This window comes from Aplidium turbinatum, chromosome 15 (genome assembly GCF_918807975.1).
Source record: "Aplidium turbinatum chromosome 15, kaAplTurb1.1, whole genome shotgun sequence".
Lineage (NCBI taxonomy): Eukaryota > Metazoa > Chordata > Ascidiacea > Aplousobranchia > Polyclinidae > Aplidium > Aplidium turbinatum.
The window spans coordinates 15,152,194-15,288,617 of record NC_137486.1 but is presented as its reverse complement, the minus strand read 5'-3'; the positions used below and the strand labels follow the sequence as shown (position 1 = coordinate 15,288,617).

The 136,424-nt window shown below is 37.7% G+C and overlaps 8 protein-coding genes across 8 annotated transcripts; 5 read left to right on the top strand and 3 right to left on the bottom strand.

Moving 5' to 3' along the window:
- Window positions 1–728: 728 nt before the first annotated feature.
- LOC145784380 (tetraspanin-7-like) lies at window positions 729–12,475 on the bottom strand. Its single transcript, XM_082596189.1, has 9 exons — window positions 12,353–12,475; window positions 10,254–10,349; window positions 9,956–10,069; window positions 9,591–9,665; window positions 6,450–6,554; window positions 5,607–5,736; window positions 3,580–3,680; window positions 1,311–1,394; window positions 729–855 (listed from the first exon to the last, which is right to left on the bottom strand). Exons 1-9 carry the CDS (start codon window positions 12,425–12,427, stop codon window positions 781–783), a joined length of 855 nt encoding a protein of 284 aa, XP_082452315.1. The 5' UTR covers window positions 12,428–12,475; the 3' UTR covers window positions 729–780.
- Window positions 12,476–14,818: 2,343 nt separating this feature from the next.
- On the top strand, window positions 14,819–22,581 carry LOC145784386 (uncharacterized). The gene is made up of 5 exons (XM_082596195.1): window positions 14,819–14,943; window positions 15,190–15,361; window positions 19,784–19,902; window positions 20,287–20,421; window positions 22,349–22,581. Exons 2-5 carry the CDS (start codon window positions 15,203–15,205, stop codon window positions 22,548–22,550), a joined length of 615 nt encoding a protein of 204 aa, XP_082452321.1. The 5' UTR covers window positions 14,819–14,943; window positions 15,190–15,202; the 3' UTR covers window positions 22,551–22,581.
- A 20,706-nt stretch (window positions 22,582–43,287) lies between these two features.
- On the top strand, window positions 43,288–75,940 carry LOC145784371 (polyubiquitin). The gene is made up of 16 exons (XM_082596177.1): window positions 43,288–43,446; window positions 43,633–43,736; window positions 50,340–50,567; window positions 51,732–51,959; window positions 52,177–52,404; window positions 52,731–52,958; window positions 53,176–53,403; window positions 53,633–53,860; window positions 53,940–54,060; window positions 61,330–61,439; window positions 61,545–61,669; window positions 63,666–63,670; window positions 74,053–74,156; window positions 74,803–75,031; window positions 75,264–75,490; window positions 75,812–75,940. Exons 2-16 carry the CDS (start codon window positions 43,634–43,636, stop codon window positions 75,937–75,939), a joined length of 2,520 nt encoding a protein of 839 aa, XP_082452303.1. The 5' UTR covers window positions 43,288–43,446; window position 43,633; the 3' UTR covers window position 75,940.
- Window positions 67,322–69,199, bottom strand: LOC145784375 (cyclic nucleotide-binding domain-containing protein 1-like). Its single transcript, XM_082596183.1, has one exon. The coding sequence runs from the start codon at window positions 69,197–69,199 to the stop codon at window positions 67,733–67,735; it is 1,467 nt and encodes a 488-aa protein (XP_082452309.1). The 3' UTR covers window positions 67,322–67,732.
- A 5,547-nt stretch (window positions 75,941–81,487) lies between the features above and the next one.
- LOC145783995 (uncharacterized) lies at window positions 81,488–89,722 on the bottom strand. The gene is made up of 10 exons (XM_082595753.1): window positions 89,659–89,722; window positions 87,863–88,226; window positions 85,829–85,904; window positions 84,973–85,144; window positions 84,566–84,712; window positions 84,107–84,186; window positions 83,556–83,706; window positions 82,890–83,071; window positions 82,304–82,475; window positions 81,488–81,830 (listed from the first exon to the last, which is right to left on the bottom strand). Exons 2-10 carry the CDS (start codon window positions 88,224–88,226, stop codon window positions 81,717–81,719), a joined length of 1,458 nt encoding a protein of 485 aa, XP_082451879.1. The 5' UTR covers window positions 89,659–89,722; the 3' UTR covers window positions 81,488–81,716.
- Window positions 89,723–93,174: 3,452 nt separating this feature from the next.
- LOC145784378 (uncharacterized) lies at window positions 93,175–100,413 on the top strand. The gene is made up of 9 exons (XM_082596186.1): window positions 93,175–93,226; window positions 94,060–94,193; window positions 94,782–94,910; window positions 95,409–95,535; window positions 95,663–95,823; window positions 97,466–97,626; window positions 98,860–98,942; window positions 99,273–99,460; window positions 100,321–100,413. Exons 1-9 carry the CDS (start codon window positions 93,187–93,189, stop codon window positions 100,333–100,335), a joined length of 1,038 nt encoding a protein of 345 aa, XP_082452312.1. The 5' UTR covers window positions 93,175–93,186; the 3' UTR covers window positions 100,336–100,413.
- Window positions 100,414–104,839: 4,426 nt separating this feature from the next.
- LOC145784388 (uncharacterized) lies at window positions 104,840–110,776 on the top strand. Its single transcript, XM_082596200.1, has 3 exons — window positions 104,840–105,036; window positions 105,464–105,655; window positions 107,584–110,776. Exons 1-3 carry the CDS (start codon window positions 104,988–104,990, stop codon window positions 107,793–107,795), a joined length of 453 nt encoding a protein of 150 aa, XP_082452326.1. The 5' UTR covers window positions 104,840–104,987; the 3' UTR covers window positions 107,796–110,776.
- Window positions 110,777–117,227: 6,451 nt separating this feature from the next.
- LOC145784382 (tetraspanin-6-like) lies at window positions 117,228–124,548 on the top strand. The gene is made up of 4 exons (XM_082596191.1): window positions 117,228–117,557; window positions 120,906–121,032; window positions 121,691–121,844; window positions 122,211–124,548. Exons 1-4 carry the CDS (start codon window positions 117,438–117,440, stop codon window positions 122,620–122,622), a joined length of 813 nt encoding a protein of 270 aa, XP_082452317.1. The 5' UTR covers window positions 117,228–117,437; the 3' UTR covers window positions 122,623–124,548.
- The last annotated feature ends 11,876 nt before the right edge of the window (window positions 124,549–136,424 follow it).

Sequence of the window (136,424 nt, the reverse complement as noted above, 5' to 3'; positions counted from 1 at the left end):
TCGGAATATAATATGGTCTCATTATGCGAAGCTATCGGTACTAATGAGGGTAAGATCATCAATTCCTTACTTTCGACCACCTTTCCTTCACAAGAACGCCTACCCAATTCGTTACACCCGTAGTAGAGGTGAGATTTGACCTCTCCTAAAACACAGAAATGTAACCTTATTCACAAGGCCCGATTAACGTAGACCTACCCATCATTGTGTTTTGTTGAAATCGCCCCCCCCTCTCTCCAAGACTAGCCTACTTGCTTGGTCCGCGCCTCACTGCGACAAGATAGTTTAATCAACTAAAATTGCCGATTAGGAACATTTGCAATACATAGCCTACCGTCTTAAACCATGCATCGTAGGTGGAGAGACATTATTGTAAGGACTCGGAAATAATACAGTAATGGAGGCAAAAAATCGTCTCAGTGTGTCAATATAAACTTCGATAGTCATAGGTCTATCCCAAGACGGACGATATATCAATATTAAAATTCGTGTTTTTAAATTGAAGCAATGCAAAAAATGAGTAATTCTAGCTGGTAGTCTACATCTGAATAGCCTAGCTCTAACCAGCAAATCACTCCTATTTTGCATTGGTTCATCAACGTAGCTGTAGCCTAGGCATGCTGTAGGAATATTTTGCTCTCCAGTAGGCAAGTGTAAATGTAGATCTGCTCTGAAATGAAAGCAAGTTTTATTAAATCAACGATAAAACCTTCTTCAAAAGTTGGAGTGATCAATGACGCAATCTATGAGTGCATATGGTGAGTTCAACATCGTCCACTTTTAATTATGGAATGAACTGAAAAGGTTCTGTTTCATATATCTGTACATTTGAAAAGATGCAATTGCTGCGAGAACCTGTGAATAAAATTACAAAATAATATAAAAGCAAAATATTGTAGCTTATGGACTTAGTAGCGCAGGTGCGGTAAGTAGATTAGTCTATGATGAATTTGCACGAATTCGGTTCCAGCCTATTATTATAAATAGCTTTCGTCAAACGATTCAATACTGCTCAACACAAAACATGCGGTAGCCTGAGTATTAAATAAAGAATAGCCCTGTTCTTGAGATTGAAAAAGCTTTTGACATTTTAAGTTGTCATTGTTTTTATTATCGACACAGAAATTGTTTTGATGATAACTTGCTTATGTCATTGCTGTAGCTTGCAGGATTTTTTTCCATCCTGAATAATAGGCCTAAATACAAAGTCCATAAGGTTATTAAGCTACGTAAAGTAAACACTGCACAAAGCAAATGCAGGTTATTCAGGTCTCCTAGATGTTTTTGCAAATATTTTTAAAATCTCATACCTGAGCTATGCCCGTGAATACAGCTATGGCAGTAAACAAATAAAGCTGTACATTCAGAAACGTGTAAATGACATCGTTGCATCCCTGTGCATATGAACAAGTTAATTCAGGCCTGTGCAACCTTTTCTATTGGCGGGCCAAATACAAAACTTTGAATCATAACGCGGGCTGCATCAATGTTTTTTTTATTTCTTAAAGAAAATTTAGTATCATATTTTTTTAAAAGTAGTTTACGTCAAGAAACAAATTTGATGCAGTCTGCGACTAGGGATATCTGCGACGCATGTGTGCCTTAAAATGTACAGTAGGCTACTGGACACATTATTCGCCATTTTGCTTTTTAAACCAAAAGTTATGGTAAAATCCTAAAATGAGGCGGTAAGAGTTTATAATGGCTAATCTAATACAACAATATTATGTAATCATCATCTTTTTTCTTAAGGAATTAAGTTAGCATTATTCACGATTACACAAAAAATAGCAGTTGTTTTTACTTTTTGCGCTGCACAGTAGGCTAGCATGCAGCAGTGCCGGTCTTTGGGGTATGCAAACCGTGCAATCGCACAGGGCCCGCAAATTAGGGGGCACGCAATTTACTCAGAAAATGCAGTAATTTTGTCATTTCCAATGGAAAAATTCAACAAGTGAATTCAACAAAGGAATTAGCAACAAGAAAACATAGAGATTCAACGGGTGCAACCTATTTTGTCCCCTAAACATTTCGTACCCTAAAAAGATCGAGAAAAAAAAACAACATAGCCGAAGTCGCTGATCGGAGTTGCCGCAAACATTTCAAAATTTCTCTCGATCTTTTCAGGAGACGAAATAGGTCAAAATTTTATTTTGTTACTCCGATTTCAGAGTACGAATTTTTCAGGGGACGAAATAGGTTGCATCCAGACTCAACATAGAGACATAGCTTTATTTTCGAAAAACGCCAAAGAAAGCATGAAAGCAAATCCATGAAAGAAAGCAATCCTTTTGCTATGCCACCGGACAGCACCATTTTACAGTAATATTCATACCCAACTTTTTGTTGAACATGCTCTCAGAATGCCCTAAATTCAAAGTAATTTTTCAAAAATTTCTGGGAGAGGCCCACAGACCCCCGCCGCTGGGTGTCGCCTTAGGCGATCACGCCGTCAGGCTTCGCACGCCGACCGTCCAACCACCCCCTCCCCTTTCAAAATACCTAGCTACGCTACTGAATTGGATCATTGTCATTGGGGCCCACAAAGCATATTCCACACAGGGCCCAAAATACCTTAAGACCGACATTGCATACAGTCATCAGTTCTAACACGCTTAAAAATGAGATGAGTTCTACACTTGCTTTGATGTAAACTACATCAAAGAATACGCTCAGATATTCCTAAAGTTTTCACGATTCATTGCCGGCTTTCTTCAATTGGATGCTACGCCAAGACTGGAAAAAATGAGATATAAGCTTGTTCACGAAATTATGGCCAAGTTATCTGTCTCCGTATTGTGACATGGATTGTCGCGCAATCGTGACGTCATCATTGCGATGCACTGTCACGCTTGAGCGACAATCTCTCGTCATTCTTTTTCTAATTTTCTAACTTGTGTTTTCCAAACGTGCTTCGTCTTCCTTTTACGATGTGTGAACCTAACGGACGGACGTAATTAAGAGTGTGAAGTGACTATTCCACATCACAATTGAACCCGTCTCTTGTTAACAATATACCATCAATCTTCACTCAACACATGTGGAACTTGAGTCGAAAGTTAGGAAGAAGACAGGTTGGATAGCAGCTCATATACATAGCGGTTATCAAAAAAGAAAGAACAAAGCTATGATGGCTGGTCTACAGTGTACACTTGCGGTATTTTGCTGAGAAGGCTACCACGTGGGCCGCCGGTTGCACATGTCGGGGTTAATTTAATGTCAGAGCATGATCCTGCAAGCAAATTCATTCTTTTTACATTGATTCAGCGCGAGCGGTTCGTCCATGGACGCTGAATGAATATTAAAACGAACTGATTTCCTGGATCAGGAGAACTTTATTTATTTTCTGGAAATGCATTTTTATTTCAGTTTTTTTGGGGCGCCAAAACGCCCTCCCAAATACATTAATGATTAGAATCTTTTTGTAGGCCTAGTCTTTTTTTTTCTATTAAAATAACTTTTGTAGCTTGGCTTTTGCAAATTCGTTTGTTTTAGGCCAATGTATTATTAGCATAAGCTTGCCGTCGCTGGCCTGTATTACCAACGACATGAAAAAATGCTTAGGACATATAGGCTTACCTGTTTGTGTTGATTTGTAATGTTTTCTCCCATTTCATAGCAGGCAGTCGTGTTAATAACTAATCCATTTCTGTTCAGTGGGCAGCAACTTCCAGGCCATTCTTTATGTAATAACAATGGTAATTTACATCGTTAGAAAGCAAAAAAAGTTAATAAAAGTAATGAGATATTCTGGTTGAGAATTTATAAAGCATGGCTAAACATGACAAATACTTTAAAAGAGTCTCCAACATCTCTAGATTTTGCATTAGGCGGCTTCTCTATATTTTGAGGGAAGTAGGAAAAAGGCTCTGGTGACATATCTGGTGTTAATCTAGTGACATGTTAATCTGGTGACATATCACCCTCTTCCAATCTGCATTGAGCCAGCATGGAAGCAGTACGGCTCATAAATGGAGTCCTGTCAAGTAACCCATGTTGATGCGCAATCTGCTGCAAGCGGAGATAGCGAATGATTATTAGGAAAAAGGCTGGTCAGTTGATACACTTTTTACATTTGTTCGCTTTGGACAAAAATAAACACTATAAAAGCTTTAAATTTTTAGGTCTAGTGGGATTTTATCTCATCTATTGATTAGTAATCTTCCAGCCGGTCTTCCAGATGCACATTTTCTACAGTTTACTCATAGCGCATAATTTTAAAAATGTACTCAAGTGAATCAACTCACCTGCCACCGCAGGTCAGTTGATACATCATGGAGAATCAGTTAATAAAGGTAAAGGTCTCGTACTCAGATAGGCTACTGAGCTTTGGGGAATGAGAAGAGAAGGTTCTCATTATAATTTATACTAAGCCTTCGGCACTAAGGTAAAGAGGGTAGGGTGGCCAGTTCCTTTCTCTCGGCCGCCTTTACTTCAGCAACTACGCCCACCCAACTTATTACACCCTGGGTAGAGGTGAGCGGTGTTTTTCAACAACCAGCTGAAGCCGGGAGTCGAAATGTGTGCAAAACTGAATGACTATATAGCATAAAAGTAGAAAAAACTTGACATAAAATAAAACAACTTATTGAATAAGTACCATAAGAAAGCACATCACTTAAAATTTGTACGTGGTTATTTTTATCAATACATAGCGCAGGTCAGTTGTTACACTGTATCAACTGACTCCTACCTATAAAAATAATAAAATGGCCATTTTTGTAGTTTGCCTGTGCAGGTAAGCAAATGAAAAATATCTTACCTTAAAACCTCTATTCTGATTAAGTTAAAACACTATCCCATTTATCTGAAAAGTTTTCTAGTTTTTGCAAGACGACGATAAAAAGATTAAAAAAATTACTTACAGACTAAACATTTACTTTTTTCAAGTTAAACTATAGGCAAATTTATTTAATTATGTTTTTACTGTTTCTTTTTAACCTACATTATCGCTAGCTGGCAATACTTTATCCGAAAACTTTTATTTTTTCTGAAAGGGGGGTGTATCGTGTATCAACTGACCTTTCGTCACAACTCTCCCGCCCTTCCCCTACAAGAGAAATGCAACAAACAATAGTCTACATCCAAGTAAGATATGTTCTGTCATTGATAACTTACTTAAATTTTGTTGCAAAAAGCACATTTGTTTATGCAAAACAAGATCAAGAAGGGACTCAGCTTTCATGTGATTTGCCTATCTAGCCTACTAGGTAGGCGCCCTTCCTACCTGAAACTAGTAGCGTTGACAGGGGGTCTAGGGAGTACTTTTAGACCAGGGCAAGAGATAATTTTAGGGGTCCTTGACCTTTTCAAGGAGCCCAGGATCATGAAGAAGCCACGGCGTATTATTTAAATACATTGCGTTTTTTTACAAAATTTCTTCATTTGGGGCCTAAAAATCTCATTGGTACCGGGACCAAAATTATTGTATCAAGTATCATTGTATCATCATCAGTATCAAGTATCATCAGTAGTATCATCAGTATGTAGTATCATTGTATCAAGATTATTGTATCAACGGCCCTGCCTTATACCAAACTGTTAAGTCAACCGCCTTGAGTTGATTTGACTAATAGGCTACAGATTTCTCGGTCACTATTTCTTACTTAAGCTTTGAGATTCCCCATACTCTCTGTACCACATTGATCCTTTTAACACATTTCCAGACTCGTCTTCAGTTTGTAGGTTAGTATGGTTTTCGAAACCCATTGTTGTATTCACTCCACAACACAGAAACTGTGAAGACAACAGCAAAATTAAAAAAAAAAATACATAATTGAGTCACAATTTGTTGATCGGTTATTACAGCAGGAAAGCATTTTGATCATTCGGCTGGTCCTGAACATAGTAAGATTATATCAGTACAAAATATAATGAGCATCATTGGTGAACGAACAAAAATACATGTAGCCCACATTACAGATTAGCCTACAACCTACCACCACAAAAATATCGACCACTAGATTAGCCTACGATCACCTCCACAATTTAGATCTTCAAGTTGAGATGACAAGTCGTATATAGACAAGTCGTAAAAATATTTTCATAAAATATCAATATGTTACAACTTTTGATGCTCTATTGCGGAAAACAGTTTATGCCTTTGTGCAACGTTGTTACAAATCTCTCAATTCTCTTATCATAGCATTAACGTCATCAGACGCTTTCTATAAAACGACATTTTTTAAGCACTACAATGATATGTTGCACATGTCATCCAAGTGACTCCTTAGTCTTGTCTTTTTGTGTTTTTTGTGTTTTGGTTTTAGTATGGACAACCTTGTCTGATACAAATAAATAAATAAAATAATATAAATAAACAGTTAATTTTACTTTTTTGGCGGTTAAAATTGTTATAAACTCAACTCCTTCTGTAACTTCAATTTTTTTCAAAATTTCCATAGCCTATAATCTAGAAACTAAGTCTCCTCTTGAATTAACAAACTCACAGCACGCTGTGTTTCTCTCCACGCAACAGATATGTCGTCACTTTTATTATCTCCAGCATAGCGGCTGAACGTTTCAATCAAATTATTGTCAACTTCAGTTTTTATCTGCAATAAAAACACTTTTTAGCACTGCTCCAACGTCTGCAGATATTGCAAAGCAAAAACGCAATGAAAAGTAAAAACAACTAGTTTTCTGACTTGGCCTTTCCAGAGCAAACTTCATTAGAGGATTTGATTCGGATGCTGACTGAAGCTTCTCGGTTCTGTTTAGAATTGACCTCTAAATATCTCAGAAACAACGATTGAATTTTGTATCAGTTGATTAGGCTCTGCTGCATCTGTTACAGTGGTTCTCTTGCATACATGCCGTTAGCCCATGCAAGCAATATATCTAGAAATCAAATTCACTTATTTCAAAAAGAAAACAAGACTATAGGAATTTGAAAACAAAACTAAAATAAATCTGTTTGAAACAAACATTATGTCGAACAATATCGTTTTGGTTTGTTTCATTTGTCCCTTCAACTTTTCCTTTATGAAGTATTTCGTTTCATTCCAAAGCGCTTTATAAAAAGTTAAATTTCGTTGCGCTCTTTTTCAAGTAAAAACCAGAGGTGGGCACCCGCTACTTTTAAAGTAGCGCGCTACCCGCTACCGCTACTTGGACCAAAATAGCGCGCGCTACCGCTACCCGCTACCAATTTACAAAAGTAGCGCGCTACCCGCTACCGCTACTCGGACCAAAGTAGCGCGCGCTACCGCTACTTCTTCCGCTACTTTTGTCTAAAATGACACTAGGAAACACTCTTCAAAAATGACCTTGAAAACGAATGTTATCACTCGTTTCCACTGTCATTTTAACGTCGTTATAGAAAACACATTCTAAGGAAATTTATTGTTACGCATCTTTCAAAAACACGAGCATTTCAAAATGAGTCACTAAGTCCTGCCCGCTTTGGTTTTAGCACATCTTTTCCAACAGAGAAAAGTCTCTCCACTGCAGCACTGGAAGGAATGGGGGTGTTGTATTTAATGAACAGATGTTTTAACTCGATATTCGAAAAGCTCAAGGACTTGCTCCTGACCGAAAAAAAGGCGTCCACAATTGCTGTTTCCTTCTGCACCGACGTTTCACGGGATGCCAACACACCAAAAAATTCATTCTCGGAGTCGTGACTGGGGTGTCACTCTTCTCGGTATCAACCAGGCTTGATGTCTCCCGCAACAGTCGAATTACATCTGTCTTGACTTTTTCTCGCACGGCGTCAGCATCATCCGTGGAAACGTAGTGCAGAAATTGTAGCCACGACGTCCTGAAGGAGGGATGATGTCATGATGCCCTAACGCATTTCATGTCGCTAAAGCACTTGTTGAATCGTTTCTTTACCCCTTCAAGGACTTTTACTCTCAACTCCTCGTAGGCCTAAGTCATAAGATCACTGGTCTCGGTCAACTTCTTCGCGCAAATTGTAATGGTTGAAAGCAAGACTCCGTAATACGCCTTGGACTCGCCCTGGAGATTGTCTAAAGCCTGGCAGATTAACTTCATCACACAGAGATATTCGCCGAAGAAGTTGACGTCAGCTAGAAATAAATGAGCTGTTTAGAAATAAGATAAACTACGTTGTAACTTCTAAGTTGTAAGCAAAACAAATCACACAAAATTGCCCTGTAGCCTGTAATGATTTCTTTTAATAAAAACCATCGTGTAAGAAAATTTTATCAGCAACAAATATCTTAGCTAACCATTTGTCAACAGTTTTACTTTAATCAATACAATAAAAAAACTTATTTTTGGACATCTAAGCATAGGTGATGACTGACGAGGTAATGCTCACTGCATGCTGTAGTCTATATTCTATATAAACCATATACAACTTTACTTAGGCTATTATTAAAATTAAAATGAACATTATTGATTTCATACCTTGATTGCAGCTCCACACCAGAAAACGAGATTCCCAAAAGACCGAAACTTTGCAATCAAACCGATTATATAGGCTATATAATATAGCTGCTTAACCACGCCAGAGTTGCGAAAAAAACGAGTATTTTTTCACTTTAAATTAAAAAGTAGCGGGTAGCGGGAGTGCGACTGAAAAAAGTAGCGCCTCTCCCGCTACCGCTATATTGGCAAAAAAATAGCGCCGCTACTGCAATCGCTACTCCAACTAAAAAGTAGCGCCGCTACCGCTACTTTTAGCAAAATAGTAGCGCCGCTAGTAGCGCGCTACAAAAGTAGCGCGCTACTGCCCACCTCTGGTAAAAACAGATCTTTTCGAATGGCTCTAAGAAATAACTCCAAGATATTTATGGTTTCAACCAATCAGAAACTACCACACCATGGATAAATCACAAGAAATATGAACCAAAAGGTTTTTACAGCTGGAACGCAGCCAGACCATTATGTCAAGACAGTGAACAATGTAGGCTACGAGAAGAGGGGGAAATTGTCAGACGTCGTTGCCTTCCTGTCCCCATGCTATCTATGGGGGATGGCCCACCCCATAGGTTTATATATTATTACTAGCCTAGATTAAGAGCTGTAGTGACTGAAAAATGAATAAAATAAATAACCAAAACATCCAACCAACGTCCAACGCCGATGAACCATACAAATAGAAAAACAAACGTAAGAATCCAAAAACAAGTAGGCTAGCTACAGTTTACTTTATAACAATGAATTAAAATGAGTAAATTTGTTTAACCTTTTAGCTAACATCAAACTAGATCAGGGGTGCACGCACCACTAAGGGGTGCGAGACCTAGCTGTGTCTAAGTGGTGCGGGGATGCTGAATTGTCAAGGTTTGTTATAATATGACGTAAGAAGCAAAGCTGTTTACCAGGTTTCAACAAAATTTTCGAACTGTAGGCGTCTATGACTTTTCAGCCAATCCTAGGAGAGGGTGCGAGAATTGATTGGTAATTTCAAGGTGGAGCTGACAAGCCAAAAAGTTAAGAACCGCTGAATTAGATATTAAGCTACAGTTAAGCTATAATTATCTTTGATAAAAGAGAAAGCTCGTAGGCCTACATGTAAGCAGTGAATTTACAAACCCCAAGTCGTCAACAATTTACAGCACCTACAACAACTATCCAGTATTTGAAAACATTCTGATAAGTTTACCTTTAGTGCCTACCTTTGACGGTAACGATGCCGCGTAAGCTGCAACAACGACTTCCACTATGACGCAAATAATCATGGCTATGCCAACCTAAAATGAGTATTCAAGTTAGCTCAGTGCAGCAAACAGATTTCCTTGAGGTTTAGCACCGAGCTAAGAGTAACCTTAAAAGTGGTGCGAAAACACCACTGAATAAGCAACAACAGTTAAAATAAGTCGTATGAAGTGCAAAGGGTTATAGGCCTACTATTATTTTGAGGTGGTTGCAGAAATTATGTGATGTCGAAATCAAATAGAATTCACGTGTTAAAGTCAAAATTCAAATTTTCAATTACTTTTAAACAAAATAAACCTTGAGATAAGAAAATCAAAAAGCCTACCGAGAGGAAAACATTTTTACTATTCCTTAAAGTTCCAAAGCAACCGATCATAGACACCATAATTATTCCACAGCCACTTCCAATCGCAACATAGCTCATAATATCAATTTTTTCCTGAAATACGGTAAATGTAATCAAATGGGAGTAATTAACAATGATTAAATTGAAACATATGGCAACACTCGACGTCGTCTTTAAAGACTTTATTTGTTTTTTGGAACCGAGATTGCATCTTTACCAACTTTGATCTGTGACCAATGTAGCCCTAATTTATGTGTTATTTTTCCAATAGGCTTACCAATGTATCTTCTTCCAATGTAATTAAAAAAACATATCTCATTCCAGGAATCACCACCGTCCAAACACTCAGAAAAAGAAATAATATTCCGAGAAACTGTATGAAATAAAACCTCAAATTATTAAAAACGTTTAAATGCACAAAACACGGTACAGTAGCTATTTCGATTTTTGTTTGCACTTTTTTGATTGCAGTTTGACAGTAAAATCTGTGTAAGATAGTGGCCTTGACCTATCGACTATCGTTTGATGGTGTTGGAAGTCGAATTTTATACAAACTCTTCTCTGACAAGAAGATATCATTATTTTTATTTTGTTCCGTCTCCTCTTTTTGCAACACTGGATTCTCATTGGAAGACCACATTAATACAGCACAATTTATTTGGTCAAAAACTCTGGCTGATGTGACTATGATATCTTACTGACAGACTGTTAGAGAGGAAACTAAGGTTTCCATTTGCTCAAGTAGGGTTAGTTATTTGAGCTAAGAGAGTCCCAACTTAAACTTAAAGAACTCTGCTTTTCCCACCTGAAACCGAACTTGACAATAATCGATCGATTTTGAGCAACGCAGTAATTTGGAAATAAAAAGTTGTCTTGGATCTACTACAGGGCTACAACATAAATAGCAATGGACAAGGCCGTCAATTTAATTTTGATCAAGCGTAATTTTCTACTTTGAAAAAAAGTCTTGCTTTTGCACTTAGTGGTTCGTATATATAATTCCATACGTGCAATTAGATAGTTTAATTCGACAGTAGCTCAACCCGGACAATTCTTTTCGAGATTATTTACAGCACAATATTACGTTGGAGTCTACGTGTTGGTGACATAGCCTACATCACATTTCCCGCCATGTAAAAAAAATAAATTAAACAGCGGAAAAAACATAGGCTATTGCGTAGCGTCGAAAAGTGCTTTCCAAGACAAATTCAAAATGAAGATGAAAAATTGAGGAGGAAAAACTTCAACTAACATGAAATATGAAAGAACCAACTCCAAAAAACGTCGATCAAGTTCTCACATCTTGAAGATTAAATTAAATTCTTATGGTGTTCCAGAAGCAATTGTGAAAAGAGAAGATAAGTATTACAAAATAAATCCACACTCAGACACATTGTAATAATGGTAGGCTACAATATAACTATAAATAGTTTAGGCGGTGGGATGGCGCAACTCATACAGCGTTGGCTTTTCAATTATGCAAACCTGGTTCGACTCCCGGCTTGCTGGTTGTTGAAAACACCGCTCACCTCTATTTAGGGTGTAATAAATAGGGTGGGCATACTTTCTGCAGGAGAAGCGGCCGAAAAAAAAAAGAACTGGCCACCCTACTCCTCTTAGTGCCAAAGGCTTAGTACAATATCTTCTCATATTCGACACTTGAATCAAGTATGAGACTTCCTTCACCTTTTAAGTTTAGTTAACAGTTATTGTATCACATGGTGTAATGGTCCCCGACCTTTTTGTAGACACAGATCTATTCCAGAATTATCAAGCTTAATTATCTTTCTTAAAATGACCTTTTTGAGAGAATTTTTTAACAGTTGTTATGAATATCGGTATTTAAATTTTGTGTTAAATTTTGTATTTTTCAAAACTACTGTAAATGCATGTATGGAACCCAGAGTTCAGTATTTTTTATTAAAAATGGATGGAGAATCAGCAGAGCCCTATTTATGGCATAGGCATTTCGCTCTACTAGTGTAGAGCATCACTAAGGCCTTCTTCAAATAGATTGATTGATTCTATTTGAATATGATTATGATTTGAATATGATGATTCATAAATAGGGCTCTGCTGATTCTCCATCTATTTGTAATAAAAAATATTGAAATCTGAACTGATACTTGATGGAGAATCGTTAGCCTGCTGCTTTGTAGTCAGGAGATCCCCTATCCTTAATGGAACTCAATCCATGTACGGTCCCTTTTAAACTTTTCACGGGTCTCTCGAGATCCATGGACCTCAGATTAAGAACTACTGACTAAAATTTTCATTTATAGCCAATGTTTACGTTATTTTCTCCATAGTATAAATAATAGCCAATGTTTACGTTATTTTTCTCATAGTATACGAATAGATCTACTGCATACTTACCAGAAAAGAACTATGGAATAGAATCAAAATGTATTTTAGGCAATCGCTTGCACCGGAATGATGACGCGTGGCCATTTGAGATAAAAATGCAGTCAACCGATAAGGTTATAAGTTTTAAATTGCTGAAATGAACTTAACTATTAAATAAATTAATGTAATAGGCTATAGCGCAGTCGATAGTTCGACAGAGCTATTTGTGCTATTAGTTCAATTTCAAATAAATACCTCAATTGGACAACAAGCACGACAGAAACTAAATATACTACAATTAATAGTCTTCATTTACTGATTTATGACCGCACCGATACCTACAGTGTCTCATCGCCATGTTCCCGACGAGACAGATTTAGGTGTGTTTCTACCAGCTTTGAACAGAAATAGGAATTCTTAGCTCAACCTTGCACCAATTGAGATAAGTGGCACTTTCATGCTTTTGCAAGTGTGAACCGACAAACCACAGACCATATCATCAACGACTAGTCGACTACACCATTTTTCGCTCACCAAGTGGAGCAGAAGTCTGCGTATCTTGAATGATGAAACAAAAGATTGGTTGTTGTGTAGTAGCCAGTGCTGTATTCGTAAATAAGCACAGGGTATACTGTCAGATTTGCAAAAATGATAAAATACACAATTTGCAAAATACTAATCTTTATTCTATCATAACATCAGGGTTGGGACTATCGATTACGAATCGATATTCGATAGCGTTATTCTTTACTTTGTCACTATCGAATCCGTGTTTTCTTTTCTTTTTCAAATAAGTATCGATTGGCTGCTATTCTTTACTTTTTTGTGCGTTGAATCCGATATTCGATATTCGGTACTTTTCTGTAAAGTTTACAAATAAACAACGTAAAATATTAACCGAATTCCACAATTTTATTAGGCAGACTTTGAAATTCTATTGGAAGGAAGAGCGAATTTTTTTTGCGGGGAAACCCTGGTTGATCGCTGGTTGATCGATTTAAACTGTGTTTGTGACTCTTCTCAGAAGGATTATTATTGCATGACTGCATTTTAAAACTATGTTTTGTTACTCCTAGTCCTTTGAGTGGGAAGTATTTTTCACTTCTTTGAATTTTTTTCAATTTGTTACTGCCTTGAGCATTCAGAAAAAGTGGTGGAAATAATTGTTTTTTTTCAATATCGATTACTACATTCTTTATTCTTTACGTTTTTTTCTAGTATCGAAATCGGTTAATTCTTTACTTTTTGTGGCACTATCGAATATCGGAATTAATTCTTTGCTTTTTCACTATCGACTCCCATCCCTGCATAACATGAATTATCAACATCAAAATTGGACGAGAGGCACAAAATTGTTTATTTTTGGAAATCCAGAGGGTATACTATAGCTGCTCGAAAAAGCAGAGAGTAGGCTATACTGCGTATGCCGCCGTATACCCTCGAATACAGCACTGGTAGTAGCTAGCTTCTGAGTGTAGTTACAGCACGGGGCCACAACTTGGGATGATAAAAATATAAATCTTCGGCTTTATCGCCTCCCAATTGGTGGCGTAAATCGGATTTTGGATCTGCATAAGTTGACGAGTCAATGTGCTCTTAATCCTTACGATCGTGCATGCTACTTTAGATTAATTATTGTTAGCTCACACTATTGTGGTTGCACCACTTGCACGCTACCTATTTTCCGATTCTTTGGTAAAACTCCAATAGAATACTGTACCATGGTGATCACCGTAAAATCTAATCCACAAACAAACCATGGCTCATTCTCACAGTCACTTACAAATCGTTTTCATTTACTTAAGTAATACGCCTGTCTCTGCACACCTGTGTGTGTGTGTGTGCGTATTCATTAGGGGGAGGGCTTAAGTTGTCGCTCAGTCTCAAAAATATTATCTCACCAAAAAACTATGTTTTAATACTATTACAACGTTTCAATACCATTACATTTCATGTTGAATGACGTTTACCCCAAAACAGTTGTTTTTGCCACCTAAAATGTTCGTTCTAGCTACGTCACTGAAGAGGTGGTCGCTGACTCGATCACCGCTTTTGCTTTTTTTGTCACCATCTTGACTGTGCTTTTAATTACGCAGCGTATCGTTTTATTCATTCTATTTTATGGTGCTATCGAAACGAAATAAATTGATTTGTCTTGACTGCAGAGGTTCAAAAAGTGAATCTGAAGTAAGTCAAAAGAAAGAGTTTTACTGTCGTTTATGTGCACTGAAGTGTCGAACCTTCAATCCAGGTTTTCGTTTTTCCATTGCAAAGCCCAGTCTACACACTATATAGATTGTTTTATCGTTTTGAGTGCAGTTTTCAGCAAATTGGGTCCCTGAACCCAAAAGAATAAATTTAATTACAGTATTCAATTGTTATGCACGTAGCCTACTGTATTTCATTGAAAACTGCCGTTACGTATTGTTGTTTATTATTTCGTCATAGATTTATTTGTTTTCATCTTATAATAAGTTTTTTGATGATTTGCATAGTTCTTCAGTTAATTTTATTTTACAATGTCTACTTTTAATTGTAAATAAAATTATAAGATTCTTTCCGACTGTATTGAACGCTCGGAAAGAAAAAGAATGAAGTCAGTTCATAAACATATACAAAAGGTACGATGAAAAGCTTACTGTTTTAAAAATAAATTTTCTAATTTCTTTGGTGAAAGTTTGTAGCCTATCTAAAATCACAAACTAAAATTCCGACAAAGTGTTCAAAAAGCGCCTAAATCATTACCAAATTAAGTAAACTAACAGACCTGCAATTGCAGCAATAATTGAAATCTATTTTTATAACCATACATCAAAGTTACAAGAAAATTTCGTGTTATTCAATTTTCCTTTTGTCTTTTGATGAAGACACTTGAAGAATATGGGCATACGACTTTCCCATTACTTGAAACTGCGTAAGCTAAAAGTGCTGGTTCTTGGTCCTGACGCTGCAGGAAAAACAACGTTACTTTATCACTTGAAAACTGGAAGAGCTGTAACGACTATTCCAACCATTGGATTTAACGTTGAAGAAATTCAGGTTTGCGTTTGAGTAGGCTATTATGTTTCTGAGGAGTGTAGAACAAGATTTGAAATTGTGGAAGGCAGTTTTGATACCATAAAATTTTATTTTTGTAAGACCTTACTACTTGGTAGTACTAGTAACCCTACCTAAAACTATCCATTAGCTGAAGCTAAACTGACAATAATGCAATCAACAGTCCACAATAGCCGATTAGATGGTCTACCCGAATTTTTTATGGCAAAATCTATATTAGGCTACTCTGGTGAGTAATGACGCTTACCTGAAACCAAAATGCCGAATCACATGCACTGTCTAATTGTCTATCTCTATTGTTGCTACGTTGGACACTTGATTGCCGAGCAATCTTTGAGAAAATGTTGTGAGATATTTGCTGTTGCTTGAACTTGGAATATTTGTTTTCCTCTTTTTGTAAGTTATTGCGGCTTTAATGATTCTTGTTCTTACTGCTGTTGTTAAAAGTAATATTGACTCAGCCTATTCTCGTTTGTCAGAAATCAAGAAATTACGCCATTGCATGCGACGTAAATACAAGAAATCTCTTTACAATCAACTTCCTTCAATGAAAAAATAGCTCTTGTGCCATACCAACGTTATCCAAACTCTACATCTAAAAACGAGATAGAATTTTGATCTGTTGCATTCTGGGTTTTAGAGTAGTAGCCACTTTGGGTCATGATCAAACGTTATTGTTTTCGTGCGCTACATCCATTTCAAATTTTTGCCTAAGCCTACAACCAACGTAACGCAGATAGTTGTGGATACTGCATAGTGCATACATATAACAAATATTTAACTAATTGTAAAGGAACCATACTGCTCCATACATAGTGAGCTAAAAGTACATTATCGAGTTGTTTACTAAGTGAAATTTACACGTAATAATGTCAAACTAACAAGCATCTTACCATCGTGTAACCTACGTAGCCTAAGTAGACTAGCCTACTTTGCAGTAAATGACTATGTACATACACCCTAATCAAAACCCGCTAAAGTCAACAATTTCGAAGGGTTTGTTGCGTCATCAATAAGTAAAACGTTCTTTTTGATTGCTCAGACTCGTTTTAAAAAGTTCTACTTTTTTTTACACTTTTTCGTAAAATATTGAACACTATTAAATGCAAACTTTAATGTTTACCTTACACCTTTCTACTTGATGCAAGCCTATATCCGATTTTTGGTTAGATCAAATTGTTATTATCATTGATTGATTGAGTCTTTATCCTCGGACTGGGAAAGCTTCTTGCAGAGCTTAATCCTGGCAGTTTTGCATACTTGTAGAGGCTTTGTGAATCACTGACGCAGGCCCGGTCACCGAGATTGACAGAGTGAAGTTTCCGATTGTTGAAGTCTTGTTGCCTGAAAATTATTCCTTAGTATTAAATGCCGCTGAATGGAGAGCAGTCCTTAACGTGCGTTGCTCAAGCGCACACCTCGAGAGTCGAACTAGCGCCGCTTAATCATGAAGCTTCTTCGTTCCAGAAGTCACGCGCTAGCCAACTGAGCTAACGGGGCGAACAAAAACTAGTCTGGTAAACAGAATTTTCAGGCTCCATTAAATCACACAAAACATCTGATTAATTGGTGGAGAACAAACATATTCATCCTCGGACATAGACAGGGCGGTAGCAACTAAGAACGTGGCCCCCTCCGAATATAAGTCCGGGACCCCTTCCAACACAGAAACTGGAATGTGGTATTTATTGTTGCAGGGTTCATATTATGTATACACAGTAGAGGGAACAGTTCCGCTAACCGCTAATTAGCGAAGATAACGCTTTGGTTAGCTAATATTTATTTTCGCTAATAATATTTTCGCTAATATTTAGAAATTTTAGCGGACTTGTTAGCAAAAGTAAATTTATTGGAAATCCGCTGATTTCTTTGTTGAACGCTAACGTTTACATTAGCTGCGCCCACCAATGTGTAGGCTATAGGTTTACAGTTGGTCACAGCGGTAAACCATAATCTCTTCGTGGGAAAGTTGTAACATAAGATTCTCGGATCTGTTCGTCTGTATGTAATGACCGAAAAAGAAACACTCCTTTAAAACGTCTATTCAAAAAGTGTATTTCTGTAAAATTAGCCCGCGGCTATCGAAAATGGGGTGCAACACAATACACCACTAAAAACTTGTCACTACAACAAACTACTTAGATAAAAGACGGAAATTTTGTCCAGCTTATTCAAGCAATAAGCAAAACAGTTAAATATGCGACCAACTTCCAAGTAACATATTTAAGAATGAGAGAATAAATTTCAATATCTCAAACTCACGTAAACAGTTAATGTGACGCAATAATGAGAAGCATTGTCAAGCAATTTAAACAGGTGTTCAAAGGTGATGATGCAATGTTTCATCAGGTCTTACGAACGATGGTGCAATATTTGGACATTTTCTAGCAATTTCCATGACGTAAGATGCCAGCTAGGTTAAGTAGACCATAACGTTTTTATATGACGTTTGATTTGGTGAACAATTGTCTGGAACAACAGTGACAGTGTGAACATATATACCATAATTATGCAAAGCGCTTTTTTCGAGCTTTGTTCTGCGCAAATTGTAATGGGTCATAGTCCAGGGATTTGGCAATCTTGTTTTCGATGGTAATTGCAAGAGCAGAAAGCCTGTCATCTGTCATGGTTAAGCGCAGGATATTCTTGATTAGTTTCATTCTTCTGATGGTTCTTTCAGCACTGGCCACAGTAACTGGTGTGGTCGGTCAGAAGAATGCTGGTGCAAATGCAAAGATTCGGATATATCTCCTGAAGGCTGTTCTTGTACGTTAAAAAAATGCTTGCCGTGACAAGTCCTCTCTCTTTCTCGATGACATAAATAAAACGATTCAATTCCATTATTAGTTCTTTGGCATCAATGTCTCCCATTTTTCTTGTAATTTTTTTGCAGTGATTGTCCAGTTCCATTGTCCGCCCCATTAGCTCAGTGGTTACGTGCTAGCTCAAGACCACGCGGCGCAAGTTCGACTCTCGGGGTGTGCGCTTGAGCAACGCATTTCAGGACTGCTCTCCATTCAGCGGCACCTAATGAATGGAATAATTTCCTGGCAACAACACTTCAATAATCGCAAAACTTCACTCTGCCAATCTCGGTAACCGGTCAGCGTCAAGAGCCTCTACAAGTATGCGAAACTACCAGGAATAACCGATCAAGGCTTTGTCAGTCCGAGGATAAAGATTCAAAACCAACCAACGCAACCATTTTCTCTGAGACACTTCTTCAGGCTGCTATCGTTGTACAGAAATTCAAACAACTTGTACCACTCCACGAGTTGGTCAAAGCGCAAAGAAACAGAAGACATGGCCTGATCAGTAAGAAAAAATTGCGATTTGAATTTTTCTTCAGCAGAAAGACGACTCGAATCATCAGCACATTCGTAACCAAACATTCTCTTCCTACGTCGTACCGTGTTTTTTGAAACCACCTGCTCAATACCAATAAGCTCTGCTATTTCGCGTGCGTTTGTGACTACGTGGTTAGTCTATATCCTGTATTTCGATAGTCTTCCAAAAACTTCGGCGGAGGAGCCCTCACTCCTTGCCGGGCCCCCTCCGATCGGAGGGTTCGGAGGGCGGTTGCTACGCCTCTGGACATAGGATTCAATTCCATAAGAAGCTCTAACCTTTCGCCTGCTTGCGGAGGCTCTGAACCTCTACCTCAGGCTCAATAGAGTTGGCAGGGATGTCTAGGGGTATATTTAAATCCGGCATGATTTATGGAGCCCGAAACCTTTCAAAAAGGGGCTGGGGGTTTGAAGAAGCCACCAGTTGTCCGCTCCGCTTTAAACGTTTTGCGCGTATACCGTCGACTTTAGGTTTCTTTGGTAGGCTACTCTAATGTGGAGAGAAATTATTCATATCTAGCTATAGCTACAGCCAGCGACAATAATACTGTTAGCAAGTATAACACCAAATCCGCAATACTACGTAATCACAACAGTTTTATAGACTCGAAGTCTATTTAACACAAATCGTATGAGCTTGAAAATTCACAAACAAATATTTGACAATGCTTAGTTGTGAAAAACATTAAACAACACATGCAAGGATAGATTGAATGTGTATGGATTTTTTATTTGTCTTGTGAGGTGAATTGTAGCCTATACGAAAATCAAGACGAAAAACGATTCGATACACTGCTTTGTTGCAGAGACGAGTGTACCCAGTGGAGATGGAATTACTTTAAATCGCACAAATGACTTCCTCATATCCGTTACTGTTAATGTAACATATGGTAATGTCTTAAATATTGTACGTCTACGCTATATTAGTCTGTAAAAATAAGTAAAGTAGTTTAAAACTTCTGATGCACTTTTTTAACAGCCTGGTAAAATTACGCTTAATACTAATAATGGATAACATAGAAGCCATAGCCCACGATGTTATTGCATTTCTTTATAGATACGACGGATTTTGTACACGTTGTGGGATGTTGGGGGACAAGACAAGTTGCGCACCCTTTGGAAAAACTATTTTATCGGAGTTGGCATACTTGCTTTTGTGGTTGATTCCTCCGATCAGTAAGTACCTACAAATCAGTGACGGGTCAAATAGGGGGTAATTGGGGTGATAGCCCCCTTAAACACACAGAAAGATATCTTTATTTATCGTGTATTTGCAAGATTGGATTAATATAGACACATGTACACCACTGTGTTTTTATTGAAATCGCTTCCAAGCCCCTCTCCTAATGCCATTCGCTGGATCTGTTCCTGCTACAATCTGCAAAGAAACATGCAGTGTATTAGGAACATGGTATTGGTGTAGGCTAGCCTGCCTACTGATTGTAATCATTTTGAATGTATTGATTTGAATCATTGCACAATACACAACTTCACCAGCGGGCGAATGGTCTGAAAGTTAAAGAGTACAGAAAGCGTAAAATTATTTGTGTTCATGTGCAGCGAAAGAATGGCAGAAGCTAAAGAAGCACTCGAAAGTATTTTGATGGATCCCATGATGGACAATGCAATTCTCCTTATTTATGCCAATAAACAAGACATTGATGGCGCTATGGGTGCTGCCGAAGTAATGCAAAAGTAAGATCAATTTTTATTTAAATTGTGACTAGGCTAAATTGAAATTTCTCATAATCCACAACCGGGACAAAGGTTACAAGTAGTAAGCTGCGTGGACATTTGTTTAAATTCAGTTCGAGCATTCAAAAAATCTAAACGCAAAATACAAACATTGTAATACGTCATGCTAAAAGATAAAGCAAAATACTGTAGCCTACAACAGCGGCAGTTTGTTGGGGCAAAGAATCGTTTTCAATGATAAGACTAAGAGGATAATATACAGTAGACATCACACTTTGTAAAAGAGAATATCGACATAAACTTCATCTTTAGCCAACAAGAGAAAAACAGCCAGAACCAAGTTTAACACAGAACTACTTGATGCGCAGCACAACTTTTATTGTTTATTGATGCAATGTTAAAGGTCATGACTTTTATGTCCATGCAATTTGCTTGGACAACACGCATAGACCTGCCACGAGAAAGTACAAACAAGATAATAAAAGTCCGCATCAGGCGTTGCAATCATTTTGCTCTCATAAGTATTAGACGGAGACGCATTACACAATTTTGGTGTGTCAACTGTGTATTTAATTCAACTAAATATTTCATTGCCATTCGCCTAATAATTTGTTATGCCAAATCCGTCTTCATAGCTTGTAACAGTTAGACGTCGTCACATAATTTTGTATCTATCTTTTGTGTTTATGACAACAATGTTTTTAATACTTTCTAACAACCTGTACACAATACATGTGGCAGGCCAGGTAAAAGCACATTTGTTTTCATCGTTTTTAATAGAGTTGTTATTGAAATTTTCCATAAAAAAACTCATCGTAAAGCGAAATAAATTAAAACAAAGGTGAAGCAATAAATCAACATGTTTGTAATTGTTTCTCGGCAGCCGATTTGTAGCAAGAATTGACAGCGATAGACACGTGTTTCGCCCATGAGGCTGGGCTCATCAGTATCGCACCGTCGAATAAATTTGTGGCTAGAATACGGTACGATACTGATGAGCCCAGCCTCATGGGCGAAACACGTGTCTATCGCTGTCAATTCTTGCTACAAATCGGCTGCCGAGAAACATATTGTTGGATGGTCTGAATGGCTAGCGTGGAAGCTATACCGTTATGGTAAGCGAATCGCAACTGCTCGCTGTACTAGTGAGTGCTCAGCCTTGTGCTGATAGCCGGGAAGAACGCCCCTTTCTTCACAATGTTTGTAATTGCTTTTACTTTCACCAGACGGACGTTGCAACTATTGCTAGAAACGATAATTGTCCTGATAAACACCGAAACTTTTCAGCATTCAAAGGTGTTGGCGTTGAATGTATTTCGAAATACTTTTGTGTTGAACACTGAATATTAGCAAGCACAAATATCAATAAATCGTTTTATTTCGAATTCCCAATTAGCCTGTAGGCCCTAACGCTTGACTAACGACCCATAAAGTCGTATAGTTTCAACTTTAAGGTTTAACGAGGCGTTCTTCCGATAAACAATATGGCTTGCATAATATCATCATTATGATAAGCAAATTATAGCATCAAGTCTCGACTCTGATAGGCTTATTCTGATTCAATCATAGCCGCTTGTTACAAAATTAAACAAAGACATTTACACACTGCTTAAACTGTGATGGGGATGTGTTCAGTAGTGTTGACAGAGGAGTCCAAAAAGTACTTTTGGACACAGGCTTGGGGTAATTTTAGGGGCCCGTAACCTTTTCAAGGGGCCCGGAAGCTTGCAGGATCCAACGCATATTCTTTGGATATAGTGCGTTTTTCTTTGAAGTTCCTTGAGATAGGGCGCGAGAATTTCATACCGGGTCCAAATTATCCTCTCAGTTAATTCAATACCTTGTTGTCAGACTGATTAAAATTACTATGCGAAGCGTGGGCCATGTGCGAAGTTAATTTCCATCTTTGCTATGTTTTCTATCACAGCTTAGGTTTGACAGAAATGTGTCGCCAGCCTTGGTTCGTTCAGCCTTCCTGCGCCATTACTGGGGATGGTTTATATGAAGGTCTACGTTGGGCATCCAAGCAAGAAAAGAAACTGAAAAAACGTCTAAAAACCGAAATCAACTCACAAAAAAATTCTACCACGGCAGAACAGAATCGAACAAGAGTGTATGATTTTGTTTAATAAAGCGCAATGAAAATTTAAAGATAACTTTTTGCTGTTGTCTATATTTTGCATGCTGTTTATAATTAGATGACGCACCTTAGATGAAAGTAAGTCTAAATTTGGCGAAATGATATCTACAAATACGTTGTGATATCTACAAATATACATTGGTAGCTTTACCTATTTATCAGTGTTGCCAGACGCCGACAGATAAATTTCCCTAAGGTTATCGCATAAATTCTTAAGACGTTAGCCTACTTTTTGTCACCAAATTTCTGGTTTTGCAAATAGGAACGTGATGTTTAAAAAAGATTTTTTCACCAACATCAACGTGATCTATAAAGAAAGTTCTTTACCCTCTTGTCCAAGCTGTTTTGGGCGAACCCAGCCGCTCAACATCAAGCTGCGCTGATTCGGCTCTTGGGGTGTGCGCTTGAGCAACGTATTTCAAGGACTGCTTTTCATTCAGCACCACCAAGTGGATGGAATAATTTCCTGGCAACAAAACTTCAGCAATCGGAAACTTCACTCTGCCGATCTCGGTCAACGGCCCTGCGTTAAGAGCCTTTACAACGTACAAGTAGGCTATGCGAAACTACCAGGAATAACCTATCAAAGCTTTGTCAGACCGAGGGTAAAGATTTAAAACCGAAACTGAACCGCCTGCTCTCCATTCAGCGGTAGTGGCAGCGGTGTCGGCAGCAGTGGCCGAGTGGTTAGCGCGTTGGGCTCGCAGTCGAGAGCCTGCATGTTCGACTCCAGCCACCCGCACTTGCTGTTGTTTCTGTGGGCAAGAAAGCTTACGATAATTGCCTCTACCCAGTGATCGATTTCGAGTAATGGGTAGTACCAAATTTAAGACATAAGTAGAGTAGACAACCGGAAACAGACATTGCCGTCGGCTGGAGTGTGGGTCAGTCAGGTGTACGTCGGAAGGCGTACACCGATGCATAGCGCTCAAGTCCGCTTTCCCGCAATGCAGGATGAAGATATGAAAAACAAACAAACAAATACCGGTACCTAGTGGATGGAATAATTCACAGACAAGAACACTTCAACAGCCATCGGATCAGGGCCGGATTTAGACCAGGTGAGGCCCTAGGTTATTCCATTTGTGAGGCCCCTCCCTATTTTTGAGCTCAGAATTTCTCTCTAAACAACATCACATGTCATTGCTTAATGTTAAAAATATGAGTGCATTAAACTCTTCATTCTTTTATTTTTCCACATTCATGGGTGCAAATTTTTAATTAAAAGACAAAAAATTTAGTTAAGGCAGTTTTGCTTTTAATTTTAATTTCTTTGATCAAACAACCGTTACCCTACAATAATTGCAAAGTTTACTTACGAAGGCATAAGAAATAGTTACAGCTATCAAATAGAGTAAGACTAGGCTACCAATTTTTTTTTCTAGCTTTCGTCAAAGCAAAATCATGCAACAGTTCATCAAAATTTATCTGTTTAAGTTTGTCACTCTCAATGCACAGAATGCTCACTATTGCTCAGTGTGGACAACCTTTGTTGAGACATTGTCGATCTCAGTTTATTTTTGATGCTTTTGAGCCTTGAGAAAGATCTCTCTCCTGAGCAGTTAGTGACCATTAAGCTTAGAAACAGTCTTAATATTGCTACCACATTAGGAAAGGCAGTGTTAATTATTTCCTAGCACATAATTTCATAACGGTCTCCATGAGACAAGGAAATATATTGCTCTTCTGTAGCCTACCGGTAAGCCCTTGGTTTTGTGTTTGTCTCACTTACAAATGAAAATGTAGAAGTTCATCAGTAAGATTCGGGTCAACATCTTCCAGATACGCTTCCTTTAAAAGTTCTACGGTTCGCACAATTTCTACCTTAGTTGCTTTCAGATTAGCAAGGAAGAGGAACACTTTCTGCAATGTCACTGTACACATTAGCTCTTCTTCTTAAATTGGCTTCAAGTGCGTCGAGCATAGGGATAAAGGAATTTATTTTAAACCTTTCCTTTGAAGAGAGTTCACTTAAAGCGTCAGGTGCATTTTATTGGTTGTCCATTTTCAGTTTTAGCCAAAACTCTGGTGGGCTAAGGTTATCACTATCATGGAGAACATTACACGCTTGAGGCAAAGCTCCCTATTCTTCTTGCAAATCATCTAAATCTTCTTTGTTAACAACAGAAGGAAAGTTGATGCTGCCACTCTCAAAATTTAAAAAAAGCACTAGATTTTCCAAGAAAACCACTAGACCACTAGATTATTTCAAAAACCACTAGGAGTGAAAGCCCTGATTGAACTGAAATTGAATTGAATTGATGTCAACTACCGATACTGTTTTTTGCAGAGAAGACTACGGTAATTTAACATAGAAGTTTCCAGTAGAATGAGCGTAATAATTGCCTTTATTATGATGCAATCGACGTAATAATGACTGTTTACAACGTGGTTGAAACCAGTTGTGTATAGAATGTCTACTCTGAAAAGCTTGATATATATAATATACTTTAGGTAGGGTTTAAACTTGTCAAGTTTTTAAAAGAATTACAAATTTCGAAACCGAATTTCGAGGCCCCTGGACGTTGAGGCCCTAGGCTTCAACCTGCCTAGCCTATTGGTAAATCCGGCCCTGCATCGAATACTTCACTCTGTCAATCTCAGTAACCGCCCTGCGTCAGTGGTTCCAGAAATAACCTTCAAAGGCTTTGTCAGCCCGAGGATAAACATTCAAAACCAACCATAGTCCCACAAGAAAAAGAAGGTCTTCACTAATTTCATTGGGTGGTTTCATTTTGTGTTGGTCTCAAATGAATCCAAAATGCCTTTATTTATTTTACAGTTACACTACAGTCTCACAGTCCGTCTGGTTTTGCGGGGCTAAAAAATTAAATAATTTGAACTGTTGTCCCACGTAATTGAATATGATAATGTACTGGATATGTAGGCTAATTGGTAATACGTAATGTAATATGTATGTCGTATGTAATTGTCGCGCTTTCTTTCTATCTCTTACCAGGAAAAAGACTTGGAAAGATTCAATGACGTAGTTTAATGGGTTATAACCGAAAAGCAGTCAATTAAATGTCGAATAATTCTACTAGCGAAATGATAATCTGACTTCTTGAAGAACTTTAACGAACGGCTTCTCAAATAACTCTAATTTCTGCATCAACTACCAATCCACAACTCATAGCACAACTCTCATAACCAACTCAATAATAATCATCATAATAATCACCATAATAATAATCTCAGAATAAACATTACACAAACTACACCACTATTTATAGTTGGCTGTTCAGTCCAGTAACTTCGAGAAGGTTACATCATAAAGAACCATCGTTCGGTCACGTAGCATTTAAATGTAAACAACAGAAGTCTATAGAAGGTCACGTAGGGAAAATGATTCCAGAAAACACGTTACATAATACAGATTTCGTCATCAGAGGTTACTTCAGGTCATAACCGATAATAACACATCGCACCAGAATTCTACAATCAAAACAACACGCTCGTTGAAGATACAAAGCAAGCCATCGCGAGGCATTGCACCTTGATTGTGACATACGCCCCCCCTTAGAATATTGTTGCAAACAATATAACAACACAATCAATACAAAACACACCACAAAACAATTAATTACTCAATAATCAATTCTCATAAGTCCATCGTTGCATGATCTACCAACGATAGCTTTCTCAAAACTATAGTCACGTTTACTGTGAAAGTTTTCATCGTCCTCAATGTCTTCAGTGCATCGGCGAGCAAGATGACCTATTTTCCTACATCGGAAACACCTCCTCTCCGGACAGTCCTTGGCGAGATGACCTTCTTTATGACAATTGTAGCAAGCCTTTTCATCAAAAGGGCAGCTCCTGGCTATGTGTCCAATCTCCCCACATCGGTAGCAGTGGTTGTCACGGCAACGTCTATTTTCCGAATGTCCGCCGTCAGCAACGCACTCCCTGGCGAAGTGTCCGCGTCTACCGCATCTATAGCAAACTCCAAATGGTCGTCGCCTGCCTCTTCTCCTCGGTTCATCGCGCTCGTAATATCCGTCATCGTGAGATCGTTGCTGATTATCTACAGAACAATCTCGAGCAAAGTGACCATTCTTGCCAAAGGAATAACAAGTAACTTCAGAATTTCTCTCAATAACATTTCCGATTATAAGATCAACTAAAGAGTTTTGTAAACATAACGCTTTCACAGTCCCACTACAATATGGTGTTTCGATGTCTATCATCGCTAACGGTCCTTGGATTGAAGTGTTATTTATTGACATCACAATTCCAGTTTTTCCCGTTAACTGACTGTCTTTCACCAAATCTCTTCTCACCATTATACCCGTAGAACCAGAATCACGTAAAACTTTTACCTTTTTGTTTCCAACTTTTCCATCCACTACTGGCAGGTAATCTTCAGGTATAATTTTTTCGCAAACTTCTTCATCCGGTCTCTCCTCCCCAAGCGTGGGTTCAGGAATCATTAACGCACAACCGCATCGATAAACGTCCGTGTCTTTATCTTTTCCAGACTGATGGGATAGGAAAAACGACTTGTCCTTGCATTCCTTCGCTTCGTGTCCTTGCCTATTGCAACGATTGCACCACTTCCTCGATTCCTGATGATTTCTGTTAGTCTTTCTCCGGCAGTTAACAGACTTATGACCTAAGCCATTACAATTAAAACAACGTACTTCTCTTGGAACCGCACCTCCTTTAAAATTATTTATTTGCTCTTCGTCATTATCGCATGACAACATTTCTTCAGTCGACAACTTCTCATCATGAGCAACTAAGTACTGTTCTGCCACACTGGCTATTTCTTCTAGATTCTTTGGACTTCTCTCCATTAAATAAACAGACAGATTTTTTGAACATGAATCTGTGAATTGTTCCTTAACTATAAGGTTTGCCAATCCGTCCAATGATTGTTCGGCCCCCGAAAGTTCAAACCATTTTAACAAAAGGTTTCTCAAACGTTCAATAAATTGACCTGGGCTTTCGTGTCGTTCAGGCTTTGCCTCACGGAATCTTTGACGGTATCCATGCTCGGTAAAATTGTATCGCTTTAACAGAGCTAACTTCAATCTGTCGTAGTTCATGGCTTCTTCTTGCGAAAGTCTTGAATATACATCAAGAGCTTGTCCCGATAATAACATGCTTAGCTGGGTAGCCCACGTCGACTTCTCCAATTTGGCTATTGTAGCATATCTTTCAAATCTTAACAAATAACTATCCAACTCATCTTTTTCTTCAACAAATGATGGCAAATCTGGACGTCTAACTTGCGCCACAATAACATCTCGAGCATTATCATTAGTAGAATTAGATCGCTCACCAATGTCCAGCTTTTGTCTTTCTAATTCAAGTTTTAACTTTTCCAATTCATATTGCGCTCTTCTTTCTTCAGCTTCTGCTTCGCGCTGCGCTCTTTTTTCTTCAGCTTCTGCTTCGTACTGCCATTGAGCACGTTTTTCTTCAGCTTCTCGTTGTGCTTGTTTTTCTTCAGCTTCGCGTTGCGCCCGCTTCTCCTCTGCTTCAGCTTCAAGTTGTGCTCGCTTTTCCTCAGCTTCAAGTTGTGCAGCTTCAGCCTCACGCTGTGCTCGTTTTTCTTCAGCTTCAAGTTCTGCTTTCCTTATTTCACGAGCAGCTCTTCTATCTTCTCTTTCGTCAGCTTCTCGCTGAGCTTTTTGGTCCATTATCTTGTGATACTCTTCCATCACAAACTGAGACTTTTCATTACCAGTCAGCCCCATTCGTTCAGCCATGCTCCCTAAGTCTTCAATCATCTCATGTTTGACAGTATCCGCCATCTTGACATTAATTTATTATTCTTTCAATAAATCTTCGGTATTCTTCGGTTTTTCGGTTATATTCTTTTTCGGTTTATCCCGGACGAGCCCCCAGAATGTCACGATTTCTTTCTATCTCTTACCAGGAAAAAGACTTGGAAAGATTCAATGACGTAGTTTAATGGGTTATAACCGAAAAGCAGTCAATTAAATGTCGAATAATTCTACTAGCGAAATGATAATCTGACTTCTTGAAGAACTTTAACGAACGGCTTCTCAAATAACTCTAATTTCTGCATCAACTACCAATCCACAACTCATAGCACAACTCTCATAACCAACTCAATAATAATCATCATAATAATCACCATAATAATAATCTCAGAATAAACATTACACAAACTACACCACTATTTATAGTTGGCTGTTCAGTCCAGTAACTTCGAGAAGGTTACATCATAAAGAACCATCGTTCGGTCACGTAGCATTTAAATGTAAACAACAGAAGTCTCTAGAAGGTCACGTAGGGAAAATGATTCCAGAAAACACGTTACATAATACAGATTTCGTCATCAGAGGTTACTTCAGGTCATAACCGATAATAACACATCGCACCAGAATTCTACAATCAAAACAACACGCTCGTTGAAGATACAAAGCAAGCCATCGCGAGGCATTGCACCTTGATTGTGACAGTAATATGTATACGTAATTGGATATGATAATGATAATTGGATATGATATAATGTCAACAAATTAGAGACAAAAATTCGCGTCAGGCAGCGTATCTACGTATGACTATAATCCAGCGCTGCGGAAATAAGCTAAAAGGTGACGTTTTTTATCGACTGCAACGTATCGCGTAGAAACATTGAAATAGCCTAACACAGGCGGATTCAGCACTATTGTAGCAGCTATCTATTTAATTAAGACACAAATATTCGATGCGCCATTGTCTTCTCGTTTCATCAGCGTTGTTTTTTCACCATTTTATCTCTATTTTTTGTAGCCTACAGTTCACGACACTGTTCGATTGCGAGAAAACGCAAGGCCTTTCTATTCTTGGAGGGATGAAAAAAGGTTCACACATCACACAAAGAATCTATTTTTGTATGTTATAAATAAATTTGCTGAATCCCGTTGCGCAACTTGGCTTTGTATGCTTGTGGTGGAATTAAAATTAGGTCTTTGCATGCACATCTTAAACCATCACGGTTTTGCCACCTTTTCCTTTTGTTGGTTATGTTACTGTATTTATTTCCGCAATAGCGTTTCTGCTGCATTCCTACAAAGAAAAATAAATTGAATTGATGTAATATTCTTGCGGCGCAAACGTTGTGAAAAACTAAAATTGTAGGCTATAGACCAGTGTTTCTCAACCTTTTTTGGCCCAACGCCCCCTTCATGAACTGGCAAAATTTTACCGCCCCCCAACAAAAACGATTAATTACGAAAAGCGAATATAATACAATAAATAGTATTAATACTACAAAAAGTGCTCCATGTCAGCAAAAAGCCAAGCAGAGCGAATTACATCAAACATAGGCTAGTTACCAGTCTCTAAAACCCTTACAGCCTGTTTTACCCTAAAAGGGAGATCATCAGAAGGTCCTTATTCAAATAGAATTCTATTTCTATTATAAGGACCTTTTGATGACCCCCCTTTTAGGGTGAAACAGGCTGTAAGGGTTTTAGAGCCTAGTAACTATATTTGATGAAAAGCAAATATATATTTGCGAGCATGAAAACAGTATAGGCCTACTGGTAGTCAGTTTGAACTTTGGGCTTGGTGAGAAAGTGCCAGTTTCTTCACATCTGGTGTAAAGCCAGTGAGAAACATTCGAAGATCACCTTTAAGGCTTTTATGGATAACTTATGTCAAGTGGGTTTCGCTGTTTGATATGTAGCAGAACAACACAGCTGAATCCCTTTTCCACCAGGTAGGCTATGAGGTAGGAAATGCTACCACGAAGATACGAGCTCTTTGAAGAAATCGTTACGCTGGGCGGTAGATAGGTTAAACCAGAAAGCCCATAATAATCACCCCCCCCCCTTAATCCGAAGTAATCATACCACTCCCCTGCAAAGTCAAAACGCCCCCTGGGGGCGGTACCGCCCCCGTTGAAAACCACTGCTATAGACCAATGATGGGCAAACTGCGACTCGCGAGCCGCATGCGGCTCTTCAACATAAATTTTGTGGCTCTTGTATTGAATCGTAATATTACAAAAAAATTAAGATTGTAGCCTACTTTATAAATATATTATCTCGGACTGTCAACCAAGCAGTGGCGTACCTATAGGGTATCGCAGGTATGGCTCGAGCCATGGGCGCCACCAGGGCCGGATTAAGGGTTTATGGGGCCCTGGGCTGAGCTGAAGGTGGGGGCCCTTATCAAGTGACATTTTTCGCTAAAATGGTTATCAATCAATGACGCTAAAAGCATTTCTCAGCAGCTGGGGGCTCCGCCTCCAAACCCCGAGTTGCGTGTATTGTGTAGTTGGTACTGTGCTTTCGCTGCAATTGGGATCGATAAAAGCGATTAAACAGGAACATTATTTTTAGAACAACAAAATGACATAATTCGTTGTCACAATCAAGGTGCAAATGCCTCGCGATGGCTTGCTTTGTATCTTCAACGAATGTGTTATTTTCATTGTGGAATTCTGGTGCGTTGTGTTATTGTCGGTTATGACCTGAAGTAACCTCTGATGACGAAATCTGTATTATGTAACGTGTTTTCTGGAATCATTTTCCCTACGTGACCTTCTATAGACTTCTGTTGTTTACATTTAAATGCTACGTGACCGAACGATGGTTCTTTATGATGTAACCTTCTCGAAGTTACTGGACTGAACAGCCAACTATAAATAGTGGTGTAGTTTGTGTAATGATTCTTTCTGAATTCTGAGATTATTATTATGATGATTATTATTGAGTTGGTTATGAGAGTTGTGCTATGAGTTGTGAATTGGTAGTTGATGCAGAAATTAGAGTTATTTGAGAAGCCGTTCGTTAAAGTTCTTCAAGAAGTCAGATTATCATTTCGCTAGTAGAATTATTCGACATTTAATTGACTGCTTTTCGGTTGACCCATCAAACTACGTCATTGAATCTTTCCAAGTCTTTTTTCTGGTAAGAGATAGAAAGAAATCGTGACATTCTGGGGGCTCGTCCGGGAATAAACCGAAAAAAATTTAACCGAAAAACCGAAGAATACCGAAGATTTATTGAAAGAATAATAAATTAATGTCAAGATGGCGGATACTGTCAAACATGAGATGATTGAAGACTTAGGGAGCATGGCTGAACGAATGGGGCTGACTGGTAATGAGAAGTCTCAGTTTGTGATGGAAGAGTATCACAAGATAATGGACCAAAAAGCTCAGCGAGAAGCTGACGAAAGAGAAGATAGAAGAGCTGCTCGTGAAATAAGGAAAGCAGAACTTGAAGCTGAAGAAAAACGAGCACAATTTGAAGCTGAAGCAGAGGAGAAGCGGGCGCAGCGCGAAGCTGAAGAAAAACAAGCTCAACGAGAAGCTGAAGAGAAACAAGCGCAGCGCGAAGCTGAAGAAAAACGTGCTCAATGGCAGTACGAAACAGAAGCTGAAGAAAGAAGAGCGCAATATGAATTGGAAAAGTTAAAACTTGAATTAGAAAGACAAAAGCTGGACATTGGTGAGCGATCTAATTCTAGTAATGATAATGCTCGAGATGTTATTGTGGCGCAAGTTAGACGTCCAGATTTGCCATCATTTGTTGAAGAAAAAGATGAGTTGGATAGTTATTTGTTAAGATTTGAAAGATATGCTACAATAGCCAAATTGGAAAAGTCGACGTGGGCTACCCAGCTAAGCATGTTATTATCGGGACAAGCTCTTGATGTATATTCAAGACTTTCGCAAGAAGAAGCCATGAACTACGACAGATTGAAGTTAGCTCTGTTAAAGCGATACAATTTTACCGAGCATGGATACCGTCAAAGATTCCGTGAGGCAAAGCCTGAACGACACGAAAGCCCAGGTCAATTTATTGAACGTTTGAGAAACCTTTTGTTAAAATGGTTTGAACTTTCGGGGGCCGAACAATCATTGAACGGATTGGCAAACCTTATAGTTAAGGAACAATTCACAGATTCATGTTCAAAAGATCTGTCTGTTTATTTAATGGAGAGAAGTCCAAAGAATCTAGAAGAAATAGCCAGTGTGGCAGAACGGTACTTAGTTGCTCATGATGAGAAGTTGTCGACTGAAGAAACGTTGTCATGCGATAATGACGAGGAGCAAACAAATAATTTTAAAGGAGGTGCTGTTCCAAGAGAAGTACGTTGTTTTAATTGTAATGGCTTAAGTCATAAATCTGTTAACTGCCGGAGGAAGACTAACAGAAATCATCAGGAATCGAGGAAGTGGTGCAATCGTTGCAATAGGCAAGGACACGAAGCGAAGGAATGCAAGGACAAGTCGTTTTCCTTACCTAATCAGTCTGGAAAAGATAAAGACACGGACGTTTATCGATGCGGTTGTGCGTTAATGATTCCTGAACCCACGCTTGACGAGGAGAATCCGGATGAAGATGTTTGCGGAAAAATAATACCTGAAGATCACCTGCCAGTAGTGGATGGAAAAGTTGGAGACAAAAAGGTAAAAGTTTTACGTGATTCTGGTTCTACTGGTATAATAGTGAGGAGAGATTTGGTTAAAGACAGTCAATTAACGGGAAAAACTGGCCATGTGACAAAAATAGATACCACCTCAATCCAAGGACCGTTAGCGATGATATCTATCGAAACTCCGTATTGTAGTGGGACTGTGAAAGCGTTATGTTTACAAAACTCTTTAGTTGATCTGATAATCGGAAATGTTTTTGAGAAAAATTCTGAAGTTACTTGTTATTCTTGTGGCAAGAATGGTCACTTTGCTCGAGATTGTTCTGCAGATAATCAGCAACGATCTCACGATGACGGATATTACGAGCGCGAAGAACCGAGGAGAAGAGGTAGGCGACGACCATTTGGAGTTTGCTATAGATGCGGTAGACGCGGACACTTCGCCAGGGAGTGCGTTGCTGACGGCGGACATTCGGAAAACAGACGTTGCCGTGACAACCACTGCTACCGATGTGGGGAGATTGGACACATAGCCAGGAGCTGCCCTTTTGATGAAAAGGCTTGCTATAATTGTCATAAAGAAGGTCATCTCGCCAAAGACTGTCCGGAGAGGAGATGTTTCCGATGTAGGAAGATGGGTCATCTCGCTCGCCGATGCACTGAAGACATTGAGGACGATGAAAACTTTCGCAGAAAACGTGACTATTGTTTTGAGAAAAGCTATCGTTGGTAGATCATGCAACGATAGACTTATGAGAACTGATTATTGAGTAATTAATTGTTTTATGGTGTGTTTTGTATTGATTGTGTTGTTATATTGTTTGCAACAATATTCTAAGGGGGGGCGTATGTCACAATCAAGGTGCAAATGCCTCGCGATGGCTTGCTTTGTATCTTCAACGAATGTGTTATTTTCATTGTGGAATTCTGGTGCGTTGTGTTATTGTCGGTTATGACCTGAAGTAACCTCTGATGACGAAATCTGTATTATGTAACGTGTTTTCTGGAATCATTTTCCCTACGTGACCTTCTATAGACTTCTGTTGTTTACATTTAAATGCTACGTGACCGAACGATGGTTCTTTATGATGTAACCTTCTCGAAGTTACTGGACTGAACAGCCAACTATAAATAGTGGTGTAGTTTGTGTAATGATTCTTTCTGAATTCTGAGATTATTATTATGATGATTATTATTGAGTTGGTTATGAGAGTTGTGCTATGAGTTGTGAATTGGTAGTTGATGCAGAAATTAGAGTTATTTGAGAAGCCGTTCGTTAAAGTTCTTCAAGAAGTCAGATTATCATTTCGCTAGTAGAATTATTCGACATTTAATTGACTGCTTTTCGGTTGACCCATCAAACTACGTCATTGAATCTTTCCAAGTCTTTTTTCTGGTAAGAGATAGAAAGAAATCGTGACATTCGTTTAATGCTGACTTTATCAGAGGGGCGCAAACTCTCAAACTTACCCGAGCGACGCCACTATTTTCTAGGTACGCCACTGTTCTCTAGTTGTTTTTTTGAAAGCAAAACCAATCATTTTAGAGCAGATCAACAAACGTATCCGTTTGTGAGATAGGCTATCACTGTTCAAAGCGAACTCGGTCCTTTCTTCACTATTTTTAGTGGCAACACTCTCAATACAAATTGCTTACAGGCGATTATTGATATGCTGTACGATAACATGTTCATTTTGTGCAATACCGGTACTCAACTGTTCAAAACAAACAATTTTGCCCTAAGAAAATTGTGAGGAAAAACATGATTAATTTTCAACAGTATTTCTTCTGAAAAGATTCGTTTTCTGGTTGAAAAGCAAATTTAGCAATGACAATAAACTTTTAGTGCTTGGTGTAAATGGTGTCGAATACTTAAACACAAAACTGTTGAGATACAGAGCGATCAAAGTAAGCTTGATCGTTTCACAAAAAAACTATATGTTTGTTTTTGGTCGCAATTTTATGCATAAACTGTGAATTATTTGTCAGCTTCACACGATAACAACAGAATCATATTCATAGGAGTAGGCTATAGGCCATTAATCAAAATTGAAACTGCAAACTGGTAGGCGGTACCGGTAGTCACTTTTTGCTGCCCTAGAAAATTGTTCATTTCAACTCAAAATTGACGCTTTCTTGCTTTACTCGTGGCAAAATCGCTGATCAATATTCTTCAAAATTCAATGAATCCAAAATATCGTGTCCAATGCTTAGAAGCGTAAGATTCGAAACTCGCTCAAACCTCGAAGAAATTCGAACTTCGTTTTTGATTCTCTTTAATTTTGAAAAAGATCTTTCTCCGCTGCAGTTGGAGACAATCATACACAAATACATTCGCAGAGCAACGAAGACATTGCTGTAGGCGAAGGGGGTTAGGCCTATTGCCTACTGGCACATATGATAAAGCTTACCCAGCTGCCCAGTGGTGTAACCAGAAAATTAGAAGGGGGGAGAGGGGTTGACAGCGTGTTCGCCTAAGAGGTCTGGGGGGCTTCCCCCAGAAAATTTTGAAAATTTACTTTGAATTTGGTGCATTCTGAGAGCATTTTCAACAAAAATGTGGGTATGAATATTCCTGTAAAATGGTGCTGTCCGGTGGCATAGCAAAAGCATAAGATCATGTTTTCTTCGGCATTTTTCGGAAATAAAGCTAAGCCTCTATGTTTTCTTGTTGCTAATTCCTGGCTGAGATATTTGAATGTGTGGTATTGGCAGAGATGTAGTACTTATCCGCCGCAAATTCTACGCCACATACTTGCGGCGTAGACTTTTTGTTTACGCTAACGTTTGCGGCCACATTTTTTTGGATAGTTTGCGCTTGAGGCTACGCCGTAAAGTTTTTGCGGTTTTTCACCGCATAGCGTCAACGCATAGGCTACTTTTTAATGTATTTTTTTCGCTATAACACGCCAATACCTTCCAGCGCTGCAGTTGAAAGAATGTTTTCAATGGGCAAAGACACATTGGAACCAAAACACAGCAAAATATCAGATGAACACTTTCAGATGCTTGTGTTTCTTCGTGGAAAGTGGGGAGGTGGAAAGTTAAAATAAAACTTGTTTGTTTCGAGTGGTTTATACGTGTGAATGTTTGGCACCTAGCAAACAAAATGAGTTTGCGCCAGTGTATGCGCTGACGCCGCCAACATTTTTTACAAGTTACGTTGACGCATACGGCGTATGGTTTTTCGAACGTTTGCGTTTACGCTGACGGCGTCAATATTTTTTGTATGCGCGTACATCACTGGGTATTAAGGCGATGTGAAAATCAAAAAATTTAAAAAAATCAAAAATCGAATTATCACACAGGGTGACTATTGCTATGTAGAGTATTTCTGTAAAATTTCACGCAAAAATATTCAGTAACCTTAAACATGTAGTCGATTTTGTCTTTGGCATTTGTTGCCAGCACAGAGTTGCCAGGTACAAATTTTTTGAAGAAAAAACTTTGTTTATCTTTTTCAAATTGTAAAAATTTCCAACTTTAACAACCACAGCAACAATTAGATATGATGCGACTGCTAGTTGCCCTTTTAGGTAAAGGCTGGCGGTGTACGGTAAGATATTAAACAATCACCTGGCAACCCTATTTTTGCTTGGTCAGCAAAAACTGATAATATTAAAGCCTTTTTCACTTCTATGGCAAGAGTTGGAATGCACTGTGCATAAGATGACACTTTGATTTTGTTGTAGTAATATGTATTACATAATCACACAACGCACTGCATTAATATTCGATTGTTTTCGCCGATTTACATTTGTTTTTTGACAGACATAGTAACTGCAACTCTCCAATGGTAGCTTACACATCAACCAACCAACTTTATATGTGCTTGTAAAACGTGCACAAACGAATGAAGAATAAAGACAATGAACAAGAAACAATGGTGAATATCAAAACATTGTACTGCAGCCAATGAAAGAAAGTCAGATTTCGTGTCTGCTTTCGGCAAGACCCTACGCGAAGCAATTCTCGCCCGAATGAAGCCATACCGTCGTTGATCGCCAGCAACACTTCCACAGTCGTTAGTGACTTCCCAAATGATGCGCTGCACAGCCTGAGTATGGGCAGGAAAATGAGGGCATTCAAACTTTGTGTTTATCAAACCCTTTAGTTCATCTATTTTCAAGTGTGAAGTAAGGACAGACTCAGTAAGCATGGCATGGTCCCAATCAAAGAGAACAGTGAGTTGGCATCCAAATTTAATTTTGGTTGGGTAAAAGTGCAGACAGAAACATCACAAGAGTTACTGCTTTGCGAATATTTCTAACATGTTCACAGAAAAAGATCGCAGAGCAGGATCATCACTGGATACCAGGGCATTGTCACATTCAGATGTACCAGGTGCAGCTGGTTCGAAAGGAGAGTCAATTTCTTCATCAATTGCTGCAGAACACTGCTCTTTTTTCCAGTTCTCTTCCTCTATCACTTGTGACTTCTTTGCTGCAGCGAAATCATCTCCTCGCTGCTGTTTGAGGTTCTTGAAAAACAAGTTTTTTGTGTGAATGATAAATATACAGAACACAAAATAATCCATGTAAATCAGTTCAGTTTGTTTTTATTTCTGACTATCACAACGAAAAACAATATATGCCAAACATAACAAATAATACTCTTTCGGACAAATGGCAGTAAAAATCAGTGATAGTCAAGAAAAATCTTCTCGCCACAGCATGACTAGCTTTAGTGAAAGCACAAGCTGCCTGCCTTTACAGACATAGAAATCAGAACATCTGAATCACTTTCCCACGAGGAAATGCTTTAGGAAAGCGAAAAATCCTTAAACCACCTACTATCTACAGTTGGTTACACTACATCTGCAATGGTGAAGTGGGGTTGTAGAATTGGCAGTAACCCATTCTCCTTCACATATGGCTCCATCCAACAAATGTTGTTAGAAGAGCCATGTCAATGACATCAACTGACCAACCCTAGTACACAACATGTGATATGTCTATGCATGACCCATTGACCATGTTATCAAAGAATATACAGTATGTACTTATAAAAGCCTTACATTTCATAGAAAATTACTAGACAAAAAAGTTTGAAAAGATACCGTATGTAAGAACTCACCTTTGTTAACTCTCTTTTGAAGCGTTTTCGTTGTCCTTTTGTCAAGAGGCCCAATTTGGTATAACGGTGCTTCTACCCCACCATAACGTTGGGAGAGGAGAAACCTCAATTGTTTTAGGAATGCGATCTTCATTTGAAAAGAGAATAGTTAGCTTTTTTCCAGATTCCTGAAAAATTAATTCCTTATGAGTGCTCTGTCTCTGCAAACATGCAATTAATAATTTCAACACATTAAGGTTTTGAAAAGTGTCTGCTAGTTGGTTATTGTAGCCTACGTGTAGGCTACTGTTCATTCATGCAAGCTATATGTTAGTATTTTTAACAACTACCCTTCATCCATACGAAGATATACGAGTTGGTCTATGTTTTATGTCACTACCAAGCTTAATTAAAACCAGTCAGAGAAAAAGTTGCAGTAATAAAGTACTTGAGTATCACCTTTAACAAAGTACAGAATGCAAGAACATATCGTAGTGTTGGTAAATCAGCAGTGGGAAGCTCCTTGGAGGGTCCAATGACAGAAGAGCTTTCCATGCTTCTTACTCTCTTTTTAGAACTTTTAGGCATGATTTAACAGTTAACAATGCTACCCACAACAAGGTCAGCTTTATGAACTAAAGATAATATGTGATTAGATTAATGTTAGTAGATTAATGTATTTTATGAAAAATAAACATAGCCCACTTACAGTTACACAGAACTAAGAATTTAAGTGCTGAAAACTTAGTTGTCTGAGCCTTCCGTAATACTATGAACTTTATTAGTGTCATTCTCAAAGCTACATATAAAAAATGCAGAACCACAAACAGCAACTTCACCTGAATAAGCAGTTCTTATTCCAGAAGACCTGATAATTACATATACTGCCTCTTAGGCCTACTTTACACAATTTGGAAAACCTAGCCTAAACTAAATTTGAACCGAAGCCTGAATGACTATTTAACAACCAAGCATAAAATCATAGCAAACATTTCGGCCGAAAACACAACTTCTTATCTGAATTTTGCAGCCTTATCTTCATAATCAGCATCTCAAGCTATAAATCTCTCAGCAGCAGACAGCAATCGCTCGCGCGCGCGTGTGTGCGGCACACAACGCGTTTTCCCTAACTAGCCATTCAGAGCGCGCTATATGGATCACGTGGATTGATGCGTTGTGATAGCATTTTTTGTGGAATCACCTTGCAAGAATTAGAAAATACTAACCTTAAAACGCTTACATGTTTACGGATACTGGATTTTATTGCATAAAACTTCACAAAAATACTCTACACAACAGTAGTCACCCTGTGTAATAATTCGATTTTGTCCATTCAAATTTCACATCGCCTTACTGGGTATTGGCAAAACTCGTTCTTTTAATGCAGTTTCGTTTAAAATTAGGCAAACTTTGTTTTAAAGACATAAAACGACCAGCATTATTTTCAATATCGTGACGTTACACGCGTGCCAAAGGGGGGTTGAAACCCCCAAAACCCCCCCTTGGCTACGCCACTGCCGCTGCTTAGCCTACCAACCTAACCAACCGACGCGGCGGCGAAATGAAAAACAGCGCAAGCCGTGTTTTCAATATTGAAATTTTTTTCAAAAAAAAATCCGTAGCCTACCATTTCCGGATATGAAAGTAGCAAATAGGCTAAATATGCTTTTGTTAAAAAAAAATTGAATAACTGGGGCGGGCAGGGATGCTGCAGCACCGCAGCACATATGGGCGAGCCCCTGTTTGTTGTTTGAGATACGAATTAAAGCAGAAATCTCCGAGATACGAATTAAAGCAGATACGATTTAAAGCAGAAATCTCAAAGATACGAATTAAAGCAGTCCGCCTCCCCTTAATCCGGCACTGGGCGCCACATTGACAGGGGCGCAAAAATCGGTTGGTATAAATTAAAATTTGTGACTTAGCCAACACTGTCTTCAAAATCTAATTTGCGGCCAATGCAACACAAAGATCGAAAAAGAGTCTCTCTTTTACTGTAGCCATTGTTAAACAATGGAATTGTGACTTTGCAAAAGCAACATTGTGAATCTCCTGGCTCATTTTGAGTTGAGTCAGCAACAATTGGAAGTTTAGTAAAGTCGCTATAAGCAGCGATTAGTTGAAGCTTTGAAGTAGTGCCAGAACTTACTTATTCATTTTTACAAGAATTTATAACTTTGTAAAATCAAAACATCGTGCAACCTTGACAAGTGAACACTTGGAAGAATTAATTAGCACAGCATTAACAAATTATCGTCCAAATTTTCAGAGATTAGTGAGTCAAGTACAAAACTCATATGGATAAACAATCATTGTGTTTTTATTGCTGTTATGTTATGTCAACTGATTTTGCGGCTCGCTGGTGTTTATGGTTTATCCGCCAGCGGCTCTTTCTTTGAACAACTTTGCCCACCCCTGCTATAGACTATTAATTAACCAAGTTGAGGGATTCGCTACCTGGCTTTAGGGTTGCCAGATTGGGCGCTTTTACGCCCAATTGGGCTACTTTTGATTTCTCCAGGCGCCAAAAATTCTCGTTGGCGCGCTTTTTTGGTTGGCGCCCAATTGGGCTACTTTTTTTTAAAAATATAAAATAACTTTTTATGTAAAAATTGTATTATGTTTAAGATTTTTACCTAATTTTTAGTTATTTCACTGAGGAGCAGCGTTTTTGGAGACCTCGGTCAGGCAAGCCAATTTGGTAGAAAGATGTCAATTTTCAAAAATGTGCATGTTTAGGGTTTAATATCTGGCAATCCTGGCAACTTAAGTGATCCAGGTTTTTATGAAAATGGAGGTGGATATCCAGTTCAGTTTGTTTTTGTTTCTAACCATCACAACGAAAAACAATAAACGTCAAACATATGCAGGGGTCTAGAAAAAGGTAGAAGCGACAAAACACGGACGCTATAGCCTAACGTGCATGATGCCAAAGCAGGACAATCAGTTATGGCATGGTCGCAACACCTTAATAAAGTTTTTACAAATGTAGAAAGATGAGAGAAAAAAGGCTAGTGAAGTTTTTTTTTAACAATTTATATGAGTAAAAAAAAAACAAGACAAAAAGATACTTTCTACGTTGATCGACCTTGGTGGGTTATCAAAACTGTTGATGGTCTTGAGGGGAACACTTTTGAAGCGTTAGCTCAGTGGTCGGGAACCTTTTTAAGTAAGAGAGCCATGGCATTAAAGCTGCATTTTTGGAATTACATTTTCGTGAGAGCCGTAGGTTATACTGCAATGCCTTAACACTTAATACAATTAACACGTGGTGGCACTGGTGAAGTTTTGAAAGTAGGAACGTGTCTTGGCAAGAGGAGAAAAACAGCGGGGGGGTTTTCCCCACCAGAAAAAAATGAAAAATTACAATTAATTTGGTGCATTCTGAGCGCATTTTCAGCTCTAAATTGTAATGAAAAGTTAAGATAAAACTTTTGCGGTTTGCACTTTAGAAGATTTTTTTTGCGAGCCAGATGTCGTCTTCAAAAGAGCCATAGGTTTCCCACCCCTGCGTTAGCTCATCACGAAAAGAAATTAAACCATTTTTTGTGTTTAGGTACTTGTTTGTAGTTATTTTAACAAACAGTTGAGTGAATGCATATGGTTGCCAATCTGTCTGAAAGATGTAAAGAACTGGAAAAAACACTTGTAATTTGGGACTGATGATCAAGCGCTCTGGAAGTATTTTGTATAATAGCCTATCTCTTTGCTTGGGCTCCATTTTAGAACCCCCAAAAAAATTGGGCTACTTTTGGGCTACTTTTTGCATAAGCTTGGGCTCTTTTTTATATTAACCTCTGGCAACCCTACCTGGCTTCTTATCAAGTAGCCTATGTTTAATAAGCACTTAAATTTATGTTACGAAATATACGGACCTTGGATGGATGAATGCTGATAAGGCTGGGTCAAAGGTCAAACTTTCGACATAAAGTTACTGTAATTGCCTAAATACGATAGGCTAATGATGGAGCCAAAGTATTATTTTGCTCACTCCCAGATTTTTTCCACAATGCTGTAATTTCACTGACAAAGGTTGGTCCTAGCCATGAATGTTGAAATCCATAGACAATCAGCAGAAGCTTTGATAGGATAATTTGGGCCACAAACCAATGAAATCCTCGGGCCCAAATTAAAACACTTCTAAGAAAAATGCTATATATATCCAAAAATACTCGGTGGTTTCCTCAAGTTCTCGGGCTCCTTGGAAATGTTACGGGACCCTAAAATCATTACGGGCCAGGGTCCAAAAGTAGGCAACTTCCTGCCCCCTGGACCTCCTTCTCAACGCTACTGACAATCAGACAGGATCGGTTTGAGAAATCACCTCATGAAAAACTTGTTGCTTCGAGGAACACTGCGGATATTCTTTTTGGGAAATCATTACAACGAAAAAACTTGTTGATTCGAGAAATACAGTGTTGAAAAACAACAGGTCGGTGATGGGTGTCAACATAGATTTGTCAAGCAAGTTCTTTCAATATAATATGGGTTAATTTGTTTGCTGACGCACGAAATGAATCACGAGAGCAGTTTCACCATAATGACGTTGCATTTCCACCAGGGTTACCAGATACTCAAGCTATAGTAAGGCCAAATTCATTATAAAATAAGGCCAAAAAAGGCCAAATTTTTTATTTACTTCTATTAAGGCTAAATAAACGCTAACAACTTAATTAAAATATTTTTTTGTAAATTCTATTTAACGATCAAGCTAAACAGAAAATAATTTAACACTGTCAGAGCATAATGACCGTCATCTATGTTGTTAATGACGAAAAATAAAATGATTGATTGATTGATTGTTTGGTACAATATATTTGTACCGTATACTATTTTTCCCAGCAGACAAAATAAAAGGTTTCTCTCTCTCTCTCGTTTGCATAATCTGTTTAATAAACAATTACTGTAGTAGCAGAAAAACTAGAAACCATTATCACTTTAATTCATCATCAGTATGCCTTACTTACTGTATACTTACTCATTTTCAATACTTGGAGAATTGGCTATACCTTAACCTTTCAAAAAAATGATCAAAATATAACTGTTTCTGATAAAATTGGTTCTTTACCCGGTCAAAATTTGCAGCCATAAAAAGGGCCAAATAAGGCCAGATTTTTTGGCCTTATTTGTATCAATTTTTTTAAGCCAACTGCAATTTAAAAAGGCCAGATTTTTGGAATTTGGCCTAAAAAAATGCCATCTGGCAACCCTGATTTCCACCCATCATGCAAGAGAAAATCTAATTTGGAATATTCTTCTTTCTTTGTTCCCAGTTGACCAATTGAAGAACGTAATTTGGTCACGTGATCGTTCAGTTGTCATGTGATATGTTGGTATATAAACCGTCAGCACGACGTCCGCCATTATTGCCCAGATAAACTTGAGCTTATATTACTGTAATAGTTCGTTGCGAAACCCGTTTCTATTCATTTGTATTGCCGTTGCTTTATTCTGCTCCATTAAAAGAACTCCACAAAAACGTAAGTACAAAACTGTGTTTTACTTTTGGGAAAGACTTTTCACAGTAATGATGGCCTGCCAAATGCTTCAAAACGACTGAATAACTTAAAATGGTCTAAGCCTTCCTTAATAGCGTACCGGTAGTTGTGATGTTTCAACACCTGTGCTGCTGTTTTGAAGTGCCAATGGTGTATTTTTTCATACAGAATGCAGATCTTTGTAAAGACTTTGACTGGAAAGACCATCACTTTGGAAGTTGAAGCTTCCGACTCCATTGATAATGTCAAGCAGAAGATTCAAGACAAAGAAGGTCAGTTTACAGGGATTTAATCTAGTTTTAAATTTTTCATTATCAACAGAAAATTACAGACGGTACCGTATCGTATATGGGCCACAACTGGCAATAGTTATCAAATCCGCAGTGGCTATTCTTACCATATATTGTGAATAGCCTCTAAGGCGATATGGACATGCGCACTCCCCTTCTCACGCAAAACAGAAACGTGCCTCTATAACTTCTAAAATCAACAGGTTTTTTTAATGGCAGTGGCTATTTGACTGGCTCCGGTCTTTGAATCTGAAACACTATTTGACCGGTCATGATGTCACTATACGTCACTATTTTTTCTTTTTCTCTTTCACAGCAAAAGACGAGAAGCGCCTATATAAGTTCTAAATTTGACAGTTTTATACAACACGTTCTGTGGCGCGTGCGATACGTCTCCTGCTCCCACTCTAGAGGGAATGAGTTCGATACTACGCGGAAGCGTTCTTTTTTTTTTCTTTTAGCTAAATTTTGACTGGAAGTGCATTTTTTTAGTCAATTTTTCATTTGAGTTGCCTACAGCGCAATTTTTTATGTTTTTTCAAATGTGAGTAATAAAGTTAGAGTTTTTTTAATTTGCTGAAATTTGAGAATTTCTCTGGGTAATTTTCCGTTCGTCATAAGAGGATGTGACTGTGTTTGCCGAACGACGCATTACATTTACATACCATTACCATTATTAACATCCTCTTATGACAAACAGAAAGTTACCCAGAGAAATTCTCAAATTCAAGAAAATTAAAAAAACTTTTAACTTTATTACTCACATTTGAAAAGACATAAAAAATTGCGCTGTAGGCAACTCAAATTAAAAATTGACTACAAAAATGCACTTCCAGTCAAAATTTAGTTAAAAGAAAAAGAATGCTTCCGGGTAGTATCGAACTCAATCCCTCTAGAGTGGGAGCCGCAGACGTAGCGCACGCGCCACAGAACGTGTTGACTAAATCTGTCAAATTTAGAACTTATATAGGCGCTTTTCGTTTTTTGATCTAAAAGAGAAAAAGAAAAAATAGTGACGTCATGACCGGTCAAATAGTGTTTCAGATTTACAGGGTTCCCACGCAGTCGAGAAAGTAGGGAAAAAGTAGGGAATTTGAAAACCCGTTTTCCAGACCGGGAAAAGGTCGGGAATTTTGTGAAACCTCTTTAGTGGTATTGAAAAAGTATGGAAAACCTTGATGACTAAATTGTAGATATAAAATCCGATGTATTGGTATCGGTGATATCGGCCATTGTTTAAGTATCGGTATCAGCAAAATTTGGCCGATACTAAACATGTAAAAAAGGCGCTTGCTGCGGATTTTCTACAGAAGCAAAGATATAGATTTTTTAAAGTAGTAACTAACGTCAGATTGATACAGAAAAGTAACAACCTGTTAAATTTTTGATATCTCACACTCCCGTGACTTCTTGCGCGCGCATTTTGGCATTGGTTGCTTGCAGTGATTCTTTCACTCAAACAAAACGTTTTGTTTCAGCAGTTTTGCCTTGTTCGATTCTTAAGTTGTAAAGGAGACTCAATTTCTCCAATATTTATCATTTGTGTTTCTTTTTTACTCTCAGCAGAGTATAAAACTTGTAAAAGTTTTTCATCCATACAACGTCATGAATGAAATATCTCAAATCGGCGTAATGATGTGACATCATCTAAACATTTTATGTAATAATAAATTAACAAATTCGATCGTCACAAGTGGTTTGGTTGTGGTAAACAAATACGTTTTGACTTTGAAGTTCAGTGGAACAAAATATCCATTAATTGATATGTAATATATGTAGTCAAATTCCATATCAAGAATAAGTCCATATTTTTTCAGGTTTATGTATGCTCCAGAGATCAGTAGGCACAACAAGATCTTTTACTGATTGGTTCAGTGAGGATTTGTGGTGCCGTTGCTTTCATATTTAGTGAATAGACTCGTTTTCAATTCATTCTTATAAGACATTACGTAATGAAAAAATATGTGATAAGGATGGAAGACATTACGTCGTGTATTTTCAATACAAATTGAAGTTTAAAATTTATTCTTTTGTTCATAGTCGTAATCCTCCTTCAAAGCGGTATTACAAAGAACAATTTTCGATAAGGGGGGCATCAAGAATAAGTCGATATGACTTTTAAGGTTTACGTCGGCTCCGGAGATCAGTAACATATAGTATAAGGTTGTCCTCTTAGATACAACAAGACCATTGATTGATTGGTTTAGTGAGGATTCGTAGTCCCATTACTTTCATTTTGAGTGATCATACTGATTTTCAATTCATTCCTACGAGACATTACGTAATGAAAAAATATATGATAACTAAGGATGGAAGACATGACGTCATGTCTTTTCAATTCAAAATGAAGTTTAAAATTTATTCTTTTGTTCATAGTCGTAATCCTCCTTCAAAGCGGTATTACAAAGAACAATCAGGCCTCGAAACTGAAGGCGGCCATCGCGGCCATGGCCGCGATTAACCTACAAAAACCGACATTTTGTCCGCCGGTCTCGCCCTTCCGTCGGCCGCATTTGTCCGCCATGAAGTTCCGAGAAAATTTTACACAAGCGGCCTTGTGAATAAAGTACTTTGCCACTTATAATCACAAAGGAGTAGAAAGCAGTCAAAGCACCCGATAAATCACAATACACACTGTCTATGCTTGAATTGTTAACATTATTGATTGACCAAGCAGCTGATGTCTGACATCCGCAGGATGCAAGTGACATCACAATACACTTTATTGATGCGATATATTCAGTCTTCGAAATTAGCGACGGCAATAAAAATGCCGAGGCCACACGAGCGCTTGTAAGGTTAGGATTAGACATTCCTCCCAGTCGTTATGGCACAGCCATAGATTTGTTCCTTAGTCAACACCCTGATGGAGCTCTATGAAAAAGAAAGAGGCGTGTGGATTGGTATCAAAGCCCGAAAACCGCAAAACGTGGACGCTTCGTTGCGAAAGGCGAAGACGTCTGATTCCAGTGATGACGTGACAACCTCGTGCTCCGATACAGCATCTGATGATTCCGATTCTGACAGCTAGTGCTTTATCAAACAGACTTTGTGTTGTTCGCAGTGTCGCAATTGTGCCGAAATTATGTCAGTGTATACGTAAATCGAGGCAATCTTCTCGCAGGGAGCTATTAATTTGTTACCGGTACCTGGTTGAGCAATTAACGTTATTTTATGATAATTCAACGTTACTAGATGTCGATTTAATGTAAAACAAACATAAATTTCTTATTGGGCATTGTTGTTACGCAGTATAACCCGCCGGAAAATTAAATCGATCTGTGCTGACTCGAACGTTGAATCAACCCAAAATTAACTTACTTTTCCGCCTGTGAGTTATTTAACGTGAATTACTGTAACAGCGTGCGACGTGCGTATCTTGTTGCTCGCTTTATCGCTACGTTTGGTATTACTACATCACAACAAATCAAACAGTGCGATCGTGATAGACTACTCTAGTATATTTTTCGCTTCTCGTTTTGGTACAATTGTTTCGTAATAAACGTTCACAGCAATTGCCGAGGCAATTTCAACTTTTTTCGTTTGGTCTCGGCAACGTTTTTGCCGACTTAAAAATGTGCTAATTTTGAAGACTGTATGTTGATGCGTGTCGACGTTCCGATGGCCGCCATGTGCTTGTGATTGGCCGCCGAACAGCTTGCTTCAGTCGGACACGTTTGGCCCCCGGAAAAAAAAAGTTGTTTCGAGGCCTGACAATGTTGTGGCGCAACATGCAGCTTTTCAATAAAGTTCGGAAACTGTTTTTTTCTTGTTCATCTGCGCTTTAAATACCGGTCATTCTACTGTACAGACAGTGGTGTAGCGTAACCATGGCGTGACTTATTTAATTGTGGGGCACTCCAGAAGCAGAAATATTTAACTTGACATGAAAATTTAGCCTCGGGCGATTTTTGTTCTGTAGCCTAACATTCAAAATTTTACTTATTACCGTATATACTCGAGTGTAGTTTGAGATTTTCTCAAGTAGTTTTCACCTCAAAAAGCCAGGTTCGACTTATACACGGGACAAGCTGTTTCCAACTCGGCAGCCTTCAAAATTAACGCATATTAGCTGCGGAGAAATTATTGCCGACCAGACACTGAGTGTGAAACAGCGTCGGCTGAAGTAAAAGTTTTGAATACGTTTATTTGCCGTGATTCAAACTTCAGTTTCAACTTCAAATTTTAATGATTTCTTGTTAATTCTTAACTTTATACACTTGTTGAGCAATACGCAAAGCTCACGAGACAAAAAAGCTGATTTAAGCAATCAATTTTTTTATTTTTGCGTGTATAATTGTTCTTATTACGTAACATTCCATGATCGTTGGCCATTCATTACTAAAACCTACTATCATGACACTACAAAAAAGACAATATCATTCATAAATCGTATTTATTGTACAATGTCTTTGTGATTCAGTGTTCAGAATCACAAAGACAGTGGTCAGTGTTCTTTTCACTTACTTCATTTTGTCCGTAGTGTGGTTTTTAATTGTTTTGGTTTGGCTTATGGCAGGTTGCCATGTCCGATGGAATGAGGCTTTGAATTGCAATTTTAGTATAAATGTGACAGTTTATTCAAACCAGGCCTCGAAATTTGTACTTTTTTCCGGCGGTCAAGCATGTCCTACCGGACTGGCCCTTTCAGCGGACATTTAATATCTCAACCGGACATATTTTTTGCATGTAGATTTTGCACAAAATCACACTACAGTATTGTATGTGTAGTCGTGTTTGTAGAAGATTTTCTACAACAGTATAACTCTGCAATGGTTGATGGCTTAATTAACCGACCCTGAAGTATACAGGAGCAGATTGCTTGCAAATAAATCAGTGCGTTAATGACAGTAGTGTAATGACGCAATAAACACAATTGAAAACAACAATCCAAATTTTCTTATTACAAAAGCAACTACGATCACTTATTCCGTGGTTTTCGCGTTATAGAATCGTTGTGCCAAGCGATTAATGCCGGCGCGGGTCGTAAATCTCCAGCTCAGGACCGTCCAGACAAATGCGCATTAGTGACTCAATAGTGTTAGCCCTCAATAGTGTTAGTGTTAACTAACTAACACAATAGTGTTAGTCTAACACCCTCCCTTCTGTGCAGAAATTCTATTTTTATCAGTATCAGCGTGAATAAGGTCGCCACATTCGCCTGAGCACGTACGGAATCCAGCTGAGACTTGCTTTTCTGTGACGTTTTTTTTAACAAACGATCAATGTAACGCAATAATCCTCATTGTTAAAATTAGAATACATATCCTGCCGAAAAGTTAAGACAACTTTATTTCAAGGCAACATTGCAAGGCGTTGAAATGATGTAAAAATGGCTACTTTTGCCATCAGCTCGTTAACCACGCCACTCTAATGTGATCTTTAAAGCAATTGCCTGTACTATTATTGTTTCAGCTCCGTATTTGTTCGCGTTAAACAAACAATTGTAATAATTCAAATTTAAAATATATTTTTGCTGCATTAGCTCTATTTTTGTCAAGAATTTTGCGGCGGTCATTTATGACCGACCAATGAGTCGGCTTCGGCAGACATTCGAGGTCATTCCGGAGGTCATGTCCGCCATGACCGCCGGAATTTCGAGGCCTGCAAACTGATTTCAGTTCGTGTCTTTTGAAAAAAAAAGAGTTTTTTCTTCAAACAGGAATCTTCTACTGTACATTATTATTATTTTTCATACTGATTCGAATGTAATAGAGTCCGGATATACAATTTTAAACCTGTGCATGATCGTGTTTGGAAATAATACAGCACAGATATTTTCATTGATTAAACACTGTTAATGCGCAATTTAGATCAAAATCAGGTTGGGAATTTTTTTAATTTAGTGTTGAAAAAGTAGGGAATTTTTAGAATTTAGTATTGAAAAAGTAGGGAATTTGTTTATAAAAAATGTGTGGGAACCCTGGATTTAAAGACCGGAGCCGGTCAAATAGCCACTGCCTTTTTTAATTGAATTCATGGCTGTTCAATGTTAGTTGGGCTGGTATTCCAAAGGATATGAGTTCGATACTACCCATGAGTGCTCTTTTTTTAAACTAATTTCTAACCCGAAGCGACTCAATCATTAGGCTACTGCATGTTTGTGGTGAATTTTTAATGGAAGTGGCTATTTTTCCACAATCAGGTGTTGCCAGAGTTAGGATTAAAGTTAGGAAGGGTTAAGGTAAGGGTTAGAGTTAGGAATAAGACTAGGGTTTTGATCTTCACAGGACTAAAAAAAATTTCCAAAATACAAGTTTTTGTTTTCAACAGCTTTAAACTTTTCTCAAATTAGGGCAGCATTCCTTATCTGGCAACACTATTCAGGCTATTATTACACTATATAGTGTAAATATAGCCACAGCCATTTTTAATTTGAGTAGCTTACGCCCAACTCTTTGTGTTTTTAAATATGACTAATAAGTTTTTTAATTTGCTAGAATTTGAGAATTTCTTCAGGTAAGTTTCCACACGTCATAAGATATGACCATGCAAAGTGCATGTGGTGTAAAGTTGCTTTGAACAACTCGCTTTTTCTTGAATAGCTGTTTAAACTCGACTCAAATATGCATTGTTTGCTTGCAGGAATTCCACCAGATCAACAACGTCTCATCTTCGCTGGAAAGCAGCTTGAGGATGGACGTACCTTGAGCGACTACAACATCCAGAAGGAATCCACCCTTCACTTGGTGTTGCGTCTCCGAGGAGGAATGCAAATCTTTGTCAAAACCTTGACTGGTAAAACCATCACCCTTGAAGTTGAAGCATCTGACTCCATTGACAACGTCAAGCAAAAGATTCAAGACAAAGAAGGTGGGTGTTTAATTGTATATGATGTATTCATGCGAAGTGCATGTGAAAGTTTTCATGGTTATTGTTTGAACTTTCCCTAAAGAGTTTTGCTTTCAACAACACTTTTGCTTGGTTGGTTGTTTACAATCTCGAAATTTGTACTTTTTTCCGGCGGTCAAGCGTGTCCTACCAGACTGGCTCATTCAGCGGACATTCAATATTTCAACCGGACATATTTTTTTGCATGTAGATTTTGTACAAAATCACTCTTCAGTATTGTGTAGTCGTGTTTGTAGAAGAAGATCTTCTACAACAGAATAACTCTGCAATGGTTAATGGCTTAATTAACCGACCCTGAAGTATACTGAAGCAGATTGCTTGCAAATAAATCAGTGCGTTAATGACAGTCGTGTAATAACGCAATAAACACAATTGAAAACAACAATCCAAATTTCCTTATTACAAAAGCAACTACGATCACTTATTTTGTAGTTTTGGCGTTATAGAATCGTTGTGCCAAGCGATTACTGTCCTCGCGGGGTCATAAATCTCCATGTCAGGACTGTCCAGACAAATGCGCATTAATGACTCAATAGTGTTAGTGTTAAAGCAACTACTCTAAGCTTACACTCTGGCGTGGTGGCATACTCTAAGCATACACTCTCCCTTATGTGCAGAAATTCTATTTCTATCAGTATCAGCGTGAATAAGGTCGCCACATTCGCCTAAGCACGTGCGGAATCCAGCTGAGACTTACTTCTCTGTGAGATTTCTTTTAACAAACGATCAATGTAATGCAATAATCCTCATTGTTAAAATTAGAATACATATCCTGCCGAAAAGTTAAGACAACTTTATTTCAAGGCAACATTGCAAAGCGTTGAAATGACGTAAAAATGGCTACTTTTGCCATCAGCTCGTTAACCACGCCACTCTAATGTGATCTTTAAAGCAATTGCCTGTACTATTATTGTTTCAGCTCCGTATTTGTTTGCGTTAAACAAACAATTGTAACAATTCAAATTTAAAATATATTTTTGCTGCATTAGCTCTATTTTTTTTCAAGAATTTTGCGGCGGTCATTTATGACCGACCAATGAGTCGGCTTCGACAGACATTTGAGGTCATGACCACCGGAATTTCGAGGCCTGTGTTTAGACTCAAATATGCACTGTTTGCTTGCAGGAATTCCACCAGATCAACAACGTCTCATCTTCGCTGGAAAGCAGCTTGAGGATGGACGTACCTTGAGTGACTACAACATCCAGAAGGAATCCACTCTCCACTTGGTGTTGCGTCTCAGAGGAGGAATGCAAATCTTTGTCAAAACCTTGACTGGTAAAACCATCACCCTTGAAGTTGAAGCATCCGACTCCATTGACAACGTCAAGCAAAAGATTCAAGACAAAGAAGGTGAGTGCATATGTATTATGTAAACATGCGAAGAGTATGTTTTTTATTATTTAGGGCTTGTAGGTTTTAAAAAGTACAGAAGATAATTATGTTGCTGACCATCGGGCGCGACGGCTTAAAGCCTACAAGATTACAAGTGTCCATTATGACTTTTCCTAATAAAGAGCTTTGCTTTCAAGAACTCTATGCTGAGACTGACAATGCTGTTTTCTTACAGGCATCCCCCCAGACCAACAACGTCTCATCTTCGCTGGAAAGCAGCTTGAGGATGGACGAACCTTGAGCGACTACAACATCCAGAAGGAATCCACTCTTCACCTGGTGTTGCGTCTCAGAGGAGGAATGCAAATCTTTGTCAAAACTTTGACCGGAAAAACCATCACCCTTGAAGTTGAAGCATCTGACTCCATTGACAACGTCAAGCAAAAGATTCAAGATAAAGAAGGTATTGTTTGTGTAGTTTTTTTGTATTGTCTGCAATAAACACATATGCCCAAAATATTTTTCTTAGTAGAGCACTGGCCTGCGACAACTCAGCGAGTACTTTTCAGCTAGTACTGTCCAAGTGAGCACATGAGATTTTCTGCTAGCATCAGACTTGCTTGGTCATCGCTTGCTCAGTTTCATCATTTGCCAACTTCAGCCACTGTTGAAATGTTGCTGGCTCAGTTGTCACTTGCTCAACTGCCATTTGCCCAGTTCACAACTACTGACCTGAAGAGGACTTATTTTAGCATGCAATCTGGAACTTACAGTCTTGTTTGCAAACAGGTATCCCCCCAGACCAACAACGTCTCATCTTCGCTGGAAAGCAGCTTGAGGATGGACGTACCTTGAGTGACTACAACATCCAGAAGGAATCCACTCTCCACTTGGTGTTGCGTCTCAGAGGAGGAATGCAAATCTTTGTCAAAACCTTGACTGGTAAAACCATCACCCTTGAAGTTGAAGCATCCGACTCCATTGACAACGTCAAGCAAAAGATTCAAGACAAAGAAGGTGAGTGCATATGTATTATGTAAACATGCGAAGAGTATGTTTTTTATTATTTAGGGCTTGTAGGTTTTAAAAAGTACAGAAGATAATTATGTTGCTGACCATCGGGCGCGACGGCTTAAAGCCTACAAGATTACAAGTGTCCATTATGACTTTTCCTAATAAAGAGCTTTGCTTTCAAGAACTCTATGCTGAGACTGACAATGCTGTTTTCTTACAGGCATCCCCCCAGACCAACAACGTCTCATCTTCGCTGGAAAGCAGCTTGAGGATGGACGAACCTTGAGCGACTACAACATCCAGAAGGAATCCACTCTTCACTTGGTGTTGCGTCTCAGAGGAGGAATGCAAATCTTTGTCAAAACTTTGACTGGTAAAACCATCACCCTTGAAGTTGAAGCATCCGACTCCATTGACAACGTCAAGCAAAAGATCCAAGACAAAGAAGGTGAGTGCATATGTATTATGTATACCTGCAAAGTGTGTTATTATTTAGGGCTTGTAGGTTTTAGCTGCCCGCGAGTTTATGGGAGAAATACAGAAGAGAATTATGTTGCTGACCATCGGGCGCGGCGGCTTACAACATGCAAGCGTCCATTATTATGACTTTTCCTAATATCAAGAGCTTTGGCTTTTAAGAACTCTTTACTTAGCCTGACAATGCTGTTTTCTTCCAGGCATCCCCCCAGACCAACAACGTCTCATCTTCGCTGGAAAGCAGCTTGAGGATGGACGTACCTTGAGCGATTACAACATCCAGAAGGAATCCACCCTTCACTTGGTGTTGCGTCTCAGAGGAGGAATGCAAATCTTTGTCAAAACCTTGACTGGTAAAACCATCACCCTTGAAGTTGAAGCATCTGACTCCATTGACAACGTCAAGCAAAAGATTCAAGACAAAGAAGGTATTGTTTGTGTAGTTTTTTGTGCGAAGAAATTAGCATTACTTCCATGAGGTACCTTGCTCACGCGGTTAATTTGCAGGAATTCCGCCAGACCAACAGCGTCTCATCTTCGCTGGTAAGCAGCTTGAAGATGGCCGTACCTTGAGCGACTACAACATCCAGAAGGAATCCACTCTTCACTTGGTCTTGCGTCTGCGTGGAGGGCAATAAGCAACTGAGATAGTTCCCAAGTCCCCAATTTGGGCGAAAACTGATTTTCGTAAATCCAAAAATTAATGTTTTCTGCCCTTCAGTGTTTTGCTTGGTGTGATAAACAGTTTTCTCAAATCATCATTCGGTCTTGTCATTTTTCAGAATTTATTTCATCGTAATTTGTAATGTTAAGCAGTAAACTAAGTAAAAATGTACAATTGGTTTTCGGTGTGTGCTTGCATTGTGACAGCGATGGGGAACAGGAGCCTGTTGTGGATGATTACAGTTGTGTAATATAACACCAGTGGTTTTTACCTTAAACATAAGCTAACATAAAGCGAGAGCGTAGTATTGTATGGTTTTGCTAATTTAAAATTCCAAATTGATCAACAATACAAAACCGCTGGATGCATCCTAAGCTATGAAGTTTGAATTTTTGTAGCAGTATTGCCATACATATACTGTATATATTAATCGATAAAACGCTGCACCAACCAAATATGGATGGGACTGTAAACAAATATGGGCCAGTAACCGCGGTTTGAATGCGTTAAATAAGGCGTTACGTGATTTAAGCCATTGAATTCTCTAGCAATAACATTTTTATTCATTTTAAATAATCAAAAAAATAAACTGAAATAATTGGGCCCCTAAACAACTAACTCCCCCGGAGTACGAAGGGTAGTTAAGACAGCCCTGCTACCCAAGACCACTCTTTAACAACATGTTTGCACAAGAACGCGAAAAAAATCAACGTTTTTAAAGGGAAAAAATAAGCTGTCTAAGAAGAAATGTTTAATATTTTCACATTACCATATTTTCCACTAGTGTTTATGGTAGCCTACCGAAAGTTATGAGTTGCCTACTTTTAACTTGTAATTAATACTAGACAAGAATATACATACCGTAGTTATTTTCTGGATAACTCGTAGGCTACTAAACGTCAATTTTCAATCAAAGTGAAAATGTGATTTAGAACTTCAAGCGGTTTACGTTTAGTTACACGGTTGATCTCTTAAGTGGTTTAAACCAGTCAAAACCCAGAAAAATATTTTTATGTAGTGAATGTTCGGCTACCTGGGCTATTTAGGAAATATAAAAGCAGTTGTGACCATTTTGATATGCAGGCCTCGAAATAGCTGGCGACCATGGCCGCCAATACCGACCTGTCAGGCAGCCACAGATGGCTGCCTGTAAAATTCGTACGAAAGATTATATTTATCTTGGATTTTTCTCTTGTTTCAGCGACGCCAAAAACAAGACATCAAACAGCGTTAAGACTACTACCTTAATTACATGTCGTGCTACGCAACGGGAGGGCAAATGTTGCGCAAATTTTATGGCAAATGTTTTTCATAAAACAAAATTTGTTGGAATAAATTCTTGTACTTCAGTTGGCTGTGCAAATGGTTCATCAGAAACTTATTTTTAGAATTTGAATTTTCTCAATTAAAATAACCAACTGATTGAAATATCTAAAATAAACAGAGAAATTGAATACTTTTGTTCCAAATCCAGCGTTTAGGTTATTATTGATCAAAACAAAATCCTAGTTGAACATCATTACTAAACATGGAGGGTAATACTTTTAATTCAATTGAAAAGCAACTTGATTCATACACTAAAGGGGTGTTGACCAGACCAGTAATACGTGGCCAAAACTGCCCGGTTTAACCGCCTCGCTTTAAACCGATCAACCCTGTTTGGTTACGTCATGGGCTCAAAATAATTAAATGTATGAGTCAAAAAAAAATTGGAAGATGCGTAAACTTTTGTTTTGTAGATTTACTAATTGCTAGGTAACGGTAGGCCTACCGGTACTGTAAAAGTGTACAGAATCAAGATATTTCGAATCCGGGTGTCGTTACAGTTATTGTGCATAGTCAGATTTATAATAAAACATTTTTCATTTGATCACTGAAACAAACAGATATTGGAAGACGCTATCAAAAGAACAAAAAAGGAATTTACTAAATTTTAAACAAGCTGAAAAATCGAGGCACATCGAAAGGTTTCACTGGCTTTGGAATAAGCAAAAAAAGAAACGAGAAGAATTTGGACATTTGATACATCAAAATTCCAATTCTAAAAACCAACGAGATAGGAAGAGGTACAAGATGAGAAAGATCTTCAAAAGAAAACAAGAAAGTCTTAAAAGAGCAGAAACAATGATTTTAAATAAATCAGACATACAATTAGAAGAAACAGATAAACTCTTGCTGATGCATGGCTTAAATTTTGTCCCCACACCCAAATGGTCTCAAAAAACGGAAACTAATGAATGGTTAACTTTGCACCAACACATTAGAAGAGTTGAGTGGTTTAACGTTTTAAAACATGGCGAACAAGAGGAGGAACAAAAAACAATCATACCACCCAAATTAAAAGTAACAAAACACTCCCGACCGGACCTGGCTACTTCAAAATTAAGAAATGGCTACTTCAAAATTAAGAAATCTAGGAGATATGGTCACACATAATTTTAAACACAAGAACAATTTGGACACAGGTCTAAGAAAAAGCTTAAAAAAGCTCACCAATCTGACACAAAACAATAAAATCGTCATTTGCAGAGCGGACAAAGACGGGAAAATTTTGATACTAATAAATTACAAAGATTACCAACAAATCTTGGAACGAGAGTTGAATTCTTTTACAAAAATGGATATTACACAGAAAGGAATTGATGCACAACTGAACTTGATCCTGCAAACATGTGAAAAGGAAATAATATTACTTCACGAACTAAATGTTATTGACGACGATTTACTCTTCCATACAATTGGAAGAAAAAAATCTGCACAGGGGTCATACACCAAAATTACAGGTAGTAAAGCAAAATATTTTTCGACCAAAGACCCGGCATTTGCCTACCCCCTGTTCAAAACACACAAACTCACACCGGACAATTTAAAAACCATTAATGTCACTGAAATTCCTGTACGATTGCTACAGGCATCTGGCCACATCACAACATCTCGAATCACCGCTTTAATTGAACATTTGCTTAAACCCGTCAGCATAACCTTTTGTCAAAGTGAAATAAATGAATTTTGTAGAGATAGCAAACACTATCTAGAAACACTCATGCAATGACAATCTGACAAACAAACCCAAATCACAGAAAAGCTCGAAAGCAATCAATTACATTTAGTCGCGGCTGATGTCAAGGCTTTATATCCTAACGTCACAAGGTCATTAATTGAAAAGGCACTGAAATATGCTTTGGATCAACACACGACATATCCTCGGATTGCAATAGAAACACTCACAGATTTGACGTTGTATTGTCTTGACAATGTTATCACGCAAAACGGTGAGAGTTTCTATAAGCAACCAGAGGGTATAATAACAGGTGACAACCATTCTGTATCGATCGCCAACATTGCCATGCACTACGTCATCAAAACAGCTTCCAACACACTGAACAAGCAGAAATATTCAAACGCTTTATAGATGACATAATTTGGATATCATTTGGCCAAAAGACTACAGAATTGATAAAACATAGCTTGATTACAGCATTTCACGATCACGACTTGGAACTTACTTTCAGAGAAATCAATACCTCCCAAATCGATAAAAATGTTGAGTTTCTAGATGTTAACCACCGCATTTGCAAAACTTTGAACTTCAAATTTGTGACCACCAACTACACCAAAAAGAAACAGCTATAGACCGCTTGTACCTCAATGGTAAATCACATCACCCCACATCCACATTCAAGGCAATCATGCATGGAGAAGCATTACGACTCAGGAGATTGAATGAAACACAACACGATTATACTGCAGCACTGGAACAACTTAAAAACAAAGCTTTGAAATCGAACTTTCCGCAGAAAATTACCAAAGAAAAAATTCAACTTGCTGAAAAATGGACAGAACGACTACCTAAACCCACAGAAAAAAATGCAACCAAAGCCAACAGAGTAATCTGGCCAACATCATTTCCTAGTTTACTCAAGACCACCAACGCAGAGAAAAAACTACAACCCAATCAAATGATTACATATAAAAAGCCAAGCACGCTAGGAAATTTACTTACAAAATATAAAAAAATTGCCCTGAATACAGAAACACCAACCAACGGCTTCTCCAAACCATGCGGCAAATGTGCACTATGCGATAACCATGGAGCGCATAAGCCTATGATAAAAGAATGCACCTCTATTAAATGTAAACCCAACAAAAATTTCAGTCTTAAACAAAAATTAACTTGCCAAAATTACGGAATATACATTGCAACATGCACTATATGTCACGAACACTATGTAGGCCAAACCACCACAAAGTTTTCCACACGTTGGGCCACACACAGATCTATTTAGAACAGTTTTAATCACTCTGATAAATCCGGTGACAAAGCAGCATTATTGAAACATTATGCAAAATTCCACAACAGTGAACTAAAAAAGAAACCAGCTCTGGCAGACTGCTTTGTTGTTACTTTCGCCGAACAACCCAGTAAACAATATTTAGACATCGCTGAAGATAAATGGCTACATAAAATTAAAGCCACCATTAACATACAAAAGTTAATTCGACCAACCACTTAGTCTGCTTTGTTACTCCCATGTCATCAGCAACCTCCGATCCCTGTAGTGTAGATTATTCAACCATGCCCATCCACAAGTTATTCTTTTTGGCGTTATATCAATGTAAACTTATTGCAGTGGACTGTGATCTAAATTGCGTTTTTCTTTGTATTCGTCTGGTTGAACGATTGTAATTTATTTGATGGATGATAATGTTCATTTGTTCTTGAATTTTGTACCAGTATAGTGTTGAAAATCGTGGCAGAACATCAGTTTAAGATTTAGGCTTGCAGGTTTTGATCTTAATTTTAATTTTATGTAGGCTAACCATCTATTTAGAATATAATTTTATGCATGTTGATAATATCGGAGTTTGCTTTATTTGTTCGTTTTACGTATTTTCAAATTTTCTTTTTTACATGTGCTAGCTGAAGATGCTATTACTATAGCGAAATCGATTCTTATTTAATAAATAACACTAAGAGGTTAGATTGTTGTGCAAATGCCAGCATTTGATGAATGCAAAATAGCAGTACCATCATTTGATGTATATTGCAGATTTAAGTATAATTCCTAATGAGGACACACGCGCTTGTCGAAAACGTTTGAGTTGATTTTTTATTTATGTTACCGTATATCTCTAAGTTATAATAAAACATTTTAAACCCGCTAAAGCTACTTTGAATACTGAAAAGTTTGGGTGTTCATCAGGACAATTATCGTTTCTAGCACTAGTTGCAACGTTCATCTGATGAAATTGAAAGTAAACGTAACAACAAGCAAGATGGTTTATTGCTTCACTGACGTTTGTTTTGTTTGTCTATGGTTCAACAAAGCAAACTCTCTACCAAAGCTTTATGTATGATATACCGTATAAGTTAATGAAATTTCAGTTTCCATAACAAAAAATCGTTCCGAGCAACCCTACCTTTTAGCGCTAGTTTAGGTCTAAGCTTTACCTCTTATCACCACACCATCTCTTTCATTTCACCATACCAGCACAACTTATTATGTAGAATAAGAACTGCGATATTTGACCTGCATTCGCCAGCAGACACAATGGGTGAATAGCTTACAACAAAGAAACGTTTCGAGTAAGCTGAGTGAAAGTACCGTATTACCAGCACTTGGTATCAATTTTGTTTCGCGCAATGTGCTTCTGTGATTATTCGTAACACAAGGGCGCTGGCTTTATTTGAAAAGCTTATATAGCGATGGGATAGGCTATGTTTGTTGGTAGGCTACATCGTAAATACAGTTACATTTCTGTATTTTAGGGAGGGTTATTGGCTTATTGCCCCTTTCTCACTAGATCGGCCATTGCTTTTTTAAAACTAATAGACTCGATGTAAATATGGAAACGGCATTATTATGTTTCTTAGTTAACCACGATAGCTCAGTTGATTTAGCGTTTGGACTTTGTGCACCAAGAAACCATACCAGTCGTGCAAAAGAAAATCTAATCTGGAAAGTTCTTCTTTTACGTCCAATGAGTTGCGAGTAGGTTGAGTGAGTGGGTTGAGACTGAGAGTGTTCAGTTGCGTGAGAATCCTACGTTCAATTAGTCAATAACTACGTTCAATTAGTTGAGTGAGAACAAAGAGAAAATATAATGTAGAATGTTCTTCTTTCTTAGTTCCTACTCAACCAATTGAATGTAGTTATGCAGTTGCTGGACCTTTTAGCCGTTGTCATGCGATAGCCTACCACTGGTAGGCAGTATGAACCGTCAGCACGACGTAGTAGTTCAGTGGTTCTCAACCTTTTTGACCTTGCGGCACCCTATCAAAGAGATAAATAGTTTGCGGCACCCTGGTAAAACTGGATCAATTTTATGAGGTTTCTGCATTTCAAATAACTGTATGAAATAACAGAATGAGTTGTACAGTAGCCTATAGCGCGGGTAAATAAAGGTATTTATTCAAAAGTTAGTGTGAAATTTGGGCATGACTTCTTGCACAAAGGCCCTTAATATTTGGAGGCACATTCGATAAAGCCACTCACATTTCTTCCTCGACTATAAGCAGTCGTTCTCGTTTTTTAGTTTTTATGTTCGTTAATACAGAAAATCCACTTTCACATAGGTATGACGTGGAAAACTGCAGCAAAAGCACAATAGCTTTCTTCCAAACGCAAGGTTATATATTCATTTTGAATTTTTATCCAGAACTCGTCGAGAGGCATCTGCTTGTGCATAAGCTTAAAATTTCCATTGTTACGAATGTCAATTAATTCTTCTTCTTCTTCTTTAAGATTCAAAACAATATGAGAGTCCAGTAAAAATGGATTTCTCGGTATCTTCGCAAAATAAAATCATGAAACCTTGCAATAATGATGCGTTTTAAACGTTTTTATGGAAAGAACAACAACGAGTTAAAATCTCTTTCACACTGTTTTTCCTGGTTGAGAAAACAAAGGCTTACCGCGGATTATCAACCTACCGCCAGCGACTTCCCCACTAAGCGACTCTCCAGAAAGGAGCAGGGAATAACTGGGAGACGCCAAACTTAATACGCACTGAAACCCGGTTAGAAATAAATAAATTTCGCTCTTAACGGGTTAAAGTTAAAATAAAGAATGAGCCGCAGTATTGCAATATCTCAATATCTCGCGGCACCCTTGAGCATTGCAATTGGCACCCCAGGGTGCCGCGGCACCCCGGTTGAGAACCACTGTAGTAGTTGTTTGCTAAGCTTTTTACTTTCAGGTAGGCTATAGACTACTTTCTACATATTATTACAGGGATGCAGGTTTTTGTTAAAACTTTGATTGGTAAAAACATCACCCTTGAAGAAGTGGAAGCTTTTGACTCCATTGAAAAAGTCAAGCAAAAGATCCAAGCCATTGAAGGTAGTGTAGCATGTAGTTTTTGTGCATTGTCTTCAATACGCACATGTGTCGACCATATGTTTGCTTGTCTTGAAATTTTTAACTTACATAGCTGTTTCCAAACAGGTTTTCCCGTAGGCCAACAACGTCTTATTTTCGCTGAGAAACAGCTTGAGCTTGAGAATGGACGAACCTTGAGGGACTACAACATCCAAGAGTATTCCACTCTTTACTTGATCTTTCGTCCGCGGGTAGGAAAAGACAAAAGAGTAACTGTTGGAGACTGTTTTCCAAGTCTCCAGTTTGGGTGATAACAAATTTTCGCAAACGCAAAAAAAAATAATCTGTTCCTTCCTTCAGCCTTTTGCTTGGTGTTGCAAAAACAGTTTTCTCAAATCGTCATTTTGTCTTGTCATTTTTCAGAATTAATTTCATTGTAAAAACAATAAACTAAGTTAAATGTACAACAAAAAGTTTTGTAAGTGTATGCGTCCAGTGCTGTGACAGCGCTATTGCGGACAGGAGCTCAATAGCAGGGTTTTTAAGTCAACACGGTACTGAAGCTTATGATTGCTTTTTTTTTTAATTTTTGCCAAACAAAATGCAGTTGCAACGCAAACGAAAGCGAGTATCGAAAACATCCGTCAACGCGATTTGGTGCTTGGAGTGTAACAGTTATTTTTGACGCTGCTCGGAAAATGCAATCACTTCTTATTTTCTGCAACCCTTCCTACAGTTAGGCAAACGTTACAATTAAGTTATAGTATAATATTTTTAAAACCTTTTCAAGACACATCGCGTGAGTCATTACGTTATAATTATCGGTATTCAACAGGAGCCGGAGTTTTGGAGTATTTAAGAGCCGGAGTTTCGAGTTTCTGCCGGAGTCGGAGTGGAGCCGGAGTGTAAAATTTGTAGCAAAAACAGGAGTTTCAAAAATACGGAAGTGTAGGCTATGTTAAAAGCCTAAATTTAAAAACTATTACTTACGTTAGTCCAAATGATGAGATTTGAACAGGATATGCTGAGGAAATGTTATGCAGACCTATTAATATTCCTATAGTAAGCTATGACAGCAATGATTTGAAAGCAAACCTCGCTCATGAACCGATATTGGTGATGGTCACACAAAAGTTTATTGGTAAAACAAAATCACCAACAAACTTGATTCAAACAAAACTTATTTATTATACCATTTGTCGGCTAAGCACGAGCGAGTAGAACTACATTCTTGAAAAACATCATACAAGTCCAGATACTTTGTGCATTAATAAGCTTGCCTTGCCTCAGCAGCTTTATGAATAAAGATCTCTTCAGATATTTTACTCATTGTCATATTTTACATTCCTGACTCTGAACGCGTTGTTAACAGAAACTGTTTACTGCGTCATAAACAGCCGGTAAATTTCTCCCTGATAAACATGTTTGATCTTACCTGTAGTGTCTGTGTATTTACATAATCTGTATTGGAAACCCGTAACGTGCTAGTATATAAATGACTCGTGTCTCGCTGTTTGGATTCTTTGTTCCGCCACGCAAATACAAGTGCTATGTTAAATCTGAACTATCAAGTTGTGTAAAGCAGGCTAGGCAGACACAACAATTCTGGCGACGAGGATAGTAGGATAATACTCAGAAAAGAATGGAGATACCTACGTTTGATTTACAACCCTTTGACTGTGAAAGTCCTGGAGCAAGCACGCGATGGACCAGATGGAAACGAGCTTTTGAGTTGTATGCTGAAGGAAAAAATGTCACGAATGCTTCTAGAAAGCGAGCTCTGCTGCTGCATTGTGCTGGAATGGCAGTGCAGGACATTTTCTTTACCTTTGAAGGGGAATTGAACAGCTATGAAGCTGCTGTTCAAGCACTAACTAATTATTTTACGCCGTTAAACAATGTCCGGTATGAACGCCATGTATTTAGATCTCTATTTCAAAAAGAGGAAGAAAGTGTAGAACAATTTATCACTCGATTAAAACAAAAAGCAGAAACGTGCAGTTTTGAAGACATGGATGATCAAATTCGTGATCAAGTCGTGGAAAAATGTAGATCGGATGCGTTACGACGGCGACTCTTAGAAAAAGGAAGTGACTTGAATCTAAAAACGTTAAGAGAATTGGCCTTGGCATTCGAAGTGTCAGAAATTCAATCAAGATCATACAGTCAGGAAGTCAACAAAATCTCGACGTTTAAATCAGCTAAGAAAAGCTATCAATCTCGATTCCGATGTTACCGATGTGGAAGGGAAGGTCACGAAAGCAGCGACAGGAATTGTCCAGCGCAAGGAAAAGAATGTAGAAAATGCAATAAAATGGGTCATTTTGCAAGCTGCTGCAGAACAAAATCTGTTGGAACCAGCCACGTGGAAAAGAACCCGACGAGTGGAAGCAACTGGACGAACCGGAAAAATAACATTAGACAAGTAAAACGAAATGCTGATGGTGAGTTGGACTATATCTTTAATGTATGTAGTTACAATACTGGAAAAGTTTCGGTAAATGTTGGTGGAATCAATATTTCAATGATTATCGACTCGGGAGCTACATGTAATGTAATTGATCGTGCACTGTGGGAAGATTTGAAAAAACAGCGCATTAAGTGCAAAAGCCATTTTTCTGACAAAACAATCTACGCTTATGGAAGTGATGCACCTTTGAAAATAGCAGGAATTTTCACTGCAGACGTTGAAACAACAAAAAAAGCACTGAAAAATGTCGAATTTGTAGTGATCGAAGGAAAAGGGCAACCGCTGCTAGGAGTGAAAACAGCCACAGAGTTACAAATAATTAAATTTGATTCTGAACTAAATGCTGTAACTAAAAGTCCTTCGTTTTTGAATAAATATCAGTCATGTTTCGATGGTGTGGGAAAATTAAAAGACTTTCAATTAACAATACCTGTTGATAAAAATGTAAAGCCTGTGTGTTAACCTGTAAGACGAATACCATTTAACCTTCGGGACAAGTTAGCAGAAAAATTAAAGCAGTTGGAAGACCTTGACATCATCGAAAAAGTTGAAGAACCGTCAACTTGGGTTTCACCTGCAATGATCGTGCCCAAGCAAAATGGAGACATTCGTTTGTGTGTCGATATGCGCCAAGCTAACAAAGCTGTCAGAAGAGAACGTCACCCGATGCCTACCATTGAAGAAGTGCTGCATGACATGAACCAAAGCAAGGTATTCACTAAACTAGATGTCAAATGGGCGTATCACCAAATTGAATTACAACCTAGTTCTAGAAATATTACTACATTTGTGACGCATGAAGGATTATATCGATACAAGAGACTGATGTTTGGAGTTAGTTGTGCTCCGGAGATGTACCAACGAGTAATGCAACAAACGCTACAAGGTTGTACAGGAGTCAAGAATATCCTTGATGACATTATCGTGTACGGGTCGACTCAAGAGGAGCATGACCGAAGACTCGAGAAGGTACTTGAAAGAATTCGAGATAGTGGGTTCACGCTGAACAAAGAAAAGTGCGAATTCAACAAAGACAAACTTGTATTTATGGGACATGTGCTGTCGTCTAAAGGAATTGACCCGGAAGAGGCAAAAGTTGAAGCTGTTAAGGAAGCAAGAGCACCAGAAAACGCTGCTGAAGTAAGAAGTTTTTTAGGACTGGTGAATTATAATGCTAGATTTATACCTGATTTAGCCACGGTGTCAGAACCGCTTCGTAAGTTAACTCGTAAAAGTGTTGATTTTCATTGGGGTAAAGCTCAACAGCAATCTTTTGAAAAGCTAAAATCTTTATTGTGCAATTGTGTAACTTTGGGTTATTATGACAAACATGCTAAAACTCAAGTAATTGCTGATGCTAGTCCTTATGGTTTAGCTGGAGTGCTGGTGCAAAACCAAAATGGGAAAAATTATGTTATTAGTTATGCTAGCCGTACTTTAACCGAAATTGAACGTAAATATTCGCAAACTGAAAAAGAAGCTTTAGCTATTGTGTGGGCATGCGAAAGATTTCACGTTTATTTGTATGGGAGCAGTTTTGATTTATTGACCGATCATAAACCGTTAAAATTCATTTTCACTCCCCGCTCCAAGCCGAATGCTAGAATGGAACGCTGGATTTTAAGATTAATGCCTTATCAGTATGAAGTGAAGTATATCCCAGGGAGGCAAAACATTGCCGATTGCTTATCTCGTTTATTTTCTTCAAAAGCGCTGTGTTGATGACACGCATGAGTATGTGAAATTTGTAGCAAAAGAAGCGACGCCTATTGCCATGAGCACACGTGACATCGAGCGTGCAACAAACGCTGATTTTGAGTTGCGCAATGTCATGGATTGCATTCTTTCGAACGACTGGTGTGAACTTGAATGTAAGTCTTATTTAACAGTTCGAAGTGAATTAGCTGTCATTGGCCGTCTTCTATTACGAGGTACACGTATTGTGATTCCAAAAACATTGAGACAACACGTTCTTTCGTTAGCTCACGAGGGCCATCCTGGTATCGTTGTCATGAAGAGACGTCTTCGAACTAAAGTATGGTGGCCTGGCATAGACAAAGATGTCGATCGTTTTTGTAAAAATTGTTTTGGGTGTCAACTTGTTTCAAAACCTGTATTCCCTGAACCCATGAAACGTACCGAATTGCCGGAAGGACCCTGGCAAGATCTTGCTATTGATTTAATGGGACCTCTGCCTTCTGGTGATTATGTTTTTGTTGTGATCGATTATTTTAGTCGTTACTGTGAAATTGATGTTATGAAAACAGTTACTAGTGAAAAAGTGATTGGAAGTTTAAAGAAAATGTTTGCAACGCATGGTTTACCTTGTTCAATAACTTCTGATAATGGTCCGCAATTTATTAGCAACGAATTTCATTCATTTTTGAGCGAATGTGGAATATTGCATCGTAGAGTGACTCCATTGTGGCCTCAAGCCAACGGAGAAGTTGAAATTCAAAATCGCTCATTGCTTAAACGCATTAAAATTGCACAAGCTGAAGGTAAAAACTGGAAAAATGAATTGTATTCGTATTTACTTATGTATCGCTCTACACCACACTCAACGACTGGAGTTAGTCCAGCTGAATTGTTGTTCAAACGAAAATTGCGTACTAAGTTACCATGCATTGATCGTTCTTATTACCATGATTCTAAATCTGTTCGTGACAGAGATTCAGAAATGAAGGAAAAGGGAAAGTTATATGCTGATCTTAGACGTGGTGCAGTTCAAGCTGATATTAAACGTGGTGACACTGTACTATTGAAACAACATGGCCGTGATAAACTTTCTACTACCTTTCGTAAAGATCCGTTTATTGTCACAGAAAAGCATGGAAATTGTGTGATTGTTGAAAATGATGACGCAAAGTATAAAAGAAACGTAACCCATGTTAAGAAATTTCATGATTCAAACAATGACCTAACCACTGATGTGTCTTCGAGACATAATGTCTCGACTGAGGCTTTCTCTGATTCAACTGATGTAATACCTGAACAAAATGTTTCGCCCGATAACCTTACTGACGCTGTTATTCTAACCAGGCCGCATCGCAACATCAAACCACCGCAACGGTTTAAAGACTTTGTTATGTAATTTACTGTGTTGTGTGTTTAACCAGAACTGTTATGTTTAATTCTTGATCTGTTGACTACATTTCGAAATAGTGTTTGATTCTGAAAAGGAAAGAGATGTAGTGTCTGTGTATTTACATAATCTGTATTGGAAACCCGTAACGTGCTAGTATATAAATGACTCGTGTCTCGCTGTTTGGATTCTTTGTTCCGCCACGCAAATACAAGTGCTATGTTAAATCTGAACTATCAAGTTGTGTAAAGCAGGCTAGGCAGACACAACATTACCCGAAAGGAAGTATTTCTATATTTGCATGAGCTTTGTCATTCTCATGATTTCATCTTACTCAAGGTTGCACAAGTTTCGGTTGAGCGTGTATTTCCCTCAGTGAAAAGCATCAAAACTCGGTTTCGATCGCCAATAAACACACGACGTTGTTTGCAAATCACAAATGATAAACTACGTTTAGTTGCGTTGAGTAACTATATTTTTAAACACACATTATTTCAATCATTAAAATATTTATCAGTCTAAAATTTTCTTTCTAATTTTATCACTGCTTTGAGTAGACACAGTTTTTCTGTTTTTTGGAAAAGGGTTGTCAACCAGCACTTTCTAATCTTTCACACCGTTACGCAAAATTGAATTGGCCATAAAAAAAACATGGCGTAGTTGGTAATCCTATCAAAATCACAATGTGTTGAATTCCACAATTAGGTGAAAGATAGACCGAGTAAGACACTGTAAAGTTACATAGCTTACTCCAGACAATCATTGCAAAATCAACGGATTAGTCCATTTTCCATAGCCAGGCCTAATGCCACAGTGATTGATAGTTTGGAGCAAAACTCGGTGCTTTAACTGGTCCCAATCATCTTTTGTTTCTTGCTCAATAAATTTAGCATGAATCTCATCTTCAGTGACGTCAGCAAATTGTGGTCGTGCACTTTGAGCCAGTAATGTCCTTATGGTAATATCCAGTTCGTCTAATTTATGAGGCAAAATAGCCCCGACGTTTAACTCTGTAGCTGCTACAACAGTGCACATGAATGGTTTTTGTTCAAGAATACTGTGCTCCCCTAACGAGTCACCTTCTCGCAATTGTCCCATTAGCACATTTTTAAATATTCTTCTTTTTCTTCCATTCGGTAAAGTCTTCACTGCTTCTACCTGCTTGAAGATGTTGCACTCACCTCGGTGGATGAATGAGATGCAATTGGCAATGTCTCCTTCCGCAATAACAACAGATCCTGCTGGATAAGCTTTCCATTCAATCAAAGCGGCAAGTTTTCCAACCGACAAACCTGGCCATTTATTATATGGCGCTATGGATTGCACTGCGCTTACTTTTTCATTGTGTATTCGTTGTTGAATTCGCAGTAAAATGCGTTTGTAATCGGCAATGGAGATTTTAAGGAACTGACAAGGCTCCAACGTGATCAAAGTTAGAACTTTACTGTTTATTTCACGGCCTTCCACTTTCTGTAATGTACCAAACCAATCACCCGCAGACAGCTTGCTGACGTTCTTTCGCCGTACTAATGGAGTTGGACAAGGAAACAATTCTGTGTCACTATCCTCGGAAACAATGTACCTAATGTATGGTAGTGTCTGTGGCTTAACACTGCCACGTAGGATCATGTGGAGTCCAGTGTTGCCAAACACTGTCAACCCTGCTTCTGGGTATCTATCTAAGGTAGCTACAGAAGCGAGCTCACGAAGCACGGAGTGATTTTCTTTGTCATTCTCAAGCATAGAACTTAACTCGGCTGGCCACAATTCCTTCATTAGCTCGTATGTTTGCTTTTGTTCACGTTTTGTTCGTTCAAAAGGAAGCTTTTTAATCAGCGAACGAACAGAGGAGACATTTTGTTCTTTGTTTAACACCAGATCATCAGTGGCTGCAACTTCTTCGAAAAGCTTCTTTTTCCGTCGCGTGATGTGAAATCTCACGTCGTGAGAATGACGATCGTCATATGGAGTTGAAGGGTCACGATTGACGTCAACTTTAGGTTTTTCTCTGTAAGCTGCGTACCGTGATTTTGGCCTGCTGACATCAGCATGACTTATCTCAAAAGCTTTAGTTGGTTTGTTTGGTATCCCAGGTTGCAGCTTGGGTGGACTTAAAAACATTGATTTGAATTCTTTCATTAAAACATGATGGCGTTCGTCTTCCTTTTGAGAACAGTCATTAGCAGAGTTAATTACTTTTAGCTTTTCGTAATTGATACGAGACATAGTTTTTTTCTGGATAAAAATAGCAATTTTCGTCACTTTTCAATTAAACTGGAAGCTTAGGCTACTACAGAATGCAGAGCATTTTTTTGAGAACATTTACAATACTCTTCCTGTTTGCACTCATGGCTGCTCGAAACAAAAATATTTCGAATTCCAATCTTTAAATACATATTTTTTGGTTTAGAAAATCAAGCCATTTAAATTTAATTTCGCATGCGCTCGAAATACATGTAGGCTATGGCACTGGCAGCCTCAAAAATTAAAGATACCTAAACTTCTTATTTTTTGAGATTTATCAACGATTGCTTTACGGCATAAGATATATCTTACGGTAAAAGTGTCCTTAATCAAGATATTTCGAATAGAAACTCCTGTTGTACAGTAGGCTATCAATTCGTTTTGGCTCGAATCAAGATGTTAGTGAAGAATTTTAATTAATTTTCAACCATCTTTGTTACAAGTTAACGAAATTGTAGTTTTCACAACAACAACAAAATATTATTCCGAGCAACCTTAACTTTTAGCATAGTTTAAGTCTAAACTTTTCCTCTTACCACTCATCATCTACTTCACCATACGAGCGCAGCTTGTCGTAATGTCGAACAAGAGCCGCGATATTTGACCTGTATTGTCAAGCAGACACAATAGGCTAAATACAACAAAGAAAGCGTTTCAAGTAGTGAAAGTATTCAGCACTTGGTATCAATTTTATTTCACGCAATGTACTTCTGTCAGGTTTCTGTTTATTCGTAGCACAAGAGCGCTGGCTTTTGTTTCAAAGGTTTAAATAGGGATTGTTTAAATGTTCAATAAAGGTGAAAACAAAAGCTAGCCGTTAGAGGACGCTAAGCAGTTATTTTCCGAAAAGTTTTAAAATTGTTTGTTTTGAGTAATTGTATAATGTGTGCAGGGCCGGCGTCGTCCATCAGGTAGGGTTACCCCTTTTAGGAGGATTTGTTCTCTTTTCTATAAAAAAAATAATTGTCCTCCGAGGACACTTGAAAATGCTCAAATATTCTCTTTTTTGCATTTTTAATTTTCTTGCTTATATTTTCAACAAGATGTTATGTTTATGTGACATTTCGCCGTTAGGAAAAAGCTAAATAAGGTTAAGCAATAGCCTATCAAAATTAAAAAGTCTGTTTTCTGTGGGCTGTAACAGAAGTGTCCTTGTTAAAGGAAATGACTTATTAACTTTGAAGTTGAACGCATTGCTTTTAGATACATGGTACATTAATTTTGTTTCTGTGGCAAACGAGAATAGTGCAAGCCTCGAAGACCATATCAAATGAGTTTTCATTGTATGACTCTTATATTGCCTACTTGAATTAATAGATCACTTCATTTGCCTAGTTTAAATGTTTTGATTGGATGCTTCCTACCAAAACCAAAGAGTAGGATAACGTTCAGCTGTGTGTGAAGTATCTGGAACAGAAAAATGTTGATATTACTGATGCTAGGGGAGACTGGGGGAAGCTGGACCATTTTTCATATTTTTGAACGTAGATCACTCAACTCTAATTCGATTGTAGAACGCTATGCATCATTATGATCTTGATTCTTCGAGTAATTCTTTCTGAATTTTGAATTTATTGTAAGTCTTTCAGGAAAAGATGTATTAAGGTTTAAAAAACGGTAACTTTTCGGCCCAATGTGCCCCCACCCCTGGAGTACATTGGGCCGTACATGGGGCACGTTGGGCCGGTATGCAGAACAATAAAGAAATAACCATGCTAAGTCAGTGTTAACTGCAAATGATGTATTAATATCATAAATGGACACTGTCCCGAAAGGACACTTGGCCGATAGGACACTTTCCCAACTGGACACTTGCCCGAAAATAAAGTGTATTACGGGCAAGTAGCCTATCATTTTGAACAAATGTCCCTTCGGGCAAGCGTCTTTTGGATAATTGTGTACAGGTTCTCATAATTACAACAAAACATTTTTAAACTACAGTAAAACGAACTCAAAGTTTATGAAAGGCAATGGATTAACTAACAAAAGAATCAACTACAAACTCATAAATTTCGCTGCGGTTTATATGCCAATTTTTAATCATTTTATCACTAGTTGATGGTCGGATGTTTTAAAAATGATTTTGCTTCTCAATTTCTATACTGTCGTCATTATGACTGTTTAATCTAAAGCATTAATTCACTCCATGATGCCAGTTCACGCTGTTATTTCTATGATAATTTATGCTGATGTAAACGCTGTATTACGATTAATGTTTCTGCGCAATCCACATTATGTACAAACGTCGCTTTCGTACATGATAGCTTACGGAAGGTAAAAGTTGGCACTCCTCTACAATACTTATTGCCTCTCCCCCCCTAGTGCTCCAAGCTAGTTACGGGCCTGAGGCTTGCACTAATCTTGTTTGCCACAGAAACAAAATTAATGCTTCATATACGCTATCTACAACCAATGCGTTCAACTTCAAAGTTAATAAGTCCTTTCCTTTAACAAGGATACTTCTGCTACAGCCCACAGAAAGCAGACTTTTCCCTTTTGGTAGGCTATTGGTTAACTTTATTTAGCTTTTTCCTAACGGCGAAATGTCACATAAACATAACATCTTGTTGAAAATATAAGCAAGAAAATTAAAAATGCAAAAAAGAGGACATTTGAGCATTTTCAAGTGTCCTCGGAGGACAATTCATTTTTTATAAAAAAAATAACAACTCCTCCTAAAAGAGGTAGACCTTGCACACATTACACAATTTCTCAAAAGAAACAATTTTAAAACTTTTTGGAAAATGACTGCTTAGCGTCCTCTAACGGCCAGTTTTTGTTTTCACCTTCATTGAATAAACCATACCTATTTAAACTTTTTTAACAAAAGCCAGCGCTTTTGTGCTACAAATAAACAGAAACCTGACAGAAGTACATTGCGTGAAATAAAATTGATACCAAGTGCTGAATACTTTCACTACTTGAAACGCTTTCTTTGTTGTATTTAGCCTATTGTGTCTGCTTGACAATACAGGTCAAATATCGCGGCTCTTGTTCGACATTACGACAAATTGCGCTCGTATGGTGAAGTAGATGATGAGTGGTAAGAGGAAAAGTTTAGACTTAAACTATGCTGAAAGTTAAGGTTGCTCGGAACAATTATTGTTGTTGTTGTGAAAACTACAATTTCGTTAACTTGTAACAAAGATGGTTGAAAATTAATTAAAATTCTTCACTAAAATCTTGATTCGAGCCAAAACGAATTGATAGCCTACAGCTGGGGATTCGATTCGAAATAAATTGATTATGTACACTTTTACCGTAAGATATATCCATAGGCGTAGCCAGGGGGGGGCGAACGGGGCCATGCCCCCCCCCAAATTTTCAAAGTTTGGATTCCGAAGTTGAACCCTTTGTTGAAAATATAATGTAATTTGTATAAATTTATATTGTTTTCCAAGACATCTGGCTATTAACACCCCCCAGGACTTGTTTTAGACACACAGAAAGACACCAATAAATTTTGCAAATCGTAAATCGCGCAAAGTTTACGCGATTTACGCTTCTTTTAACTAATCTGTGGAAGCAATTTCAGAATCGCTTACTCTGTAGGGTTTTTGTGTAGCTGAGTTTTTTGTGTTCTCTAATTTTAGCCGCAGTTTTTGCCCGTTTGTGTGTAGATAAGAGCTACCTTTAATAAGTTAATAGCTGTTTATCTGCTAATAAGTTTCATACAAATATTACCCTGAAAGTGTTTCCAGAAAGCGTTATAATCCATTATTTAAGTGTAATTTTGCAAAAATTTTCCGGGGGAGCATGCCTCCGGACCCCCCTAGAATACGCGTGCCTTCGGCACGCTCTAACCCCCACCAGCTTTATTGCTTCCCTTGCTTAACCCACCAGGATGCGCCACTGCACATCAGGTGGCGATGTCTTAAATCAAACATTTTGTCGTTCTCTTCAATTCATCAAATATTTGGCCCCCCCCCAAAATTTTTTTCTGGCTACGCCACTGGATATATCTTATGCCGCAAATCAATCGTTGGTAAATCTCAAAAAATAAGAAGTCTTCGTAGCCTATCTCTAATTTTTGAGGCTGTCATCCATTTATTTCGAGGGCATGCGAAAGTGAATTTAAATGGCTTGATTTTCTAAATCAATAAACTGAGTAGTTGTTTTAGGCTTTTTTTGCACTATATAGTGTAAATATAGCCAAGTAATAGCGTTGCCAGATAAGGAATTCTGTCCTAATTTGTCAAAAGTTTAAAGCTGTTGAAAACAAAAACTTGCATTTTGGAATTTTTTTTTAGTTCTGGGTAAAGATCAAAACCCTAACTTTATTCCTAAGTCTAACCCTTACCTTAACCCTTTCTAATTTTAATCCTAACTCTGGCAACACCTGATTGTAACCATGGCAACAAGTGGGTAAAAATAGCCACTTTGTTAATGTAAAAGTAAGTCAAAATACCGTTAAAATCGAGAGGAAAATCACAGTAAAAAATGTGGTAATCTGAGGACAAATGTGGTAATACAAGTGGTAATCTAGCTTTGTAAAAGTGGAAGCACTGAGCACGACGTGCGCCATTATTGCCCAGATGAACGTTAGCTTACATTACTGTAATAGTTCGTTGCGAAACCCGTTTCTATTCATTTGTATTGCCGTTGCTTTATTCTGCTCCATTAAAAGAACTCCACGAAAACGTAAGTGGCCTACAAAACTGTGTTTTACTTTTAGGGAAGATTCTTCACAGTAGTGTTGGCCTGCCAAATGCTTCAAAACGACTGAATAACTTTAAAATGATCTAATATTCTAAGCCTTCCTTAGAAACGAAGTTGTGATGTTTCAACACCTGTGCTGCTGTTTTGAAGTGCCAATGATGTATTTTTTCATACAGAATGCAGATCTTTGTAAAGACTTTGACTGGAAAGACCATCACTTTGGAAGTTGAAGCTTCCGACTCCATTGATAATGTCAAGCAGAAGATTCAAGACAAAGAAGGTGGGTTTACAGGGATTTAATCTAGTTTTAGATGTTTCATTATCAACAGAAAATTACAGACAGTAGGCTACCGTATATGGGCCACAACTGGCAATTGTTATCAAATCCGCAGTGGCTATTCTTACCGTATATTGTGAATAGCCTCTGAGGCTATATGCACACGCCCACTCTAATATGACGGATTCTTTCACCTTCTCCTTCAAAACAAAAAAAGTGCCTCTATAACTTCTAAAATCAACAGGTTTTTTCAACTGAATCGATGGCCGTACAGTGTTAGTTGGGCTGGTATTCCAAGAATATAAGTTCGATACTACGTCGGAGTGCTTTTTCAAAAAAAAACTAAATTCTAACCCAAAGCGACTCAATCATTAGGCCACCGTACTGGATTTTTGTGGTGAAATTTAAACTTGGGTAGCCTACGCCCAACTTTTTGTTTCTTTAAATAGGCTATGAGTTTTTTTTTAATTTGCTGGAATTTGAGAATTTCTCTGGGTAAGTTTCCACTCGTCATAAGGAAATGCGACCATGCGAAGTGCATGTGAAAGTTTTCATGGTTATTATTTGAACTTTCCCTAGTAAGAAGCTTTCAACAACTCGATTTTGTTTGGATGGCTGTTTAGACTAAATATGCACTGTTTGCTTGCAGGGATTCCACCAGATCAACAACGTCTCATCTTCGCTGGAAAGCGGCTTGAGGATGGACGTACCTTGAGTGACTACAACATCCAGAAGGAATCCACCCTCCACTTGGTGTTGCGTCTCAGAGGAGGAATGCAAATCTTTGTCAAAACCTTGACTGGTAAAACCATTACCCTTGAAGTTGAAGTATCTGACTCCATTGACAATGTCAAGCAAAAGATTCAAGACAAAGAAGGTGAGTGCATATGTATTATGTATATATACATGCGGAGTGTGTTTTATTTATTATTTAGGGCTTGTAGGTTTTAAGCTGCCCGCAAGTTTATGAGAGAAATACAGGAGATATGTTGCCAAACATCAGGTGTGAGGTCTGAAAGCCTACAAGTGTCCATTATGACTTTTCCTAATATAAAGAACTTTGCTTTCAAGAACTCTTTGCTTGGAGTGACAATGCTGTTTGTTTACAAGCATCCCCCCAGACCAACAACGTCTCATCTTCGCTGGAAAGCAGCTTGAGGATGGACGAACCTTGAGCGATTACAATATCCAGAAGGAATCCACCCTTCACTTGGTGTTGCGTCTCAGAGGAGGAATGCAAATCTTTGTCAAAACCTTGACTGGTAAAACCATCACCCTTGAAGTTGAAGCATCTGACTCCATTGACAACGTCAAGCAGAAGATTCAAGATAAAGAAGGTATTGTTTGTGTAGTTTTTTATTGTCTGCAGTAAACACATATGCCCAAAATATTTTTAGTCTGTAGAGCACTGGCATGTGACAACTCAGCTAGCATCAGACTTGCTTGGTCATCGCTTGCTGGGCAGAATTTGTTGACATGTGAATTTGCTCAGTTTTGACTTGCTCAGTTTCATCATTTGCCAACTTCAGCCACTTGTTGAAATGTTGCTGGCTCAGTTGTCACTTGTTCAACTGCCATTTGCACAGTTCACAATTACTGACCTGAAGAGGACTTATTTTAGCATGCAATCTGGAACTTACAGTCTTGTTTGCAAACAGGTATCCCCCCAGACCAACAACGTCTGATCTTCGCTGGAAAGCAGCTTGAGGATGGACGGACCATCACCCTTGAAGTTGAAGCATCCGACTCCATTGACAACGTCAAGCAAAAGATTCAAGACAAATAAGGTGGGTGTTTATAATTGTACTATTATGATGTATTCATGCTAAGTGCATGTGAAAGTTTTCATGGTTATCGTTTGAACTTTCCCTAATAAAGAGTTTTGCTTTCAACAACACTTTTGCTTGGTTGGCTGTTTAGACTCAAATATGCACTGTTTGTTTGCAGGAATTCCACCAGATCAACAATTTCTCATCGTCGCTGGAAAGAAGCTTGAGGGTGGATGTACCTTGAGCGAATACAACATCCAGAAGGAATCCACTCTTCACTTGGTCTTGGGTCTTGCGTCTATAGGTGTAAGGCAATAACTGTTGGAACTGTTTAAGCAACTGTTAGAGATTTTCCCATGTCCCCAATTTGGGCGAAAACTGATTTTCGTAAATCCAAAAATTAATGTTTTTTGCCCTTCAGTGTTTTGCTTGGTGTGATAAACAGTCTTCTCAAATCATCATTCGGTCTTGTTATTTTTCAGAATTTATTTCATCGTAATTTGTAATGTTTAGCAGTAAACTAAGTTAAAATGTACAATTGGTTTTCTGTGCGTGCTTGCAGTGTGACAGCGATAGACACGAATTTCCACCCGAGTTGCTCTAAATTTTAAGTACCGGTATCCAAAAGTTATTCGGATCATGTTTGACCCCAATAACCGTTTGAGAGTTAGAAGTGCTAGTTATTTTCATCGGCTATGCTCCTGGTGACGCAAAATTAAGCTTCGAGATGTGTATTTGTAAAAGTGGTTGAGTTTTAAAATTATTTTAGAATTTAGACAATGCTGAACTTAAACATGGGCCATTAGGGCGTGTTGATTTAAATTATTTTGGAACTTTGATAGGGAACGTATATAAAAACATGTGTATAGATATATATAATTGAAATCCAAAATTATTATTCGATTAAACAAGATTTAGCTTGGTAAATTTACGTTTATTGAAAATATAACAAATAAAAAAATTTGTTCCGATTATGATCATTTTTTAGTTATAAGTTCTTCAATTCCATATAAATATGACTTTAAATTGTTTCTAATTTGTTAGTCTTCATTTAAAGATACTTTTTCAGCTTTCAAGATTTTTTTTATATCAGATGCCTATTTTTGTAAATCCATATCGTTGTTTTATGTTGCTGTTACCACGTTGTTATCACGCTGTATTTTACTTTATTTTCAAGATTAAAATATTTACATTAACTTGTTGAAAATAAATTGAATAAAGATAGCTTCTAAGCAGAGGACAAGACAAGGGACTTTGACGCATATGAGCAATCTTATTGGAACAGGTCAAGAGATGTTGCCTTCTGAGCTTCCCACTCTGAGATGTCTTCTGAGATATGGGCTACTGTTGAGAGAACGAAGCTGTGAGGATGTCAAAAACTACCCTCTATCAAATCTGGCAATGGACATACACCCTGAACTATTGAAAAGATGGGGCCGAGCAAATTGTTGTTTTGTATACCCAATTATTACGTGCCGACCCGCAATCATAAAAAAAGATTCGTTTGAGCTGGGAACAGGCAAAAGATACATCTCTTGGAAGAGGAAAAATTCAAGTCAAAGAGGCATTTATTGCAAAGCTTAACAGGCTTTTTGTACATGCAACATTATTTCGTGTTCCGAGTTTAGTTGCTCAGCAGATATTTGCATAATACAAATTCACATAGTATGAACCTGCCCAAAGGAAAAGAAGCTTCCAGGGAAAGAGCTTGTTTTTATCAACGGCCAGAGAAATAAGATCGGATCATTTGAGCCACATCAGATTGCCTTGCCAGATATACCTGAGCACAACAGGCAGGTCAAAAGACAGAAACGACAAGAAGATGAGAGAAGAAGACTGATTGTGGAGGATTTTGAAACAATTAGGGAAGAGGTTTCAATATCATCTAACGAAACCATGTCCTCCGATGATTAAAATATTGATGATGTTCAGTATGTGACATCTAGCACAGAAATGCCAAGCAAATCTTGTAATAAATTGCAATACAATACATTAGAAATACGCAATGTGGCTATGACGAGCATTAGAAATGGTCTTGGCCTACGTTCAGCGCCTGCTATGACCACTGCTGCCTTTATGGATGGTGGCTTGATCACACAAGAAGACAAGAGACTTGTAGTTGATCATAGTAAAGTCAAAAGAGTCCAATTAAAAGTCATGAACGCTTTGATGCAGAGTTTGGTAAGTTTTGCAATTATGGTAACATTAAATGCATCTTTTTTGACGGCCGCCAAGACATGAAAAAAGTTCTAATAAAAGTAGACAATGCAGACATACAATTCCCGAGCATCATCAAAGAAGAGCACTATTCAGTATGCAGTGAACCAGGAGGAAGATATCTTTATCATTTCACTCCTGTGAAAGGATCTTCCAAAAAAAACGTGCTGAAGTGATTGCAGATAATCTCGTGGATTTTTTCGTTAATGAAGAGATTGACAAAAGTCTGCAGGCAATTGGAAGCGATTCCACGAATGCTAATACTGGCTGGGCGGGTGGTGTTATCCATTGGGTAGAAGTGAAGCTGAGACGCAAGCTGATATGGTTGATTTGTGCCCTCCACACCAACGAGTTATCCTTAAGGCATTTAATGAAAACAATCGATGGAAAGACCTTGTCTAACAAGAAGTGGACAGGTGACATTGGGAAGATGTTAGACATTGCCACCACACTTGAAGTGGATACTTCATTTGTTAAACTTTCCATTGGAGAACCCCTTATTGCTTTATCTCAAAATGTTATAACGGATCTGTCTACGGATCAAGCTTACGGATATAGAATTACTGAGGCCATTAAAACAGGAAAGCTTCCTGCTGATTTGGCTCTCCTTGAGATTGGTCCTGTGAGCCATTCCAGGTGGCTGACAACAGCAAATAGGGTTTGTAGAATATGGATCTCAAACCATGGCCTTGAAGGCAATACTCTTCATAATTTAAGAATGATGGTAGAATTTATCGTCGGGGTATATTATCCCTGTTCGTTCAATATTAAAATTAAGCACTCTTGGGTCGAAGGGCCACGTCACATTATGCGCCAACTCCGGATGCAAAACAAGACAGTAGTGGATGCTGTCATGTCAACCATCAAACGTTCAGCATGGTATGCATTTAGCGAAAACATCATCCAGACTCTTTTGTGCTCAGAAGACATTGAGGAGAGAAAAGCTGGAGTACAAAAGATTATAGATCTGAGAGGAGGAGATGATGACACACTCGGAGATGTTTCAGTACGACCCAGAAAGACACCTTTCATTAACCAAGATGCTTCATCTCTAATTGAGCTAATCGACTGGTCCGACAGGGTGTACGAACCACCTTTAACTTGCAAGCTTACAATAGCGCAAGTAAAGTGCTTGATTAACGAACCTATGAAAGTTCCACAGTGGCCTTGTCATGGTCAGTCAATTGAACAATTGAAAGGTGCGTTAAGAAAGTCACTGAGGCAGCTGGAAAAGTGTATACGGATGAAGGACGTGAGGGTTGCATCAGGGGCCAAGTAGAAAGTCGGCGCATGATGTCAATGAATGAATCAAAACAAGATTTGATGAAACTTGTTGGTTAAGAAAATACCATTATTTTGTGTTTTGTATTGTCATTTTATCGTTGGTTATTGCTGTTGGTAATCGTTAATGTTAGTTGATTTGTTTTTGATAGGCGACTTAATTTTGATCTACATGTTTTTATATTAGTTCATGGAAAAAATTACATTAACAAATTGCAATAGCATGCTTATCTTCATACTATAATACTAACGCGTATAACGCTAAATATTGAGAAACAACTGTAAAAATTTTCAAAAATGTGAATCTGGGAAAAAAATAGCTTGTGGAACCTGAAAAATGATCTTTAAAGGGAGAAAAACTTCCTAGTAATTAATAAACACCGTATTATTATGGAATTAAAGAACACATGTCTCATTAGAAACAATAATCGGGAAAAAAATGTTTTTAATAATTAAGGTTAATAAACTTCAACAAGGTTATTAAACTTAAATAAGGTTAATAAGGTTAATAAACTTCAAATAATAAAACTTCAACAATATCATTCAAAGGTCTTTTTCGACGCATTTTGATCTCTGCAAATTTAGCAATTATTTCAGTGACTTTAGAATGTCATTTTCAATATTGAAAAGAGTTACATAGTGTAACCGCTCTTGCCCTATCGTGTTTCTCAGATAGTTTTTAATCAACTTCAATTTTGAAAATGATCTCCAGTAGGCTACAATTTGTTACCATCATGCATAGATAAATGCGCAACAAATTGTCAATGTTAGAAAACGTGGTGTCAATATTGTTTTCTTTAATCAACGTGAAATAGTTGAGTACTGGAGTGGAGCAATCAATAGCAATGTGCTTTACGAATTTTGAAAACTGAGGTAGTACATCTTTCAATCTGTCTTCCAAATCTTGGGAATATCCTTCTAAAAGTCTGTCAGCACTTTCTTGGATCTGCGCAGGTGTTAGGTCATGCAGATTTCGCAAAAAAACTAAACCGTGTGTTGAATTGGGTGTATGCCTTGCGACGTTGCTCCAGCGCAGATTGTAACCTATCCAATAATGCAAGGAAAACGTCCACCTGGAATCTGTCTTTAGGTGTTTGATTCTATTGCATCTGGAACTGAACGGCCACTGCATACATCCTCATCGCGTCTTCGATTTCGAACAATTCTTCTTGTGCTTGTTGGTCGGTAATCCGGCACTTGAGTCAGCTTCTACGCCTCTGACTCAAACTTAGCGAATTGTTCTCTGAAAGTCTGTAGAGATCCTGCCAAAGAGGCACGCAACGCTGAAGCAATGTTGAGATTTTGTTGCTTGCTTGAAGAGAGGCTTGAGTTGCCTGGAAGCAAGCGAGTAAGCTATTCCAAAAAACCACTAAGATTCCAGTTTCGAGCAATTCCATTTTCTCGAGGAGTCCATTTATCTGCTATCGACATTCTGCCTTTTGCTCTTGGTCATTCGCAAGTTTCTCCAGTGTCTCCTTTATGAAAGGAATACGTTCTTTAATAACCTTAATGGTATCAGCTCTTGCGGACCATCGTGTTGCAGAGAGCCTCTTAGGCACTCCGAACAGGCAGTTGCCTCCAGCGGAAATTACCGTTTTTTTTAAGTTTAGAATAATTAGGAAGGGACAAGACGTTGGGACTAGTAGTTTAATCTTACAATTATAATGTTCTCCTATGCCATTTCAGTTTGCAAGCCAAAAATCACTTGCCATGTTCGACATTTTTTTGCAAAAAAAGTTTTGCTCGCCAAGCGCGGGGCCCGTAGCAGCTGCCACATCTGTTACTATTTATAGTTAATCCGGCGCTGTACACACTTACTTGTTTATATACAAAAATCAGCATTTGTATTGGCCTTATATAAAATAATTTATCAGTGGTAAATTTAAAACAAAAAAGTCTGCAACTTAAAAACAAAAAGATGTTTCGAGGACTCCTTAAAAGTTGGTTTTGGATCAAATCGTCGAAAATCCCCAGTTTGAGGTCTGGTGCAGTTGGCTTCAAACCCTCTCGCTTTCAAAAAGAACGAGAGTGATGTCTATTTTATTAAGGCTTATATATTTTCTGTTCAACTATCAATATTCAAATTCTTTATTTTTTCCTTAACCCACTAAAATAATGTTCTGTCAACAAACTTTGATGTTGCATTGTTAGGCCACGTTTTGACTGCACACAATCATAAATCACGAAAACGCATTTTTATGGTGCTATTATAAACACAGCATTGAAGAAATATTTAAAAAATGGAAACACTAAAATTAATTGCAAGTATTTTTTTCTTTAAACTTCTATAATTGAATTATGCATTGGGAGCATGTTTGAGTGGACGTCGTCCTACGTGAAAACTTTTCTTCCTTGGGAATGCAGCAGCATTCATCTTGTCATGCTCATACTTTTGCAGCATATCCGATACCTGCCGTTAACATAGAATCAATTAACAAAAATAATGCAATAGCACTATTCATAAAATGACAAAAACTGGAAAAGACAAAAACTGCACAGTACTTTTGACTAGCTCAAACTCAACGATATAGGCTCCACGAGAAGCAAAGGTAACTGCATCAAAAGGTGTTAAACAGATCACATGATATGGTAGAAAGGCAAGGTGCGAAAAAAAACTAATTTTAAAATACAATTCTAAATTCTAAAAAAACTAATTCTAAAAATGTGACCATATTTATGTGGTCACATTTTTAGTACAAAATATTAACACCCAGAAAATTCAAATTTTAATATGTTGTTTTGTAAGAGTTGGAGGTTGACTTCCTGTTTTCTTTGCTTCAATATATCAATTAAAAAAGTATTAAAAAGAGGTTTGGTGCCGTTTTGCAGTGATATTGTTTGATGGAGATGGAGCAGATATTCAAAACTGAAAACACAGTGCACCTCATTGCACGCCATTTCCCCAGTTTTCCTCATTTCTGCATAAGGAGTAGATAAGGTGTTCAATAAATTGGAAAGTCTTCGTTTTTCTTTGACATTCTCCAACGTTTCGACGATTGGTCTGAGCCAGTTAGACAAACCACACAAGTGAAGAGAAGCATTAAAGCCAACGCATCTAAGGAAATACGTACAAGTGACGAAGCCATGACTGACACCCTGTGAGTTAACTATATAGCAAAAAAGAGATTTTTTAATTAGGTGCTGTTGCTTCCTTTTCCGATCTATAAAACTATAATTTATCACGTCAATAAAAATTTGATGTTTTTGTTGGAAAAAAATAACAAAGCAACAATTTTCCTGTTTTTAAAATAGACAATAGCGTGCTTTTGTGCGTGACTGGATAACCAAATGGTCTTTTGCTGCTCCGGATGAATCAGATTGAATTATTCAACACCGAGCGTACTAAAGTGTTTCTCCCTGTTTGTGAATTGTATGTTATTATGATGTAAGCTGATTGTGTAGAGAAGGCTATTACTACTATTATAATAGGCTAACCGATAAGCAATAAAGATATTTCTCTCTCTCTTACCTGTTTTTTGAACAAGTTGGCACAATATCATGACATGCATTGTAAATAGCTGTATTTGCTGAGTTATTCTGCCAATTTGCTCCTCGAGGCGATGGGCAATATATATCTCTTATGCATATGCTGTTTCCATAGACATTTCTTTTTCCGTAATGCAATAAGTTGTCCAAATCATTCACTATAACCTGAAAAATCACAAACAAGAATAATAACAAGATGAGTCGGCGAGACAAAACGCAATCATTTCTGTAATGAGCTTGCAGTGAAAAATGAAAACTAAAAGTGCTATATAATAAAATAAAATGAGTCAGCTTTTGTTTCAACAAATCTGAATAAATTTGCAACATTTATAGATGTAACAGTTTGAAGAGTAGGCTATGGCTATTAGAACGAAGCATGGAGAACGAGCCATGTAGCGTGTAGGCTATGCCAGGGACCAGCAACGTTTTTGCACTGTACAGTGAAGTAGTCGCAGGTCAATAAAACTCGATCGGTGGAGTCTGCCGCTCTGGTGATAATGACTCTCAAGCTACACTTGTAGACTACAACAACATTCTACTGATCTCCAACTAAATAAGAAAGATATGCAAACGCAGCTAAATCGTGAAAACAAATTTAAAGCAGTTTTTAGAGCAATCACAACAGTTTAATTAATAAAACTCGTCATACTTTCATTTCTTTCGTTGTCACAGTGAACCGAGAACCATGGAAATCTTCTATGAGCATGTTTTTCTTTTCCAGTAAACCAATGAGACACATAAAATTTTTCGTGAACTTGAGTGAAGCAATGTTAACATCTTCATGAGCCTTGACGAAATGTCTGCAATATGACAGAATATAATCAGCTTTAGCTTGAGATAAAGATGACATTTTCAAATTTCGTGAGTGAACAATTAAGTGTATCCGCAGTTACTAATTATATTACAGCTAGCAACGTCGACAGAGGGGTCCAAGGGACACTTTTGGACACGGGCCGGGGTGATTTCAGAGGCCCATAACTTTTACAAGAGGCCCGAATGCTTGAAAAATTACATAATATTTGGATATGATCTTTTTTTCTAAGAAGTGTCTTAATTTTGGGGCTTGAGGGTCTCATTGGTGCCGGGCCAAAATTATCATCTCAACGACCCGGGCTGCAGCACTACAGATAAGCCTATGGATTTGAATGTCACTTGAAACAAAACGATGGTAGGCTTTGTTCTAGTTTTAGCCTAACTGACCTGAACTTTACAAGTTGATGACAGCTTGAAAGAGTAAAATTTAATTCTCTTGAGTCTTGTTGGTCACAAATGGTAGAGCCCTAAATAAGGTTTGATAATTGTTCAGACTTAGCCTGCCTACTGTAGCCTATGCAATAGAATACAGTTTAGCAATCTACTACAATTTGGTTTGTAGATATAAATGAATAAAATCAGAGTATGGAAAAGTAAAAGAAAAAAAAACAAAAACAAACAAAGAACAAAAAATCGTAGAAACAAGTTATGCCGATCGTCAAATCAGAAAAGTCATCCAATTGATGGTTACATTTAAAGTTACATTTAAATTTTAAGAGATTGGCTGCGAGTTATTGCTGGGAGTAGATATATAAAAGATCTATTTCTTAATTCTTGATCTATCCCTCGTTACTGCAATAAAGTTTCTAAAAATGTTTGTAAATATACTGTACTTAAAAGAATTACCGTAACGTCTTCCAAAACGAATCGTACTGAGGTGGAAGTAACACAAGCTCCAAATAAACGAGAAAGGCCTTCCATATTCCATCCGAGATAAGACCTTTTCTTGAATTGTTTCTTAAGTTTGTAATATCCGGATGTGTTGTAAAAAGCCTGTCAGGTTTGAAGATAAGAAATACTGTTAAAGAATTAGGCTTCTGAACAGGAAGAATGTGCAGCATCACGCCAGGATTTGTACGAAAATGGTAAACAACAAAGATTTACCTTTGTGGATGGATGAACGCCCAGCCGGCATATGTTCTTTAATAAACAGTAGGTTAAACTTTGCAGTGTTCATTTTTGTTCTCATGAAGGTTCAAAGCATGTAGGTTACCTACATTTGTTGTTGAACTCAATTGTTATACCACACGTACTTCTTTTGATAATATTCGATGCTTCTGTGGATGAAAGAACTTGGACAACACTCCTCTTTTTAAGATAATCTTGTCAGATAAACCTTCTCCGGTATTCGGAAATTCTTTGAACGCTTTATACTCTTCATCATTCCACAACCTTTCGATATCCTTGCAGGATAGAAGACTATACCTGAGATGCACAACATAAAGAATAAGATTTGTTTTTGGCCTTTTACTTACATCAAAAGATGATGATGACAATTTAAACTTTAAAAAAATTATAATTAGACAAATCTTTTCTGAATGATGGTTGACACTGTAAGCCCAGGCTACTCAACTAATCTTAACAAAGGTCCAGTTTGACAAGTTGAATATTTTTAGCGGTCCGGTGAATAAGTTATTTCACACGCAACCACGAAAGTTAAACTATCTGTACCAAACCAAACTTTTAGGTAAAATGTAACTCGAATTGGATTTCTGAGAAAGTGTTGGGGTGTCTGGGAGTCGAAGCCCCCCAGCAACTAGGATAATCACAATAAAAATTGCTTCTTCCCAGTAGAAATCTGTTTAAAGAAGCCCTGAAACGTGGCAATGAGGTTATTCTTCCAAAAGCTCAAGGTCCACCATCAGCACCCATAAGCTACGTCCGGATTCGGACTGCGGTCCACCAGTTGAGTAGCCCTGCTGTATGCTATCAATTTTAAGCATTTGGGATGTTTTACCTCGTTTTGAAGATTCAGTTTTCTCACTAAGTTGGACAAGATTTTTGGACACTGCTTCAACGAAAGAAGAAAAAAAAAACATATTCTGGGGCTTATTATATGCAACGTAAACATATCAAATTATTATTTGTTTTAACGTGGCCTATTCATACCTTATTTGAGTAAAGTTATGGCTAGGAAGACGTGAAAAGGATTTCTTTCTTGATCCTTGAATAGTTTTCATTAATGCTGAAACACAAGTGACAACATATAGTCAATTTAGGGATGAAAACTCATTTTCACACAACCATTTTACACTTTTTATGGAAACTACCGTACTATAAACTGTAATTGTCAACAAATAAGATAATTCAACCAATTTCGACTTAAAACTCATTTCAAATTTCATTAGGTTTCCACAACTTGATTGAAACTTGCAGCAATCTTTAGTATTGGCTGATCGCTTGTCCGTATCAGGCTGAGTTTCGTTTTCATGTGAAAAGGTGAAGAAAATTTTCATTCTATTTTCACACAAGAAGATTGTAGAAAATACAGTTGCCATGAGCCACCGAAACCATACGCGGACGCAAATTTGGGTGGTACCCCAGAGGGAAAGCACCAGATTTGATCAGGAAATCGCATTGTTGGTAATTCGGTCGAGATAGCACAAACACATTCTTGGCATTACAATCTATCAAACAAACTCTAACAAATATTTTTAACAGACGAAATCTATCGGTACAGTTGATACTTACTAAGTAAGTTACTTAGAGTATAAGTATTACTTAGAGACCAAAATTATAAACTTTCAGCCTGCCTCTCGTTTTTAAAATTATTTCGTAAACTCTGCCCGCAAAAAATGAAACTTAAGATTAATTTGAAGGTTCTCTAGCGATTATGATAGCAATTTATGATATGATAGACTGCCTACCAGCTCACGATTTAATTGGGTATTGATGTGTTTTGTAGTAAATATATAGTATATACATATTATACTGTACCGAGTGTACCGGTACATAAGTTGTTTGTTTTGTTTGTTTGTTTATCTTTATCCTGCATTGCGGGAAAGCGGACTTGAGCGCTATGCATCGGTGTACGCCTTCCGACATACACCTGACCCACGCTGCAGCCGACGGCAATGTCTGTTTCCGGTTGTCTACTTTACTTATGACTTAAATTTGGTACTACCCATTACTCGAAATCGATCACTAGGTAGAGGCAATTATCGTTAAGTTTCTTGCCCAGAGAAACAACAGCAAGTGCGGGTGGCTGGAGTCGAACATGCAGGCTCTCGACTGCGAGCCCAACGCGCTAACCACTCGGCCACGGCTGCCGGCAAAAGTTGAAAACTTATGCGTTTTAAATTTGTCTAACCAGCATAAAATGTTATTTCATGTATAATACATATCTTGAATGATACATGTATTATGATACCGTGCATGTTTTCCTAGGCACTTTTAATGCTTGAAAGACCGTAGCCTGCGGTTCATTTTAGAGCTATTCGAAACAAAAATATTCTGAAACTTTGGAATAATTTGCATTAAAAAAACGTCTTGGTTTCATTTTGGTTCAAAACGAAAACAATTTTGTTTCTTTTCATAACGAATAACCTCATAAAGAAAATTTCATTTCGTATCGACTAAGGGATATTCTTTTCAAACGGGCCTTAGTTCTTTCTTATCAATTGATAATGAAACTAATACAAAGGGAAAAAATTCATAAAACCAGATTGCAAAGTTTTCCAAGTCAGCTTTGTAAGACCAATTTATGGTGAACAAATTATTTTGAAACGATGCAAATACCGAAAAATTGAAGCAGCGAAGCTGTATTTTATGTTTAATATTTAAAGTTTTTTCTCCAATCAACACAATAATGCAGAAGTAGGCTGGTTTTTAAAGACAAATTCTGCAAGTCTTGAAACAAAAAGAAAAAATTATAAGAGCAAAAACTACGACCAATATGAAACTATATATTGTTACCAGAGTAAGATTGAACGAAAAGACTCTCATAAATCCTGCAATCAATGTTTTGTTGATGAACACGCCACGGAAAATGTTCTAGGTAGCTTCCGTCATGCGACGATAGCTTAATGTGAAACTTAGAGATATGGGTTTTGACGTGAAGGCCGACTTGATATTGAGATATAAATTATCAGCATTTTTTCCAGACTATATTGCTTCAAATCAAATTTATGACGAGTAACTTACTAATCGAAGCTGTACTATCTGGTTTTATGAACTTTTTCCCATTCATAAAAACTCTTGTACACGAACCATCACGGCAGTCTTTGTCTGTCCAGTTGCTCTTGTTGCACAACCCTTTGAATGATCGGTATTCCAGCATGACATCATTTTCAAAGGGTCTCAACGAATCGAGATTTCCAAGCAAACTGGCTTCTTTTAAATCTCTTTCAATGCACGTAGTCGTGGTTGCCATTGTGAGATAGGCGGAATACACGCAGTACGTGCTGAACACTAAGGCTGTTAAAAACAAGATCTTCGGGGGCGGACCTTTGGCAGCGTAGTTGAGAAAGGTCTCGGGAATCTTCTGATGACTTGAGACGTTCGTCATCTTGATTGTCAGCAAAGACATTAAGGTTGAAGATAGGTAAGCATTAAGCAAACAGAATACGAACACTACTGTAATTAAAGTTTTTCTTTTCTCATCAAAATTATGAAATATTCTAACGTACCCGTGTTGAATAAAGAAATAAAATTGTTTTGTAAAGCTGAACTGTTTAAATACGGTGTCGTACAAGACTAAACAAGTAAAAAGAAAGTCTATTCTGTCTTATGCTGTATCAGGCAATACCGTAAGATAAGAAGCTTGGAGTAATTATGCCACTGATGTTTGAGCAGAGCGAATACTTGATATTATAAAAATAAAAATGCAGCGTGTTGGCTACAATTAAAGTTTACTTCTACCATTTAAAATAAAATTTTAAAAGGAGTCAATGGGTTTAGTTCTTCTTTTGCACTTTGTTTTTCATCTCATCCCTTATTATACACAAAACAAAATTGCAAAGTTCTTAAGTTAACCGTTCTGTTCCCTATTGTATTTTACACCATAGTTTCCGAAAGCTGTACTTTCAAAAGCTTTTCAGTTTAAACTTTGAATTATCAAGCAATATTTTAGCCAGGAGAGGCATCATTGCCATTGCAAAACCTCATCAACAACACGTGCTCTCTTCTAATCGTGTTCTTACAAAAGAGACATTAAAAAAAGTACAACCATATGAACATTGTAGCACAGGTTCTTTTTATTTTATGACCAATACACAGAAAACTTTCCACGTCATAAATATGCCAAATCGAAGAAGGTGGCTTCTGACGCGTTCTAACAAGATAATCAACTAATTTTCTTCTTTTACTGTTCTCTGCAGTTCATTTACAACTTGTCGTTTCTTTTTCTTTTTTTATATAAACCCTGCATTTTTTGTATAAGATATCGGTGACTAACTCTACACATCATTATTTAAATGTGTTTTGCAGACTACACTGTAGTAAGTTTTTTCTTACACTTTGGAAACCTGCTATCAAACATTTAAAAAATAAATTTTAACTGCTTGCATTAAGATGTAACCACGCTAAAATAACATTCTGAAATCACATATGTGGCTGCGTGGATGACTTTGCCGAAAATAAAATAGAAGCTGAAAGGAAAACCAGAAGTTGAAGTTGTTTTGTGCGACAAACGCTTCGCTCAAATTAATGGTAATTGATTATACGTTTGTGTGAAACTAGCACTCTGGTCTATTGCACAGACTGTTATTGTACCAAGAAAGCATCAAACTTTTTTAAATTACATAGTTCATGCCTCATAGGATTTAACACACCCTTGAGTTGTCTGTGTGAAATATGTACATTGATATAATTTGAAAGTTTGTGCAGAATTTCCCAATCATTGTTTTGGCTTAGGAATGAATACAAAATGCAGTGACAGATCTTAATAAACTTTTTTAAGTAGGCTAACACAATAAAACTTTAGTGCTTTGGAAACTCACCTTGGTAAAGAGTTAGATTATGTCCTATTTGCAATACCTCGCACAGCTTATAAATGGCTTCAGTAGTGCTCCAAATCAAACCATCTTTCTCCCGCTAAAACAAAAAGGATCACGAATAGACTTCTAAGCTTGCATCTTTGTGATATGTGATACTGAAGTTGGACTGAGGAAGATTTTCTGAAAACATAAGAATTGTGTTAAAGATATTATTTTGTGTTGAGATCCTGCATAGTGCTCAAATTAGGTCATATTAATCGGTTTAATCCAGTAGCTTTTGCATCACACATACAAAGATAGTGTTTAGTTCACAGCATGTAATGTAGGCCTATTTTCAACTGCGTGCGCTCCAATAGCTTGCTATACAAAAATCCCACAACTTTTTGAGAGTTTGAGTCTCGACATGTGCGACAATAAGCACTTCAAGAATAGATTTCCATTCAGCGACACCTATAGGTTGATTGAAGTAGTTTTCAGGCAACAATCCTAAATCGAAAATTTCAGCTGCAGTTCGGGTTGTTTTTATTTCTGACCATCAAAGCAAAACAATACATGCCAACATAACTGAGATGAGAGATCTAGAAAAAGATAACAGCGACAAAACACGAACATTATGAAACGCAAATCTAGAGAAATTATACAAATCGCCAAATTTATCAAACAGACTTGCCTCAGTGATTCAAAGGCTCCACGAGCAGTCTATATAAAATTGCCTGAATTAAGTTCTCAAAGTGGTTTTCTGCGTCTAAAAATAAATATTGCTTGAATTAATAACAATGACGTATACGTAGAATACTTATCCCCATTTGAGATCTTGCAGCCGAGAGTTGATCGTGTTGCTACCACAAGGTGTCCATACAATACTATGACAGGAATTATTTATTGCATTTTTACAACTGCTAAAGTTTTTTAACGACTGCACTTTTTCCGTTTTGTGCCGTGTTTACAACCTGACTGCGTTACTTTTGTGATGCATTCAACGTAGTACGATCGGTACCAAGTAGAAGTTTTTATGACCCGACCTAGAACGGAATCCCGGATTTCCAGAAGCATTGGCACAGACACCACACTTGTTCGTTATTAAGCCTGACAAAAAATCAACTTGTCTTTAGAAGCAACAGCAGCTACCTCAAGGTTCTTGTACAAGTCTGAAGATCTTAATACTTTAAAGTTTCCAAAAACTTGTTCGTTCCTCAAACAGATGTTTGACAGAAATACAATTTATTGAAAACGCACTTATTTTACTAGGTATACAATTGCCAAACGCACTCATTCAGCTAAGAATGAGCAAACAATAATTCATCTGTACACGTTTTCGCAGCAAGTCGTTGAATAAGCCTGAGGCGATAGGTTGTGCTGTTAAGTGTTGTGCACCTTGTAGCCTACCAGTTCAATGGCGAGCGATTATCGTCTTCCGTTCCAGTGTTGTCATAGCTAAGATCGATTCCAGATCGGACCATGACTGAGACTTTAAAAACGGTACAATTGTATTCTTTTTTGCATGACGCAGTGCGGATTAGGTTAGGAAATACTAATGTAATGACATTCTAATTCTGATACAAAATTAAAAGCGCCGAAAGCCCTGGCGCTGAAAGACCTTAGCAATTGTAGAGCGACAATAAATAAACCATAACATTATGTTTATCTTGTTACCTATTCCATTGACTGGTGACAGAGCAGAGGTAAAAATCCATGCTTTCGTAATTCGTATAGGCTACATAACACTTCTCAGAATTTTACAACTGAAAAAACTGATGCATAAACGTTGACTGTTGTAAATGGCCACGTTAAATAGGATTGTAAACAAAATGAGAATAAAATTATAGTCGAATTGATAAGAAATTATATATAAAAAGTTTAATTTGAAACAAAATCAAGATAAAATTTTTGTGTCAAAATGAAACAAATCAGTACAAAATATTTTTGTTTACAACACTCATACACCTGAAAAAAACTACCAAATTGTTTCCTTTTAAACTCACAACGCAGGGAAATTGACTTTCTTTCAACATACAGTACTGTAAAACGAAACCTAAGTAAAAAATTAAGTTGAACCAAAATATTTCGAAATTTTAAAATACTTTCCTTTTTAATGCTATTTCTTGATTCAAACGGTTGCTATCAAATAGGCCCACTTTAAAAATGATATAAGTTACATTCATTGTCCACTGTCGTGAAGCAGTCTATAGCGTGTAGCCTACTGTAGACCAGTAGTTATAAATCTTTTTGCATTGGCGGATCCATTTCCGTGCTCTCGAAGCGGTCGCTGTCCCCTAAAAAATAATGTTGTCTGAAATTCTAATATAGGCTATTGCGTTTCCTAACGGAAGCAAATGTTTCATAAGTCTCACACGTGGAGGAATCTGCTGAAATCTCGACGCACTTATGACAATTGATGACATTGACGAAGTTACTAGATGTATGTGGGCAGGCAGGATCAAAAATTAATAATCTATATGCAGATTTAATGTTTTTCTATAAAGCTTACCAAAAATTAATACAATTTTGCCACCTTCACAAAGTTTTTTTTCCCTTTTTTCATTTATATAATCAATATTTCGCTGTAACCACAGTCACGGCACGGTTGTGAATGCTAATTGGCTGCTAACTAACATTTACACTTTTAAATTAAGCGTTGATCAACAATCTGCTGTCTCAAAAAAAAAATAAGCTGAACATATCAGTCTTAAAAAAGATTTTACTTTTTTATATGAATTCTTTTTAGTTGCGAAGCCGAACCTTTGTGCCACGCCTTTTAAATTTCAAACGACGCACATTTTGAGAATTACTTCAGCAGCCTAACACACAAATATACCCATAACAATTTTATTTTCAAAAGTCGTAATTTATCAATCATGCTGGAAATTCAAAACCTTTCAAGTATCCCATGAAAACGCTTTTCGAAGCCCGTGGGGGTCCGCGGACCTCTGGTTGAGAACTACTGGTGAAGACAATCAATCCGCAAGGGACAATCATTACGCAGTAGTAAAATTGATTAAACACATTGAAAAAATAACATTGTTTTTTTAAATGGTAAACTGCAATTGTCTTGAGATAGGTTTTGACCATATCAATCCATATGCAGGTCGCCATGGTTTCCATACAATACTTCTTAATTAAAAAATAGGTCAAAGAGCTTTTATTTATTTTTTAAGCATATAATGAGAACATACCTGTGCTTCACAATAGGTGTTGTAAACAAGTGGTGGGAAGTTGAGCATATGGGCTTCCCACCTTCCTTGGGAAACTGGCACCTGGGAATGATTTCCTTATAAGGATATAAAAAAGCGCTGACGACTGACTATAAAATCGTTGAAGGAAGATGTTTCTGGGAATTCGGCGAGCGTCAAAATGGAGTCACTATTTAAACTCAAGTTTAATGATTTTAAAAGCTTCATTTTCTTAGATTTTTTTCAACTTGTTATCACGTTCGAATTGCTTGAAAGCGAAAAAGTCGGCAATGTGACTTTTATTTTTTTGCTTTGGTATTGATTTTAATCTATTTTTATTTGCAGATTAATTAAAGGAAAAATGAAATTCTTCATCGCTTGTCTGTTGTTTGGCTTCGCTTGTAAGTAATTAGATCAAAACTTTCACTTTTACGTATGTGTACCAAAAGGCATGCAGATTGCGGAAAGCTTTTTGTTTTAATTGTAATATTTGCAATCTCATTGTTGTCTTGATCTTTGCTTGTTTTACGTGAAATTTTTTGTTACGTTATTTTGTTATTTTGTTATTTATCACGTTATTACGTTATTTTGTTACGTAACGTTAACAAGTTTTGCGCAGATAAGTATTAAACATTTAGCTTTTTTGCAGCGAAGTTACTGCTAAAACCATTCTATGTTATAAAGATTTAAACTGAATAACTTGAATAAACGATTGAAGCCAAACAAGCTGAATCGTTAAAGAATAAACTGAAGCGATAGAAAGCTATTCGCATTCATTTTTATTTTACAAAATCATGTTCTAAGCGTTTTGCCAAGGCACAGTAGCATGCTTTGTCTGAGAATCGACCTTCCCACCTTTCGAATGTCTGTCCAATGCTTAGACCACTCGACCACACATCTGAAACTTTCCTTACAAAAAACAACATAACAATAGTTACGACGTATGGATGTGTCCTACTTTTGCGTTACCTTGACTGATAAGAGAATTGCATGTATATCTCAGTGGCGTATTGTAAAACTTGTAAACTTTCTATAACCTTGTTCACTTCAGCATTGTGAAGAATATGAAATTCTAAAATAACGTTTTGTCTTATTTTCTTCTATTACTTTATAAATCTTTGTATTTTAGAATTTCATGACCGTTTGTGATTTTGAATAACTAGACTAGCCTACCAGTCAAACACAAAAATAGCATTTCTCAGTTGTTTTAACTCTAATAATTTTATGAGTTCAGATGCGGAGATCTCCACCATTGTTACAATCAACAAAGCAGAGATTGTGGGTAATAGTAACAAAGCAGTCACTCTTCCTTGTGAATATGAGATGCTTCCAAATGAAGAGCAACCTCCAATTATTTACTGGATGAAGGTGATGAGGCATTTTTTATAAAGTTAATTCTTAGAGCAGAATTAAGCGCAAGAATATATATGTTTTGCAAAATCGGAAACATACTAAACCAGCAATTAAAAATGTAATTTCTGTGAAGGACAAATTCTGTAATTTCAAAGGACACTTTTTGCAATGTTTAACTCAAATTACTCCTGTAAAATTTTAAAAGTTTGGAAGCTTCAAAACTATGACATTACCGTGATGTGCTTTGAGATATTTAAGCTCGGAAATTTGTTTGTCCTATGCATTACCCTATTTTAGCACTTATTTTTCATTTGATAATATGTGGCATCATCTGCAAATGTGTAAAGATATTTTATTAGAGTATAGCTTATTACAATCCAAATCCTTCAATGAAAGAATAAGTTGAAAAGATTGGTTTTATTCAAGTTTTTCTATTTTCAAGTTTAGATAAATTTGCGTGGATTGGTTTGATTGCCCACAAGTATGCAACACTGATAAAACCAAACTTTGTACAGTAGAAAAAAGTAGACATCCTTTCTATAGTTAACATCTATGCAAAAAAAAAAAATTTGTCTGTAAAAATGAAGCTAATTCTGTTTTCAGGGTGTTAGTGTGGACGACCCGGAAGCAATTACTATTTTCAAAGGATTTCGATACTGGAACGAAAGTCTTGGAGAATACAGACAATTTTTCGGAGATTATGAAAAACGAGCTTCAGTGGAGGACCTCAAGGTACCAGCTGCATGCCTGATTGAGCAAAGCTTGTGTTGTTGGCAATACTGAGTCAGCAATAAACAAACAATAATTTTAACACCACAAAGTAAACTTGCATGAGTTCTATTAATTTTTCATTATTGATCTTAGCCTATTCATAATTAAATAATAAAAATAACTAGCGCAAAAGACAAATAAGGTCACTTTGCGATAGGCTATACAGTCGGCAACATTTTACACTACTGGTGCTATTTATGGTGTATAGAAGCTTTAGTGTTTCATTTTTTGGCAATTTTGTTATCTCTTTTCTTTCATTGATTTTTCTCTTGGATTCTATTTTAACAGCATAATTTCTTTTGCATTCCGACAATAAAATATAAATTGAATAGAATGTTAAATCAAGACCGTAAGATTTAAATTCACGAAAACAACATGTTGTTGGTTGATTTGGTTATCTTAACAGCTCTACAAAGGTGTATGTATTTCTGTTCCGTTACCATTTCCTGTGCTCGATAGGCTCCTTCCATTAAAATCACTGGATTGACTACTGCTGATGAAGGAAGATATTGGTGCATGGTTGCCGAATGGTCTGGAAGACAACAAGAAGGAACTGATGCCCAATCCATTGCTCTCATGATTAACAGTAAGGTTTTAAAGCAAATTAATGGCTTGTTAAGCAAAATTGACTTGTTCCAGTATTATTTTCACAATATTTATCGGCAATAGTCATGTTCATAAAAGCAGTGACAAATTAACGTTCGTTATTTTAGATGTCAAACCATACGTTGACGTTAACACTGACGTAAATGTGACCGCTGAAGAAGGAGACAACATAAAATTGGATTGCTTTGCCTCGAACGTGTACGATACTGTCTCATGGTACCAAGGACCATTTCACCTTGCTGATAGCGAAAACTTTACCCATACCGAGGTAAACTAACCTCAGGTGGTCGTCGTCAATTACACTAACCCGTGGACGTCGCTACAATAGCATCTGGACTGGAAGTTAAAACGCTAGGCGTCATCTTGGCAGCAAACAGGATAGCTATATTGGTGATTTTAATGCCAAATTTAAAAAAATTGAGCGTTCTTTTAATGCGTTTGGCATTTTGATATATTTTTGGCGCTTTTAATTGGCTTTGTAAATAGTTTTAAAAACTTTGTTTTATCAATGCGTAGTAGCCTATTTACAAACATCAGGTTTCAAAAGGCAACTTTTCCCGAGTCTTGATGATGCTTTTCATAATTATACATTTTGGGCTGATTTGGTCAACAGCATGATTAGCTTACTACCATTAGCCTAAAGTGTTGCGATCGTGCCATATTTCAACCTACAAGAATCTAATAAAAAAAAAACTCAAATTTCTAAAAGTTGGCTTTAAAATCGTCTATACGGCAATCCTGTTTACTGCCATAGTGTTTTAGCTTTCAGTCCAGATGCTACTATAGCGACGTCCACGACTAAACATAACCTAGATTGAGGTGATTAGGGAATGCGGTTGGGTTAGAATGGAATGGAAGATGGAATGGAAGGCATATAGCCTACTGTTGTTAAATGTTTAGCTCAAATTTACCGTATAGTTCGCGGGCTTTGTGACATATACAATGCAGGAATAACAAAATTTGTAGATGGAAGATGAAATGTAAGATGGAAGAAATTTTTGAGATGGGATGAAAGTAAATCTCAGAATGGAAGATGGGAAAAACGTCTTCCATTCCATTTCATACCTTGGAAGTGACAGGGTTGATAAAGATCTTGACCTCTGTTTAAAAAAGCGAGTAAATCAACATTCAGTAAACGACGACAAATAGGGGGAAAGTGGGGTAATATGGGCCAGTTGGTAATATGGTCCACCCTTGTTTGGTGTATTGAAAAGGGCTTGTGGTTACTGTTCCTGAACAACTCCAAAGAAAACTTGACGACAAACAAAGAAACGCAAAGTTTGATGGAAATTTTGTTTGCGTGATTGTAGCAGCGTGGCAATTGGGTTTCGGTCTTGGTTTTCTCACTACTCCTTTGACACTAGAGTCATTATCAACAAGCCAGGATTAGTGAAAAAAAATAAGTTAATATGTGAAAGCTATCGCAATTTTTGCTTAGGGGGCTCATATTTAACTCCTTTCCCGTACAAGAAACAGACCACTTGATTTTAATTAGAGTACTTGCAACTTGCTTTGTGTCACGGAAATATAGGACAGTCAATCTCTGTGTCCCCCTACAGGCATGCTATAAAGTATGCCTTGTTAAAAACACGGGCGCATGCTTTTGAGCGATGTCAAAGAGGCTCTCCTTCGAGCTTCATACCAAGACTGTCACACCTCAACTGTGCAGTGGATACATTTCAGATTATTTGTGCATGAATTCACCTTGTATTTAATTTTTTGCTTGAATCAAATTACCCTCAATGTGAATTAAGGGTAAACTTTCTTAGCTTGAAAACCAATGATTCAACTGCAACTAGGTTATTATATTATCGCGTTGTTGTTATTGTAAGAAACCTACCTACTTGCTAACCCATAAATAAAAGTTTCTGTTGGTACCAGACATCTCATTGACATTTTATTTAACCTAGGTCGGTACATACTTCAAAATCGGTACATACTATTCTTCACCTCAATGCGATGATGTCAACTGCGTCTTAGGAGCAGTCATGAATGCCAGTTATTCATCATTGTCAATCGATGAGCACAGAAGATTGGTTTTCACTAACGCTCAAGTGGCCCAGTCCGGAAGGTAAGGATCCAGATAGCAAATCAATCGTTTTCTATATTGTTTCAACCTCTACAGATGTTGAATCAATGTAAAAAACGATTGCTTTGCTATCATTCAAAATAAACTTTGAGTTAAAAATTAATCTGAAAAAATGTTAGATTTTGAGGATTAACGAGTGAATAAAATTAAAAGTAACCTCTCAAGTACATGCAGCTCCACACAAAGTGAAATTTGCATGACTTTTGACTCTTTTTTTATTTTTTTAAATTTAATGTGACAAACCTGTCTTTTTCTCAAATTTTATTTTTAACAAACTCCACTCATTGCTTAGCACAACTTCTCTCAAAAAAATCACACTTTCTAATTGGCAGTAAAATTACGTTTCGCAGGAGTCCGAAATTAAAAATCAAATCCATTCTCATTGGCTTAATAAAATCACCCTTAGAAACCATCATCTCCAAACTTCAAGACAACTTTCCACTTTCATTTTACTACGCTGAAGAAATCAAAAGATTGAAACACTGGCCACTGTCCGTAGTTACTTTTAATAATGTCTTTTTAGACATTATTTTTTAAAGAAATAAAAAAGAGTCAAAAGTTATGCAAATTTTACTTTGTGTGGAGCTACATGTACTTGAGAAGTAACTGTTGTTTGTTTATTGACTTTTTGATATATTCATATCAGTTTATATCCTCTTTGGATATTTCTCTTGTATCCTCTGTGGATCCTTCTCTTCTCCAATCCTATACTGTAGCTGTTTGCTGGTACACCACTTCATTTTCTTTGAAGATTAACTTTGATTTTTTTTTGAGTGACCTGAAACGTCTCATATTTTTTGGAACTTTATTAGATAGTGCGATGGCTACATTAAAACTTACATGGATTTGAATGCAAAAATGTTTCCAACTTGGCTCAGCTAAACGCCGACTTTGTGCACAAAGAAACCTCAAGCAACCTTGATTCGGCTCTCGGGGTGTGTGCTTGACTAACTCATTTAAAGGACTGTTATCCATTCATTGGCACCTGGTGGATGGAATAATTCACGGACAACAAAATTTTGACAATCAGAAACTTTACTCCTTCAATCTCGGTGACCAGGCCCTGCGTCAGTAGTTCAAAACATTCACAAATATGCGAAACTGCCAAAAAATAACTTTTCAGAGGCTTTCTCAGTCGGAAACTAAAAATTCAAACTAACAAACCAAATTAAAGTATCTAAGAACTAAATTACTAACATTTTCATTGCCATTTAGATACTGGTGTGAAGTCACAAACACAACCGTTCTCAACAAGGAATTGGAAACTGATCGATCGTCCGTGCAATTGATTGTTTCAGGTGTCAAATAATTTAATTTTAAAGCTAATATTTTTTTTTTATATTACCTTTAATAGAAGATTTCGTAAAAGATATAAAAAATTGTTTGTGTGGAGTATCCCAGTTTGACTACCAAACAATCATTTCAAAAAAAGAAAATGTAAGAGACAAAAGTAGGATAATTAATTATGATCAACCATTTAAGAATAACAAAAGCTGAAAATTTTTTTTAGTATTTTGTTTATCAAAGTAAAATATAAGACTAAACATTTTGATTGTGAAATCATAGATCCACTAGTTTTTATGATTAAACAAAGCATGATTTGAAAAGTTAAACATCCTTCTGTGCAGGAGAGCCATTCGAATGCGCTGGTCAAGTTCCAGGACTCTATCCAGACCCTGAAGACTGTTCCATGTATTACGAATGCGTAGAAGGAAACGCTATCACATATCACAGATCATGTGGCTATGACGGCCTCGTATTCGATGAACGAAACGATTACTGCGACTGGGCCGCAAATGTCCCACCCCCATGCGGAGTAAGTAAAGTAATGTAGTTTGGAAACAAAGGAAAAGGGAAATATGATTTTGGTGGTGACTCAGTTCGAGGGAGCTACCTCAGTTTCTATTTGTCAGACCTTCTCTTTTTGGGAGGTTTTATGTCCTATAAAAGGTCCCGTTGACAGTATATTTCCCTATGCATTTCAAAATCTCAATCATTCAGGTTAAGACAACAAGCATTTAAAGTTTAAACTAATAAATGGCAGATGAGTGACCAGTTAATACAAACAATTCTACACTGTCTTATATTGAGACATCATATTTCAAACAGAAAACAAGAAATTATAATCATATGAAACTTTGTTTGAGAACCAGCATAGTCAACCTGTGATGGTGAAAGAATAGATCCACCGCCCCAGAAGCCAAAGAAATATAAAGTTTGATTGAAAAAATATATATATATATATATATATACAATATACATATATCCTAGTTTGTATTAAGCCAGTAGAGTTTGTAATTGTGACGTCTTTCAAAATCACCACTCCACATAGACTTCACATCGCTACGGTAAGTTTGGCTAACAGCTATACAAAATAGTTGAATGAGCTTATGTTTTGACATAACATATTCATGAAGTAAAACCATTCACGTCCCGTGGTTAGACTGGGTAGCTTATGCCTTCAAGGAAGCCTAGTTGGGACATTCATGAGCACATTTATAGGTTGAATAGGGCTGTGTTTTTGTTTTGAAATTAAACTTTCATGGTAACATAAGCCAGCAGCTAATAATTTAAAGCCCAAAAGAGCAAATACGAATATTAAAAACAAATTTCAGTTTTGATTTGTAGCTTACAACGTACATGTGTCAAACCAAATGTAATTTCTATCAATTTCAGACCAACAGCGAATAAACATCAAGTAAAGAAACACTCTTCAAGAAGAGCTTTTTTGGAAGAAATTAATAAAATAAAATTAATCTACAATCACTGTTATCTTTTGGTGTTTTGTTTACTGAAGACTACACACTGAAGTCTGCTAGAAGTGAGAATACTTTCAAAAGCGAACATCATGCTACTTGCAATTTGATATAAATGAGACATCTACCGTACCGCCAAATTCCAGCCTATAGGTCTAGGTGATCAAAGTCAAGGAAAATTTTCCCTCCTCAGCTAATCCGCTAGGTCAATATGAGATTGCCCCTAATATGCGGGTCCAATTGTACTAGTTTAGAGCTTTCTCTTGTGAAAATCTGTTCCGAAATAAAAACACTGCACAGTAAACTATAATAAGTTTACAAATAAATTAATCTATTCCAGTGGTAATAAAGGGGAAGATGTGGTAAAACTAGTGTGTAACAGTAGGCCTACAGTATGTAAAGTAGGCCTAAGGGCATTCAAGCTGTTGGTTGCACAATGCACAGGGATTGAATTTGAGCCGCAAAACTTTAATTGCAAAGGACGTGTAACAGAACTAAAAGCAAGGCTTGAGTACAAGTGGGCCGAAAATATCGTTTCAGCAAAAAGTGCACTTTAGGTCTCGCGAAAAAGTGTATAAAGAACAGCCTTGTTAAGACAGCGGAGTGAAGGTATAATTGGACGGGTTTTTATAATTTCTCGGCAACGTGAAAACTACAACAACAAAGACAGTTTGTGTTCATACGCATGATAAGCTACCAGAATAATTTCAGCCTCTTAAAAAATTTACGTTGAAAAATGTGTAGGTGTGTTTAAAGCCTACCTCCGTTTGAACTATAAGCTATCCATCTCTCTTTAATTACAATAAAGATTACTGAAAAACTCTTTAAAAAATAAAATAAATTACTAAAATCCTTCTGTCGTCATCAAATAATGCTTTTACATTAACTTCCATATTGAACCAAATCTTTTTACTTTAACTTTTACAAGAATTCAACTTTGATGATTATATGGTCAAATTTGAAAGTGTACGTCGTAAACAAACGTTGACGTTATTTATCAAAGAGACTAACTTTTGTTTATCTTGCGCTCATTGCGGCAACATGCAGTAGATTAAACTGCGATTACAGATGCAACATGACAGACAACAGGAAGCAGAGAAGAGACATCCAGTCAGATGCTTCCATTGTTTTGGCATGTCATCATGTGGCTTGCCGAAACACAGTAGCGTGCCCAGAATCGGTGCAGAACAGACGTCTTGGAGCATTGTGCAGATGCTGGTCGTGGAGCATTGAGTAAATTTATAAATTAAAAACATACAATTAAACCATAAACTTTCTTTATCTAATCATTCCAATTTAAAGGTTTCTTCGACTGTGCCACAAAAGTTTTCCGAGCAGATTAAAAAGCTATCATTGCGGTTCACGTTGAAAAAAAAATTAAAGTCTCTTATAGGACATTAGACTAATTCTTAACCTTTTTCCTTGTTTGCACCACTTTGAAATCACCAACCTGCTCTCGCACCCCCTAGGCTACTAGAATAAATCAAAAGCAATGTTGTTTACATGTATAAATAACAAAACTATTGTTAATCTTTATTCATATAACTGACTATGAAATGACACAACATGATGCTTTTCTTGTGCGGAGATCTAAAAATTGCATTATTTTAGTAATGTTTTGGGTCCAAAACATTTTGTGTTCTATTCATCTCTTCGATTTAGGTTGGTTGGGTTTTGAATCTATCATCGGATTGACAAAGCCTTGATAGGTTATTCCTGGCAGTTTCGCATACTTGTATAGAAGCTTTTTGACGCAGGGCCAAGTTACCGAGATTGACAGAGTGAAGTTTCCGATTGTTGAAGTGTTATTGCCGGAGAATTATTCTATCCATTAGGTGCCGCTAAATGGAGAGCAGTCCTTAGAATGCGTCGCAGTGCGATGGCATCCATACAGCCTCATGATTGCCCAATCATGTCACCAAGATAGCAAAAGACAGACACGACGTCAAATTCTGCATCACGACCTCTAAGATGGCCAGCAGCTGGCTCCGAAACTTTATTTATTTCATTAGTTAGCTTACTGTGTAGGCCTATGTGTAAAATACAAAATAGTTTCTCTGTAGTGGTGGTCAAGCAACAGGCTCAGAAACGATTTTTGCTGGTTCCTGTTACTGACGGCATCAAATCGTAGTGTGTTGGTGCTGAGTGCTACTCGCATGACAAAGACCTAATCGATTCTTGGTTCTTGTTTTGTTGTAAAGGAAGCGAAAAAAATTCTAATTCTTTAATTATTCCCTTATAACTAACTCACATAATTCAACATTCTCGCACCCCTAGTTAAGAACTCTTGTCTAGAAGGAGCGATATGCACGTAAACCAACAACGAAGTGATGCTGACCTAGTTATGTCATGGCTTTATTTTTAATTAACTTTTTTATTGAAGAATTTCGTTTCTTAGTATAATCTTTTCTAAAAAAAAATGTTTTGCCCAAAATAAAAATAAGTGGCGAACAACTTCACAAATTAGTCAATCTGTCTGTTCAGAACGAGGGTACAGAACTGGTTAAACCACATGATATTGTACATCACGAATTCGCTAAAGTTCCAACACTGTCAGCCATAAGAAAAAATCACTTCAACCGGTATTACCTTCTAGGAACTATTGAGTGATCATGAAGTTAGCTTACTGTTTATAATGCAAACTTCGATTTTCCTCGTAAAATGTCCTCAGGCTAGGTAGTTACTATCTTTTGCTGATCATTGTGAAGCAAGAAAGACCACAATAAATTCGCCATTCAAGAAGTTTACATTTTTGTAAGACTGAAAAGTAAAATTGCAGTTAAAACAAATGGTTGAAAGTAATTTTCTACCAAAGAATCTTAATTGCTCCGATGAGAAACAGTATAAAGTTTAAGTAGCCTATCTACTTAGTCTACTTTTGTTGCAAATTACACTAGTTTTGTCATCTTTCGATAAATTGCCGCAAGCGTTTTAGTGAATTGACTTCGCAACTCAGAATGAGAAAGCCAGGCACATCAAACTGTAGAAGCTAGCATCACTTTGATCGATGCAAGATAGTATTGTTTCATCACAAGTGGCCTTTCCTAGAATTCTGGGAGGTAATTGCTTAACATTGTGATCTGAACTATTCAAGTATGCGTGCTTTTTCGTGTAGATAACTGAAGGAGTTTACAGGACATTTCACGACTTAAGAGATCAGGATAAAGCAGTGTTGTGACATTTTGGAGTTGTCTAACAACTTGAAGCTAAAAGATATTAAATCAAAATAGGCTGCAGCATTATCAAACGCTGTTGAAACCTGTTTGGCAAACATTGCAGCGTAGGCTACAGTTCGCAACTACAGTACACTTTAAAAGTGCTTTCAAAGGGTTTTTGTGAGTAGGCTTTGGCAGTTAAAATTCTGCGATCATCTCGCTCTAGGACTAGGTGGTCATGATATTAAGGATCTACTGCAAACTTTATAGAAAACTTCGTTCTCTTGGTTAGGCCTACGCTTGCAGAACTACGATGAAACAATGAAATGCAGACCTATTGAATACGACCGCTCTATGGTAGGCTACTAGGGGTAACCCGGCTCCAACACCATTCTTGTGCTGCACTAGAGTAGTGATGGCTGAGTCATGGAGTGATTGATTTAGTTTAAACGAAACTGGCATAAAAGTGTGGTTTGACTTTTGTTGCCTGGTATGGTATTCAGGTTCCACATAGAGTTTCATGTCGAGCACAGGGTCTTGATTTTGTGGCCGGCAAGCCAGTTGCATAATCGCTCACTTTCCCTTTTGGAAAAAATCAATGGGTGAGAATGGAATCATGAGTATTTGCGAGAACTGACTAGTAATCCGTTAGAACAGGTCGCCGCATTCTGTCGCAACTCACAATACGAAAGTGGCAGGAAAACGGACGGTCACTGAAGCGAATACGGGCACTGCGGCACAAAGGAGGTGGGTATAGCATTTAACAGTGAAGTGAACCAGGGCCAGATTTGCTGTGCATAAGACGTCAAGTACTTGAACCTTAACTTGTGCCCACCAAAAGACTAGAAAAAGGGACGCAAAACATTTAACTTTTAGCGCAGATGGTACCGTAACGGTATGTCAGCGAAACTTCACTCTGTCAATCTTGGTGACCGGGCCTGCGTCGGTGATTCAAAGCCTCTACAAGTATGCGAAACTACCAGGATTAAGCTCTGCAAGAAGCTTTCCCAGTCCGAGGATAAAGATTTAATCAATCATATGCCCAGTGTTATCTCAAAGTATATGTTGGCTCAGGGAATAATGACAAAGCATGTCGTTGGTGATCACTTCGGTGATCGGTCTTTACTTAGGTTCTTGTTTACCCTATTGTTGACATGGAAAGCTGCCGTCACAGCTGAAGGTTGTGCGTTAGCCTACCATACTTGGTTTATATGTGTAGCTTTTTATAACTTAGTTTACGTTTGCTTTTAATCACAGTCTCCTCGTTTCGTAGACGTGGAAAAGGGAGGAAATGCAAATATAGGATAGCCTGTGATAAACTTATGACTTTGTTAAACCTGTCTCTAACGATACAAACGACCTAATACTGCTAAGAAAGCTGGCTTCATACATCTACAAGTCACACGAAATTTAAAAGATATCATCCCTGCTTATGGAGAAAATCATGCTGAAAATCTTGTTTGTGTTGTTGGTGCTGAAGGGTAGGTAGTTATTTCTTAATTCAAACCCGGTTTTTCGAATATATTTTTTTAATGGACATAGTATGAACACGAAGGACCAGCTCAGTGGCCGAGTGGCTTCGCTTTCGGCTCTGGAGCTGGTAAATCTGAGATTGATTCCAGGTCGGGCAGGGTTAGATGGTAGCATGACCCGACCTGTTGCAGACTTTAAACAGGATACCGATTGTGTTCTTTCTTGCATGACGCAGTGAGAATAAGTCGAGTAATAATATGATGACATCTCAAACCTGATTTAAATTAAAAGTGAGCTTTGTCGCTAAAGGACCTTAGCTGTTGTAGAGCAACAATAAATAAAACCATAACATTATTATTATGAATACGAAGGTGGCTTATAGGTTGGCTGTATTGACATTTAAAAAGTGTAACGTCTAAAGGTAACTTTTTTCAGCTGAAGTTTTCGCTTTCAACAAAACCACTGGGGTAAGCCAACCAGTTTCGAATGTGGAGTTGAGAAGCAACGTCACGCAAAAAAAGCAACAAGAACAAAAGATTCCCACCATGTCCCCGTACAAGACTGGACACTCAACAGCCTTGTTATCGTCGACCTTTTCCCTTGATGCTAAAAATGTGCCAAATCCAGGTTAGATATTTCCTACGCATGTTCTGATTGCATTTTCTGGCTTGTACTTGACGATGGTTGGAGAGTAACGACTGTTTTTACACTTGCTTACCATCAGGGGTTCTAGTCTAGGCCAGAGGTCACCAAACTTTTTTCTCTGAGGGCCGGATTGCTGCGAGATTAACAGCTGCGGGCCGGATGCAGATTGCGAAACGATATGCCACTATTTAGAATCTCCATTGACTTGAATTGAGCACAATAAATAACAAAGTCAGCTGTGGAACAGCAAAGTTGTGATGAAAATTGAAAGGTTGCTGGAAAAGTTATCCCCTGCTGTGATATACTACAGGGCATCGTGCTCTTGAAAAAACATTACATCTTTCCAAATTTGGCCTAGGCCAGGGGTTCCCAAACTTTCTGTTCATCGGTACCCTTTGGTCAATTTATAGATTCGCTCGTGTATCTCCAAAATTTTCTCATATTTTTGGTTTTAAAAAGTTTAGATATTGCAACAAATTAACAGTAGAGCTGCATTAGAAGACTGCATACATGATATTTTGTACCAATCAAAGCACACAAAGTTATTCATAACAATGTAATCCAAGGTTAAACAAACACTACAATCAAATAATATATCGGCTGGATAAGCCCAGCAAACCTAGCTAATGTGATGGATGAGTCTGCTTTTTAGCAACAAGCTCATTAATACGAGGTGAAACATTAGCAACAGCACAACGAAGATCATGTTCAGGTGTTTTGAGCTGTGATCTGTTTTTTGATTTGATTCCAAACAGCACTGAAAATGTTGACTCACACAACCATGTTGATGGAAACAACAACAATGCATGAATACCAGATTTCGCAATCTTTTTGTACGACTTGCACATCTTAAACCAAAAATCACTTAAATTTCTCTCAGAGTACACATCGCGTGCAAAGCCATCATGTTGGAGTTCAATCAGTTCCTCTTGCATCCCTGTCCCAGCCTGCAGTGTCTGAGCGTTCGCGGTGAAAGGATTCCTAAGATATGCAACTTCGACTTCACCAAGACTTGGAAAATAGCCGTCAATTTCCTTTTCCAACTTCATAAGATGTTCAGTGACCAATTCCGAGAACCTTGTGATCACAAATTGGGGATTTTGACACAGAAATTCTGTTACAGTAGCTTACTAAACATGGAAAAGTTGCCATCGGAGCAAACATTTCCCCTTCACAACTGAAGTTTCGCCAGAAATGCTGGAAAGAATATCCTTATGCTTAATCTAATGTACCCCTTGAAAAGTCGAAATGTACCCCTAGGGGTACATGTACCCCAGTTTGGGAACCCCTGGCCTAGTCTGTCCCCATTTGTGGTGGCTTAATGATAAACAGCAACGTCACTCCTTTACAAAAAGTTTGGTAACTTTTTTTCCTTAACAATTGTAGTGCAGCTGTTATTTCCGCAGCACGTGAAGGGCCGGATGAAATCAGTTTGCGGGCCGGTTTCGGCCCACGGGCCGTAGTTTGGTGACCCCTGGTAGGCTCCAAAAAGGAGGAGCAAGTAAAACATAAACAAAAATGTAAAATCAGTGAATCTGAAGCGCATGACTTGTATAAAAGTAATTTGGTTATAAATAAAAAAAAACAAAAAACACAGAAATGATTGTCAAAAAACTTCTACCATAAACCACAACTTACACCAAGTCGAATAATCATACAACACGAAACAGTGAAAAAAAAAACAATAGAAAAAAGTGCATAGATTATTTTACTTGTTTTTGTATTAGGCTACTTATGGTAAGAAAATTTTGATCCAGAATCGAAAATAAAGATTCTTAAAAATAGTGACAAAAATTTTATGAACATCATTCATTGTAAATTTGCATGTTAATGACAAAAAAGTGATAAAATGTGACAGACGTGACAATCCAATATTTTCCTCTTGTCTTTTAAATTCTTTTTTGTCGCAGAGATTGGAATTTATGTGGTCGTGATATTCTTGGCTGTTGTGGGCCTCCTTGTGATCGGCTGGGTGATATTCCTCATTGTAAGACAACGTAGACGTCGGCTGTATAGACAGCCAGCGAGAGATTCAAGGCTTCGCACTGACTCTGCGGCAAACACCAACTTTGATAATCCCATTCAGTTTCCTGCAGCCACGTATGGAAACGCAGTTATTTGACGAGACGAAAGCTTTCTTCAGTGACGTACACTTTTCCATTGCGTGAAGCTGTTGCGTGAGCGGACTTTTACAAGCAAGACTTCACTTTGCGTAATTGTATTTTTTGTACACTGACTCTCAAAACCTGTTAAAATCAATTGGTTTAGACGTGTTTTGATAGGCAAAAATTATTCGTCTTGTACTACAAACATATAAAGCCAAGTGACTTTACAGGATTCAAAATATTTACTTTAAACACGCATCAAAAACTACATCAACAAGGATATAACGAACGTTTTCAACACATTCATGTAGCGTCCTCACTTGGAATAATAATGACAAAGTTTAGCTACATTCAGAAAGCAATTACAGTTAAATTTTGTCATTTGTTATTATCATTATTGTTGACTGTTGAGGACACTATGCATGTCAAAAACGTTTGTTAAATCTTTGTCAATGTATTTTTTCTGCGTGCTTACAATAAATACGTCGAGTCTTGGAATGTTACTTGGCTTTATAAGCTTGTAGGTGTTGTTGTGTTCTGGGTCTTAGACCCATGTTTGTAGGGCTGGATTTAAGTAAGTAATTGCTTATCACTTACTTGAAAACCTTTACTTGTTACTTACTTAAGTAATTCTCAATTATTTGAAAATTTGAAGTAGGCCTACACTACAGTAATATCAAACACCTAGAAAAAAATGTAATTAATCTGTCACTTGCACTTTTGTGTCTTTTGTCACTTTTGTGTAGTTCTTGCCTCCAGGGAGAGCACAGGGAAATTAAGCAAGCAATTGCACACCTTGTTATGGATTTGGTAACCTTGGTATGGATTTGAAGGGTCAGAGTTCCTCATGATTTGGCACAGAGACTTGACATCATTGAAGTAAGAGTAAAAGTCCTTTGCCAGAGAGACGTTACAACTTTGAAAAATGAGGTGTTTGAATACATCCTCAAAAATTTCATGAAAGGGAAAGGGCCCATATCAATAGAATTGCTCGCTAAAGTAACAATGAGAATCAAAGCAAGGATAAATGGGAGAATCTGTGGGTTTGCCATGTACTTGGAGGCTCCAGATCACTATGATCAGATGATGGATTCTTCCTTGATTTATCCTGAGAATAATGCTTTGGTCAAGATTGCTGAAGATATGCATCACACTTTAAGGGCGACATTTGAGCTGATAGAAGTTATCATGATCTCAACGAGGAACAACAGAGAAAAGGTGCAGAGCAGAAATATTGAATAATGTTTTGTCTGCAGGCTACAAATTCCCTTTGCATCCAGTTCGAGAAAACCTCTTGGCTCTCATAAAAAAGAGCTTTTACGAAGCCGAAGAGTGTTTCAAAGCCCTTGAAAGTTTAAAATCTTGCCACTTCCACGATTTTCTGTTAGACTGAGAGAAGCATCAGTAAAGCTAGAATATCTGTCTCTAAACTCAGGTTTTTTCATGGTTATAGTATGGTTGATTCATTGTGCTTTTCGAGAAGTCATTTCCAGAACCAGTGAAAGAAGTATACCTACAAGTCTACAACTGTAATTCAACTGGGTGACTGTAATGACTAGGGCCCTATCATCATAAAAGTACGGTATCATGCTGTGAACATTACAAATATGCATACACAGATACGCCTACTTCTACGGTAGGCGTTAGTTAGCCTGCACTGTTTATGGTCGAGTATATAGCAAAGTTTGTATGACTTAAATTACTTAAGTAATTTTTTTAATCTTTACTTATTGCTTTAAGTAAAACCTTTACTTAAACCCAGCCCTACATGTTTGTTCTGAATTTTATCATTTATAGCTTTGGGAGAGAAGTAATTTGACAATACCTTAAGCAGATGACTGACAATAACTTAATAGGATTGAATAGCATTATTTAAAACAAGTATAATGTACTAACAGAATAATAACTTAATAAATTCAAACGTTTTCGGCAAGAACTCTTTGGCCTCATCAGGAAATACCTAATACATCTAAACAAATAACTGTAAATAATGGTAATACTAAGTGACTCAACAAATAACTGCAATACGTACCGAGCTAAGTAAACACATAACTGAAGAACAGATGTCAAAAGTGTTAACGTTTGTATTTGTTTATAAAACTTAATATGTATTAGGTAGCCTATTTTTTGATGAGGGCAAAGAGTTCTTGCCGAAAACGTTTGAATTTATTATGTTGTTATTCTGTTAGTATATTGTATTTGTTTTGAATAATGCTATTCAATCCTAATAACTTATTGTCAGTCATCTGTTCATGGTATTTTATCATTTGTTGAAAACAATGATGTTTAAAGCATAGTGCCTAACTTTTACCGCTCACTTTTCCACGTACTGCAATGTGAGTATGCGATAGAATGTTTTACAGGATAATGACTACAACTTTCTGATGTTAGTTTCGGGCCAAATTCTCATTTCCCTTATGCTATAGTAGCCTACACAAATGACAATGATGAGTATGCCAATCAACACGGTTTTCATCTTAAAAATTAGAGTTAGCCTACAGCACCAATCCGTTGTTTTGTGACTGAGTCTTTGTTTTTATAATTTCTATTGTGTTGTTTTAAACTTTATGAATCGTTTTTTTTTTAAAGCAGTCCAGGGCCACCCATGCATTTGATCAAGAAATATGTTGTTTTTTGTACTTTATTTCAACAAGCATTGTTATTCATTGAAATTGCCAATTTTACTATTGACAAGCATGGTTAATGGTTATATTTATCGTTTCGCGGACATGTGAGTTTTGAAGCGAAACTCGTTGTTTGTTCTGTTTCAAAAGCTACTGCGATGATGCTGAAATTCATGAACAGAAATCACAAACAGGAAGTTTTACGCTACCAGTATAAATAACTTTAGCGAAAAAAAAGCCATTTGAAGTTGTAGGCCTATGTTGCAAAATTCTTGCAATATAAATTATTACCTCATTAATATCATCTTAGCATTTTTCAACTTCAGCAATAGGCTACGTTTTGGAAGGAAATACAACTACGAACACATGAAGTCGCCGCGCTGTCCAAATCTATAAAATGATAAACAGTTTCCAACGCCCTAGTTCAGATTATATTTATTTAAATGAGCAACTGAAGGTGTAGCTTTACTTTATTGTGTCATAGGCCTACCAGTAGCATTAGGAATTTAGTTTTGTTGAATTAGACCTAAACTTGCCTTTTCTATTTCAACATTTGTTGATGTCAAAACAGCGTCTATACCGGTTGGCTTGGATGAGTGACAGCACAAACGCCACTTAGATTTTGATATTTGACTTCCAAGTTCATCGCTACGATTTTAGTTGCTTCCCATCCATAAAAATATCGAAGCTTGTAGAATCGTGTAGCCTGAGTACTAATACAAGACGTAGGCTGTGTATAAAATATAAACCAATGATTCTGAACCTTTATAAAGTCACTAACTCTTTTTCAAAGTCACTGACCTTTTTTTAAAGTTGCTTTCCAACCATGCAAACCTGGTTAAACTCCCAGCTTATGCTGGATGTTGATAGCCTAAATGCCGCTCACCTCCACCCAGGGAGTAATAAACTTGGAGGGCGTAGTTGCTGAAGTAAAAGCGGCCGAGAGAAAAGAACTGGCCACCCTAATCTCGTTAGAGCCGGAGGTTTAGTATAATGAGAATTTTATCTTCTTATCCCCCATGCTTAGATTCAAGTATGGGACTTACCTACTCAAAAAACGACTATGTACAAAAGCATTGAAGCCTAGCACTTGACACTGAAAGACTTCACTCGTCAATACGCTTAACCTTTGGAGAATACAGTAGCCTACCCTACACTGACCTGCGTCTCCTGTAGACCAGTGGTTCTTAACCAGCGAGGCACGCTCCCCTAGGAAGGCGTCCACCATTTCCCATGGGGGGCGCGAGCTTTACGACGATATTTGATCATTTTGCATTGTGCAGTGATTTCAATGCCCTGTAGCCTACTATTTTTGATCATGGAAATCACTAGCAGGGCTACTTTACAGACGGAGCTCTTGCTGCGCTTGCTCTGCAATTTGACTTTGTTTATACAAATAAAATTAATCAAGTGTTATTAGGCCTACTCCTTGTGTCACTTATCGCGAAGCCTTAGCAATTAGCATACAAAACTTTGCTTCTAGTGAAGCAATAGAGCGTTCTAAACTTAAAATCAGTCGCCTTTGCAAAAGCTGGGGGCTTTGTAAAAGCCGAAAATATTTTCAGTCGTCTTTTCAACCTTCTGTATAAAAATATGCAATCTTATCGTAGAAGCTGGCTTTTCCATGTGAATGGTTGTCCCAGGGATATCTATAACTACGGGATTGGAAACTCTGTGGAACTGAAAACACTTTATACACCAGTAAGGTCAGTGTTCTTTGCGTCGCTGTGATAAAGGTTTACATAAGTTGACCTTAAAAAATAGCAAGTCAAGCCATGGCTGGATTTAGCTGATGGGGGGCCCGGGGCACTTTTAAATCGGGGGGCCCCGTGCAAAAAAAATTTTTGCGCCTACGGCGCGAAAACCCACCTCTACGTCTACAGTAGCATTAATCCAGTACTGCACAGCATTTTTCAGAAACTTTAAAGGCTGAAAGAAAGAAAAAATAACACAAAATCACATTTTTTTCACGTAGGGGGCCCTTCAAAAGTCGGGGGGCCCGGGCACCTGCACCCTCTGCCCCCCCCCCCTTAAACCCGGGCCTGAGTCAAGCAAGCAAGTATTTTCGTAAAATACTGACTTCTATAACGCATCATTTCATGAAAAAACCTTACTTTTATTACGTTTTTCGCTCTCATAATAGCTTGTTGATGAGTCTTTGTGACGTCAGCCGCAATTTAATTTAAATCTAAGCGGCATCAGGGATTGCTTACATTTATAACACTGAAGATAAAGACAGTATAGTTTTCGAAACGTTTGTTTGCTGAACATGAGTTTGGTATCTACATTTTGGGCTCTTTATTTTTTGATTAGATTAACCAGGCGTTCCAACCATTTTGCTCCTATGTTTGTATTCCACTTATGCAATCCTGTCGTATTTCGTTTGCTGCTAAATAATTTCAAAACCGAGTAGCCTATCAGTTTTAGTTCTTATGACATCTTAAACGTAGCCTATTGATTTCGTACTGGGTTGGTTTGTGAATAAGTTTATCATAAAAGCCTACGACAACACATCATTGTCGAACACTCCTCATTAACTTCTGATCCAGTTTGCAATGCGCAAAATGCTAAAGAACAACAGGGAAATTTTGGATTCTTTGCATTCATTTCGTTTTTGGATTCGTGGTTTTAAACTTTTATACATCAAATAAGTTTTGATGTGAGTGTAGCCTACATTTTTTATTGTTATTGCGAAATTGAATTTTATACGTTCTTTAGTTGATACAAATAGTGTTTTATTTTAATCATTCTTCTGTAGTCATCGTCAAGCCCGCAACCAGGGGGGGGGGGCATTTGTCCCCCCGAAAGTTTTTGAAAAAAATTTAAGCGTTCTATGCAGTATGAAATGTACTATGAAAAGACGTACGTCGTACACGTACAGCCATACTGTAGAGTGTAGACTATCGAAACCGAAAGTAGGCTACGCTGGTTGGAAGCCATGCTAACGATTTTGTTCGATAAATTAGGCTGGCATCCTCATTATCTGTTTCGTTAGCGTATACATAATGTCAGCATCCATCATCACCATAAAAAACGTTTAAAAACAACTAAATAATTCCAGATCAAAAGCAGCTGCGACAGCGTGGTGAATAAGCTACTCAGTTGGGCTTAGGCATTTGTAAATATTTGTATTATCGTAATTTTCTTTCTTGGGTAGTCATAGCTAAATGAGAAAAGGTTACAAAGGCCAGTTTCCTTTAATGCTGTACTAAACAAAAACGTGATTGACATAAGTTATGACCACTGAACCGTAACATGGTAGTGCCACACAGGCGCGAGTCTAAGAGTTTTTTTCGGGGGGGGCCAAAAAATTTGAAAATCAATTAAAAAGAAAGAAAAAGCTAAACAGATGTGAACAATGATACTACGACATATACGATATGCTAGAAAATAGACATTAAAACAACCATTTTCATCAATTGTGATGCCGAGGGACTAATATCAGCTGTTTAGAAGCATATCAAACCATTTGATGCGGAAACATACAATTTTTCACAAAATTTCGGGGGGGCCCGGGCCCCCTGGGCCCCCCCATAAATCCGCGCCTGGTGCCACACACTCTTGTCCCTTATCAATGGGCGTGGACATTAACATAAAAATGTCACAATGCATCATTTTAATGTTTGTTCTTTGATAAAAATTAAATGCTCCCCCCCCGAAAATATTTGCTGGTTGCGGGCCTGGTCATCGTAATATGTTGACTGATGTATAGCACTGAAAAGAGTGTCCAATCCCGTAGCTATAGATATCCCTGGGTTGTCCAAAGAAACAGAGTCTCCCATAAGACAGCAGTTGTGAACTGAGCAAGCGACAACTGAGCCAGCAACATTTCAGCAAGTACCGTAGCTGAAGTTGGTAAATGATGAAACTGAGTAAGCCGAAACTTGATTTGTCACATGTCAGAAAACTCAGTCAAGCAACCGATCGATAACCAAGCAAGTCTGACCTGAGATGTAAATCTCATTTGCTGACTTGACAGCAGCTGAAATGTAGGCTTAATTGCTGAGTTGAAGCACTTGCTGAGTTGTTGCATGCCGCGTGGTTTGACGACCAAATAAACATGCTAATTAGAACTTCCATGTTCAAACACTACTTATAGAAGAATCGAAGTGAAAACCACGAAATAATTTCCAGATATAAAGGAAAACCTGAAAATTTAGAAGCACAAGAATATTTTTGCCTTGAAGTTTGACCCCACAGCCAAGTAGCCTAAGACTTGAAATATAATTCAAAATTATCTTTCAATTTACACACTTGGCTCAACTCAATCCATTCAAACACTAATAGTGCTCGGATCCGTACATCTTTGTAAAGCTGCATTTTCTGCTGTAGTTGCTGTCAAGAACAAGGGCAGCCTGAGAGTTATAAAGACTAAAGTTACATTGCGCAATTTCTGATGTTAATCCTCGCATTAAAATTATAGTTGTTAAGAACCAGTTTCAAGTAGCCTATCTCATAACCTACTGTGATGAACCAAAATAAAATTGGTTTTGGCGTTACACTTGTTCAAACTGGGGAGGGGGGGGCACAAAGCATGTGGTCATTGCTAAAGAGAGGCGTGTCAGAAAAATGGTTAAGAACCACTGCTGTAGACTATAAAAATTTGTCATATAACTTAGGCTACGTTTTGTGGACTGAGAACATCAAAACTTAAAACCAGTTTAATTTACCGGTACTTTATGTAGGCTACTGCATTTCTATTCTCTATATAGGCTATTGTAGCTATAGGCTGTTGTTGTTATACTTATAAGCGTAGTTCCGGCACATAATAAATATTCAATATAGCCTTCATAGGCTATTACTGTAAATTGTCGGCTACATGATAAATTGTTTCTAAAGTTATTGCAAACCACTTTTTGTCATTTTATTTCTTTTTTAGTTCTTACATCTTTAGCGGATAACGTTCTTAGGGAAGTCATCGGCCCCATCCTTGATTTCATTCTCTTAATTTTGCTTCTTGCCCACGGATACTCAAGAATTAAAGATGGGTACTGGCACTGCTACGGACAAAGAAGTTGCCGTTGTACGTCTGGTTGTATTTGAAAGCTGTGGAAACTGCATTAACACAAAAGCATTGTTGAAAATAATAACAACGTTATGGTTGTACAGTATTTATTGTTGCTCTACAACAGCTAAGGTCTTTTAGCGAAAAGAAACTTTTTATTTTATATCAAGTTTACGATGTCATCACATTATTACCCGACTTATTCTCACTGCGTGATGCAAGAAAAAACATAATCAGTAGGCTACCGTTTTTAAAGTCTTCGGTTTGACCCGAACTGGAATCGATTTCAGTTCTACAGGCACCAAAGCCGAAGGCGAAACTACTCGGCCACTGAGCTGGTTCATTATTGAAAAAAACATTGTTACCATCCGAGACAGCAAAATCCGCTTTTTTTACGTTGATTCAATGTCTGCAGACGTTAAATGCAAAATGACGGATTTTGCTGTCTGGCATCAGACCAGGGGAGCCAAAAGCATGTGTTCGAAATCAAGCAATCACAGCTTTTGACCTGAAATTAAAGCGTGCATCATTTGCCTACCAGCCTACGATGCTTGCTTTTCTATAATTTATAATTGAATAGTTATTATTGCCAAACCAATCTTTTGTTGTACCAAAAAAGTGTAGTCTACTTTTCAAAAAAATAACATTAATGGTATGTTTACTGTCGCTATACAACCGCTTGAGCACTTTTACCATTGCTTTTTTAGTTCTGTATTATATTTACGCTGTGACCGCATAAGCTCCCCGATTCGTTTTCTTTACACCAGAGAAAAATCGATCCATAGCCCAACCAAGATCCGATTTGGAATATGCAATCAAAAAGGTTTTCCGGAGGGGGTAGGGCAGGCATTGTCACCACACTTTAAAAGCTTCAGCAAGAAGCATCACCAGAGCCAAGAATATGAAAAAGGCTAAATTTGTGAAAACTCCGGACATGCTACATTGAAAACTAAACCTTGAGCTTAGACCGCCATGTTCTGTTTTCTCAAACTCGGATGCCATTCAAATAAAATTATCCATCAGTGAATCAATGTATTGATAGCGCATCTTAAAAAACCCCTACTATTTCTGGATAACATTTTTGATCAATAAGTATGCAAGATCATGGTTTTCTTCATTATCAATTTATTATCATTAGATCTTCCAGTATAAAGCGATTACGTGTTGCTTGCGATGATTGTTTCAGAATATTGCACAATTTGCCACGTTATGTCAGTGCCCGTGAATATCAAATTATAAATAATACAACAACATTTGGTGCTTTGTTAGGAAAAAACATGTTTTTGTTTATTAACCGTTGTATTCACTCTTCAAATCGCTTCATATTAGATCTGATTTCATTCGATTGTTTTTATCGTTCTGAATACTTTCAATTCTTCCAACGCTCATTGTATTTGTAACGGTAGATGTTCAGTGGTTTCTTAAACTAACGACATCAAAAGTGGCTTTTTGTACAGTGCAGTTTGTATTATTTCGTTGCTTTGGATATGGACAGCTTTGTCTGATGCAAACAAATAATAATAATAATAATATAAATATTCATATGATTCAAGGCTGCGGTGTATTTTTTACTATTGATGTTTATAACATCTGACATCTTAAAAAAAAAAGAAGGCATCTAATGAGACCACTGTGTTGAATGTTTTAATAAAACAAAAAGATTAAAAGAAGTTCTTTTCTTTATTGAATAATAAATTTTATTGTTTTTTTTGTTTTTTTATTAAATACCAAGGTCTGAAGTCATTGAAAAATTACTCAACTACCCCTGAAGCCTTTTATTGAGCTTATTGTTTATCGTCAAACTTCTTTTTTCCTGGAAAGTCACCAAGCAAGTGGCGTCATGTACAAGTGCCTGGTGTTCAACCAACCATTCATTCAAGCGCTGCAGCCTTTGAAAGTGAAGTGAAAAAATTACGAGAAAATATCTGAAAAAGATTTCCACTGAAAACATTACATACTGAAGCTATTTAGACGAGTTCAAACTACATGTGTTGTGCAATTTATCCAGTATTTTGAATTTGATTTCTGTGATGGTGTCTTCTGCAAAGCCATATCGTGCTTTATCTTGTCTGAAGCTTTTTCTGACAATTTTTACCATATTTTTTCTCTGCACCGGCGTTCTTTTTATAGCCACTGGAATATATGGATTGGTAAGTGTGAGCAGACTATTGTGTTGTGATTAAATTAATTTAAGCATTTATTATGTGATTACTTGCGAAAACTTGCAAAGCAGTTAATAGAAAGTCGAAACAAGTCCAGCCTAACTTTGAGAACTTACTTGCGGGCTGATCTGCATTTAGTAGGTTTAATTTCTATTTCTATTGTTAGTATAAAGGTTTCAACATTAATTTTGACTGGTTTCAAGTGTGTTTCAATATTTTTTTCGAATTAAGTTTCGTAACAAGTGGTATTTATTCAATCCTCTCACCTCAAAAATAATAATATTTCGAAAGAAGCTTGTTTTTGATTTATTTGTTTATCGTTTTATTGCTAACCGCCTTCATGCATTAAAACTCATTTCAATTAGACCAAACATTAATCGTTTTAAACAGATCTCGGCCACCATGAACAGCCATAGTACTAACGCTTCTGACATTTCTTGCTGTACTGTAGACCTAATTTCAACATTAAAGGTACCGAGTGATAATAGTTTCTTTAGATTGGAGTACTAGTTTACCTTTACGCTATGTGCTTTTTTGAAAAGCTGTGAAAATCGTTTTGCTTGCAAGTAGGCATACAGTTAATTGAAGTAGCTTATGCTACTCTTTTACTTGGATTAAACTGCTGTTGACGGCAGAATGTTGAAAATAAAATAAAGGGTACCAGCATCTTACATAAGTAATGTTGGAAATAATGTAAGGAGCATGGCATCTTGCAGGCTAGACTTTTCTACGGATTGTCAGCTATATACTTCCAGCCCAGGCGGTATAATGTTACATTCGTATTCCAGTTTCTTTGTGCTTGGCTTGCTTTCATCATTGTTGTTTGCTTTGTTGCTCTTGTGACGTTTCGTTATGGTTGATGTGTATGGCATGTAAGATGTAAGCCCGTTTCATCAAAATGAAACATGAAAATTGGGCTTTAAATTCCGCTTCAACGCCGTCACTGCGTTGCGGGTTGCTGTTAAAACACCCTCGGGGTACAATCCGTGATTTAAGCACAACAAACTTTACAGTTGTGCAGATTTCACTGTGAGGCCTTGAAGACACTTCTTGTGATAAGTTATCAAGCTGATGCGCAGCCTGTGTAAAGTGCGCTTCTTCATATACAAATGACTGGTATAAGGTTACAACCCAATGCACTTGCGCGAGGTACACACACAGCCTACCCAGTGGCGAATCCAAGAGAGCGATTGTCCCCTCTAAAACAAAGAAAAATAACTTTATTTACAATGCATTTGCAAGGTAATTCTACTATAAGTTTATGTAATCTACAGTAATCCGACCTTGCAAATACACAGTAAATAAAGTGTAGACCAACACGTTATCGTGTTTTGTTGAAATTCCCCCTGTCCCCCTGTGGCTACTTTCTGGGTCAGCCCCTGAGCGTACAGCAACCTAAATATAGGTGATTCCAGCACTTGGCTTACCCATTTAAAGCTTGGAGTAGAATTAGTTACCACGCAATAATCTATCGATAAATGAAAAAAAGAATACTTTTCTTTTAAATTACAAACGTTCATTCTGAAGCTAGTGCAACAAAAAGCACAGAAGCCTATATTAGAGTCAAAAAAGTATTTTTTAAAACTCTTTCTCAAACATTTAGACCTAACAATTTGAAAATGGTCCAAGAACCAATGTGCGCATGCAGATTACTGATTTAAACTATAAAATCATTAATGAAACGCGTCGTTGTCGGTAAAAACAGTTTTTTTTTATATTTATTAAACGTTTGTAGATGTTGAAACAATGTAAAAGGGCCATATTTTGTTAGCCGAAAATGCTCTCATCTGGCTACGATACTGTTCTGATAAGCTATGAACAAACAAATGAATGAAGATTTACAAATTTGACAGGGTTGACTTGGGTCCAGGTTACCAGAGGAGTACGGATCCAAGATTTTTAAGATCCGGATCCGATCCTGTTTTTGGTTTTTGAGATTCAGGTCCGACCCTGTTTTTGCTTGATCCTGAAATTGTTGCTGCTCCATGCAGTTTACACCGCTTTTGCTAATCTACTTTTCCAAAAACTTGACCAGTTGAGATTAATTCGTTTGTAGGGCTGTTATGTTTCCTGTACTATTAACTTTGGTTTCGTTATGAAATCGAAACAAACATGAAGTCCACAAAACTCGCAGAATGCTGCAAGTGGTGTAAAATGCATGATAACTGACCTTTTTGGTTTTGAACATTTACCACTTATAAAAATATCATAAACTGTCAGGGCTTACAAGTGTTTGAAACTAACACAATGTTTCATTTTGACGCAAGTTCTTTTATCTTGTGTCAGTCTCGAAACAATACTTTCTTATAGGGGAAGTAGACCCAGTGGGCACTTAGTCGCCAGCCATTTAAAATCCGAGAAAAAACATACAGTTTTTCTCCGTTTTGCTAAGTTATCTTGCTCTCATTATTTGCTTAACTGCATTTCATTAATCTAACCGGATACATACCGCACATGTGTTTTCTGCAGTGGATTAACAAAGTAGAAAAAATTTTTATGCGCCCTGCAAAAACTGAAAGAATAATGCAATATTCTGGACTTGTACAGAAATCGAATTTGTGTACCGTACGTCTAATAAAAAACGTCATTGGGTGGAAAAACGCACAAAACGTGAACTGAAACAAGATAAATTTGTCACAATTATCCTCGTGGCAAGTTCCTCATACGCCCTACTATTTACTTTTTTGGACCTAAAATTTTACATTGTCAGTTTTGTTTGAAATTTTTGATCCAAACTATTGATTGAAGCTCCGATGTCCCGTTACCCCATTTTTTGTAGATCTGCTTCTGTTTTAGTGAAGATTTTAAAGTTTATTGTAGCTACAAATAAAATCGTGTGATTTCATTTTGTCTAAATAAATTCAAATGGGATACGCTTGGTAGCCTAAGACTAGACTTCATGTGCTTTGCCCCTCTATTAAATAATTCCTTAATCTAATGGGATTTCTTGTAGCTTCTACATTATCATCGGCCCTGCTTAAATAAAGCGTCGGCTAACGTGATCCTCCACAACGACCCAACGTCCCTTGTTCTTATTAAACTTACAAAATCCTGGTTTGTCGATGTTAAAAGATTCTTAAAAATTTCAAAACGTGGACGCCCTCAGTGCTTCTGATGAGGTAGCAGCAGCCCTATCATTACAGAATGCTCAATTTTGCGCTTGCGATGGATAGCTTCTACATAGATTATAATAAAATTTATTAAAAATATATTGGCAACATTGTTAACAATATCACTAATAAACTAATTACCTGGACAGGATTTTTGATAATTATATTGAATTGATACTAATTATTATTATTATAACATAACTCTTGATACGTACTATAATTGTAGGTAGCTTTACAATACTACTTTGAATTATCACCTGACTTGAATCTATCCTTAACACCAGCGATTCTTTGTGGAACCGGAGGATTGATTGTTATATCTGGACTCTTTGGAATACTGTCAACTTTCAAAAGTATGTTTTACTGTAAATGTGGCTAACTATAAACCAAGCAGTGAACTAAGTCACAATGTCACAAATACATTCCGTAGGCTACTGAAAATTTTAACTAGACATACGAAACGAGAAGTTTTACTTTTCTCCATTAAGCTACAGTGTTTCAAAAATGGTTACTTCCTAGTCTACCTAGTCTACAGTAGGCTACGCCGAACACCTCAAAGCCAAGCTTAGGCTACTTATTTTAAAACAACTGTTATAGCCAAATAGCCTATTTTCATGCGTTTGCAATGAGCTGTAAAGCTAAGCATAATACGCCTACTAATCTTCCGTTTATGAAATTAAAATCATCTTGTGGCTACATAAGGTGACACAGTAGCGTTTCCAGGAGGTACTTTTGGACTGGGTCTGGCATGATATTGGGCACTGTAACTTTTCCAAGAGGTTTAGGAGTTTGAATAAACCGCTGCGTATTCTAGGAATATGGTGCGTTTTTCTAAAAAGTGTCTTGGCTTGAGCTTCGAGGAACTCAATGTTACCGATCCCAAATTATCCTCTCAACGGCCCTGAGCTGACACCTCGTCAGCTTCTCGTGCTATTGCGATGGTCAGTTTAAGCCATTAGATCTTTTTGAATGTAACGTGTATTGACATTATCTGTTTTATTATGACACCAGATAACAAATGTCTTATAAACTGCTATACCTTCCTCCTTGGTTTTGTTTTTATCACTGAGTTGACCGGTGGAATTGCATCAATAATCTTCATGAACAAAATAGAGCACTCTTTCCAAACGGGCTTCTCAAACGCTTTAAAAAACTACAATCCAAGGTAAGTAGGCTACAGCAGAAACGAGTGTAGCCTACATAACTGTATTTAGTGCATCCAAAGACAGCAGCCTAGTCTAACTGTGTCTATATTTTTCCCAAAATTAACAATCATCGTAACAAGCTGTGCAGCATCACCAAAAACGCATCAAATTTGTTTCATGATTTTTCCGAGAGTAGGACCATAGGCTAACAAAACGCGTCTGTATCGCAGTTGTCCATAAATTTGTAACAACATTGCAGTGAAGGTTTAGGACTATTTTGTAACTCCACGTAGCCAATCCAACATTTAGGCCTATTTCTAAAATGCGACTTGCAGAACGTGTTCGGTGAAAAAATCCCAACATAGGCACTCGCTTTGATGTTTCAGAATTGAGAATTCCATCGATCATGCACAAAGTGACCTCCAATGTTGTGGAATAAAATCCTATACGGATTGGTTTGATACAAGGTGGGCGAACGAAACGCAGCAGTGTGGTAAAGCAAACAGCAGTAAAACACTTCCTTCTACTTGCTGCAAACAGGGAACAGAAGAAACAAGAGATAAGACGTCAACTTCGGTGCTATCAACTAACACATGCTACTGTGGAAGTATAGAAGAGGAACATTTTATCAATAAAGTCGGGTGCTTGCACGTGTTGTTTGGCGCAAGTGGTCAAACGCTGCATTATTTACTGGGAGCAACATTTGGTGTTGCCACAATACAATTGGTAGGAATAATTTTGGCTTTGTGCATCTACCGCAAATTACGCGAGATAAACACCGCGAGACTGCATTACTGATCATGGCCTATTGTTTGTGAAAAAACATTAGGCCTATCACTATTATTGCTGCCTTACTGCTGTAGGCCAACAAAAAATTCTTAACTGTCGTTAAACATTTATAAAATCGCAGTTTTAATTTGTTGGCGATGCAGTAAAGCGCACTTGTCGCAAAATATCTGGTTCATCAGATAAACAGTTATGTATACAAACACCTGAGTAGCCTACTTAACCGACTCAACAAAGAAAATCTTCTCAGGCCAAAGCGAGACCTGTGGGTCTCGAGAAAGTTAAAATTGTTTAGAAAATAACAAACCAAAAGATTTGTTACAATTAAACCAATGTCATGTTTGGAGGCATAGTCGTCACTGCAGTTTAGAACATCTTGGAGACCACGTAAACTAGAAAAACAACAAATACCATCAGCAAACATGCGATTAACACAAGCGTTGCATCTGGTTTGTACTTCGTTCAAGTTTAGAGACAATTTATAGATGTAAATAATAATAATCATGTTTTTACTGTATTTGCGCCCATGCGATGACATACAGTACACTGCAATCAGACGACAGGAAGTAGTGAAGTGACCAGTGGCGTAGCCAGGAATTTTGAAAGGGGAAGTTTTGACAGCGTGTTTGCCAAAAGCGGCACCCAGCGACGGGGGTCTGGGGACCTCCCCAAAAATTTTTGAAAAATTACTCTGAATTTGGTGCATTCTGAGAGCATTTTCAACTAAAGTGTGAGTATGAGTATTCCTGAAAATGGTGCTGTCCGGTGGCATAGCAAAAGGATATGATCATGTTTTCTTCGGCATTTTTTCGAAATGAAGCTAAGTCTCTATGTTTTCTTGTTGCTAATTCCTGGCTGAGATATTTGAATGTTTGGTATTGGCAAAACGCGCTCTTTTAATGCAGTTTCGTTTAAAATTAGGCAAACTTTGTTTTAGAGACATAGAGACTGAAAGCATCATTCTCAATATCGTGACGTCACACGCGTGCCAAAGGTTGTGACACGGTTGTGACCCCCAACCCCCCACCCTATGGCTACGCCACTGTAAGTGACACATAATTTTCAAGTTAACTGCTCCCCTTAGTTTGGCTTGCTATTAAGGGGACAATCCTGATGGAAATAATTCGTTTGTATTTAAAAAGCAGTAAATTTCATCACGATTCTGAATATGATAGAATTTTGACTCTATTCAATGTCTTTATGTGTCAAAACTTACAATGATTAATATGAGTAATCGTGTAATGTAGCTTGTGTTTTAATGCGTGTTTTTCAAATGCTGTTTTCTTCGAGTCATTTTTTGATGTTTTCAGCTATACCGTACTCAATTTACCACTACTGATTTATTTCTTGTCAGAATGGCATGAAATTTTGCAGGTAGGCTATTAGTCAATATATACTGAAATGATGGATGAGAGGATTTTTGCTACTTCTGTGTAATTTCACTAAAAATTTAAAAAAAATATATATATATATCAAAGTTATTCTGGTACATAAATTCAAAATTGATTTATTTTTTAAATATACACCTGTTGAAGAAAATCTCTCATCATTATAGTAGCCTAAGGGCAGGCCCGGATTTAAGGGGGGCAGAGGGTGCAGGTGCTCCGGCCCCCCTTCTGAAGGGCCCCCTACGTGGAAAAATGTGACTTTGTATTATTATTTTTCCTTTTCTTTAAGCCTTTGAAGTTTCTAAAAAATGCTGTGCAGTGCTGGATTAATGCTACTGTAGACGCAGAGGTGGTTTTTCGCGCCATCGGCGCAAAAGTTTTTTTGCACGGGGGTTCCCCGATCTAAAAGTGCCCGGCCCCCCCCCCATCAGCTAAATCCGGCCCTTCCTAAGGGATGGCGATAATGCCAGCAAAAAGTTAGGTCTCCTTTGAGACTTATTAAATTTCTTACTGGTAAAAATTTAAAAAAAAATGGAAAAACTTTTGCATTTCAAAAATTTGTGCTTGAGAAAAAATATATAGGCCTAGCCTTTAGTCGGCTGCGTAGCCGAGTTGTGAAAACGTCTGCACGATGTTCGAAGGACGTGTGTTCGATACCGCCCCAGAGCACGCCGTTGTATCTCGGCAAAAAACGCTTCATGGCAAGCCAAAATGGTTGGTTGGTTGGTTTTAAATTTTTATCCTCGGACCAACAAAGACTTGTTAGGATATTCCTGGTAGTTTCGCATACTTTGTAGAGGCTCTTGACGCAGGGCCGGTTACCAGTATTGTACGTTAACGCCGTCAATTTGACGGCGTCATTTGACGTGGTCAACTTTTTGTTGACGCTGAGGCTAGCGCCGTCAGTTTATCTTTAAGTTGACGAAAGTGTTAGCGCCGTCAACTATTTTTCCGATTTTAAGCGTCAAGCGCTATGCGTCATTTTTTGTTTTCATGGAAAATCTCGTTTTACAATGAGAGCTTCACAATTTGTTTGTTTGTTTTATTATCTTTATCCTGCATTGCGGGAAAGCGGACTTGAGCGCTATGCATCGGTCTACGCCTTCCGACGTACACCTGACCCACGCTGCAGCCGACTGCAATGTCTGTTTCCGGTTGTCTACTCTATTTATGACTTAAATTTGGTACTACCCATTACTCGATATCGATCACTGGGTAGAGGCAACTATCGTAAAGTTTCTTGCCCAGAGAAGCAACAGCAAGTGCGGGTGGCTGGAGTCGAACATGCAGGCTCTCGACTGCGAGCCCAACGCGCTAACCACTCGGCCACAGTGTATTCTGGCCAGCGCGGTTCATCCGAATTACTCGCTTTCGCGTTGGTTCTAATGGCTACCTGGAGTACAAGCTGAAGAAGCTCGCCAAATGGTGATCACTCATATCGTGAGCAGCATCGAGAACAAGAGATCAAGAGAGAAAGCGAAAAATCAATGAATGTCATCGCGGAAGTTGAAGATACTTTATTTCAAGAGCTTTATGCCCCTGAAATGAGCGATGTTGGTGCAGTGGACCTCGTTAAAAGATTTATATATGCTAAGCCATCACAGCACGCTTGATACAATGATCCCTTTCCAAGTAGGCCTAAACGTTTTCAAGACTTGTTTTTGAAATACAACACACCAGTAGCCTACCATTCAGCGCTGCTGTGGATTTGTGGAACGCATGTTTTCACTCGGAAAGGGTATTATGCGTCCCACACGCAGCAGCTTGTCAGACAAACGTTTTGAAAGACTTGTGTTTCTACAAGGAAATAACTAAGAAGCTAAGCAGCTAATTACAGAAGGCTACAGTCTCAAAACATAAAACCTGCTTTTTATTTATAGTCATTGTTAGCCTAAACTTAGGTGCAATACTTCTGTTTTGTGAGACCCTGGCTGAAATAGCACTACGGTACAAATTAGCGCTGACGCTGTCAATTTCTTTAAGAGCTGACGCAGTACTTTACGCCGTAAAGTTTTTAGGCAATTCGCGCTGACACCGTCAATTTATTTCATTGACGCGTAGGCTACAACACTGCCGGTTACCGACATTGGCAGAGTGAAGTTTTACGATTGTTGAAATGTTGTTGCCAGAGAATTATTCCATTCACTAGGTGCCGCTGAATGGAAAGCAGTCCTGAAAGGTAGGCACTTTAAAGTGCCTCTGACAGGTAAATAAATTCGCTAAATTTATCTAAGATACCAAAAAGATGACACTAACAAACTTCCCTGACCAGCAAATCGTAAAAAATATCAACAGGCTACTAAGTTACACGCTTGCAAACTTTCGTTGACATCGGCGAATCTGGCACTCATTCAATTGCGAAAATAAAAATGGCAACACCGCTGTGACGTCACAGTAAGCGGGAAGGATACATTCTTTCTCTGTGATGACTTGGTGAAGTATGGTACGGCTACTGCAAAACGTGAATGTGTGGGGCTCTGTTGGTCTAAAGCATGTGCAAATTAAGAATTACCGAAATGAAAAAGTGAACTTATTATAACTATCAGGTTTCGATCAAATAGGTTGAGTTTACTTTTATCAAACAGCATCTCAATTCAATTAAAATTGCAGTTTCATAGGGCTACAATTTTCATACTTTTTTATTTGTCCTAATCTGGCTATAGCCATTTGCAGTGTAACAACAGTATCTCACAAACAGCACCTTTAATTTATGGTTGAGGCAATGCCTACAAATTGCTGTTTATGTGGCATTGTCAGTGACAAAGACCGTGTGCTTTCTTTTCCCACTTTCCCACAAAACAAGCTACTGAGAAGAAAATGATTAAAATTTTCTTCAAGTGTTCGAAAGTGGGATGGGCCATACAAAACTAGTCGTATATGTTCACTTCACTGAAGATGATTTTGTTAATACCACTAAAGTAAAAATGCCTACAGGCATGTGTTGGAGTGTATACTACAAGGTGATGCTCTCGGAACCAACAATCGGATTGTGATGCCGTCATGCATTGTTTGGCGAATCCGAAACAATTTTCCAGTTCCAGATGGCCGTTACACAGGATTTCAATGGCCAACTGAAGGCACATTATGAGAGAGAGAGAGAACTTTTATTTATTTTTGAATAGTGATGATGAATTAAATATGAATAATGATTCGTACGATTTCTTCATTTTTCACTTAAAGTATACTTTAGGTTTTGTAGGAACGTATCCAGTACAGTTTTATTAAACTGCAAAAAACAATAAATCTTCGAAAAAAGCAACCGCTTGTACCAACTCCGACCAAACTGTGATCCACTAATTACATCTAGGAAGCGTTTGTTTCATCCGTTGAGAACGACGTCCACTTAGGATGACGTAATACCACCAAAGTCGTCCCAGAGCAGTGAAATATGGAGTTTCGCCTGTGGTGGCGCTGCGGAGCAGTCGTTTGATTAAATTACGCCCTAACCAGTCGAGCTACGAGGTTAAGATTAAAAAGTTCGCTAAGTATAATTCTGCGCTAGAAAATGCTTTAAAAAGTTACTATACTTGGATCCAACCTGTCAGGGGCACTTTAACTTCACCAACTCGTCGAAAAAGCGTACTCGCGATTCAGCTGATTTCAGTCATGTGACTCGACACGTGATATTCTGATCGAAAAACTTTGATACGAAGAAATTTAACTGAATACTTCGCCACAACCATTGTTGCCTAATGGTTAGGGCAGAGGAGTAGTAATTTCGATTTCGTGGGTTCGATTCCCACCCTCTGCTAATACTATTTTTTCTTCTGCAACTGAACTGAGTGCAAGAAGGATCTTAATGACTGCAATCAATGGAGTTTATAAGGAAAATTGTGACTAAAACACAAAGCAATTTCACATTGAAAAACAGGCACTCTTCGACGAGTGGGTAATAAAGTGCCTACCGTCCTGAAATGCGTTGCTGAAAGCGCACACCCAAGAGTCGAACCAGCGCTGCGGGATCTTGAGCCTGGCGCGTAACCACTGAGCTAACGGGGCGGACGACTCGAAGACTAGGCTATATTCCACTTCGTTGCTTCCTGTCGTCTGTTGTATCGCATCTGTGATCGCAGTGTAGTCTGGTAGGCACTTTAACAAGCAGATTTCTAATAATCCACGCGCGTATCCAATCCAACCACGAACCAATGAGATGCTACGTTATCTGTACGTTATCTACGTTATCTGCTATTGTGACCATTCCAGCATTCAGCCAGAGAATTAATAATTAAATGCAAAAATATAATTAATAATTACTTTGAACTTTGTTTGGTAATTACAGAAGAAAAAAGAGCTATAGCAGAGGTGGCAATCAACCCCACGTCATTGTAATGACTACTACCGCCCTAACCCAATGCGCCAAGCCAACCGATGGCAAAGCGATGATTTAATTTAGCTAGAATTTGCGTTTTTCCTTTATTCTTCACAAACGCAATCTTGATGACGTCATGAAAAGCGTAGCTTCTGATTGGTTCGTGCTGGATTGGATATCTGCATGTTAAAGTGCCTACCGTGTAGTCTACTCTAGTCTACATTGATTGATTGATTGACATTTTATTTGTTGCGAGTATAAACACACATATTCAACAAAATCGGATAAAACAAACGATAACGTAAAATGTGTTATGTGTGGATACTGCAACGGGTGGCTGCGAAGTGACCTGGAAGGTCTTCTAGTCGAGCAGCCACCCTCAACAAAAGAAAAAGTAACAAATTAAACATCAATGAAGCGAGGCAAAAGAATCTAAAACATAAATTTACGGTATAATTGCTTGAATGAACACAAAATACATCATGTAATATAAGTTCTACATAGTCCTGAAGATCATCATTGGTAAAATGATAGTAGTAAACTTTTATAAATTTTTTTAAATGAATTAGGTGATTTTTTTCTTATTTCCAATGGGATTGAATTCCAAATTTCCACTCCTGTATACTTGAAACTACGTTGAAGTATTGAAGATGAATATTGAGGAACATAAAAATTATCCTTGTCAATTGCATTTCTGGTATTGCGAGAAGCTACAGCAGTGTTGTACGCGTCATTGAAATAATTTGACGGCGTCAGCGCGAATTGCCTAAAAACTTTACGGCGTAAAGGACTGCGTAAGCTCTTAAAGAAATTGACGGCGTCAGCGCTAATTTCTAGCGCTATTTTTTGCCAGCGTCTCATAAAACGGAAATATTTCAACCAAGTTCAGGCTAACAATAGCTATAGTATAAATAAAGAGCAGGTATTATGTTTTGGGACTGTATTGTAATTAGCTGCTCAGCCTATTAGTTATTTCCTTGCAGAAAAACAAGCATTTCAAAACGTTTGTCTGACAATCTGCTGTGTTTAGGACGCATATTCAGGGGCGCCGGAGCGATTTTTGACTGGATGGGCAGGAGTATGAAAAAAGGGCACTTTTGTTGCTGAAAGGCCAATTTTTTTTGTAAGTTTTAAGATAAGATATAGCGATAATGCTCATCTATCAGCTCATTATCGAGTAATGATACAAGTGTCCGCTATACAAAGAACAATGGCACGGAAGGGCATCATGCTATTTTATAATGATGTAATATAACTTACTGTGATGGAGAATTTTGTGTCGTGAATATTATTTTGAGGCAAAAATAGAACCTTATAATTAGGCTAAAAGCGAAAAGCATAAATTGTTATATTGCAAAGTGTGCAGTAGCTTACATGACCTTAAAAGGGCACCATTGCTCCCTCTTCCCTCCCCATCCACAGAAATTTGAGAGCAAGGGGGCATCCGCTCCCCCTGCTCCCCCCCGCTTCCGGCGCCCCTGCGCATATTGTCCTTTCCAAGTGAAAACATGCGTTCCACAGCAGCGCTGGTTGGTATTGGTGTGTTGTATTTCAAAAACAAGTTGAAAACGTTTAGTCGAAAAGGTATCACTGTTCCAAGCGTGCTGTGATAGTTTAGCACGTATAAATCTTTTAACGAGGTCCACTGCACCAACATCGCTCTTTTCAGGGGCATAGAGCTCTTGAAATAAAGTATGTTCAACGTCCGCGATGCCATTCATGGATTTTTCGCTTTCTGTCTCTGATCCCTCGTTCTCAATACATGGGTGATCACCATTTGGAGAACTTCTTCCCCATGTATTCCAGGGAGCCATTCCAACCAACGCAAAAGCCGGTAATTCGGATGAGTCGCGCAGGCCAGAATACATTGTGAAACGAGATTTTCCATGAAAACAAAAAATGACGCTTAGCGCTTGACGCTTAAAATCGGCAAAATAGTTGACGGCGCTATCACTTCCGTCAACTGAAAAATAAATTGACGGCGCTAGCCTCAGCGTCAACAAAAAGTTGACGCCGTCAAATGACGCCGTCAAATTGACGGCGTCAACGTACAACACTGGTCTACAGTATATACCAAAGGCAGGCAAGACACAACAATAACACAGGGTTGAGCATTACAACAGTATATTACATATTTACAAGAGTTCAACATTCAAACGTTTTCGACTTAACTTAAGTCCTCATCAGGAATCTGTAAATATTTATAAACTACTATAAATTTCACTTCTTGACAGTGACTACCGTAACTAACTAACTAAAAGCATCGAGAAACACGCAGGACTTAAGTTAAGTCGAAAACGTTTGAATGTTGAACTATTGTAAATATGTAATATACTGTTGTAATGCTCAACCCTGTGTTATTGTTGTGTCTTGCCTGCCTTTGGTATAAAAAAGCAAACTCTCTCCCGAAACTATATACAGTATATGTTATCGCAATGGGCGCAAATACAGTAAAACATGATTATTATTATTGTATTAGCAGTGGTTCTCAAAGTGGAGTCGGTGGTCCTCAAAGGATCTGTGAAGTAGCCTACCTTCAAAAAACGCTGCGAGTTTTCTTAAACGAACTTGATTTTCATTTGCTTGCAATATCCAAGCTAGCAAACTCAAATAGCTTATTTTCTTTCTCTTGCGCTGGACGGTCTCCTTTTTTTCGTTCTCTTCATTACGGAAGAGATGAGCTGTGGACACTGGACACGAACAATTTTTATGCTGTTATAGCCTACGAAACTATAACTGCAGGAATCTGCTTTTTCATTCTTGTCAGAGACAAGCTACGCCACGTTTCCATTTTTAGAGATGAAATTTGCCGTTGTTTTTTCAGGTAGGCACTTTAACATAGGACAGTTTTCCGTAGCCTACGAACCAGCTACCACCATTGCGCCGCGGCGCATTGGTTAAGAAAGATAGAACAATTTTCCTTATAAACTCAATTGAACCATAGGCAGAGATGTACGTAGGCTATACGCCGCAAATTCTACGCCGCATAATTGCGGCGTAGACTTTTTGTTTGCGCTAACGCTTGCGGCCACATTTTTTTTGGATAGTTTGCACTTGAGGCTACGCCGTAAAGTTTTCGCGGTTTTTTAGCGCATAGCATCAACGCTTACTTTTTAATGTAAGCACCTGCAGCTAATAAGGCCCGCTAATTTTCAAACCTCAATATTTTTCTAAATACTGCATAATTTTGAACGAAACTTGGAACGAGGATACTTTGGGTCTATCTAAACAACATATCTATGAAACAAGTTTCTAAGTAAAAAGGGTTGTAAAATATTAAAAAAATAAAAAAAATCTCAAGCGGGCGTTATTAGATGCACGTGTTGTGAATAAGGCCCGGTTTGAATTAGCACCAAAAGTGATGGAAAAGGTGTATTTTCACTATAACAACACCACAAAACAAATTCTAATCTACAACACAGGCACATAACTAATAATTAAATACACAGTGACAACTATTCCCTCCCCCGCCCCATGCTCCATTTTTTAAAAAGCGACATGGTGTTTTTAGATATGGTAGGGATGATAAAGTATTTTGATTCTGAAATTATGATATTTCCATTGCAATAACAAATTGGATTAATGGTGTAACAAGAATTGTTTAGGCCACTCAAGTCTTTAACCCTCACTTTCTTAACCAGGGGTGCACAACGTTACCCCAGGGGCCCATGGGCCTCATTACCAAAATTAGCCTAGTCTGATCATCATTATCAGTCTTGCTTTAATTAGAAAAAAAGTTCAAATTTATTGGTTTTACTGCATCAGCATGCACATATCTTTCACATAAAATGCAAAAAAAAGGAAGTCAAAGCGGTTTGTTAACTGCAGAACAGTCTAAAATATGTGAAAATTAATAAAACCACTCAATTTCAGTCCCCCCAAACTTCAACTTTCCGTAACTCAAAAAGTTCTCAACTTTAGGCTGTGAAACTTTACCAGTTAGTCTCAATTCACCATAGCAGCAATCAGAGCTTCCAATTTTGTTTAAAAGATTTGTAACAACGGAGATCCAAGGGGTGGGCCTTATTACTGGTCGGGCCTTATTAGCTGCATATGCCTTATTTTTTCTCTACAACACACCAATACCTTCCAGCGCTGCAGTTGAAAAAATGTTTTCAATGGGCAAAGACATATTGGAACCAAAACACAGCAAAATGTCAGATGAACACTTTCAGATGCTTGTGTTTCTTCGTGGAAATTCAAAATAAAACTTGTTTGTTTCGAGTGGTTTATACCGTGTGAATGTTTGGCACCGAGCAAACAAAAGTAGTTTACGCTAGTGTATGCGCTGACGTTGACGCCGCCAACTTTTTTTTACAAGTTGCGTTGACACATACGGCGTATGTTTTTTCGAACGTTTGCATTTACGCTGACGGCGTCAATATTTTTTGTATGCGCGTACATCACTGACCATAGGCATACGAAGCCGAGCAACGTGATCAAGTTTCAGTGGCGGCTCGTGGTCTTAAAGCATGGGAGGGGGCTGCATCAACCAGTAACCTAACGTAAATAATTATAAACCTGTACCGGACGCAAGTTTTGAAAAGGTACGGCAGTGCCGGTCTTAGGGTATTTCGGGCCCTGTGCGGAATATCCTTTGCGGGCCCCAATGACAATGATCCAATTCCGTAGCGTAGCTAGGTATGTTGAAAGGGAAGGGGGGGGGTGATGGCCGGCGGGCAAAAATTTTGAAAAATTACATTGAATTAGTTGTATTCTGAGAGCATGTTCAAAAAAAATTTGAGTATGGTGCTTTCCCTGTTCGGTGGCATAGCAAAACGATAAGATCACGTTTTCTTTGGCATTTTTCGGAAATACAGCTGAAGCCGCAACTGACTATAAGGATACCAGTACTTGCTTAATTGTGAATCGAATTGAATTTTTCCATTGGAAATGACAAAAATTACTGCATTTTCTGAGTAAATTGCGGGCCCCTTAATTAATTTGTGGGCCCTGTGCGATCGCACGGTTTGCACACCTCAAAGACCGGCACCGGGTACGGTACCATTAAAAATCTCCTTCAAACTTTGTTTGGTAATAACGGAAGAAAAAAAGAGCATAGCAGTGGTGGGAATCAAACCCACGTCAGTGCAATGACTACCACCGTCCTATAACCCTCAGCGCCAAATCAGCCAGGGCCAAACCGATGAGTTAATTTAGCTCTTATCTACGTTTTTCCTTTGTTGCTTAAAGGGGATCTTTTTATGGTACCTTTTAGAAAGTTGCGTACTGGACACCGATTTTCTAAGTGTGCAAACCTGTATCACATATTTGAAGTCTTACTTGACAATATCTCAGCCTAATAATTCTTTTCAAGACAAGCGTGAACAATACATCTTATGTTTCTACTGGTCTGAAATGATTAAAAATAATTAGCCTACAGTAATTGGCTTAACTTCACATCAAAACCAGTCTGTCTCAGTGACTTCTCAAAACACAGATCAAGAAAAGTAACCTCCGATCCCTTTACCTAATCACCGATAGCTTCCACACACTTACCCGAAAGATTTACGAGAACCAAAGTTGGAATCCCTGACCAGGGTCTGTTCTATTTGGTAACGCCTAGAACATCACACAACTAAGGCCAAAGAAAAAATTGAAAAAAGTAAATTAGATGCAAAATTAAACATCTCGCTTTTCCTTTCATCACAAGTATAAAAGTAACTACTGTAGCCTACTTTCAATTCTCTCATTTTCGCAAACCATCATTTTTTCCCGATTAGTTTTCTTTTATCAATTTCTCTTTCGCCTGAGTTGTGTGATGTTCTAGGTTTTTCCGTTCTATTTGCAGTCCCCACTGCGCTTGTTCAGTGATGCTAGAAAACTTTTTTCTGAAAAATCTACGTCATAAAAAAAAGAACAAAGCAACACCGAATCTGCAAAATTTGCAGACCCAGAGTTGCCAATTAATGTTTTTATTTATTAAAAAATTAAAAAAAAATTTATTACAAAAAAATCAATATTAAGAATTTTTTAATTCTTCAAGCAAAATAAAGAAAAAAAAACATGGCAAAACTATCTAAATCAAATATAGTTATTACTATCTGAAGCCTTTACAAATTGTTAAACTATCTATATGTATTATAATTCACATATGCACAAAAATGTTGGGGGGCTGCAGTCCCACAGTCCCTTATGACGAGCCGCCACTGTCAAGTTTAACATCTTCAAGTTTATTACATTTACATAAACATAAAACTACGTAACAAATTAAGTATCGAACGTTTTTCGACATATTTTCGACAGGAATAACACATATACAATTTTACTACATCTGCATAAAATACAATGGTTATTATAACTATAAACAGGAAAAAAACAAAAACTGCACAGTACTTCTGACTAGCTCAAACTCAACGATATAGTAGGGCTACCATAGTCCTCTTTTAAGAAGATTTGTCCTCTTTTTTGAAGAAAAATAAATTGTCCTCCGAGGACACCCAAAAATGCTCAAATGTCCTCTTTTTTACACTTTCAGTTTCCTTTCAACAGGATTTCATTGTTATGCGACTTTTTTGCAATTTCCAACCATTTCTGTATAAATGCAACATGTTGATTGATAGATTGTCGAAAAAGCATTGGCGTACTGAGTTATTTGATCTGTTGTTCTAAATCTAAACAATCTTAGACGTTCATTGAAGCAAACTACATTGGAACTTAATAGTTTGGCCAATTTGTCAAGTGAAGCAAATTGAAAAAAATAATCCAATGTGTAGGCTACTATGCATAACATAGGCTATAACCTATTTCTATAGCAAAATATATCGTGGCATGGATAGTTGGATACTTACGGTACCGTACAACTTATGTGGGTGCAAATGTAGAATAAATTTTATCTGTGATGCAGCCACAATAATGCAAGGAATGAATCAGCCTTTTAGTTGAGTCTGTTCTAGTCTAGCATCTCATTAACAGCTGTATACAACTTAAATCATATTTAGTGCAAGTAACTTTATGATTTCGTTAAAGCTGATCCTTTTTTTCTGAACAAAGTTAAGACATGGCTACCTACAGATACTGCCTGCTTCACATTTTTATTACATCATCACATCACATTTTTATTTTGTCACACAAATCAGCTTGTGAAAAACAAATTTGTCTGTTTTTTTTGCAGCAAGTTTTGCTGCATACTTCTATAATTATCCAAAAGGATGTAAAAAATTCTTCATACGTAACATTCTACTTGTATTTTACTCGCTGGCAAAACGTGTCCTCTTTTTAGGCGATGAAAATATGGTAGGCCTACGATATAGGCTCTGCGAGAATCAAAGGTAACTGCATCAAAAGGTGTTGAACAGATCACATGATGTGGTAGAAAGGCATAGTGCGAATAAAACCTAATTTTAAAATACAGAGAGCAAGAAAGATGAGCCGCAAGCATACAATACAATTGTCTGTTCAAAGGTGTATTGTTACGTTTTATGTACAAGGCTTCTAAGATTTTAGTTTGATACTCAGACCTGCCTCTGGATATGATCTCAAATTTTTTGATGGAAGCGTTGTTTTTACATTCTGTACACGAGAAAATGTGATCTTTAATACATAGCACTTTTCTGTATGGAACAGGGTGGCCAGATTGGCCTTTTTAAGGCCAAATTTGTCGAATTTGGCCTTTTTTAAAGTCTGTTGGCCTTAGAAATTATACGTTTGGCCTTTTTCTAGATTTGGCCTTTTTTAAAATTTACTCTTCAAAATGCATAATAATCAATATTTCTCATATATCGTAACCTTACCTTACCAGATGAAACGTGACGTCGGCGCCGAGTCAGACTGCGCTCACCCGCTAAGGCAGCCAGTGATGCCAGATGTCACCACTGTAGCGGATTAAAACTCATCCGCTACAATCCTTTTATACTTGCTACCTTTTGGACTACTTTCAGAGTTATTTTTGCTACAATTTAATAAAATCCGGTACAAGTCATAAAATATCGATAAATATGAATATTATAGATATTATTTTGGAATTATAATGTTCAAAAGTAGGTAACCTAGCCTATACAGAAACGTAACGTGTTCACGTTTCAATCGATCGGTAGTCTAACACAACCGCCGGCTTGCCAGCCGAGTACTGTATAATGCAGAGATGTACGTATACGCCGCATATTAGGGTGTGGCTG

What these genes read in the sequence shown, in the direction of transcription:
- LOC145784380 (XM_082596189.1), bottom strand. Translation starts at nt 12,427, where the DNA reads ATGGCCACGCGTCATCATTCCGGTGCAAGCGATTGCCTAAAATACATT. An exon ending in CGGCATCGTTACCGTCAAAG is followed by an intron (nt 6,555 to 9,590) that starts GTAGGCACTAAA and finishes TTTTTATTGCAG; the next exon opens with ATAAAAACTGAAGTTGACAA. An exon ending in GGAGAGAAACACAGCGTGCT is followed by an intron (nt 5,737 to 6,449) that starts GTGAGTTTGTTA and finishes TTGTCTTCACAG; the next exon opens with TTTCTGTGTTGTGGAGTGAA.
- LOC145784386 (XM_082596195.1), top strand. Translation starts at nt 15,203, where the DNA reads ATGGGCATACGACTTTCCCATTACTTGAAACTGCGTAAGCTAAAAGTG. An exon ending in GTGGTTGATTCCTCCGATCA is followed by an intron (nt 19,903 to 20,286) that starts GTAAGTACCTAC and finishes GTTCATGTGCAG; the next exon opens with CGAAAGAATGGCAGAAGCTA. An exon ending in GCTGCCGAAGTAATGCAAAA is followed by an intron (nt 20,422 to 22,348) that starts GTAAGATCAATT and finishes TTTCTATCACAG; the next exon opens with CTTAGGTTTGACAGAAATGT.
- LOC145784371 (XM_082596177.1), top strand. Translation starts at nt 43,634, where the DNA reads ATGCAGATCTTTGTAAAGACTTTGACTGGAAAGACCATCACTTTGGAA. An exon ending in AAAGATTCAAGATAAAGAAG is followed by an intron (nt 52,405 to 52,730) that starts GTATTGTTTGTG and finishes GTTTGCAAACAG; the next exon opens with GTATCCCCCCAGACCAACAA. An exon ending in GAAGATTCAAGACAAAGAAG is followed by an intron (nt 74,157 to 74,802) that starts GTGGGTTTACAG and finishes GTTTGCTTGCAG; the next exon opens with GGATTCCACCAGATCAACAA.
- LOC145784375 (XM_082596183.1), bottom strand. Translation starts at nt 69,199, where the DNA reads ATGTCTCGTATCAATTACGAAAAGCTAAAAGTAATTAACTCTGCTAAT.
- LOC145783995 (XM_082595753.1), bottom strand. Translation starts at nt 88,226, where the DNA reads ATGACGAACGTCTCAAGTCATCAGAAGATTCCCGAGACCTTTCTCAAC. An exon ending in CATAACTTTACTCAAATAAG is followed by an intron (nt 85,145 to 85,828) that starts GTATGAATAGGC and finishes TGTGCATCTCAG; the next exon opens with GTATAGTCTTCTATCCTGCA. An exon ending in CCAACTTGTTCAAAAAACAG is followed by an intron (nt 82,476 to 82,889) that starts GTAAGAGAGAGA and finishes GTATTTCCTTAG; the next exon opens with ATGCGTTGGCTTTAATGCTT.
- LOC145784378 (XM_082596186.1), top strand. Translation starts at nt 93,187, where the DNA reads ATGAAATTCTTCATCGCTTGTCTGTTGTTTGGCTTCGCTT. An exon ending in CAATTATTTACTGGATGAAG is followed by an intron (nt 94,194 to 94,781) that starts GTGATGAGGCAT and finishes TTCTGTTTTCAG; the next exon opens with GGTGTTAGTGTGGACGACCC. An exon ending in CATTGCTCTCATGATTAACA is followed by an intron (nt 95,536 to 95,662) that starts GTAAGGTTTTAA and finishes TCGTTATTTTAG; the next exon opens with ATGTCAAACCATACGTTGAC.
- LOC145784388 (XM_082596200.1), top strand. Translation starts at nt 104,988, where the DNA reads ATGGAGAAAATCATGCTGAAAATCTTGTTTGTGTTGTTGGTGCTGAAG. An exon ending in TGTGTTGTTGGTGCTGAAGG is followed by an intron (nt 105,037 to 105,463) that starts GTAGGTAGTTAT and finishes AACTTTTTTCAG; the next exon opens with CTGAAGTTTTCGCTTTCAAC. An exon ending in TAAAAATGTGCCAAATCCAG is followed by an intron (nt 105,656 to 107,583) that starts GTTAGATATTTC and finishes TTTTTGTCGCAG; the next exon opens with AGATTGGAATTTATGTGGTC.
- LOC145784382 (XM_082596191.1), top strand. Translation starts at nt 117,438, where the DNA reads ATGGTGTCTTCTGCAAAGCCATATCGTGCTTTATCTTGTCTGAAGCTT. An exon ending in AATACTGTCAACTTTCAAAA is followed by an intron (nt 121,033 to 121,690) that starts GTATGTTTTACT and finishes TTATGACACCAG; the next exon opens with ATAACAAATGTCTTATAAAC. An exon ending in TTAAAAAACTACAATCCAAG is followed by an intron (nt 121,845 to 122,210) that starts GTAAGTAGGCTA and finishes TTGATGTTTCAG; the next exon opens with AATTGAGAATTCCATCGATC.